This window comes from Myxine glutinosa, chromosome 5 (assembly GCF_964187855.1).
Source record: "Myxine glutinosa chromosome 5, kmMyxGlut1.1, whole genome shotgun sequence".
Taxonomy (NCBI): Eukaryota; Metazoa; Chordata; class Myxini; order Myxiniformes; family Myxinidae; genus Myxine; species Myxine glutinosa.
Genome location: NC_136265.1, coordinates 84,304,681 through 84,448,859, shown reverse-complemented (window position 1 = coordinate 84,448,859; position 144,179 = coordinate 84,304,681). Strand labels below are relative to the sequence as shown.

At 46.3% G+C, this 144,179-nt stretch overlaps 3 protein-coding genes across 5 annotated transcripts in view; 2 read left to right on the top strand and 1 right to left on the bottom strand.

The window, feature by feature from the left end:
* Positions 1 to 12,561, top strand: part of AMMECR1 (AMMECR nuclear protein 1) — a 175,225-nt gene extending 162,664 nt beyond the window's left edge. For 2 of the 3 annotated variants that reach the window (XM_068116860.2, XM_068116861.2), the window contains exons 4-7: positions 2,802 to 2,916; positions 3,157 to 3,247; positions 9,028 to 9,124; positions 9,235 to 12,561. In XM_068116860.2, the coding sequence (XP_067972961.1) occupies positions 2,802 to 2,916; positions 3,157 to 3,247; positions 9,028 to 9,124; positions 9,235 to 9,346 (415 nt within the window). In that variant the 3' untranslated portion in view covers positions 9,347 to 12,561. Of the gene's footprint in view, positions 1 to 2,801; positions 2,917 to 3,156; positions 3,313 to 9,027; positions 9,125 to 9,234 lie in introns of all 3 variants that reach the window. The other variant, XR_010984488.2, reaches the window with a different exon arrangement.
* Positions 12,562 to 15,662: 3,101 nt separating this feature from the next.
* Positions 15,663 to 53,595, bottom strand: TMEM164 (transmembrane protein 164). Its single transcript, XM_068116866.2, has 8 exons — positions 53,455 to 53,595; positions 50,536 to 51,028; positions 46,260 to 46,309; positions 46,049 to 46,115; positions 33,216 to 33,294; positions 32,986 to 33,086; positions 22,735 to 22,954; positions 15,663 to 16,008 (listed from the first exon to the last, which is right to left on the bottom strand). The coding sequence occupies exons 2-7, from the start codon at positions 50,965 to 50,967 to the stop codon at positions 22,772 to 22,774; spliced, it is 912 nt and encodes a 303-aa protein (XP_067972967.1). The 5' UTR covers positions 50,968 to 51,028; positions 53,455 to 53,595; the 3' UTR covers positions 15,663 to 16,008; positions 22,735 to 22,771.
* A 15,229-nt stretch (positions 53,596 to 68,824) lies between these two features.
* Positions 68,825 to 143,027, top strand: RSF1 (remodeling and spacing factor 1). Its single transcript, XM_068116867.2, has 15 exons — positions 68,825 to 69,011; positions 77,153 to 77,244; positions 78,293 to 78,385; positions 84,551 to 84,756; positions 85,139 to 85,257; positions 88,324 to 88,904; positions 93,328 to 93,426; positions 94,809 to 94,913; positions 99,833 to 99,912; positions 125,006 to 125,060; positions 127,157 to 127,367; positions 129,227 to 129,551; positions 139,214 to 139,404; positions 140,424 to 140,633; positions 140,768 to 143,027. The coding sequence occupies exons 1-15, from the start codon at positions 68,882 to 68,884 to the stop codon at positions 141,430 to 141,432; spliced, it is 3,162 nt and encodes a 1,053-aa protein (XP_067972968.2). The 5' UTR covers positions 68,825 to 68,881; the 3' UTR covers positions 141,433 to 143,027.
* Positions 143,028 to 144,179: the final 1,152 nt, after the last annotated feature.

Genomic DNA, 144,179 nt, shown 5'->3' with positions numbered 1-144,179 from the left:
GGCGGTTCTTAGCTATTTAATTCTTAGCAAAAAAAAAAAATTGAATTGTTTTACTCCTAACATTTAATTTTTTTGGTATTGAGGTAAGACTTTTGCCTGTGAAATATTTTTTTAATACATCAAGTTTTAGGGGTTGCACAGTGACTCATGGTTGCCAGCCATTCAATGTTTGTGCCCGATAAGCGTTGATTTCCTGCAATCGGGAAACCTCTTGTGATGTGATGGTGTGTTGCTTTGTGTGATGGTGTGTTGGTGTGTGATTGTGTTAAGTTGGTGTGTGTGTGATGGTGTTGGTGTATTGGTGTGTTGCATGTATCTGTGATGGTGTGTGTAATGGTGTGTGTGATGGTGTGTTGGTGCATGTGTTGGTGCATGTGATGGTGTGTGTGATGGTGTTGGTGTATCGGTGTTGGTGTATTGGTGTGTTGGTGCATGTGATTGTGTGTGTGTTGGTGTGTGTGATGGTGTTGGTGTATTGGTGTGTTGGTGCATGTTATAATGGAAATGAAATCATCGCCGAGTAGTGCCTCGTTTCATTTGTGTGGGAGTGTATTGTATGAAAGAGTGTGATACAGAAAGCACTTTTTGTGTACTGTTGTATTGTACATCATGTTCATGTCTCTCAGGTTGGCCCTGTTTGAAATCTGGGTGATAATTATTTTCGTTATTGTTGAACACTACGGTCAGTTCTTTCAATTCAGTTAGAGTTCAATCTATTTCTGTTTCATAGTTTTTTTTGGAGAGACCGCAAAACTTCATTACCCATGTAACACAATGGACAGATCATAGTGCCGAGATTCCCATGGAACTAGCGATTGTTTTGTGATGCTGGTAGTGGGTAAGCGAGGTCTGCTAAGAAACCATGTTTCAATGGATTGTGCAGCGGTGCTCACCATGCTTACCGATTTGGGAATGACATATTACCCACGTAACAATTTGACGGACAACACACTTACGAATTAGTAACATTTTATTCATTAGTATTTACAAAGTAGGCCTTATTTGACATTTGTGAACGGAAGGTATAAGCACCCCTGCATATTTTGTTGCAAGCATAAAATGTGTACATCTTCCGACTATTTTACAACTCTGCTGTCTTACGCAATATTTTGACGGACATGCGTTACGTGGGTAATGAAGTTTTGCGGTCTCTCCAAAAAAAACTATGAAACAGAAATAGATTGAACTCTAACTGAATTGAAAGAACTGACCGTAGTGTTCAACAATAACGAAAATAATTATCACCCAGATTTCAAACAGGGCCAACCTGAGAGACATGAACATGATGTACAATACAACAGTACACAAAAAGTGCTTTCTGTATCACACTCTTTCATGCAATACACTCCCACACAAATGAAACGAGGCACTACTCGGCGATGATTTTATTTCCATTATAACTTTATTACATGTGCTCTCAAACAGAATTTAGCTCACATTATTTGACCAACATATCCAGTCAAGAATACACTTCAAAGTAGGGTCCGTCAAAATGACCATTTATTGTGGAAATAGCCATATGTATACCTATTAAATATGTATGTATATAACATGTATGTAAATATGTATGCCTATGTAAGTATATGTATACATATGTAAATATGTATGTATGTATATAATATGTATATGTGTAATATGTTGTAATATAAAACCACCGTTTAGAGGCCATTTTCCCCCGCAAAGCGGGGGTTGGCCTTTTCGGGGACCGTGGTTGTTGTTGTCTTTCGGTCCCCTTTTTGAAGCAATGTTTTATGGCCGGATGCCCTTCCTGCCGCCAACCCTGTTTGTCGCCTTTTTACGATAAACAGGGAATTACCAGTGAACTGGTACTCAATTAGCCGACCTCGGAAGGATGACAGGCTGAGTCAACCCCCCTGGCGTTAATTCAGCGATCGACCAGGATTCGAACCCAGGATCCTAGGATCCTAAGCTGGCACCCTGACCGCTAGCCCAACACCAGGGCTAATATGTTGTAATTCCAGGGCTAATATGTAATACCAACACCAGGGCTAATATGTTGTAATATGTTATGTATAAATATGTAAAATATGTTATAATATGTTATGTATATTGTATACATATTAAATATGTATGTATATAACATGTATGTAAATATGTATGCATATGTAAGTATATGTATACATATGTAAATATGTATGTATGTATGCATGAAAATATGTATGTATGTATATAATATGTATATGTGTAATATGTTGTAATATGTTATGTATAAATATGTAAAATATGTTATGAAATATAACATGTTATATGTGAAATATGTAACATATACATGTCATATGTGAATATACACATATGTCATGAAGACATATAGACATACATGAAGAGATATACACATGATCCATGTCTGTTCATATATACATGAAAAACACTGTCCATGGAGACCTCCGTGAAGCCGTGTGACGACATGTCTATTAATTACATACTGTTATCCTGACAACACATACGTCTATTAATTACATACTGTTATCCTGACAACACATACGTCTATTAATTACATACTGTTATCCTGACAACACATACGTCTATTAATTACATACTGTTATCCTGACAACACATACGTCTATTAATTACGCACTATTGGAATGTACCTTTCAACCCTTTAGACTGCTGAGACCCCTTAGACCTTTGAAGACCCTTTACCACCCTCAAGACCCTTAAGTCCCTTAAATACCCTGAAGACCCAGAGGACCCAAAAGGCTCCGAAGACACCTAAACACTCAAAATACCCCTTTACACCTGCCTCTTGCTATATTTATTTTCTAACCATTTTCTTCTTTCAGTGCCCTTAAGGACAGCCGGTTCCCTGCGATGACCAGGGACGAGCTACCCAGATTGTCCTGCTCCGTCTCGCTCCTCACCAACTTTGAAGATGCGGGAGATTTCCTTGACTGGGAGGTAAGGTGTTCCGCTCACTCGTGGTCGACCTCGACAGCTCCATGTGACGGTCCGTCTTTTGGTTTTGCTGCCAAGATTTATCTTCCCATTTTGTTTGAAAATAGGGTTCTTGCTTGCAGAGGAAGCTTGTTAAGGGTCCGAGTTTTGTAAAAGTCATGATCCCAGATCTCTGAGATTCTACAGGGAGAATGGAGACGTTTCTCCTGATTCTGAACGCCCGGACGCTGATCCTGTGTGCAGGTTGGCGTGCACGGGATCAGGATAGAGTTCATCAACGAAAAAGGCTCAAAGCGGACGGCCACCTACCTACCGGAGGTGGCCAAGGAGCAAGGTGTGTTCTGCCTGCACAGGCCGCTGTGCCTTGTGACATACACCCACGTGTGATGGAGATGGAGGGTAAGCAGCAAAGCTAACATGGCTCAGTACACAGGAGGAAATGGTGCTTGCAACAGTCGGCGAGTGGCAATCGGGGGGGAGGGGGGGGGGGGGAAATTCCCAGAATACCATTGCCCGATTGTAAAGTTTAAAAACACCATTTGCCATTCGGTGTCCTGATGTTAAATTTGAGTTCCCTTACACGGAACTTCGGAGCAGGAGGAGGCCATTAGGCCCATCGAGCCTGCGCTATGATTGCCGACACGGATGGTCATACGTCCATGCTCTCCCCTTTTCCAATGCGGAGCGTCAAGTAAGGAAGCGGCACGTAGCACTTGTGTAAAGTCTTTTGTACCACTCGGTTCGAACCTCCGACCTCCCAGACTCACGGCGGACACTTTAACACCACTGAATCTGGTACAAAGTTGATTTGTTTGCAACTTGCGATGCACTCGTTTATAAGATGCCAATTATCTCATTTACTCCTTTTTTCATTGAAATTTGAAGTGAGAATTATATAATGATCGGTCTGATTCGTTTTCAGTTTTGCCCTTAAGTTTATTTTTAAACTAAATGAAACTGTCTGAGCTCGTTTCAGAATGAACGGAATTTCATTTACCGAAGTGTTTATTTCCGTCTAAAGCGAATACAAAGCAAACTACCTGTGGGTGAGTTTGGGCTGTGCTCATCTCCAAATATGCTTCCCCCCTCCATTCCCCCACCGCACGGCCCTTCCTCAAAGGAGGACCTTCCTCAAAGGAGGGCCTTCCTTCCCTTTCTGGCTATTGTTTCTTCTATTTCAACAGGTCCCTCACCCCAACTCTGTGTGTGCATCCTGGTGGTGTTCTTGCTGTAAATGTCAATAACTCCGTTCATCACTGTCTTGTGTCCACACAGGGTCCTCCTAACCTACTGGAATACCTGTGGATGCATGCACTCTGCAAACCACATGATGTTTCCATGTGGTGTTTCATTCACCCAACGATGACTACTCCCGACACCTCTATTTCCATGAACGTGGGTTAACTCAAAAACATCCATAAGGTGTGACTTCAACAGCCAACATGCCGAGCTGGCTGGGCCTCAGCTATGCAACAATCAGCCAGGGCATTGCAGCGTAGACCTTCTGCGAATATGTGGGTCTGACACAATCGGTCAACTAGCCAACATGGATATCCTCCCCTCCTGGACTTTCCATACAACCTCTCCTGGTCCACCTGACTCCTCTGACCATTTACTTGTCAAAGCTCGAATCGCTCTCCGGCTATTGTTGGAGAGCAACCTTGACAATGCAGAATCTGGCTGGTTGTCCGAGCCAACTGGCAGGAAATGCAATCTGTGCCCTCAAAAGGATTGGACTGCCATCTCCCGAGCATCTGATATTGATTCCACCTGGGAATACTTCCACAAAAGCTCGTGCTCTCATGCACCGGTTTATCCCAACACATCTGTGGTTAATTCTATCTGTCTTTGTGACACGGGTGCGCACCGACTCCAGTGGCTAGGCGGTTCTATTCAAGTGGCTCGTTTCCGCAACACGGCTTGAGCCACACACTCCATAAAGCTTAAAACAGGTGTGTCTTCTATCACAATAACCTTTATCATTGCACTTTGGCTGCCAGAAAACATCATGTTGGTAATTCCAAGGCTGAACTCTCCAACCATTGTCCTTCCTCAAAGTTATGGTGGCACCTTGTCCAGTCCAAGTACAGGCCTGGTGTGGTGTACGCTGTCCTTCCATTATCTCCCTTATCTTGTATGGCATCACCGCAAACTCCACTCAAGACGAGACAAAATGTTTCAATTCGGTGTTTGCCTTCAAATCTCGTGTACCCGAATCCCTCCTGCTCTGTGTCCACCTCAGCCTCTCGTATGCATCGTCCGAAGCCAACTGCAGACGGATCGTCCTCCGTTGTTCTAAGTCTTTCCTCGAAAAATCAGAACTAATCACGGCCTACACGGTATTTGTCCATTGATCGATGGAGTACTGCTTTCCCCTTTGGGCTGAATCCTCAGCATAACATCCATTCCTGCTGGAGTCTGTGGAATCTAAAGCTCTTGGCATCATTGGCATCTCCCACCATGAGGAGGAAGTCCAGGTTGTGCTGCTCTGACGTCACACACAGGTCAGTGTGCTCTGTTCTTCAACCACCTCTCCTCCGGTCCAGCTCCCTTTACCACCTCAGCCCTCCTGACCCTCCTCGATCCTCCAGGATGCATGCCTTCTCCGAGTGAACCCCTCCTGGTTAAAGTCCCCAAATCCAGGCTTACTTCACGGCTCCTTTATTTTGCGTCGCCTTTCTCTTATTTGTGGAACTATCTTCCGAAGACGGATCAATCGCACTCTTTCTTCCACGGCTTCAATCAGGTGGTTCTCCACTACGCAGGTCATCCGCGATCGCTAATCACGCTCTTTTCCGCGAGTACTTATATCGCCCGCGCAATTAGAAATCGGAGTGGGCACACGAACTACAAAGGCTGCCATGGATTGTTGAGGTGGCATAATGTGAACGACTTTCGTAAACGCTGTCGCTCGAAGCCAGACTTGAAATAACATTGTGGGGAAAATTGCAGCATGATAGCTGTGCGGTACCAAGTACCTGAAAGTTCCACCGAAAGTAATGGTGCCTGTTTGTACAACAGGGTAACTGTAACTACCGGCTTGTGCCCATTGTGCCAATATCTTGCCGACTGCCGCCCTTTTCTTTGCCTCGAGTTTGTAGGGCGCCCAGTTGCAGTCGTCTGCTCAACCTTGGTCAACACGTCTGTGCGGTGAACTAGTACCACATGGAGATTCCTTTGCTAAGTGGAGCATGCTATCGGGCTGTGTGGGTGAAGCACGTTGACTGACGCTTCCTCTGTGACCCCTTTGGTTTCTGACGAGCACCTCGGCCTACCGTTGGCACTCGGACTCTCGTATGATAAAGCCCCTGATGCCGTCGAAGGAGATGCCCTCGAGCATTGAGACGCGAACCTTGAACTTTGATGACGTCATGGAGTAAGCATGAACAGTCGACTGTATTCGAAACGAATGTAGAAGTGAAGCTTGTGTTCCCACGATGGGGCCTGCAGCTTAGAAACCTTTCCGCCAAGAGCCATTCTTCCTGGGTCCAGTACACGACATTTCCTGGGTGTCGTTAACTGTTCATCGTACGACATACACTGGCCAGCTATTGCAGCAAGGCATTTGGCACCGCTTCCCACTCAGCTGCAGGCTCTTTTCCCATGGTATGTTTCTGAAATTGAGTGTTACTTGGCTGGTATCAGCAAATAAGAATAATTGGTGCTGACGGGGAATCTGGGACAAATGCCATCGTGATCATGTCATTGCCCAAGACTAAGGCATGTTGGTAGTCTCCAATTTGTATAAAAATATATATTACCTGTGGCGAAGTTGAGGAGGGGTGGGGAGAGTGGGAGGAAGAGGTAGAGGAGGAGGTATTTGTGATGGGGGGGAGGGGGAGGGAGAAGGGGGTGGAGTAGGCCTGGTGGACATTGGAGGACAGGGGGAATTTGAAGGATGGGTGGTTCTTAATTAACAAGCTTCTTCTTCTGCAAATAAGAAAGCTTCTTACCCCTTCCTCCCTCTCCCCTCTACCCTAAATACTATGAGCAGAAGCCAAAGTGCCTAGCTCGAGAGGTGTCCAGAGACGTGATCTCTCATTTGAGATTGTTTATCCACCCATTGTTTGAATTGAAGAAGCATCATGTCCTTGATTCGCCGATTGAATTCGTTACACGTCCGCTGGCGTTCGGCTCCGGCTAAATTCAGAGTCCTACGGCCTCGAACGGCCAGCTTGGACGGCATAAGAAAAGAAAAAATCTGTTTCCACAGGAAATCAAGTTGTGGTCGCTTGGATGTCGGGATCAGAAATTAGGGAACAACATATTTGTGCTGAGTGCGTTAGGGGATTTGTACGAGATATAATCAAGAAAATGACAGACATTTGTTGGAACAAATTTGGATGCTGCGATTGAAATCAAGAATATGAACCGCTTTTTAAGGCCATTTTTCCCCGCAGAGGTTGGCTTTTTTGGGCACCGTGGTCCCCTTTTTGAAGCAATGTTTTACGGCCGGATGCTCTTCCTGCCGCCAACCCTGTTAGTCGCCTCTTGCGACACACAGGGAATTACCAGTGAACTGGTGCTCAATTTGCCGACCTCGGAAGGATGACGGGCTGAGTCAACCCCCCTGGCGTTAATTCAGCGATCGACCGGGATTCGAACTCAGGATCCCAAGCCGGCACCCTAACCGCTAATCCAACACCAGGCTTAATGAAATCAAGAATATGAACGATCGAAAAGGTACATGACACCTGTGACAAAACATTAAGAATGAAAACCAGAATTTACAAACTGACATCATGAGTAGTTACACGTTTGCGGAGTATCGTAGATGGGATGCACTGCGTCACGTTATGATGCTATGGATGAATATTTAGCATCCGAGCGCTGACGATGGATGGCTAATAGGATGGTGGTCCGGAATCCCAGCGCTCGACATGAACTTCGTCGAAAACTCAACGTTTGAGTTTTTTTCATGACGACACGCATGGCCGCACTCTTATTACCGAGTTCGCCTCCAGATTTTGAGTCCTGTATTCTCCGCTTTCGATCGACTTGTTGCTTCCGCGCAAAGATGTGCAGCCTCGCGGTGCAGAACTTTTGGAGCAGTTTGTCCTTCATATCATGGCAAGACGGAATAGGAACGTCGCAAATCGCAAGCGAGGGCATCAGCTTGCTCAACGAGTTTCACAAATAAGTTATTCCCTTTCAGCTGCCCTTTGACCTCTCTCAAGTCACGCTCTCCAGTGATTTGGAGTTTCATTCCTATGTCCGAGCAATGGGTGAGACAGACTTCCTTATATTCCTTGAGCACAGTCAGAGCTGTTCAAATTGGGGGAGCGATCGGCCAATCACAGCGCTCCATGGAGAGAACAATAGATTTTCAGACTCTCTTCATATACGGTACTGTCGGTCGGTAAGTGAGAGCTGTGACTCCACACCATCTTTACAATTTTCAACAAACCCTCCTCTTTCTGCCCGTGCAAACCCTGTTTTACGGCTGCGGTGGTTTCTCTGGTCTTCATTGCGCATGTCAATCGGCTATTGTTGTCCTGATTTGCTCGTTTATCTTTTTATTGTTTTCTGGGCTTTCCTTCGTCGCTTCGCTGGCTGGTTTAATCAAAAGGGAGCGAGTTGCACTTCACAAACGTATTGCATGTCTATCTGAGAGGCTCAATGAGAATGTAAAATGAAGTGTAACGCGCAAACACATTATCTTTAATACGTTGTCATCGTCATGGCTGTTGTTGTTGTTGTTTGTGTGTTCCTTACATGTATTTATATATTTTTTCTATTGCTTCGAGAAGTATTACTACATTTTAATTTTTGTGCTCCTTCTGTGTCCGTCACACTTTATTTTTAAAGGGTTCCTGCTGTTGTACCATTTGGAACCGCTGCGTTAACCTCACATTCCAGCTTCTTCTTCTTCTTCCATTCTGGAAAGACGCGCTTTTAAAACGGGCATCTTTATGATTAAACGGACTGACAAATTTTTGTTCCAAGTAAATTGAATACTAGCTTTCCATTGGTACTATTTTTAGTTTTGTGCAACAGCGTGGACCCTTTGGCATAAAGCGTGACGGACGCTTCTCCGAGAGGATGTGAATTTAATATGAAAGCAAACCGTATTGCCTTGTAAAAACAGGAACACGTTTTGATATTTTTTTTCAGGCTGGGATCAAATCCAGACCATCGATTCGCTACTTAGGAAAGGAGGTTACAAAGCTCCCATCACCTGTGAATTCAGGAAATCTATAAAACTTACAAGGTGAGCAAGCAACGGATACCCGGGACAACTTCACTGCGTGCCCGTTTTGTGAGGCATTCGACCACTTCCCATTTATTGACACCTACTGTTTCCATCCGGTCATTTTCCAGGTATCGAAGCGAGAAGGTGACTGTGAGCTACTCGGAATACCTGGCCACTCGCCAGCATTGTTTGCACAACGGCATCGGCCTACCACCCCCGCCGTACAACCACTGCTCCTGACCCCGCGCCATCGCACGGGCTACTGTCACGCCGGGTCATCCTCATTCTCGTCCTCATCATTATCCTCCTCATCCTCCTCCCCTCATTCTCCTTCATCTGGATTGCCCTCCATCGCTCCTTTCATCCTCCACTGCTCCCTTGGCCTCACGGCCTACCTGCCTGTATCACACTAACTCCTCCTGGTCCTCATTCGGGCAGGCTGGGCTGGGGCCGTGGGCCCGGAATGGGGTGAGGAACGGGGGACACACGTGAACTCGGCACTCTTCTGTGGTTAGAGCTGTAACGATGTGGACATGACTTCCATGAGGGAAAATGCAGTTAACCCTTTGTAAGAAAATGCCAACACTGGTTTAGGAGGATAATTGTGATCCTTGGGATGGAGAAAAGGCCTGATGGGTGATGAAGTAGGAAGTGGGTTTTTGGGGGTGGAAGGCTGTGAAAGATGAACATGTTGAAAAGGGTTCGAGAGAGTTGTGGAGGAAAACAAAAATGGGAGTGATCATGCCCCCTAACAATCCCTCTCCCCCGCACCCTACACCCCACACCTGAGCTTTCAACTTAGGTGAGGGATGAGGGCTTGCTACATATTTCTCCCAACTTTTGTAGCCCGTATGTGTACATATATACATATGATATACGTATATATTATATAAGAATAACATGATAATATGCAAATGCCTGAATTCCCCAGGCACCGATTGAAACTTGGCGCTGCGCGTCACATCTCAGCAGCACCACAAAGCCATCAGCATTCCATCGAAACCGCAGCTTTTTCCATCTTTTGTCCGTCTCCCTCGATGTCTGTTTATTTCGCTCTTTGCATTTGCCTTCCCTCTTTGGATCGTCCAGCGCCGCATCCCCCAATCTTGCCTCCTTCCCTTTAGAAGCCTTCCTATTCCCCATTATTTAATTCAAGGGCTCGAGGAAATTGCACACGCTAACAAAATTCGTTTTGAACAGTTTTAGGACTTCCATTTAGCTCGTGTTGGTTTCATCTGGTCCCGTGCCTCTGCTAGGCCGTGAGGTGCGAGATTCCCCTACTTTTCATAAGAGGACGGGAGGAAGATGGTTTCGCCCCTTTCACATGCTCGTGAGTCCTCTTCGCGTCGACGGCACAAACTCCCAATCTCGGAGGCCAACATTTTGAATTCGGAGTTCCTCGTGCTTGCAGTGCTCGTTGTACGGTCTCGATTTGCGAGAAAACGGAATTGTAGGAAATTTGGACTAATCCAAATGAAAAGCCCAAATTCCCATAAACCTACCAGGACTTCTGTTGTAGTTTTTTTTTTTAATGTTCTTTTTTTATTATGAATCGAGGATTGCATTATGTTGCCTCGAAACGATGTAATGTCTAATTCAAGATCAGGAAATTTCTAAAAGATTGCGACCCGTTCAAAATTTCAGCCGTTTTGTCAATCTGGAGACAGAACTTTTGTGAGGCCATTTGCCCTTTGCCTTTCGCTCACAGCCCTCGCTTTCGTCCCATCATCCTCCCCTGCCTTCCGATTGCACTGCCCACGCTGCTCGATGTCCGACGACGTGAGATCAAAAAGCCTTTTAATTTTTCCCCGAGATCTTCAACCGACGAATCCCACAGCTAATTTTTTTTTTAAGCGGACTTTGTCACTAACATGATCTTGGCGTTTTTATTTATTTTATTATTAAAAATTTTTTGGACACCTCGGCTAATTCAATTTCCTGAAATTATTCCTTTCCTCCTTCAAACTTTTTTTTTTGCACTCGACGCTTATCCCGCGCACATCACATGGTCGCCGACAGCAGCTGTGACCCTCATGTTTATTTTATTCTCAACACTTCTCCCCGTCTTTTTTTCGCCTTTGTTCCCTTTCCCCATTGCCCGGCCCTTGCAAACTTGAACTATGGTGCTATCAGACCGAGTTGGTTAATCGGGCCAGTTCCGACGGCCCTTGACAGAGCGTAGAATGTTTTGCGTAATTATGCAGATGTACAATGTGCTAGGCCTGTAGCTGTCGGTGTTCACACTCATTTATTCCACTTCCAGTGGGGAATTTTTTTTTTTTTTTTTTTTTTTTAAGCAACAGGTGGTGGTGGTGGTGGTGGTGACTGTGGTGGTGTAACGATTATGTTGAAGCAGGCCCCATCAGCCCTTAAATCCTGGAATGACGCTACACCGTCTTTGTCCTTGTGTGCTTCCCATTTGTTGCCTGGCTGGGATTCGCTCGTCCTGGGTTTTTTTTTGCCGTCACGAGTCAGAAATGCGGAGTGTGGCCGAAACTTAAATTGGAGAAAAGAATTCGCTTTGCCGTTCTCTTCGCCACCATCTTTAAGTGACCGCTAAATCTCACGGGCCGAGGCTTGCGCTCATCTGACGAGAGAAGCCGGCGGCTTCACCAAGACCTCGACTCTTCCATTTCTCACGTCTGTTTTTGTTCATTCTTTTAAAAATTTTTTGCGGTTCAACTGTTTGGGATGTCGTGTGAGAGGCGTAGGATCCAGCCTTTCTTTTCCTTCTGGTCTCGAGAAGCACAACAAGGGCTGTACAAGGAGAACGACCACAAATTTCCCGCAAATCTTAACGGCCCGACGTCACCGCCCGCTCGGTAGCAGCGTGACCGAAAGGTGAATTTCTTCTTTTGGAGTGAAGGAGAGCCATTACGGTCATTGCTGAAAAGGAAACTTAATTGTGGCTTATCTCCACGAGACTTATGATACATAAGACTATTTTTTAGATTTTTTTTCTTTTTTCCTTGTCGAATAATTTGATCCAAAAGAGTGTGGACGGACGCAGGCGAGCGTGATATCCGTGGTCGCTGCCACATAGATATTTGTTTTATTTTCGTGATGACTTTTTACCATTATACTTAAAAAAAACATTTTTATATTGCAGGGAAGATGTACTTTGGCGGTTGTTCGAATCTACCTGCTGACTTAGCAATAGTTAAAAAAAAAAAACATGTCCGCAGCAAAAGCGGACATCATCCCTAGGTTCAGGAGTCCAATGTGTAATGTCCGTTTGTTGCATTAAGAAACACCTCGACATGGCCTTTGACTTGACACAGCAGACACTTTGATGACTGAATGCACCAAAGTTTGAGGAAATGCTGTTGAAGAGTAGAACGGGGGAGAGAGACAGAGGAGCGGAGGTGTAACTGTGGTGGCAGAAACATGTTTGTCCGATTTGTTATTTTGTTTATGGAGAATTTTTCCTCTCAATAAATGGTTGAGGTTTCTAATTGACGCCTACCTTGTATCTTCTCACTGACCCGCGTCGCTTGGGTTTGAATCCCGGCCTAGCTATGAACTACCGTCCTGGTAATTTGCACGCAGGGCTTGGCATCGGTGTGCCCCGTCCCTCGGACGGACGTTAAACGGGGCGTCCCGTCTGCCAGCATTAGTCGGTGGACGTTGAAGATCGCACGGTGTCCATCACCGAGTAGGCGAGCTATCGCCGGCACCCTGAACAAATTTACAAATTGCTGCTCCAACCGAAAGGGGGCACCGCATCAACAGTAGCAGCCGCGCTCCCAGCAATGATGCAAATCAGTCGTCACGTGTTGCATCGGAAAAAAGAAGAAGCATCGTCACCAAACTTCAATGATTTTGCTTGTCACTATTAAACAAAAAGCATTTGTACAATTTTGTAATTGGTTAAAACTGTAACAAATTCAATCTTTATTACTCTCACTTTGCAAGCTGCCTTGGTTCATGCGTGATGAATGCACAATATCATGCATTTTGCCATCATAAACGGAGACCTCAATTTCTTTAACACAAAAACATTTTCCTCCTCCATCCTTCACTCCTCCACACCCTCTCCCTCCTCCACGCCCCCTCCTCCACACTCCTCCCTCCTCCATACACCTCCCCCTCCACACCCTCTCCCTCCATTCCTCTATCCTCCACACCCTCTCCCTCCATTCCTCTCCTCCACACCATCTCCCTCCATTCCACTCCTCTACACCCTCTACCTGATCCTCTACTCTACACACTCTACACCCTCTATCCGCCCGCTCTCACCCGCCCACTCCCAACCTCGCTCTCACTCCCAACCTCGCCTCTCTCCTCCACACCCTCTCCCTCCATTCCTCTCTCCTTCACACCCTCTTCCTCCATTCCTCCCCACACTCACCTGCCTCCCCTCCTCCTCTCCACTCACTCCTCCTGTTTCACCCTCACTTTTCCCTTGCCATTCACAAACACTTCTTCACCATTTGAAACCGAGTAGTTGATCTCTGTAACATTCACCTCCTCCCTCTCTGCAAGCATTTTCAAACAAACCCACCCTTTTGTGATCACTTTATTTTTAAAGGTCCCTTGAACTCTTTCAGCCCTTCTGGCCAAAAAAAATCTCCACGTACAAAAAGAGCACCAACAGTAAAAAATATTGTGTGTGTGTCCGTCCGGCCGTCCACGTTCTCTCCCTCTCTCATTATGGACGTAAGGTTTGACGGAGGCCGTCCAGCTGATGATCAAGATTGCCATAAGCTCAAACCGGACACTCAATATGAATGAATTCCTCAGATCTCTTCAGAATAAGGCTTATTTTTGAACAGGCATCTCCTGTAATCTCTTATTTTTTACTGTTTTTAAAACACACATATGCTGAATTATCATACCGTGTGTATCGTATGAGTGTTATGCTTGCAGAGTTTGGTGATGTTACGCCAATAGTGAGGGAGAGGTGATAGGAGACAACTCTTGGTAGCCCCTTCTCAAATGCCACAAGTCTGACTCATCTGATGGGTTGAGGGCAGTGAAGATGGGATGTGAAAAATAACCAAACAAGGAACAGAATCGATTGCATTCTCACCCACTCACCCACCTTCGCTCACTCTCACCCACCCACCCACCCTCTCTCTCTCACTCACCCGCCCTCGCTCTCTCCCGCCCACTCCCAACCTCGCTCTCACCCTCCCGCTCCCAACCTCGCTCTCACCCACCTGCTCTCTCCCGCCCACTCCCAACCTCGCTCTCACCCTCCCGCTCACTCCCAACCTCGCTCTCACCCTCCCGCTCACTCCCAACCTCGCTCTCACCCGCCCACTCCCAACCTCGCTCACCCGCCCACTCCCAACCTCGCTCTCACCCGCCCACTCCCAACCTCGCTCTCACCCGCCCACTCCCAACCTCGCTCTCACCCGCCCACTCCCAACCTCGCTCACCCGCGCACTCCCAACCTCGCTCTCACCCGCGCACTCCCAACCTCGCTCTCACCCGCCCGCTCTCACCCGCCCACTCCCAACCTCGCTCTCACTCCCAACCTCGCTCTCACTCCCAACCTCGCTCTCACCTGCTCACTCCCAACCTCGCTCTCACCTGCCCACTCTCACCCGCCCACTCCCAACCTCGCTCTCACCCGCCCACTCCCAACCTCGCTCTCACCCGCCCACTCCTAACCTCGCTCTCACCCGCTCACTCCCAACCTCGCTCTCACCTGCCCGCTGTCTCCCAACCTCGCTCACCCGCTCACTCCCAACCTCGCTCTCACTCCCAACCTCGCTCTCTCCCAACCTCGCTCTCACCCACCCTCACTCTCACCCGCCCGCTGTGTCCCAACCTCGCTCACCCACCCGCTCTCCCGCCCACTCCCAACCTCGCTCTCACCCGCCCACTCCCAACCTCGCTCTCACCCGCCCACTCCCAACCTCGCTCTCACCCGCCCACTCCCAACCTCGCTCTCACCCGCCCACTCCCAACCTCGCTCTCTCCCGCCCACTCAGTCTCACCCGCCCCCGCTGCCACCCGCCCTGTACAAGTCACATGAGCAGTGATGTGATCTGGTATGAAAATTTCATTGGTGAAAACAAAAGGTGCTCCATGCTCGGCTTTCAGTGCAAGCATCGATATAAAGATGGCGGACAAACCGATACGATATACAGTGAACGAGTAGCTTCGTATTCCACCGCTGCACACTATTCCTGCGGATCGAGGGATCATGCTTCATTCCAATGGAGTGAAAAACTTTTGCTTTCCTCCCCAATCGTTCTTATAAACCGTCATCCTGGTGTTTCGCGGGCGGGTTCATCTCTGTGCCGTCCCTTGGATGGCCGTCATACTGGATGTTCCATCTGTTGGCACTGGTGGAGGTTGAGGGTCCATTGCGAAGAATTGGCAAATTATCTGCGATATTCCAAACGACTGAACCCTCAGTCGAGTTGTCGCCTATGGCGAGCATAGTCCATTAATGAAATTCCCATTAGGAAAACAAATAAATAAATAATCAAATCAACTCCTGCATTACCTGGATATCGATGGAAAACATTCATAGTGGAAGCACGCTGTAAGTGCGATGGGATTGAAAACATGACCAATTTAATCCAAGTTGGAACTTGGAAACCAGCTTGTTCGGGAATTTAATCCAAGCACGCTGCCTTCCAAGATGTGCTCCACCGGCGGAGGTTCGCCGAGGATTCTTTTTCCCATCAACACCAATGTTTAATTCCCGACCGACCAACGTTTCCTCGTGTCCCTCTCTCCCACGACCACCGCCGAAAGGCCATGATGCAAAGCTGCTCATTTGTCGATTCAAGATGATGGGGAAGTGCTACCAACAATAAAATGGTGATGCCGACTGGATGATGCCAACATTCCAAATGCATTTGGAATGGGACGCCATGAAGCAATTTGGAACATCGTCGACCCGGGTCCACCTGAGATTCCCCCTCGTGCACAAGCGATGACTTGGGAAACAGGTGGGGAAAATAATGCCATTGCAAAAATTGTGTGACGACAGCACGGCAATCCCGTTTAATTCCTACGGGGACGTGTCCGTTACGAGCACAGTCGGGACCGTGTAACAATGCAGGAAAAAAAACAAAAAGTGTCCAGTTCCAAACAAACTCTACCAAATACGTTTGCAAAGCATTAAAAAGATTCTGTCGAGTGCAAGAAACGTTTTCTTATGTTTAAAAATCAAAACGAAAAAAACGTTCTTATTTTTAAAAATCAAAACCAAAAAACGTTTTCTCATTTAAAAAAATCAAAACACGTTTTCTTTTTAAAAATCAAAACCAGAAAACGTTTTCTCATTTTTAAAAATCAAAACCAAAACACGTTTTCTTTTTAAAAATCAAAACAAAAAAACGTTTTCTTATTTAAAAAAATCAAAACCAAAAAACGTTTTCTTATTTAAAAAAATCAAAACCAAAAAACGTTTTCTTTTTAAAAATCAAAACCAAAAAGCATTTTCTTATTTAAAAAAATGAAAACAAAAAACGTTTTCTTTTTTAAAATCAAAACAAAAAACCTTTTCTTATTTTTAAAAATCAAAATCAAAAAACGTTTTCTTATTTTTAAAAATGAACCAAAAAACGTTTTCTCATTTTTAAAAATCAAAACCAAAAAAACGTTTTCTTATTTAAAAAAATCAAAACCATAAAACGTTTTCTTATTTTTTAAAATCAAAACCAAAAAATGTTTTCTTATTTTTAAAAATCAAAACCAGAAAACGTATACTCCAGGAGATTACACGGTCTGGGGCAATATTGAAAAGAAAAAAAAACAAGGATAACTAGAACGGCACCTCCGCCAGGCTGAAAAGGTTACGTTTTGTATCCTGCTGATCCCGATCTGGATCCGAACCTGAACCAAAATCGAATCGGCTTCTTCTTGTCGCCAACTGATCCACATAGTTTTGTTGTAACTTGTGCACAACGTTTTTGAAATATCCTGCTGTATATCGTTTTTGGCCCTATCGCTCAATGGTGAAGAATCAGTTAAAGAAAAATAAAAAAATATTGGATCTGGATTTGGATCTTCAACAAAATCAAAATCGAATCACAACCAAAGTCTCCAAAAAGTTTCAGCCAAATCCGACCACAACGTTTTTGAAATATCCTGCTGTATATCATTTTTTGCTCCATCTCTCAATGGTGAAGAATCACTTTAAAAAAAAAAAAAAAATCTCAGATCCGGATTTTCACCAAAATCGAATAAATTCGCTCTTGTCCAGGAAGTTTTGTCCACACAACCTGTCCAGGAAGTTTTGTCCAAATCCCTCCACAACTTTTTGAGATGTCACGCTATATGTTGGTTTTAGCCTTATTGCTCAATGGTGACGAATCGCTTAAAAATTCTCAGACCCAGATCTTCAGCAAAATCGAATCATTTGATCCATGTCACATACCCAAACTCCACGAAATTTCAGCTGAATCCGTCCAAAACTTTGAGATAGCCTGTTAACAGACAGATGAAAAAATCGGTCAGAGACCGAGGACTTGCCGGAATGTACTTTTTTATCGGCCATTCTGGACAAATATGGTGGCCGAACCACGTGACCGATGACGTCATCATTAACATATTTTCTTCCCCATGGAGAGTTCTTTACAATGAGCCATGTCTCAATTTTTTCTGTTCAGCACTTTCAGAGATATAGAGGTGCAAAGTTTTTCGGTTTTTCCAAGATGGCGGCCGAACCATGTGACTGATGACATCATCATTAACATATTTTATTCCCCATGGAGAGTTCTTTACAATGAGCCATGTCTCAATTTTTTCTGTTCAGCACTTTCAGAGATATAGAGGTGCAAAGTTTTTCCAAGATGACGGCCGAACCACGTGACCGGTGACGTCATCAATTGGGCACAGTCTATTCCCGGGCAAGACCAATATGTGTGCAAAGTTTGGCGATTCTACGTGCAACGGTGTAGACATAGTGCTGCAAACAGACAAACAGACAAACGAACAGATCAACATACTTGCCGGAATCTTTTCCGGCAAGTAACAAACAAATGAAAAATCGGTCAGAGACCGAGGACTTGCCGGAATGTACTTTTTATTGGCCATTTAGGACAAATAAGGCGGCCGAACCACGTGACCGATGACGTCATCATTAACATTTTTTATTCCCCATGGAGAGTTTTTACAATGAGCCGTGTCTCAATTTTTTCTATTCAGCACTTTTGGATATGGAGGTGCTAAGTTTTTCGGTTTTTCCAAGATGGCGGCCGAACGACGTGACTGATGACGTCATCATTAACGTATTTTATTCCCCATGGAGTTCTTTACAATGAGCCATGTCAATTTTTTCTGTTCAGCACTTTTGGATATGGAGGTGCTAAGTTTTTCGGTTTTTCCAAGATGGTGGCCGAACCACGTGACCGATGACGTCATCAATTGGGCACAGTCTATTCCTGGGCAAGACCAATATGTGTGCAAAGTTTGGCGATTCTACGTGCAACGGTGTAGACGTAGTGCTGCAGACAGACAGACAGACAAACAGATGAAAAATCGGTCAGAGACCGAGGACTTGCCGGAATGTACTTTTTTATCGGCCATTTAGAACAAATATGGCGGCCGAACTACGTGATACATGACGTCATCATTAACATATTTTATTCCCCATGGAGAGTTCTTTACAATGAGCCATCTCTCAATTTTTTCCATTCTGCACTTTTGGAGATATAGTGGTGCAAAGTTTTGCCGTTTTTCCAAGATGGCGGCCGACCACGTGACATATGACGTCATCATTAACATATTTTATTCCCCATGGAGCGTTCTTTACAATGAGCCATGTCTCAATTTTTTCTGTTCAGCACTTTTGGAGATATCGTGGTGCAAAGTTTTGCCGTTTTTCCAAGATGGCGGCCGACCACGTGACTGATGACGTCATCATTAACATATTTTATTCCCCATGGAGAGTTCTTTACAATGAGCCATGTCTCAATATTTTCTGTTCAGGACTTTTGGAGATATGGAGGTGCAATTTTTTTTGGTTTTTCCAAGATGGCGGCCGAACCACGTGACCGATGACGTCATCATTTGGGCACAGTATATTAGAGGGCAAGACAAATACGTGTGCAAAGTTTGGTGATTCTACGTGCAACGGTGTAGACGTAGTGCTGCAAACAGACAAACAGACAAACAGACAAATGAAAAATCGGTCAGAGACCGAGGACTTGCCGGAATGTACTTTTTTATCGGCCATTTTGGACAAATATGGCGGTCGAAACACGTGAACGATAACGTCATCAATAACATATTTTATTCCCCATGGAGAGTTCTTTACAATGACCCATGTCTCAATTTTTTCTATTCCGCACTTTTGGAGATATGGTGGTGCAACGTTTTGCCGTTTTTCCAAGATGGCGGCCGAAACACGTGAACGATGACGTCATCATTAACATATTTTATTCCCCATGGAGAGTTCTTTCCAATGAGCCATGTCTCAATTTTTTCTATTCAGCACTTTTGGAGATATGGTGGTGCAACGTTTTGCCGTTTTTCCAAAATGGCGGCCGAAGCACGTGACTGATGACGTCATCATTAACATATTTTATTCCCCATGGAGAGTTCTTTCCAATGTGCCATGTCTCAATTTTTTCTATTCAGCACTTCCGGAGATATGGAGGTGCAACGTTTTTCGGTTTTTCCAAGATGGCGGCCGAAACACGTGACCAATGACGTCATCATTAACTTATTTTATTCCCCATGGAGAGTTCTTTACAATGAGCCATGTCTCAATTTTTTCTATTCAGCACTTTTGGAGATGTGGAGGTGCAGAGGTTGTCGGTTTTTCCAAGATGGCGGCCGATCCACGTGACCAATGACATCATCATTAACATATTTTATTCCCCATGGAGAGTTCTTTACAATGAGCCATGTCTCAATTTTTTCTATTCAGCACTTTCGGAGATATGGAGGTGCTAAATTTTTCGGTTTTTCCAAGATGGCGGCCGACCACGTGACATATGACGTCATCATTAACATATTTTATTCCCCATGGAGAGTTCTTTACAATGAGCCATGTCTCAATTTTTTCTGTTCAGCACTTTTGGAGATATAGTGGCGCAACGTTTTGCCGTTTTTCCAAGATGGCGACCGAACCACGTGACTGATGACATCATCATTTACATATTTTATTCCCCATGGAGAGTTCTTTACAATGAGCCATGTCTCAATTTTTTCTGTTCAGTACTTTCGGAGATATAGAGGTGCAAAGTTTTTCGGTTTTTCCAAGATGGCGGCCGAACCACGTCACCGATGACGTCATCAATTGGGCACAGTCTATTCCAGGGCAAGACCCATATGTGTGCAAAGTTTGGCGATTCTACGTGCAACGGTGTAGACGCAGTGCTGCAAACAGACAAACAGACAAACAGACAGACAGACAGACAGACAGACAAACGAACAGATCAACATACTTGCCGGAAAAAATTTTCCGGCAAGTAACAAACGAACAGATCAACATACTTGCCGGAAAATTTTTCCGGCAAGTAACAAACAGACAGACAGACAGACAGACAGATGAAAAATCGGTCAGAGACCGAGGACTTGCCGGAATGTACTTTTTTATCGGCCATTTAGGACAAATATGGCGGCCGAACCATGTGACCGATGACGTCATCATTAACATATTTTATTCCCCATGGAGAGTTCTTTACAATGAGCCATACCTCAATTTTTTCTGTTCAGGACTTTTGGAGATGTGGAGGTGCAGAGTTTTTCGGTTTTTCCAAGATGGCGGCCGACCACGTGACTGATGACGTCATCATTAACATATTTTATTCCCCATGGAGAGTTCTTTACAATGAGCCATGTCTCAATTTTTTCTGTTCAGCACTTTTGGAGTTATAGTGGTGAAAATTTTTGCCGTTTTTCCAAGATGGTGGCCGACCACGTGACATATGACGTCATCATTAACATATTTTATTCCCCATGGAGAGTTCTTTACAATGAGCCAAGTCTCAATTTTTTCTGTTCAGCACTTTTGGAGATATAGTGGCGCAACATTTTTCGGTTTTTCCAAGATGGCGCCAGAACCACGTGACTGATGACGTCATCATTTACGTATTTTATTCCCCATGGAGAGTTCTTTACAACGAGCCATGTCTCAATTTTTTCTGTTCAGTACTTTCGGAGATATAGAGGTGCAAAGTTTTTCGGTTTTTCCAAGATGGCGGCCGAACACGTCACCGATGACGTCATCAATTGGGCACAGTCTATTCCAGGGCAAGACCAATATGTGTGCAAAGTTTGGCGATTCTACGTGCAACGGTGTAGACGCAGTGCTGCAAACAGACAGACAGACAGACAGACAAACAGATGAAAAATCGGTCAGAGACCGAGGACTTGCCGGAATGTACTTTTTTATCGGCCATTTAGGACAAATAGGGCGGCCGAACCACGTGACCGATGACGTCATAATTAACATATTTTATTCCCCATGGAGAGTTCTTTACAATGAGCCATACCTCAATTTTTTCTATTCAGGACTTTTGGAGATGTGGAGGTGCAGAGTTTTTCGGTTTTTCCAAGATGGCGGCCGAACCACGTGACCGATGACATCATCATTAACATATTTTGTTCCCCATGGAGAGTTCTTTACAATGAGCCATGTCTCAATTTTTTCTATTCAGCACTTTCGGAGATATGGAGGTGCTAAGTTTTTCGGTTTTTCCAAGATGGCGGCCGACCACGTGACTGATGACGTCATCATTAACATATTTTATTCCCCATGGAGAGTTCTTTACAATGAGCCATGTCTCAATTTTTTCTGTTCAGCACTTTTGGAGATATAGTGGTGCAAATTTTTGCCGTTTTTCCAAGATGGCGGCCGACCACGTGACATATGACGTCATCATTAACATATTTTATTCCCCATGGAGAGTTCTTTACAATGAGCCATGTCTCAATTTTTTCTGTTCAGTACTTTCGGAGATATAGAGGTGCAAATTTATTCGGTTTTTCCAAGATGGCGGCCGAACCACGTCACCGATGACGTCATCATTGAGGCACAGTATATTAGAGGGCAAGACCATTATGTGTGCAAAGTTTGGCGATTCTCCGTGCAACGGTGTAGACGCAGTGCTGCAAACAGACAAACAGACAGACAAACAGACAGACAAACAGACAGACAGACAAACAAACGAACAGATCAACATACTTGTCGGAAAATTTTTCCGGCAAGTAACAAACGAACAGATCAACATACTTGCCGGAATCTTTTCCGGCAAGTAACAAACAAACTAACAGATCAACATACTTGCCGGAATCTTTTCCGGCAAGTAACAAACGGGTGAAAACATAACCTCCATCCACCTTGGACGGAGGAGGTAATGAACGCGCGTGTTTACATTTTGGGTTTTTTTGAGATCTTGTGTGTCATTGGCCTCTCTTTAAGCAATTTCACACTTGCTACTTACCCTGTAAAAACATTCAATGGGTGGTTTCTGGTTTTAAAATATACTTGCCATGCCTCCTGGGCATCAGGTGTTAATGAAAACCCATGTGGTATGCTTGATGACGTCATATCTGACCAAAGGCATTTCCTGCCAAAACGTCTATCCCACGACTGAAGACGAATCCGGACGAATGAATACATTCGCCCAAAACTGTCCTTGGTAAATAACAACTGCTCGTGTTTACTCCGTCACCTGGACGAGTACTCGTCGATCCTATGCGGTCACCTGAAATGTTCAGTTCTGGGCCTAAAGGGAAGCCCAATCAGTTCAGCTTCGGTCGTAGAAGGTGCGAAGGTACACGCAGACGAGATACCAGGGTCAGAATCTTCCCGTGCAACATGACGAGCACCGTTTGGTGACCCGATGCCCACAGCCTGTACCACCGGCTATAAAACGGGTCCGAGATGGCAGGGCAGATCATGTTGTTCAGATTCACCTGCGTTAGCTGCGATCGGTGGAAGGATTTGGGATGAAGAAGAAAAAAAAAAGGTGAGGGGAGTGAGTGATCAACAGTGGGAGTCAAAGACAAAGCAGAATGCATGTGTATTGCGTCACCAGTACAATTCAAATCAGACTATTTTTGGGCCTTCTGTTTCTGATGTAAGAATTGTTTTAAAAAATCAGAATCTTAGGGTGGTTAGAGTTGGGAGTGGGAGTCATCATGTTGAGGCTCGGTGGTGTCTTTGCATAGAAGTTTGGGTTAGCCCCAGCTGAAGACCATTCTGTTATCAAAATGTCCCAACCACTTTTCCCATGTTCACGCTATGTGCTGCGGCCAAAAAAACACCAACGATATCCACCATTGCTGGACCAGGCCAATAGTCACATCACAACAGCAGACGGTGAGGAACACCGACTTTCAAATTCCCCCTGCGTAGGGACCTCGCTCCATTTTTAATTCTCCGAAGACTTTGGCATGGCTGGGATCTCGGAAATACAGTAATCCTGACCGCGTCCCAGAGGGTCAAACCGGAAGGTCAGTCGGCTTGGGATAAGGGGACGGTGGGTTTTCCTTTTGTTGTGCCGAGCCTTTGGCGAATTTGTTTTAACCAGTTGTTGAAACTGCCATGGGTTGTTCTGGAACCCAAAATGCAAGCAGGTTGTGGCCTGTTATAAACTTTCAAGTTTTTCCTTTATTTATCTTCATAATAGATGCCATGTTTCAATTTTATCCATGTACCGGTTTCGGCAGACATGGTTTAATGAGGAGAATAAAGGACAGGATTAGAAGGCTCCTGGATGTAGAGATAGGAAAGAGAAAGACAGGAGGAGGTGTGACAATCTAGGTAAAGGATTATTGTAATGTTGTAAGTAGAGTATGGTATCAAGGAGGGAATCCATGTAGAGGATTCTGTGCAGATGGAGATTATAAGGCTAACAAGATACTTACAGGATGCTTTTATAGATGTCAGGTGTGAGGGAAGAGCAGGAAATACGAGTTAATGAAGACTTCAGAAGGGTGCGTGGTAAAAAGAGTATTGACCAATGGGGGATTTTAACTCGCCAGCGATAGATGGGGCCCATGAACCGAGCGTTAAAGGTCGGGATAGTAGAGTGAGGCTATTGGATTTCTGGAAGGAAAGCTTCGAGCTGCTCGAGATGAGGACAAATTAGCGGTAGGAGCGATCGGCATCAGAGAAATGGGCAACCTTCGAGGAGCAAATTCTTAGTGTGCAGGGTTCGTATATTCCAGTGAGTTGTAAATCCAGAGGCATAAATAAACTGGATGGTATTCATAGAATACTTACCCTGCGCAGTCAACTCTGTTTTTGAAGGGTTTTTTGATCCAATATGGCTGCCAGACCACGTGAGCGATGGCATCAAAAGTTTTTTTTCTCTAATATAATTGTTGCGTAGATCACGCTCAATAAATTACAAACTCGTCAGACTAAGCGTTGTCCCTGTCGAATTATGACGTTGTGGCGGACACAAAAGCCCACTGGCGTGGTGACATCATTCCACGCACCAAGTGGGCGGTGGCCACGCCCGAGGGGTAGGCGTGGCCTCATGATATACACCGGGCGACCAGCCCGGAGGAGTTCAGTGTTACAGTGTAGTCTTACAATAAAGACGTTTATATGTTACCGCTTGTCCGCTTCCTCCTTGCTCACAAGCAGCGCGCGTAACGCCGCGCTTTACTGGTGACCCTCGACGTTGGATCTGCCGGAGCGATCCTTCCACACGCGACGCCATCGCCATGGCCGACTTCGTCAAACTTCCGGAATTTTGGGAGGCTCAGGCCGAAGTCTGGTTCGTCCAGGCCGAAGCCCAATTTCAGCTTCGGCACCTCACCGGCGATGACACGCGCTATTGCCACGTCGTCGCCTCCCTCGGGCCCGGCACGGCCGCTCGAGTTGTGTCCGTCCTTCGCCACCCACCGAAAGGCCACAAGTACGAGGCACTCAAGCGGCTACTCCTAGCCACGTTCAGCCTCACGGACGACGCACGGGCCGACCGCCTCCTGGATCTCCCCGAGCTCGGTGAGACGCGCCCGTCGGTCCGAATGGACCATATGCTGTCACTGTTGGGCGACGAAGCTCCCGGTTCGCTATTCCGGGCGCTTTTCCGTCGCCAACTTCCAGCGCAGGTTCGCCTCGCGTTGGCCGGGACCGGGCTAACGGAACCCCGAGCATTGGCGGCCGAGGCGGACAAGTACTTCGCCGCTTCGGACACGCGGGCGAGCGTCGGCGTGGCCGTCACGGCCTTCGACGCTGATGTTCAGCAGCATGTTCCACAGCATCATCTTCTACAGCACGCTGATGTTCAGCAGCACGCTGATGTTCAGCAGCATGCTGATACGCACCTCGTGAACGCCGCCACGCCCCGCCCACCGTCGCGGCGAAAACCGCCACCGCGGGGAAACCCGTCGACTCCACCGGCCTGGCGGAGCCAGCCAAGTTCGGCCACGCCAAGTTCGGCCACGAAGCTCGGCGGTGTCATCCGCCGTGCTCCTTCAACGGGTTGGGAAACGCCCGGGCCGGCGCTCAATAGTGGCGATGAGCGCCGGCCGTTCGAGCAGCCTGCTGTTCATAACGGACACCTTCTCTGGGCGCCGTTAGCTGTGCGACACGGGAGCGCAGGTGAGTGTCATTCCCGCCGGCACGTCAGACAAGCACGCCGCGGGTGGGGACCCCGCGCTGCTTGCCGCGAACGGGACGCCTATCCGTACGTACGGAAAACGCTGCCTCTCTCTGCGGTTTGGAGGGCAGGTTTTCCGATGGACGTTCGTCACCGCCGACGTGCCCATGGCACTGCTTGGCGCGGACTTCCTGTGCGCTAATGGGCTCCTGGTCGACGTCAAGCGCAGACGGCTTGTCCAGGCCGAGACGTTCAGCTCGCTCGCTTGTGCGTTGCCCAGCTCAACGAGCGGCTTGCCGAACGATTCGGTTCCGGCCACGTTGGTCTGTACGCTTCCGGCAGCGGACGCATTCACCCGCCTCCTCGCCGGCCCTCACGCGGCCCACCTTCTCGGCGGGGGCCGTCAAGCACGGGGTGGCCCATCACATCCCCACCGTCGGGCCACCGGTCTACGCCCGGGCACGCCGCCTCGAGCCGACGAAGCTGGCGGTGGCAAAAGCGGGGTTCGCTACCCTGGAGCGACTCGGCATCGTTCGGCGCTCAGAGAGCGCTTGGGCGTCGCCGCTGCACATCGTGCCGAAGCCCGGCGGGGGATGGCGACCGTGCGGGGACTATCACCTTCTCAATGACGCCACGACTCCCGACCGCTACCCCGTCCCCCACATTCAGGACTTTTCCGCCCGTTTGGCGGGCAGGTCCTTCTTCTCGAAGGTGGACCTCATACGCGGCTACCATCAGGTCCCCGTCAGGCCGGAGGACGTCCCGAAGACGGCGGTCATCACGCCATTCGGACTCTTCGAGTTCCTGCGCATGCCCTTCGGTCTGAAGAATGCGGCTCAGGCGTTCCAGCGACTGATGGACAGCGTCCTGCGCGACTTGGATTTTGTCTACGTCTACCTGGACGATATCCTCGTCGCCAGCGCGTCCCGCGAAGAGCACCTACGCCACCTCCGCACGCTCTTCGAACACCTGGGCCAGCATGGCCTGATTGTGAACCCCGCAAAGTGCCGGTTCGGCGCCGCCACAATCGATTTTCTGGGGCACCGTGTCACCAGGCACGGAGCCGTCCCCCTGCCGGCCAAGGTGGAGGCGGTGAAGGGGTTTCCGCGCCCCCGCACGATCAGAGGGCTGCAGGAGTTCCTGGGCATGGTGAACTTTTACCATCGGTTCCTGCCCCGTATCGCCCAGCTCCTGCGCCCCCTGCACGAAGCTCTCCGAGGTAAGCCGGGCAAAGGCGACGTTACCTGGACCGAGCAGATGGACACGGCGTTCACGGGCGCGAAGCTCGCCTTGGCTAACGCCACCATGCTCGCGCACCCGGCGCCCGATGCACCGATCGCCCTCACCACCGATGCCTCGGACTACGCGGTGGGTGCGGTGCATGAGCAATGGGTGCGTGGAGCTTGGCAACCGCTGGCGTTCTTTAGCCGGCAGCTTCGCCCGCCCGAACGCCGTTACAGTACCTTCGACCGCGAGTTGCTCGGACTTCACTTGGCGGTCAGGCACTTCCGCCATCTGCTCGAGGGCCGGGCGTTCACTGCCTTCGTCGACCACAAGCTGCTGATCTTCGCGATGGGCAAGGTCACCGAGCCGTGGTCGGCCCGGCAGCAGCGTCACCTCTCGGCCGTGTCCGAGTACACGACGGACATCCAGCACGTCGCGGGGAAGGACAACCCGGTGGCGGATTGCCTTTCCTGGGCCGTCGCCCACGCAGTCCACCTCGGCATCGACTATGCCCGGATGGCAGCGGACCAGGCCGCTGACCCCGACGTCCAGGCCTTGCGGACCGCCGTCACGGGCCTCCGCGTCACCGAGGTGCCGTTCGACGGCGCGGGCGCGGCCCTCTTGTGCGACGTCTCCCTCGGGCGTCCTCGCCCCATTGTGCCCGCGGGCTGGCAGCGCCAGGTGTTTGACGCCATCCACGGCCTGTCCCACCCGGGCGCGAGGGCCTCCCAAAGGTTGATCGCCGACAAGTTCGTCTGGCATGGCCTCCGGAAGGCCGTCCGCGGCTGGGCCAGGACGTGCCTCGCGTGCCAGCGCGCCAAGGTGCACCGGCACACCCAGGCCCCGTTGGCCCCGTTCACGGTGCCGGAACGCTGGTTTGACCACGTCCACGTGGACCTGGTGGGACCTCTGCCCCCCTCGCGGGGTTTCACCTACGTCCTCACCATGGTGGACCGCACCACCCGGTGGCCGGAGGCCGTGCCCTTGGCGTCGACAACGGCGGCCGATGTCGCGCAGGCTTTCATCGCCACCTGGCTCGCCCGGTTCGGCGCCCCCTCAGACATCTCATCCGACCGCGGCCCCCAGTTCACCTCGGAGCTCTGGGGGGCGGTTGCGCAGGGGCTCGGGGTCCGGCTGCACCGAACCACGGCCTACCACCCCCAGGCTAACGGCCTGTGTGAGCGATTTCACCGCTCATTGAAGGCCGCGCTCCGGGCCACCCTCCGCGACGGCGGCTGGGTCGACAGGCTCCCCTGGGTCCTGCTGGGCCTCCGGACGGCGCCCAAGGAGGACCTGCGCGCATCCGCGGCGGAGTTGGTCTTCGGGCAACCGCTGCGGGTGCCGGGCGAGTTCCTCCCCGACTCCACGGCACCATGGTCCGCGGCACAGCAGCGCTCCGCTCTGCAAGAGACCGCCCAGAGGTTCGCCCCGGTGCCAACGGCATGCCACGGGCACCCACCGACGCACGTCGCCCCGGAGCTTCGCACGGCGGAGTACGTCTTCGTCCGCCACGATGCCCATCGGACACCACTGCGGCCCCCGTACGACGGGCCTTTCCGCGTGCTGGAGACCGGGGCGAAGCACTTCACCCTGGACATCGGCGGTACTCCTGACCGCGTTTCGGTAGACCGCCTCAAGCCGGCCCACCTCGATGTGGACCATCCACCGCCAGTGGCCCGACCCCCACGTCGGGGCCGCCCTCCTGCGGGCGGACCCCCGGCACCGCCCAGCCCCGCCGCCACGCCGCCCCCCGGTCCTGCACCCATCCCAGGGGCAGCCAGGGGCATCCCACCTGGCATCCCTGCACCCCGGACGCCGCCGATCGCCAGGGGGCGCTTCGGCCGGGTCATTCGTCTGCCCCGCAAACTGGCCCTCCAGGTGCGCGGGAATTCTGGGGGGGCGCGTGTGGCGGACACAAAAGCCCACTGGCGTGGTGACATCATTCCACGCACCAAGTGGGCGGTGGCCATGCCCGAGGGGTAGGCGTGGCCTCATGATATACACCGGGCGACCAGCCCGGAGGAGTTCAGTGTTACAGTGTAGTCTTACAATAAAGACGTTTATATGTTACCGCTTGTCCGCTTCCTCCTTGCTCACAAGCAGCGCGCGTAACGCCGTGCTTTAACGTCATAATTAAGGCACCAATGGCATCATTGCTAACAACACTTATTCCCCATTCTTTACAATGAGCCATGTTTCAATTTTATCCATGTACCGGTTTCGGAGATATAGAGGTGCAACGTCGCCTTCTCCAAGATGGCGCCTGTACCACGTGACTTATGACATAATTATGAATAAAAACAAATTTATACAGGCGGAGGCACTCCTACGGTGAAAAATTCATGTCAATCGGACCAATTGCAGAGAAAAGAAAAAATTCATCCTGATCCGATCAAGTGTTATACTTGTCGAATGATGACGGCATAATTAAGGTACCAATGACATCATCATTAACATATCTTATTCCCCATTGGGAGTGCTTGACAACGCACTACGTTTGAATTTTTTCCATGGAGCAGTTTCGGAGATAGAGGTACAATGTTTTTCGATTTTTCCAAAATGGCGCCTGTACCACGTAACCTATGACATCATAATTATCATTAAAATACTCTAGAGGAGGGAAGCGCTCCTATGGTGCAAATTTCGTGTCCATCAGACCAACAGTTGCAGAGAAAAAAATATTCATACTGATTGGATGAAGCGTTATACTTGTCGAATTATGACGTCATAATGAAGGTGCCAATGACATCATTAACATATGTTATTCCCCATGAGGAGTACTTGACAATGATCCATGTTTCAATTGTTTCCATGCAGGGGTTTGAGAGATAAAGGTGTGAAGTTTTTCCAAGATGGTGCCCGCACCATGGGACTTATGACGTCATAATTATCACTAAAATACTACAGGTGGAGGCGCTCCGATGATGAAAATTTCGTGTCAATCGGACCAACGATTGCCGAGAAAATGAATTTTAAAATGCAGACACTTACGCATGCACGTCACACCTCGGAAGGATGACAGGCTGAGTCAACCCCCCTGGTGTTAATTCAGTGATCGACCGGGATTCGAACTCAGGATCCTCGGATCCCAAGCCGGCACCCTAACCGCTAAGCCAACACCAGGCTGAGTCAATCCCCCTGGCGTTAATTCAGCGATCGATTGGGATTCAAATGCAGGATCCTAGGATCCCAAGCCAGCACCCTAACCGTTAAGCCAACACCAGGCTGAGTCAACCCCCCTGGCGTTAATTCAGCGATCGATCGGGATTCAAACCCAGGATCCTAGGATCCCAAGCTGGCAACCTAACCGCTAAGCCAACGAACCCAGGATCCTAGGATCCCAAGCCTGCACCCTAACCGCTAAGCCACCACCAGGAGAGGGAACTATATACAAATTTATTGGTTCAACAGAGTAATGGCAGACAGAAAGATTACAAGGAGATTGAAAGGGAAGGTTCTGATGACGTGTGTAACGCCGGCCTACCTTGATGGTCTGGAGACGGTGGCACTGACAGGGAGACAACAACAGAGGCTGCAGGTTTGCGAGAACACCTGGGTGAGGATTGTGGGAGTGAAGATGGAGGAGATCGGTGTGCAGACGAGCTTGAAGGGGAGATTGGTGAAATTCCGGCTGAGATGGGCTAGACACGGTGCGGATGGAGGAAGAGAGAATGGCGAAGAGAGTGGATGGGTAACAGGAGCAAGGTGGGAGGAGAAGAGGTGGACCGTGGCTGATGGGAGGATTGTGTGAGGAGGGATATCAGTAAGGTGGGGGTAGTTGGAGGGTGAAGAGAGTTCGCCGAGGACAGCGGAGAGTGGAGGGGTATTGTGGTCAAGGCAGAAGCTCGGTGTCATCACACCTCACCCCTGAGAAAGGGAAGAAGAAGAATTGGAGTTCTGTAATGCAGTTTATCTGTAGGTTCAGAATGCATTTCATAAGGTTGCACAAAGAAAACTGTTGACTCAGGTGAGGGCTTGCACAATGGCTGGTAGAGTAGCCAACTACGTTGGCAATAAGCTTATTCTAGGAAGTAGAGTGGATGTGACAGATTATATCCGCCTGGGAGGTTGGAAGTCGTGGGGTGCCTCGGGGATCAGTTTTAGTAACGTTGTTAACACCTCGTCTGTATGATCTGGATGTAGGGATGGCCTGGATAATTACTAGCTCCAAACAAAAATCCGCAACAAAACCTCAACCAACAACTTCAGAAACGCTTTTATCCGATCAACCATGGCACGGCAACCTTTAATGGAGCATTCTGTTCTTTGGATCTGGGCAGCTGCTGGGATACGATGGGGGTAAACAACAGGGATGACAACAATTTTGACATACCACACACAGGAGAGCGAGCGTGTTGCTATCTATCGGATTTCTAGCCTGTACCAGACGGATGAATGTTATGAGCTGCTGTAGTGTGTTGACATCCGTTGCCCTCGCCCTCTGCATCGGGAAAATACACATTGGACCTATGTGATGGATACAAATGAAAGGAACTTCACAAAATTTGACAATTATGCAACTTGATTAATGAATTAATCGCTCGGAATGGCCGGGCATCCAATTATTGTGTTCAGGAACCCGAAAAAATTCCACTGCAGTGGTGCTTTGTTGGCGAAGACGCTGCTTTGACGTTCCCGAGGTCATTGACAGGAAGTTCTTCTGAATGACTATGGGCCTTACCCTTCAGTATTTGGCCACGTCTGCCACACTGATGACTGTCGGCAAGCCAGAAACGTGTCTGTGGATCGATTTCTTTTCGTTCGGTGTCTGTCTATTTCACAGTGGGCACTTGTCTTTCAAAGACTGCAGCTAAACCAGAAATGCACCTTAAAGTTGATGTCTTCTTTGCTGGCTGCAATTTAAACAGTGCTGACTGTACAGTGGATGCCTAGACCGAGTGGATGTTCCTCCTGTTGGTCAGGACCTGTGAGGCAACGGCCTGTGTGGTACAAGAGTTCTTGGCTCCATAACAGTTAAGAGGTGATATTGGGATTTCTGTGTATTATTTTGCGAATTGAATTTTTTTTTTTTACCATGCCGCATTTGTAAACATGTTTACACCATCGTGGTAAGAAAATGTAGCCAAAAATAAATTATCAAAATGTGCTACTTTTAGGGTCTTTTGGGTCCTGGTTTATTGGAACCAACTTTCATTGGTCTTCACCGCCTTGTAGCATACCTGCCTGCCGGACTCGGGGGTATTTTTGATCATCGGAGTCTTTTGGGTCTTTGGGCGGTCTTTTGGATCTTCGGGGACTTTTTTTTAAAATGAGATGTCGCCCGCAACCAAGCCTTTAAAGCCACTCTTAGGTGGGGGCGACAAAAAACGAATGCACCTCAAAAACGGAACCATCCCCTTACACTGAAACAAGTCAAATATAGAAAGTTTGTCTCTTCATATAACAAAAAGGGCTGGGAGGGGTAACGAGTCAAGACAACAAATAGTGCTTATACCCCCATTTTTGGTAAACTGTCGACCAATGCTGACGAGCTCAGCCCGGGTTTGAAATCAGAGTTGTCCCTCTCCAAGGCAGATTGCCGATCAAGGCTAATGAGCTCCACCCGCCCGCAGCACCCAGGTTTAAGGCGCCGGGGACTCGCCCGACACCCTCTGCCTGAAGTAAGAAACAGGGTCGGCACGATAAGCCAAGCAGTATGATTTGGTTAGGGGAGGCTCTGATGGTACCAATGCTATATTTGGGACATTTCAGAGGAGATGGAGATGCTCAATCAACCAACGCAATCTCAGCACATTCCCCAACCCATAAGGACCCAATACTTTTGAGTCTTTTTGGTCTTCGGGAACTTTTAGGTCTTTTGCATCCTCGGAGACTTTTGGATCATGTGGGTCTTTTGGATCATGTGGGTCTTTTGGATCATGTGGGTCTTTTGGGTCCTCAGCGACTTTTGGGTCCTCAGGGTCTTTAGGGATCTTAAAGGGTCTTCAAAGGTCAAAGGGGTCTCAGGAGTCTAAAGAGTTAAAAGGTACATTTCAATAGTGCGTAATTAATTAAGACTATGTAATTTTCACAAAAAGTATGCCTCACACGCACCTGCGTGCGCACACACATGCACACCTCATCAATTTAGGGTACATTCTAACACTTAAATGGTAAAATAAAATAAAAATACACTTGATTTGAAATTGAGCAGAAATATGTTCCAATCCTCACCAATCCCAAGCCCTGCAGTACAGTGAAATGGTACAAGAAGAGGAGGCCCGTGGCAAGAAGACCCCAACTCCAGTCACCCAGTGGCTCAGCCTGGTAAAAACCTGCACCACAAATCCGAGGGTGTAATAAGCAACAACAGCGCATCACGGCCAACTCGTCGTGAGATTGGTGATCGGCCTGGCGTGCGACGGAAAATGCAAATAGCAAACGCCTGCTCTCGTTTTCCTTACCTTCATTCCGAAGCAGGTACAGGGGCACCAAGTACAGCAATACATGCTGGATGTAGTAAACCTTCGTCTCGCACGGCAACTAGGGAAGAACATAGCACACAAAACGAAAATAAAAGTGCACGTTTCAATGCATCGCATCCCTATCAACATCATCAGAATCCCTCCTGTCATGAACTATCATGTTGTGTTTGCAGAATTGGAAAGGATTGTGGAAAAACAAGAAAAACTGGCTCCACTAGAACAAAACTCGGTAGAGAGCATACTCTGCCAGGCTGAACAGTATGTTTTGTATCCACTGAAAGGCCAGATCTGGATCCGGATCTCAACCAAAATCGAATCAGTTTGTTATTGTCGCCTCACCAACTCGTCCACGCAGTTTTGTTATAATCCGCAGTTTTGTTATAATATCATGCTACATGTTGTTTTTGGCCCAATCACTCAATGGTGAAAAATCATTTTGAATTGAAAAATTCTCATATCTGGATCCATGAACTTTTCTAGAGCATTACTTGGTTCCTCCTAAGAACACAAGGGTAGTATAGCATGCACACGAGATTTTTTGAATGTCCCTTCTTTTCTTTACTTTGCCACATGGCACATACGCTTATGTAAAGGGGCCTTTTCTCTGCCCCCGGCATTTTACCCAATAATTATGTTACTGGGCTAACTTGTTAACCAGTGGTGAGATTTTTAGCAAACTTGGTATAAGTATAGTAAGGGAAACATATGAAAATCTGTTAACTAAATTGTTACCAAAAAATTTCTTCACCAATATGTTTGTAAAGGTGTGTAATAACATGTGTTAAAATGTTGAAGGTCAACTCCCGTGGGAAACCCAGAAAAAAAGCTGTTGAATTCGGGTACCGAAAAATTATTTTCGAGAATTTTTATTTTTTTTAATCGGCCCTTAAGTAACTTATGAGAGGTCAAATAAGGGTTTTTCATGATTCTGAGTTGATTGTTAACATTTATATTTCACCACAGACACTCCTTTGTGGAAAAATAATTTCTAAATATATCTCATTTTCTACTTTGCAGGACATGGAGTCTAGCAATATGGATGAAGACGTTACTCCACCTGTGCTCAATTGCTTCATCTGTGCACGCTCGGATACACCAGCTGAAAGGCTCATACAGGCAACTCCAAAGGGATACTCAACTTTATTGAAACAAGCAGAAACTGTCGAAAATGTTACTGTTGTGGAACGTATGAAGGAGGCTCAAAAGGAAGGAAAACTGAGGTACCACCAGAAGTGTAAAAATGATCTGTACAACAACTTTGTTGCAACCACCAAGATGCTCAAGCATCAAAGGCAGAGAAAGAGTCATCAAAGTTGAAGAGAAGACGCACTACTTGTGAGTTCAGTTCATCAACTGGCTGCAGTTCTAGAAGATCACAGTCAGTTGACCTCCTGTATAAGGATGTATGCATTCTTTGCAACCAACCAGCCCAGCTCTACAAAAATAATCCAGCACAAGCTAGAAAGAAATACAGAGTGCCAGATAATTTGACTGCAGATACACTGAAGGCAAGCTTGCTGAAGACAGCACGGAGTCGCGGGGATGACTGGGGCACTGAAGTCACTGGACGCCTGGAAGGGATCAACGACTTGGTAGCAGAAGAAACACTGTACCATTTGCGATGCAAACTTATGTTTGCGAGAGGTGACAGTTTGTCCAAGACTGATGAGGAAGGAAAAAGGAAGAGAGGACAGAGGAGTATTGATGAGGAGCAAGAGGCAGTTTTTATTGAATTCTGCGAATGGTTAGACTCAGAATTAGAGCATGGGGTAATGAACATGGACCAAGTCCATGAAAAGCTGCAGGAGTTTGATCAGTCACCAGAGAAGAGCCTTTCTTATTCAAAGCATTGGCTAAAGATAAAACTTCTAGAGAAATACGAAGACACCTTGTATTTCACAACACAGGAAAGAAGGGCAGATGTACTCTGTCTCAAAGATGGCACCGACAATATTCTGCAAGAGCATCATGCTAATCTTGACCATGGAGATGAGAAGACTCAGATCATAAAGACGGCACTCAAGTTCATATCCAATGATATTGCCTTGATTGATTTAGGTCCAAAGTCATACCCCACCACACACAGTATAACTGACATCGATAGTCAGCTGACACTTGTTCCTGCAAGCCTTCAGATGTTCTTGAGACCGATCGTCAAGGCAGACAAAAGAGTTGCCGTTTGGGGGCAGAATTTTATTAAGGCCTGTCGACCTCGGTCTGGAGTATTGCCACACCAAATGGGGCTTGCCATACAACTTGATCATAGATTTGGGTCAAAATGGATGCTCAACAAGTTCCACCGGCTGGGATACACTGAGTCTTACACGGAGACAAAACTACAAATACTGCTTCCTTAATAGTAGGAGTGGAGATGATGTTCCAGATACTTCTGGCACTCTTGACACCATTTGGAGGAAACCAATGAACAGATCAATGATGAGGTTGCGGTTGATGCTGCGCTTGAGGATCAATCAGTGATGACAGACAAAGTGCCAGCCAGTGAAAGTGAATTGTCAAGTAATGATCAGGTGGTCTTTATGGAGGTTGGGGAAACAAACAATGCAGTCACTCAGTTTGTTGGAGACAATATAGATTTAAACATTGTCTCTATTCACGGAAACACTCCCTTTCACTCAATGGGTTGGATCGAAGTCACCTCTCCGGCACCACCTTTGCCAGATCCACAGACAACAGCAGCTTTCCCCCGGGTGAAGTTGAAGGCACTCGACAAAGCTAAGATCCTGAGAGGAACTGAAGTAAAGATTATTCCATTTACGAACAGGAAACAGATAGGAACGAACGCGATCATGTTTCTCCCCCTCGCTGAGCTTTCCTCCTCCCTGGCTCATGATCAGCCACTCCTCACTCCAGGTGACACACTCTGGGCAGCGGGGTGGGTGATCAAAGCCAACGATCCTGAGTTCCCACACTCCAACTGGAATGGCTGGATGAAGAGAATCCATGCTAATGATGCAAAGCAGAGCACACAGATCGAGTTCCTCCCAGTTATTGAAGGAGACCCTAATGACCTCTACAGAGCATGTCTCTGAACCCCAGTGACTATGGATGGACAATAGGTGTGCATGGGTATGAGCCAGTTCCAACACTGGACCCCACGGCTCCTGAGGAGCTATTGCAGTTCACGAGCTGTAATTGTCATGGAGATTGCAGCAACCGGCGATGCAGCTGCAAGAAGAATGGGGTCACGTGCATCTCGGCTTGTGGAGTCTGTAATGGCATTACATGCAGAAACTGCAGTCATGATGTTGTTGAGTCTGAAGAAGACATAGACAATGACTGTTGAAACTTCTGACATTGTGAATGAGAAATAACTCTTGAGTATTATATATGTATGTGAAATAAAAGCTACTTTGTGTGTAAATGTAAAAGTGAAAATATAAATGTTAACAATCAACTCAGAATCATGAAAAACCCTTATTTGACCCCTCATAAGTTACTTAAGGGCCGATTTAAAAAAAAAAAAATTCTCGAAAATAATTTTTCGGTACCCGAATTCAACAGCTTTTTTTCTGGGTTTCCCACGGGAGTTGACCTTCAACATTTTAACACATGTTATTACACACCTTTACAAACATATTGGTGAAGAAATTTTTTGGTAACAATTTAGTTAACAGATTTTTGAAATATCTCATAAAATGCCCTTACTAGTATATATGATGCAAAGATGAAGTGATTGGATTATGGAATCAAGAGGTCAAAGGTAGATAAAAAATTCTGTCACTGTGCTTACTAGAGAACCATTGATGGGATTTTGACTAAACTTGGTACACGTATATATTATGATGAAAAGATGAACTGATTTGATATCGGCATCAAAGGTCAGAGGTCATGTCAGGTAAAAATGTGCCTTAAATCAAACTTGGTACAAGTATGTATGATGATATAATTATGTGGGCAGAGGCATACGTTTCGCTATCGTGATGTCGAAGAGTGCCGTACTCGTTTTTCCTCCGCTTCCATCGTTTACCGTTTGGATATTTCAAAATAGCAGGTTCTACTGCTGAAGGTGAAGCGAAAAATTGTAAAACCCAAGTACCGGGCAAAGTCTGCCTGACACGTTTTCCATTAACTGCAGCCCTCAAACCGGGATCTCCAGTTTCCACAATTCCGTTGACCGTATCTTACGTTGCAATGTTTATCTTGCAAGTTGTAAACATCACAAATGTCTTTATTTGTTCAACCGTGTCACAACAACTTTGGAACACAGCATTCTGGTCTTTGGACCTGCCAGCTGCCAGAGTACCGCCAGTCCCTCTGCCAAACAAAACCTCTAGGGAGGCGTTTGTCTGTGCGTTTGTTAGTCAACGAATTGTGACGTGTTTGGAGCGACAGTGGCAAAGAATGTTTCAGGCAGAAGGTTTAAGGCAATGGCTCAAGTCCCATGTGTTTGGGATGTTTAAACCCACTTGGTGCCTGGGGTACTAATGGGATCTTGGCAATTTTGTTCTTAAAATGTCATCTGCATCTCATCATGGCGGAAAACCTGTTTGCTTTGAACCGCACGATCGTTCCAGTCTGACTGATTACCCATGGGCATGGAACCGTTGCTCGTTTCAACAAGGCTGGATAAGCGATCCCGAAAGAAATAGTCTTTGAATGATCCAGGTATAACCGCACACTATTGTTATTACTACTCTGCATTTATCATTGTGTGCTTCACGAGGACTTGAGGATTTGTTCATAAAATTAACTTCGAAATTGACGTTATGGCTTCTTGGAGAGATTAACGTTTAGTTGATGTTAATGTCTCAAGAATCAATAAGGTACCGCATCGAAGGCTGTTAGGTGACCACGAGAAGCTCCTGTCATCTTCAGGTGGAAAAAAAATCCATATTTTTGACTTGCATCGCCGTATGGGCTTTCCTTCGAGGTGGCCACGTCGTTGGGATGTGAATGTCCTCGTAGTGGTTTCTGATCACATGTTTCCACGAGTCGCACGTGGGATTGGAAGCACCCACAGAAGAACTACTTCCTTTTTGTCCGTTCCCAGGTGGTTGCTATTTTTTTTTTTTATACAAGATTGAGGCTCGTTGGGATGTGAATGTCCTCGTAGTGGTTTCTGATCACATGTCTCCACGAGTCGCACGTGGGCTCGGAAGCACCCACGGAAAAACTACTTCCCTTTTGTCCGTTCCCAGGTGGTTGCTATTTTTTTTTTTTTTTGCATACAACATCAAGGCTCGTGTAAGAGCTTACATTGATCACAAAAAGACAAACTGACACATAAAACATACAATAAAGGGAGCGGGAGACAAGATGGGGAGAGACGGGGAAGCACACAAGTACAACATTTGAGAGCATGGACATCGGGAGATCTGTGGGAGGGAGAGGGCTTTGGGGAGAGGAGGCACGGGAATGGGGGAGGGAGGGTGGGAGAGGTGAAAAACACATGGACTTCCAGGAAAGAAGTCGCAATTTCAAAAAAGTGGATCTGGAGTGAATTAGCGGGGGCAGAAAAGATCAAGGTTTGGGATGGGGGAAGATAAGAGATGGTGGTGAACAGCTGTTTTAAAGACCTGGAGGAAGGAGTGGGATTGAAGAGAGTGAGGGAGTTTGTTCCAGACAAGAGTTTATTTTTTTGACATTTTTGACATTAACTAGACATTGAATAGAGTTAATTTTTTTGACTTTTTTGACATTAACTAGACATTGAATAGTTTATTTTTTTTAGACAAGACTTTGAATTATTTATTTTTTTGACATTTTTGACATTAACGACATTGAATCGTTTATTTTTTTGACATTTTTGACATTAACTAGACATTGAATAATTTATTTTTTTTGACATTTTTGACTAACTAGACATTGAATAGAGTTTATTTTTTTGACATTAACTAGACACTGAATAGTTTATTTTTTTGACATTTTTGACATTAACTGGACATTGAATAGAGTTTATTTTTTTGACATTTTTGACATTAACTAGACATTGAATCGAGTTTATTTTTTTGACATTTTTGACATTAACTAGACATTGAATAGACTTTATTTTTTTGACATTTTTGACATTAACTGGACATTGAAGAGACTATTTTTTTGACATTTTTAGCATTAACTAGACATTGAATAGACTTTATTTTTTTGACATTTTTGACATTAACTAGACATTGAATAGTCTATTTTTTTGACATTAGCTAGACATTGAATAGAGTTTATTTTTTTGACTTTTTTGACATTAACTAGACATTGAATAGTTTATTTTTTTGACATTAACTAGACATTGAATAGAGTTTATTTTTTTGACATTTTTGACATTAACTAGACACTGAATAGTTTATTTTTTTGACATTTTTGACATTAACTGGACATTGAATAGAGTTTATTTTTTTGACATTTTTGACATTAACTAGACATTGAATCGAGTTTATTTTTTTGACATTTTTGACATTAACTAGACATTGAATAGACTTTATTTTTTTGACATTTTTGACATTAACTGGACATTGAAGAGACTATTTTTTTGACATTTTTAGCATTAACTAGACATTGAATAGACTTTATTTTTTTGACATTTTTGACATTAACTAGACATTGAATAGTCTATTTTTTTGACATTAGCTAGACATTGAATAGAGTTTATTTTTTTGACTTTTTTGACATTAACTAGACATTGAATAGTTTATTTTTTTGACATTAACTAGACATTGAATAGAGTTTATTTTTTTGACATTTTTGACATTAACTAGACATTGAATAGTTTATTTTTTTGACATTAACTAGACATTGAATAGACTTTATTTTTTTGACATTTTTGACATTAACTAGACACTGAATAGAGTTTATTTTTTTGACATTTTTGACATTAACTAGACATTAAATAGTTTATTTTTTTGACATTTTTGACATTAACTAGACATTGAATAGAGTTTATTTTTTTGACATTTTTGACATTAACTAGACACTGAATAGTTTATTTTTTTGACATTAACTAGACATTGAATAGAGTTTATTTTTTTGACATTTTTGACATTAACTAGACATTGAATGGGGTTTATTTTTTTGACATTTTTGACATTAACTAGACACTGAATAGTTTATTTTTTTGACATTTTTGACATTAACTAGACATTGAATAGAGCTTATTTTTTTGACTTTTTTGACATTAACTAGACATTGAATAGAGTTTTTTTTTTGACATTTTTGACATTAACTAGACTTTGAATCGTTTATTTTTTTTGACATTTTTGACATTAACTAGACATTGAATAGAGTTGTTTTTTTGACATTTTTGACATTAATTAGACACTGAATAGTTGTTTTTTTTTGACATTTTTGACATTAACTGGACATTGAATCGTTTATTTTTTTGACATTTTTGACATTAACTAGACATTGAATAGAGTTTATTTTTTTGACATTTTTGACATTAACTAGATATTGAATAGACTTTATTTTTTTGACTTTTTTGACATTAACTAGACATTGAATAGACTTTATTTTTTTGACTTTTTTGACATTAACTAGACATTAAATAAAGTTTTTTTTTTTGACATTTTTGACATTAACTAGACATTGAATAGAGTTTGTTTTTTTGACATTTTTGACATTAACTAGACATTGAATAGAGTTTATTTTTTTGACATTTTTGACATTAACTAGACATTGAATAGAGTTTATTTTTTTGACATTAACTAGACACTGAATAGAGTTTATTTTTTTGACATTAACTAGACATTGAATGGGGTTTATTTTTTTTGACATTTTTGACAGTAACTAGACACTGAATAGAGTTTTTTTTTTTTACATTTTTGACATTAACTAGACATTGAATAGAGCTTTTTTTTTTTACTTTTTTGACATTAACTAGACATTGAATAGAGTTTATTTTTTTGACATTTTTGACATTAACTAGACATTGAATAGTTTATTTTTTTGACATTAACTAGACATTGAATATAGTTTCTTTTTTTGACATTTTTGACATTAACTAGACATTGAATAGAGTTTATTTTTTTGACATTTTTGACATTAACTAGACATTGAATAGAGTTTATTTTTTTGACATTTTTGACATTAACTCGACATTAACTCGTCGACAGCGTCGACGAGTCTGGCATTTCACTCAGGCCAACTGGCACGGTCTTCAAGCAGCCATCAATCATCTGGACTGGTCTCCCATCTCTACCGCCTCCGACATCAACTCATCCTGGGAATTCTTCCAAAGTAAATTGCTCTCTCTCATGCACAGATTTATCCCATCTCGTCTTCAGTTGTCATACCCTTCCTCCCGTCCATGGTACACGGAATCTTGTGGTGAGGCTATTGCCCAGAAACAACTTGCTTTCGTCTCCTGGAAAGCAAATCCAACGGAAGGAAATCTCATTTCCTTTCACAAAGCCCGAAACAAGTGTGTGTCCACCCTCAGGAGAGCCAGGAAACAATATCTCTCCGTTCTCAGGACCGAACTCTCTTATCTGTCTCCCTCTTCCAAATTCTGGTGGCGTCTGGTCAAATCTGTTTCTGGTGTTTGTTCCCCCTCCATCCCCTCCCTCACCTCAAACGGCTACACAGCTGACTCCGCACGTGAAAAAGCTGAATGCCTCAATTCTGTGTTTGCCTCTAAATCTTGGGTCCCAAACCCATCCCTCTCTGTACCCACCGTACCCAGTCGTACCCAGCTGCTCCTGGACTCTGTATCCTTTCCTCCTGACAAGGTGGAAAAGTTTGTCAACCCTCGACTCGGATTCTGCAACTGGACCTGACGGCATCAGCCCACGGGTCCTAAAATCCTGTTCTTCCGCTCTTTCACTCCCTCTCTCTGTTCTCTTCACCCTCTCTTTTGCTCAAGGTCATTTTCCATCTGCTTGGAAATTTGCCAACATCACCGCTTTGCACAAAAAAGGTGCAAAAACAGATCCCAGCAACTACAGACCAATCAGCCTTCTCCCAATTATCAGCAAAGTCATGGAATCCATCATTGCTTCAGATATAAAATCTTTCCTCTTCTCCAATGGCTTGATCTCTGATCATCAATTTGGTTTCAGACCTGGACACTCTACTCTGGACATGCTGCTTCTGCTTTCTCAACAATGGATGGAGGTCCTCAATGCCAAACAGGAAATTAGAGCAGTCTCCCTTGACATATCACGTGCCTTCGATACGGTCTGGCACCCCGGTCTGCTCACCAAACTCTCCTCTTTTGGTATCCATGGAAATCTCCACGCATGGCTGGCGGACTTCCTCTCTAGTCGTAGTCAACGTGTGGCCCTGAATGGGTTTCTCTCATCTCCTCTTCCTGTTCAGGCTGGAGTTCCCCAAGGCAGTGTTCTGGGCCCTGTGCTTTTTCTGGTCTTCATCAATGATCTCTCTGACTCTCTTGAAAATCCTCTCTATCTCTTTGCTGATGACTCTACTCTCTATCGCTCCATTCTTCATCCCTCAGATCGGCAGTCTGCAGCCTCCTCACTCTCTGCAGACCTGGACAAAATCACAGACTGGGCAAACAAGTGGAACATGTCTTTCAATCCTGACAAATCTCACACTCTTACGATGTCTCTCCGAAAAGACCGACTGGACAACCCTCCCATCCACTTTCTGAATAATCCTCTCCAAGAAGTTCTGTCACTCAAGCTTTTGGGTCTCACTATCTGCCATGATCTTTCCGGGGAAAACCACATTTCAAATCTGGCCTCCAAAGCCAGTCGCCGACTGGGCATCCTCCGTCGTGCGAAGTCCTTCCTTGGCACACCTGAGCTTCTCACCATATACACGGCTTTCATCCGCAGCTCAATGGAATACTGCTCTCCCCTCTGGGCTAGTGCTCCTGCCTCACACCTAGCTCGTCTTCACGCTGTTGAAACCAAAGCATTCAGAATCATTGGAATCTCCCGCGATGAAGCTAACTCCAAGAGCCTCTCACTCACTCACCGCAGGCAGGTTGGTGGTCTTTCCGTCTTCTACCGACTCCTCTCTGGCGTTGCCCCCCCAGCTCTCTCTGGGCTCTGTCCCACAAATATTCCTACAGGTCGCACAAGATCTGCCTGCAACCCTCTTTTGGTTAAACTGCCAAAATCAAGACTCTCTGCTCACCTTCACTCCTTCATTCCTCTTTTCTCCCGCCTCTGGAACAAACTCCCTCACTCTCTTCAATCCCACTCCACCCTCCAGGTCTTTAAAACAGCTGTTCACCACCATCTCTTATCTTCCCCCATCCAAAACCTTGATCTTTTCTACCCCCACTAATTTCACCCCAATTCCACCTTTTTGAAATACCAACTTCTGTCCTGGAAGTCCTTGGTGTCCTTGTGTTTTATACTTCTCACCTCCCCCCCCCCCCCCTCCCTTCCCACGCCTCCTCCCCCCAAGCCCTCTCCCTTCCACACATCTCCCTGCTCTCAAATGTTGTGTTTGTGTGCTTCCCCTTCTCTCCCCATCTTGTCTTCCGCTCCCTCTTTTTATATATTTTGTTTGTCTGGTTGATTTGTTTGTGAAGTAAATGTTAGCTCTTCCACGAGCCTCGATTCAGTATCCAAAAAAAACAAACAAAAAACAAAATTGAATCGTTTATTTTTTTGACATTTTTGACATTATTCAATGTCTAGTTAGAGTTTATTTTTTTGACATTTTTGACATCAACTCGACATTGAATCGTTTATTTTTTTTGACTTTTTTGACATCAACTAGACATTGAATAGTTTATTTTTTTTGACATTTTTGACATTAACTAAACATTGAATGGGGTTTATTTTTTTGATATTTTTGACATTAGACATTGAATGGGGTTTATTTTTTTTGACTTTTTTGACATTAACTAGACATTGAATGGAGTTTTTTTATTTACATTTTTGACATTAACTAGACATTGAATAGAGTTTATTTTTTTGACATTTTTGACATTAACTAGACATTGAATGGAGTTTATTTTTTTGACATTTTTGACATTAACTAGACATTGAATAGAGTTTATTATTTTTGACATTAACTAGACATTGAATAGAGTTTATTTTTTTGACATTTTTGACATTAACTAGACATCGAATAGAGTTTATTTTTTTGACATTTTTGACATTAACTAGACTGAATAAAATTTATTTTTTTGACATTTTTGACATTAACTAGACATTGAATAGAGTTTATTTTTTTTGACATTTTTGACATTAACTAGACATTGAATAGAGTTTATGTTTTTGACATTTTTGACATTAACTAGACATTGAATAGAGTTTATTATTTTTGACATTAACTAGACATTGAATAGAGTTTATTTTTTTGACATTTTTGACATTAACTAGACATCGAATAGAGTTTATTTTTTTGACATTTTTGACATTAACTAGACTGAATAAAATTTATTTTTTTGACATTTTTGACATTAACTAGACATTGAATAGAGTTTATTTTTTTTGACATTTTTGACATTAACTAGACATTGAATAGAGTTTATTTTTTTGACATTTTTGACATTAACTAGACATTGAATAGAGTTTATTTTTTTGACATTTTTGACATTAACTAGACATTGAATAGAGTTTATTATTTTTGACATTAACTAGACATTGAATAGAGTTTATTTTTTTGACATTTTTGACATTAACTAGACATCGAATAGAGTTTATTTTTTTTACATTTTTGACATTAACTAGACTGAATAAAGTTTATTTTTTTGACATTTTTGACATTAACTAGACATTGAATAGAGTTTATTTTTTTGACATTTTTGACATTAACTAGACATTGAATAGAGTTTATTATTTTTGACATTAACTAGACATTGAATAGAGTTTATTTTTTTTGACATTTTTGACATTAACTCGACATTGAATAGAGTTTATTATTTTTTACATTAACTAGACATTGAATAGAGCTTATTTTTTTGACATTTTTGACATTAACTAGACATTGAATAGAGTTTATTTTTTTGACATTTTTGACATTAACTAGACATCGAATAGAGTTTATTTTTTTGACATTTTTGACATTAACTAGACATTGAATAGAGTTTATTATTTTTGACATTTACTGGACATTGAATAGAGTTTATTTTCCCGGACGTGCGATGGGTGGAATTGTATTCTTAACAGCTCGATATCATGGATGCCAGGTTGGGTGTCGCGGACATACCAGATCATTACCAAACCCTCGTGTTATGTGCGTGGTCAACCATCTCTTGTACATGAGCTAGGCCAAAGTGCTTCACTGCCTTCTCCCTAATGATGCATCAACTGGAAGAGAAACAGTGAAATCTGGAATAATCCATCAAATAAAACCTCCTTATCCGCTGGATCTTCGTCTTTCTGTGTTTCACGTAACCACCGGTAACAAAGGTCGTTGGGTGAACCGAGGAGATTCCGGGAGTAAATATTTTTCAGTCATTGCTTGGCTTGTGTTCATCTCAACGCTAGCGTTGGTGTGTAAATAGTAAATACACGTCAACAACAGGGCTGGATTGTTACGGACTTGTTGGGCGTCAGTTGTCTAATTAAAATCTATTTCCATGCACAGGGCTTACAGACAGGCCTTCCGCCCACCTTTGTGCAGCACTATCGTTTGTGAAAAAGGTCAAACTGGACGTGGACAGCGGAAGGTCATAATGGATCGCACTTTGTCCCTAATGTCTGCGTCCAATTGCACAACCCTATGCAAATAACACGCAAGCGATAAAATATTAGATGGCAAAAGCTGGGAAAGCATGTCCGCAGCATTTGTGTGTCACGTAGACGGAAGGTGGGATGGGGTCGGGAGGAGTGGACATAATCACAAGTTTCAAAATGATTAACTTCGTTACCTGGCCTCGTACATCAAAGAATTCAGATATTGCGCTGAGGAACAATAAATGTGGAGGAACAACCCACCAGCCTTGTGTTGAGTATGGGGAAGAGCAGGGCCAAAAGGGCACCATTCAACATGTGCAGCTGCAATCTGTGGGGTGCAAAACACAAGCAAGTAAGGTGCTGACACATGACGGAGCTCACAGCAGCATAGTATGTGAACGGGAGCTATGATTGGTTGGTGTCCATGCTCGAGGCAAGTCATGGAGTGGCACCCTGGGTTAGGGAGGCCTACCTGAAAAGGATGAGGGCAGCTCGGCATTGTGGTAAGACCAGTACCACTATCTTGAGAAGGTAGTTGGGGGTTTAACGGCAGGAAGAAAGAAAAACAACAAAAACTTAACAACAGGAGCAAGAAATCGTAATTTTAACATTATATAATACATAAACAAGCACACAGTGTCTCAGTTCCAAGCATTCAGCAAATGTCAGCCACGTACAGTTGGACAAACAAAAAAGGGCACAACTCCATGGAAAATTGGCGAAACGCCCCGAAACTCAAACTTGTTCTGCAACTTTTCATAATAAAGCCATGCACCAAGTTTCAGTTGAATATGTTAAAGGGAATGGGAAAGAAAGGGAATGTGGAAAAAAAGTCTGGAAAACCACAGGTTTGGTGGGATGGACAGACGGACGGACGGAGAGCAAACCTAGCGTCCCCTCCGGGGAAACCTACACCACATTCTCTTGAATTGACCACACCGAGACCATCAAATTGTTTTTATGAAAAACAAACAAACCTCAAGTTGGAAAAACGGAAAATGAGGCCTGGTATTTCTGCACGATGATGCATTTGAGTTGCGTTGGATCTCACTGAGATAAAGCACACCTGGCAACATTGCTTATCGCAACATGTGGCCAGATCATGCGAGAGTCAGGTGTGCAGGTATGAATTCGCACCTGAGATCTCACGAGCTCTCCAAGCAAAGTAAATTTTTATTAACGCAAACATTTTATTTCCTGATCATGACCAGGCAGATATCATGCCACCTCTCAGGAGCTCTCGGGGGTGCATTCAGGTACAACCTCACCTCGCCTTATCCCTTATTCCACGCCAACCCCATCATGATCTTCATAAATAAGCTACAGAATTCCCATGTGCTGGGAGAAAGAACAGGTTTGCCATTTTTGACAAAACAAGTTTGGGATTTTTCACCAAAAGTTTTGCAGAAGGTCGAGGAACGTCCAGGGTTAGTGACTGCCCCATAAACAACTTCACTTGAAGTATTGATACAAGCGTAAACATAGTGCAAAAGGTCAGGTTGGAGGAACTAGGCCTAAGTAGCGGGACCGGGCAAGATGTTTCATTACCTCCACCACCAAAAGTTGATGGAGGTTATTTTTACACCCCTGTTTGTCTGTGTGTCCCTGAGCAGGATATCTCAAAAGGTTGTGGATGGATTCGAACAAAACTCGGTGGAGAGGGCATGTGTGTACAACAACAACAACAACAACAACAGGCATTTTAAGGCCATTTTCCCTGCAAGAGCGGGGGTTAGTCTTGCGGGCCCCATGACAATCTTCTCCATTTTGCCCTATTTTCTGCATCTCCCCTTGTTAACCCCCTTGCCCGCATTTCTTCTTCCACCATCTTTAGCCAAGTCTTTCTCGGTCTTCCCCATCCTCAACTTACTTGCACATTCATTTCCATCGCTCTTCCCAACCAGTCACTTTCATCCTTCCTCAACACGTGACCAAACCATCTCAACCTGTTCCTCTTCACAGCATCCATCACAGGCTCTATTCCCATCATCTTTCGCAATTCATCATTTGTCTTCCTCTCTCTAAACGACACTCCACACATCCACCGAACCATTCGCATTTCCACCCTTTCCAGCCTTTGTTGCTGCTCTACGTTCATTACCCATGTCTCGCTCCCATAAATCATAACACTTCTCACACATGCAGCATACACCTTTCCCTTCAGCTTCAACGACACTCCCCTCCTCGTCAGCACGCCACTCAGTTCCCGAAACTTCTTCCATGCACATATCACTCTAGCAACGGTTGCCGAGTCTGATCCACCTTCTCCATTCAGCATGTCTCCTAGGTAACAAAATGTTTTCACACCTTCCAGCTTCACACATTCTCCAAGATCCAACTCAACATTTCCTCCATCTGCAGCTCCCTCTGTGCATACCTTACACTTGAATGTAGCTGCCACACTGGTTAATGACCCTTTCAGGCCACATTTTTGATGAACCCACTGAGCGTAAATTGCACATTGAATGGAGCTCACTACGTCACACATGTGTGTGACAAGGAAGAATTGGTTCAATTTTGATGAAGATTCAAATCCAGATCAGAGAATTTTTAAGTGATTCTTCACCATTGAGTGATAGGCCAAAAACTATATATAGCAGGATATTTCAAAAAGTTGTTGACAAATTATGATCAAACTAGGTGGGCGAGTTGGTTCCAGATCCGGCCTATCGGTGGGATACAAAATGTAAACTCTTCAGCCTGGTGGAGGTATGCGCTCTACCGAGTGCGGTTCTAGTTCTAAGTAGCGGGTCCGAGCAAATCTTCAATTCTAGTGATCTATTATATTAAAAAGCCGGTGAATTCAAAAAGCACTCTCCTGCGTATGCTACCCAACTACCAACTGTCTGCCAGGACAAGCTGGTATCTATCTATAATTCCAGTAATCTCTGTTTGTACGTTTGTTTGTCTGTGACCGCTGTTTCTCGACAACTACCGGTCCGATATACTTGAAACTTGCCAGGTATATTGCTAGGGACCCGAGGATGTGCCTTTTCAAGGTTTTAAATTAATCGGAGAAGTACTTACCGAGCTATGTCCAAAAAACGCTTCAACCAATCAGAGAGCAGCGAGCTATCACGTGTGCCGAACGTGGCGATCAGACTCTATTTCACGTTGGCAAACTATGTTGCCGCTATGTTGGCGTTAAACTATGTTTTAAAACTAATGAAAACCATTTCATGTAAATAGAGGGGGGGGGGGGGGGGGGGGGGGGGATTGTCACTGTACTCGCAAGCCGTTCGCCGTTCGCTTTGGCGTTGCGAATGGACCAAAACATTTCATGGACCAAACCATTTCATGTAAAGCGTTCGCCGTTCGCTTTGGCGTTGCGAATGGACCAAAACATTTCATGGACCAAACCATTTCATGTAAATAGAGGGGGGGGGATATAATTTTAGATATATATATAGTACGGGCATTGGCAAGGAACGGGCACCCACGTACGGGCAATGCCCTAGTCTATCTATAATTCCAGTAATCTCTGTTTGTACGTTTGTCTGTGACCGCTGTTTCTCGACAACCACGGGTCCGATATACTTTTAACTTGCCAGGTATATTGCTGGGGACCCGAGGATGTGCCTTTTCAAGGTTTCATATTAATCGGACAATTACTTACCGAGCTATGTCCAAAAAACGATTCAACCAATCAGAGAGCAGCGAGCTATCGCGTGTGCCGAACGTGGCGATCAGACTCTGCCTCGGACGGCACATTTGACAGCGTATTCATTTATTTCACGTTGGAAAACTATGTTGCCGTTAAACTATGTTTTAAAACGAATTCAAACTGCGATTAAATTAAAACGATTCATCGTAACTGCGATTTGCGAACTTCCGGACAGTGAAGACTGTCCGGCAGCACGCTTTCCGGCAGCCAATCACAGAACGCTTTGTTGCGTAGGCGTGGCCGATGTGAGAGCGAGCGGAGCTGAGCGCGTTACGAGCTGACCGCCATTACGGTTCGTAATTCGATTTCTTATGCGCATTATTTCTCCCAATTCAGTCAGAGCGAAGGGCGGAAGCGAAGAGCGTTGTTTTTTTTGTTTACGGGCGTACGGGCGGGGTAGAGCGTACGGGTAGCGTTTTTTTTTTTTTTTGGCAAGGAACGGGCACCCACGTACGGGCAATGCCCTAGTGCAGAATAACACCAGATTGCTTCTTCCTCTCCCAAGAGCCATCGATGCTCCTCCAGACTTCATCGCATCAATTCGATGAACCCGCAGTCCCCGATTTCCTTCCCATTAAGGACTTTTTATCCTTTTGGGAGACAGGCATGTCGTTGCCTCTGCCGAGGTGTTCGCCCCAAGCTCTAGAGCAGAATTCAACCTCGGTGTAAATGAGGGTCGACAAAGACCTGACCTACGAAGACCTGCCTTTCAACCCATAGTTTTCCGGAGCAGCAATTCGGGAAAAGCTCATAACATGGCACTTCTTCTCCCTCTCTTATTGCGTGGCCTGACGTAAGGAGCCCGAGCAAATGAGCCGTGTTTACCTCGCTAAATATAGTGCAACTCAAACCACCGAGATCCCAATCCATTGACATCGAGGCCACAATAAATTAATACAACGCAAAGTCTGGGTCGAACAGTGAGCCCCCCCACCGTCCTCCTCCTTCCCTCCCCAAACGCAGAGATAGTATTGATTTGGGGACAACTGGGGCTGCATTTTCTTTTCACAATCACCTGTAGCCGAAACCCTCAACATCACACATTTCCACCCACAACCGAGTTCAGCATCCACCCCCTTTTCACCTGCATGACGGTGACCACGTGACATGGGTTGAGCAGGTATATGAGAGTACGTGTGGAGAATTTGTATCCCATCTCCATGCCAAAGGTCAGTGACAAGAGACAGAGAAGCAGAGTGCGCACGACCTTCGGTTCACCTACGGGTGGTACCGAAGAAGTAGTCCGTGGGACCAGGTTCGCCAACTGGCCACGAAGACCCTTCCACGCGAACCACATCTCGATCAGCGAAACGCCCACCATCAGGACGCTTTCGGCGGCTCTTTGTCCCGGGCTTAGAAAGGCCACGCAGGGGGCTCCACCGTTCCCTGGCAACGTGTGGTCCACACCCCCGTAAGCCAGGTCCAGGAGATGTTCCATGCAAGATGCCGGAGCCGAAGCCACAGAACTGCGGACATTGGGGTCGGGAGAGCATCGAGTCCCACAGGATTCGTCCATCGTCCAGTGGATCTCCAGCGTTCCGTCCAATGCCCAAAGCAACCGGTGGCATCAGAATGTGCTGAGATGAGAGAGAGAGAAGAGGGGAAGGAGATCACACGGACAAAGATATTTTAACATGAAGAACAATGTTCGAGGATAGACAAAAATGGGGGGCAGGACGACAGGCCAGTGAGCATGTTCCAATCACAAATCTATATATCTCCTCTTTATATCTCTCCCTCCCTCCTTCCTCTCGACTTCACGCTTCCTCCCTTCCTCCTCAATTTATCTCCCCTCCTCTCGATTTCCTCCCCTCCCCGCTTCCTCCTCCCAATTCACCCCTCCTCCCTCCTCTCGATTCCCCCTCCCTCCTCCCCTCCTCCCAATTCACCCCTCCCTCCTCCCCTCCTCCCAATTCACCCCTCTCTCCTCCCCTCCTCCCAATTCACCCCTCTCTCCTCCCCTCCTCCCAATTCACCCCTTCCTTCCTCCTCTCGATTTCTCTCCCCTCCCTCAGTCCTCTGGATTTCCCCCTTTTTCCTCACTCTTTCCGATTCCTCACACATTCCTCCTCTTGACCCTCCCCTCCTCCTCCTCTCCCTTCCACTTCTCGATCCTCCCTCTTCTCGATCCTCCCTCCTTCCTCTGGACTTCCCCTCCCCTCCCTCCTCCCAATTCCTCACACCTCCCTTCCTCCTCTTGATCCCTCCTCCCTCTTCTCGATCCCCTCCCTTCCTCCTCTCGATCTCCCTTCCTCTTCTCGATCCCCCTCCCTCTTCTCGATCCTCCTCCCTCTTCTCGATCCTCCTCCCTCTTCTCGATCCCCCTCTCTCCCTCTTCTCGATCCCCCTCTCTCCCTCTTCTCGATCCCCCCTCCCTCCCTCCCTCCCTCTTCTCGATTCCCCCTCCCTCCCTCCCTCTTCTCGATTCCCCCTCCCTCCCTCTTCTCGATTCCCCCTCCCTCCCTCCCTCTTCTCGATTCCCCCTCCCTCCCTCCCTCTTCTCGATTCCCCCTCCCTCCCTCCCTCTTCTCGATTCCCCCTCCCTCCCTCCCTCTTCTCGATTCCCCCTCCCTCCCTCCCTCTTCTCGATTCCCCCTCCCTCCCTCCCTCTTCTCGATTCCCCCTCCCTCCCTCCCTCTTCTCGATTCCCCCTCCCTCCCTCCCTCTTCTCGATTCCCCCTCCCTCCCTCCCTCTTCTCGATCCCCCTCCCTCCCTCTTCTCGATTCCCCCTCCCTCCCTCCCTCTTCTCGATTCCCCCTCCCTCCCTCCCTCTTCTCGATTCCCCCTCCCTCCCTCCCTCTTCTCGATTCCCCCTCCCTCCCTCCCTCTTCTCGATCCCCCTCCCTCCCTCCCTCTTCTCGATTCCCCCTCCCTCCCTCCCTCTTCTCGATTCCCCCTCCCTCCCTCCCTCTTCTCGATTCCCCCTCCCTCCCTCCCTCCCTCCCTCTTCTCGATTCCCCCTCCCTCCCTCCCTCCCTCTTCTCGATTCCCCCTCCCTCCCTCCCTCTTCTCGATTCCCCCTCCCTCCCTCCCTCTTCTCGATTCCCCCTCCCTCCCTCCCTCTTCTCGATCCCCCTCCCTCCCTCTTCTCGATTCCCCCTCCCTCCCTCTTCTCGATTCCCCCTCCCTCCCTCCCTCTTCTCGATTCCCCCTCCCTCCCTCCCTCTTCTCGATTCCCCCTCCCTCCCTCCCTCTTCTCGATCCCCCTCCCTCCCTCTTCTCGATTCCCCCTCCCTCCCTCTTCTCGATTCCCCCTCCCTCCCTCCCTCTTCTCGATTCCCCCTCCCTCCCTCCCTCTTCTCGATTCCCCCTCCCTCCCTCCCTCCCTCTTCTCGATTCCCCCTCCCTCCCTCCCTCTTCTCGATTCCCCCTCCCTCCCTCCCTCTTCTCGATTCCCCCTCCCTCCCTCCCTCTTCTCGAATCCCCCTCCCTCCCTCCCTCTTCTCGATTCCCCCTCCCTCCCTCCCTCTTCTCGATTCCCCCTCCCTCCCTCTTCTCGATTCCCCCTCCCTCCCTCCCTCTTCTCGATTCCCCCTCCCTCCCTCTTCTTGATTCCCACCTCCCTCCCTCTTCTCGATTCCCACCTCCCTCCCTCTTCTCGATTCCTCCTCCCTCCCTCTTCTTGATTCCCACCTCCGTCCCTCTTCTCGATCCTCCTCCCTCTCTCTTCGCGATCCCCTACCTCCCTCCCTCCTCTGGATTTCCTCTTCCTCTCTCCCTCCCTCCTCGCGATTATCCTCCCTCCTCCCGATTTTCTTCCCCCCTCTTCTATCTCCTCTTCCCCTCCCTCCCTCCCTTCCTTTTGCTTCCTTCCCCCATCCCTCCTTACACTTTCTCTCCCCCTCTCTCCCACCTCATCTCTTCTTCTCCACACCACAGTCGGTCTCTGTCCCTCTCTCCTCACTTCTCCCTCTCGCTACTTGTTGCTTCGTTTATAATGACACTCAACCTCATTCCTCAGGTTTCCCTTTCACTCACTCGCTCAATCCCTCAGACACTCACTTCATCACGATCCCTGCTTTCCCAATCGCCTTCGGCGAACTCTCCGAGCCGCCTCTTCCCGAGACAAGTCGACGCCACGACGCGCGCCGACCCTCGAACAGCGAACGAGCGACACGGTGGCGCTTTCATAGTGAGGAGGAAGAAGAAGCTTGCAAGGGTCGGGGAGAGGGTGGGAGGAGAATGAACCGGTCGCCCGGACGACGGAGAAGGTGGAGAAAGAAATATGGCGGGTGTGGGATACGTGTTGAGAAAGGAAGGTGGGAATGAGGATCTGATGACGATGGATACAAGTAGCAAGACGGCGGAAGAGTAATGGATGTTACAGGTTGTTTTGATTATTTTAGTTCCTTATTGGTGAAGCCGTGGAGATCGTCCACAGATTGTTGTAAAAATAACACAAAAACTGCGTTCACGTGTTTAAATACCGACTGTGTACCTGGTTCTACCTTTGATTAGGATATTTTAATAATCATCGAGCTTCAGCTTCGCTCTTTCCAGCCAAACACCACAGATCTATCAGTCACGCTTCTTCTTCTGCTTCTTCTTCTTCTTCTTCATATGCAGCAGTGCGTTCTCTTTTTTTCTGCACACATGATAGGTCGAGGCTCGTGGAAGAGCTCGAGCAGAATGGAAGGGAACAAAATGGACAGGGGGACACACCAAAAGCAGAGGAGAAGCGAAAGTGAGATTCAGGGGAAAGGACAACAAATTGAATGAAACAGAATAGGGGTAATGTAGCTAATGCATTAAACAGAGTAGAGGAATGTGTGTACAGGTGTTTGGTCACCTGTACCTGCACCACGCCGAGCGGCCTAGATGGACAAGAACGCGACGCCAACCTTGCCAAAGAATGCCGTTTTATTCTGGAAGGAACAAAATCATAAACTAACTCGAACAATGCGACTGTGTCGCCAATATGCCTCCGCATAGTCCCACAACGGGTGGATGCCATCACTCTGCATATACAGTGGGGAGAACAAGTATTTGATACACTGCCGATTTTGCAGGTTTTCCCACTTACAAAGCACGTAAAGGTCTGTAATTTTTATCATAGGTACACTTCAACTGTGGAAGACGGAATCTAAAACAAAAATCCTGAAAATCACATTGTATGATTTTTAAGTAATTAATTTGCATTTTATTGCATGAAATAAGTATTTGATCACCTACCAACCAGTAAGAATTCCGGCTCTCACAGACCTGTTAGTTTTTTCTTTAAGAAGCCCTCCCATTCTCCACTCATTACCTGTATTAACTGCACCTGTTTGAACTCGTTATCTGCATAAAAGACGTCTCCAGACCGTCTCCGACCACAAAGACCGCAAAGACCGACCGCAAAGCCGTCTCCAGACCTGTCCACACTCAATCAATCAGACTCCAACCTCTCCACAATGGGCAAGACCAGAGAGCTGTCTAAGGACATCAGGGACAAATTTGTAGACTTGCACAAGGCTGGGATGGGCTACAGGACAATAGGCAAGCAGCTTGGTGAGAAGGCAACAACTGTTGGCGCAATTATTAGAAAATGGAAGAAGTTCAAGATGACAGTCAATCTCCCTCGGTCTGGGGCTCCATGCAAGATCTCACCTCGTGGAGCCTCAATGATCATGAGAAAGGTGAGGGATCAGCCCAGAACTACACGGCAGGACCTGGTCAATGACCTGAAGAGAGCTGGGACCACAGTATCAAAGAAAACCATAAGTAACACACTACGCCGTCATGGATTAAAATCCTGCAGCGCACGCAAGGTCCCTCTGCTCAAGCCAGCGCATGTCCAGGCCGGTCTGAAGTTTGCCAATGACCATCTGGATGATCCAGAGGAGGAATGGGAGAAGGTCATGTGGTCTGATGAGACCAAAATAGAGCTTTTTGGTTTAAACTCCACTCGCCGTGTTTGGAGGAAGAAGAAGGATGAGTACAACCCCAAGAACACCATCCCAACCGTGAAGCATGGAGGTGGAAACATCATTCTTTGGGGATGCTTTTCTGCAAAGGGGACAGGACGACTGCACCGTATTGAGGGGAGGATGGATGGGGCCATGTATCGCGAGATCTTGGCCAACAATCTCCTTCCCTCAATAAGAGCATTGAAGATGGGGCGTGGCTGGGTCTTCCAGCATGACAACGACCCGAAACACACAGCCAGGGCAACTAAGGAGTGGCTCCGTACGAAGCATCTCAAGGTCCTGGAGTGGCCTAGCCAGTCTCCAGACCTGAACCCAATAGAAAATCTTTGGAGGGAGCTGAAAGTCTGTGTTGCGCAGCGACAGCCCCGAAACCTGAAGGATCTGGTGAAGATCTGTATGGAGGAGTGGGCCAAAATCCCTGCTGCAGTGTGTGCAAACCTGGTTAAGAACTACAGGAAACGTCTGATCTCTGTAATTGCAAACAAAGGTTTCTGTACCAAATATTAAGTTCTGTTTTTCTGATGTATCAAATACTTATTTCATGCAATAAAATGCAAATTAATTACTTAAAAATCATACAATGTGATTTTCAGGATTTTTGTTTTAGATTCCGTCTTCCACAGTTGAAGTGTACCTATGATAAAAATTACAGACCTTGACGTGCTTTGTAAGTGGGAAAACCTGCAAAATCGGCAGTGTATCAAATACTTGTTCTCCCCACTGTATATGTATGGGAAGGGGATCACGTTTGTGAAGTCTCGTGTTAATCGGATAAGGTTCGTTTTTCTATCCAAGATGGTTGCCAAACCACGTGACCTGTGACATCATCATTTTAAAACGATATGCAACAGTGCTGTTAGAAGATATTTGTAAAATTTCACATCGATAGGGTGAGCGGTTTCAGACATATAATTATTTAATATTTTCCTTCAATCCAATTTGGCGGCCAAACCATATGACCTATGATGTCGTAAATGTACTGTTTCAATACAAATGTATCACAGATCATGTGCATGGAATTTCAGATTTTTAGTATAAGGAATTCGATTAAAACATTTTTGGCTAATACACCACTTCACCTGTGATGTCATCATTATCATGCTTTTGTTCTCCATTGGGAGTACTCGACAATGTGCTAAGTTTCAAATTTTTCCATTCAGTGGTTTCTGAGAAATATTTTTGAATTCTTTGCTTTTAATCCAAGATGGCTTCCATACCACGTGACCTATGACGTCACAATTATCATTAAAACATTCTGCATGGGTGTCACTCCTACCCTGAAAGTTTCGTCTCAATCGGACATATGGCTGCTGAGGAAAACGAGGTTTAGCCCGTACAGACGGACAGACGGACGGACAATCCGAATACATAATGCCTCCGGCGACTTTGTCGGCGGAGGCATAAAAAGTATCTGAGAATGCAAAGCCCGTCCGCATGACGAAGACAGCTAAAATAAATTTACGAATTTAGGCGACCTTGACCTCTTGACCTCAAAAGCAATATGCCTCAGTGACCCAATATGCAAACCCTGCTCAAATTTCAAGTCAATCGGATGAAAATTGATGATTTTATGCAACTTTTACCTTTTGGTATTTAAAAAAAACAATCGGCTTCTAGCTTTTCATTGGTGAACCAATTCAGTGAACCAATATGCAAATTCCTAACATTTCAGGTCAATGGAATGAAAATTGATGATTTTACGTGATGCTGACCTTTGACCTTTTGACCAAATTATTAATTTGACTTCTTATTCTCATAATAAAACTTTATTGAAAATTTGGTGACAAAGCTCAAAGAGTACATTGAAATTTCTGGTAAATTGGATGAAAATTGATGATTTTAGGTGATGCTGACCTTTGACCTTGTGACAAGGATTAATTTGTCTTCTCCATATCTTACTATAATTCACCAAATGTCCATCTGTCTGTCTGTCTGTCCATTCCCAGGTACCGCAAAAACGGCTGAACCGATCGCAACAAAATTTTGGGTGGGTAATCCTGGGACCCTGTGGAGTAAAATAGGCTATTTTGTTTTTCCAATTTTCCAATTTTTCCAATTTTTCCAATTTTACAATTTTCCAGTTTTTCCAAACACGATGGAATAATATTTACCGATATGAACAGTGATGTGGCTTTTATTGAAATTCTACAAATACTGTTTCGATTTTGATGATTTGCGTGTGATATGATTTAACGGATGTTTATATAAATCGTTTAAAATAAAAAAGCCTTCAATTTCTGATATTTTGCCTTTTCATTTGGGCCTCCAAATTGAAGCCCCGCCCATAAGGCGGGTACCGTTGCTAGTTCTCATAATAAAGCTTTGTTGAAAATTTGACGACAATAACGCAAATGGTAAAAAAAAAGTTACGGCCCGGACAGACACACTGAAAGAATTGCAAAATCAATCAGTATTCTGCATGGGTACTCCCGCTGCGCGGAGGACGAGCTAATGGGGGGTATTAGTTCATACAAGCAGTATGGAACTATCGAGCAAAAAACGCAAAGAAACAACCACGAAAAATGGCGTTAAAGAGACATTTTCATTGCAGGGAAATAACCTGCCAAGTGTTCACACCTGCAGAATGAGCAAATGCTCAAAGGAAAGCACAAACAAAGAAAAATGGAGGTTTGCAAGGTCTGAAGGGAAACGCTGCGCTACATCGCAGACAGAAAAAAGGAACTGCCACTGAAAAAAGGAACTTCCACCCAAGGCAGGAGTTGTTGGTGTTGAGCCTAAACATGGTTCCCCATTTGAACGAACCAGGGGGTCGTTAAACATCTCATAGAAAGTAAACAGACAGAGGCGTTCGTGACACACACGCACATTCATACACATTCATTTCAGTTGATAGTGTCGGTATGAGAGCCTTCTCTCCATCTTCTTAAGTTGTTCCTCCAGCAGATATAACTTGGCGATGGAACATATCAACACCGAGCTCTTGGTCTTGACCTCGGCTGTTCGTATACACCCGTCAGTGCCAGGGAGCACCCTTGTTACTTGGCCTAGATACCAGTGTCTGTGGAGTAGATTGTCATCGACAAGGAAAAGAGGACTAGATCGATGACTGCCAAGTTGCGTCTCTCTACGATCCATTTCGTTCTTTCCTCGTTATCGTTGAAGGTTCCATGCGGAATGGTGTTCTTGGCTCCCAGTCATTCGGAGTTCTTGGCTCCCAGTCATTCGGATCATCGCTGCTTGGACACGGGACGAGTATTTAATATCACTACTGCCTCAGCGTACACTGTGCGAAGAGTTTCCCGACTGACAAAGGCACAAGGGTAGCCCAGGATAGCCTTCATTGACCTGCTAACACTCCTGATGAGTCGCTCACATACTCCTGACATATAACTCGCCATGGGGGGTTTAAAAGGCCACTTCTTCAATAGCTGACAATGCCACTCGACTTCCTCCTTGTGCAGAGCTCGCCTAATGGCCATCTGGTCCCACTTTTGAAGGGATAGTCTTAATTCCTTCTCTCCCCCAGTGAAGTTCGTACCATTTTTGTTCCAGATCTCCTTGGCAGCGTCTCTAATGCTGATAAAGCGATACAGAGCTTGGATGAAGGTGTCTGATTCGAGGGAGCCAACATCTTCGATGTGAATGGCCCTTGTGGAGAGACAAATTAAGATACATCTGTAAACCCTTTCAGTGCTTCGTCCTCGCTTGATGTAGAAAGGTCCAAATAAATCTACACCAGTACAAGTGAATGGAGGTTCGTATGGAGTCAATTTCACTCTCGGGAGGTTCCCTATCATCTGCTTCATGGTGGCCTCATATCCCTTGCGGCAGTCAATACCACATCCTAGCACTTGCCCGGGTTTAGGCACGAGCATTAAGAATCCAGTAGCGCCAGCGAAGCGCTGCCACGACGTGTTCATGGCCAGCATGTCGAAGGGTTTGGTGATAGTGTCTGATAATTGGCTTGGCAATGGGATGTTCGTTGGGCACAACCATGGGATGGATAGCATCTGACAAGATTGGTGTACATCGTAATCGACACAAATTACACCATTGAGTAGGATTTGGGCAGACTGCTGTGAGCCTGCTGTTAGCCTTGACTTGTTCACTGGATGCCAAAGCCTTATACTCGTCTTGAAGGTACTGTCCTTGAACTATCTTGACAATAGGCCCAGAGGAAGTTTGCATCTCTTTGAGCTGGGTGAGAAGCAGGTTGTGGCTTGCCTTTAGACCACAAATACTGCATGAATCGTGAGAACCATGAGATGCAAACTTGTAGCTTGTACCATGACGAGAGTCTCCTCAGTAGCTCATCTAAATGTGAGCCGGTAACCTTGGTCATCACATATTCATCTTCTAGGGACTTTATGACTTCCACTTCATCTTCTGGTACATTGTTCACTTTCTGTCGAGGCCACAGGTCTTCTGACTGCCATAGGAACTTTGGTCTGGTCTACCAGGGACATTCAGGGTGGAAAGCTTGTATTGGCAGACCTCTTGATCCATCATCTGCAGGGTTCAGGAGGGGTCCTGGCACGTGATGACATTGTTCTGGCATGTTTTGCTCATGAATCTCCTCCATCTAGTTGCTACGAACCTATTAAATCGTCTTGTTTCATTCTTTATGTACTGGATGACAGTTATGGAGTCTGTCCAAAACATGAGGGACTCTATGGTCCAGTCTAGTTCGGCTTTCACCATGTTGGAGAGACGAATGGCCATGAGGCTGCCCATGAGTTCCAATGTTTTGTTGGCTTCTTGAGAAGTGCATTACAACACTTCCTTATGACGAAGTAGCACTGGATTGAACCATCTTTGTCAACCATTCTTAAGTAGGCCGAGGATGAGTATGCAATGTTGCTTACATCACCAAACATATTGTTACTTCTGTGGGGGTAGATGATGGAATCCCATAGTACAGAAAGGATTGTATAGTAATAGCATGGACCGTGCACGCATAGGAGACATCTCGATGTATTTAAGTAGGGAAACTGTAGTTTAAGATTTTTATGTGTCTTCACACAGTGGGGGATGGGGGGGGGGGGTGAAGCTGTGTTAACTAGATAGGGATTAAAGTTGGTTTTCCCCCAGTATGTGATTGCCACTGTGGTTTTTCCCCTACGTTTTTACATTTACAAGGCCAGCCGTGCAACCAACAATAACCGGCATAACTGCCGACAGAACCCAGAACATTCCCAATCGGGCTGAACCCTGCCTCCATGAGGAGATCGTAACCGGCAGGCCATGCCCCGAGCTTCATGATTGGTCATGGAGACACGGGAGGGGGGGGTTGGGTGGGGTGGTTCGGTGGAGCTTGGCGATTGGTCAATGTGACGTCAGAGCGAGAAGCTTCAAGCAGGAGGAAGAAGAGTCACTCTGTTGGTCGCTTTGGTCTCTTGGCTTGAACAAGAAGCTCGCCATTGTTGGTGCATTCGGTGTGCTCGTGATTTTGGTGCACTTTGGAAGGAGCGTGGAGCTTTTGCTGCACCGGCAGCATCTCAACAAAGCGGGCAACATCTGGTCTCACCAGGGAGTCGGGGTCCACATTGCGGTTGCTGGTGGAAGTGAGGAAGGGCCGTTTTGACTGCTTGCTCCACGACTGGGCATTTTTGACGCGTGGTGCTGGCATCATTTTGGGGTGCTCCAGCGCGGGAGGCATTGGACCGGACCATCGCCCGCCATCGCCTTTGAGGAGGACCTCGTTGGGACGAGCTAAGTGCACAAGAAGGCCATTTTTGTACACCGCACCTTTCCGATGCCATCTCCAGGCGCTGCATAACGTCATTGCCGGGCACCGAAGGGGGCTCAGCAGTGACGCACGCTGAAAGGGAGTACTCAGTTTTCACTCTGGTTGTTTTCTTGTTTTCTTTCTTGTTTGTCCGGGCGATATCTCACCCATCCTTTGAGCTAGGAAGCTGAAATTTCGGCACAATGGTGAGCAAGTGCTTTGTCAAAAACGGTATTTTTTTGTTTTTTGATTAATCAATTAATTGAGGAGTTATTTCATTATTAGCAATTAATTAAGTACTTATTTAATTAATTAAATTTCCTTTCTCTTCTGACCATTAACTCGGGCACCTTTTGAGTTAGGAAGCTGATATTTGGACATGCCAATGACCAGGTGATTTGGCTGCAAAGGCTATTTTTGATTTATTAATTAATCAATTAATCAATTAATTGATTAATTATTTAATTATTCGATTAATGACAATTTTTTTTTCTTAAGTTACAGATTCTGATGAAATGGTGGTGGTTTATGTGTTCTATGACCGAATTGATTAATAATTTAATTTTTTAATGATTAGTATTTATTTATTTTCATTATTAATCATTTATTTATTTTCTTTCTCATTTGGCCAATATCTCAGGCACCTTTTGAGCTCGGAAGCTAATATTTGGACATGACAGTGACCAAGCGATGTGGCTATCAAGGATATTTTTGATTTATTGATTAATCATTTCATCGATTAATTATTTATTGATTAATCAATTAATTATTTAATTTTTTATTAATGACTTATTTAATTAAATTTCTAAAAGATATACTGAACAAAATTATAAACGCAACATCCGACATTTTGAAAGAATTTATGAACGCTGTCTACCGTCGGCCCTGAAGAGTAGGAAACTGGTTTCGTCCGTGAAGAGGACTCTTCTCCAGCGTGCCAAGGGCCATCGAAAATGTGCTTTCACCCACTGTAGTCGGTTCCGACGGCGAACATCTGTCAGGTCAAGACCCTGGTGAGGACGACGGGCATGGAGATTGATTTCTCTGAGACGATTTCGTATGGTCTGTCCTGTGATTCGTCGGTTATTCAGACCAACCGTCTCTTGTGCTGTCTGTGTCACTGGTCGCAGACGATCACGCAGGTGGAGGAGCTGGATGTACCGATCCTGAGCTGGTGTGGTAACACGTGGTCTGCGGGCAAGTGGTTGATTGGCTGTCGCGCCAAACTGTCTGAAATGGCGCCGCAAGCAGTTGATGGTGGAGAAATGCACATTGCACTGTGCAGCAACAGCTCTGACGGACATCCCATCATTCAGCATGCCAATGGCGCGCTCCCTCATGAATTGTGGCATCTGTGGCATTGTGACGTCTGACAAATCATGTCATTTTTGGGTGGCCTTTTATTGTCCCCAGTACAAGGAGTGTCTGAGCAATGCTCACGCTCTTTGAAACGCGACAGTACATGCCACACCCGTCTGGTGGGAGCAATATCTCATAACGGGATTGCCACAACATTGAAAACGTTTAAACACCCTTATGCACTCAAATTCAAGACTCATAAACCTTTTGTACATACCGAAAAATATAGGTGATATTTTACTGTAACGTTCATAAATTATTTCAAAATGTCGGATGTTGCGTTTATAATTTTGTTCAGTGTACATCTTCGGATGAAGCACCAGTGGTTTAGTTATGCTATAAGCCAATTGATTAAGAAAATATTTTCTGATAATCTTTTCTTGATTTTAATTGTACAATTAATCAATCAATTATTGCGCACCTCTCCCACCAAATACAGTCTCTATGAGCTGCACGGCGGTATTGCCGGGTGCTAGAGGCGCCCCGGCAATGCCGCGCTGGAGGATATTTAATTATTTGGCATGGGGGCGGTGTACTTTGAATGTATCTGTACTTGTATTTCATTTAATTTGCCCGTGTCCGTTTCTGTGTCTAAGTGGAGGATCCTCAAAGTAGGAGTTTCAATTAGTTTTTCCCACAACTTTATTTCGTTTTTGAATTATTTTCATGAAATTCAGTATTGTTGCATTGTATTTGTCGTGTCGTGTCTGTTCATTGTGGGTTTCGGGTTAAACCAGTGTACTTTCGTTCAGGCAAGTACCTCGCTGCCTTCTGTCCTGCACGCACCATAAAAATAACCGCCAATAATTCAGGTGTTCGCCTCAGGAGTAAAACGATCGGTCTATCGTCACCCAGTGGTCTTAATCACTGGGTGACATGACAATATGCATCTGGATTATGCATTCATCCATGTTAGGATCTCTGTTTCCATCGTGGGATATGGATGCCTGTGAGATGTAGAAGTGACTGGATATACCTCTGTCAAACTGCGAGTTGATGATCTTGGATTTCATCGTCCCATCCTAGTTTCTTCTGCTAGAGGTCTTGGATTAACACCTTGATGGATAGTACAATGGGAGCTAGAAATCCAAAGGGTCAAACCTTTCCTCATGAAGAAGTAGCGATGGATTGAACCATCTTTGTCAACCATTTTAAGTAGTCCGAGGATGAGTATGCAATGTTGATTACATCACCAAACATATTGTTATGTTTGTAGGGGTGGATGATGGCATCCAATAGTACAGATAGGATTGTATAGTGGAAAGGTGAACTGATAGTGGAAAGGTGAACTGATAGTGGAAAGGTGAACTGATAGTGGTAAGAACTGATAGTGGAAAGGATTCCACGTTTGATCACAGGCCTATTTGGTCACACGTCGCTTTCGGCATCCCACTGCAGCCCCACGGCACGATCATTTGGAAGCCTGTCCAGGTCCAGGTCCAGCTCCAGGTCCAGGTCGCGTATGGCATTGCCACGCTCCATTGCAGGTATCGCTTGTAGAACCTTTCGTCGATTACTGAGAAACTTGGTCAGGTGGAAACTACCTTCTCCGAGTAAGTCGACTTTCGGATGAGCGTCCTATCTCTAATCTGATTGGCTGCCTGGCATAGAAACGGCTCCTTCGCATTTCCTTAACCTCAAAGAAATCCTTAGTGAATGGAAACCTGAAGGGAAATCTTTCCTGAAGCCATAAATCACGTCAGGCCACAATTCTGATCGATATGTGTATGCAAATGAGTTTAAACTGATGTCAACCCAAACAACGAATCATGACCTTTATTGTCCCCCGTCGCACCGCGGAGGGAAAGGGGGACTATGGTTTTCCCCTCCGTCCGTGTGTGCGTCCATCTATCCGTGCGTGTGTGCGTGCGTGCGTGCGTACGTGCATGCGTAAGCAAAGGACCGAATTCTAATTTGGTGTGTGGGTGCAACCCACGTCAAAATCCAAGATGCCCGCCGCCATGTATGTCTGAACCTTGTGAGCGGAATATCTTGAAAAATAAGTGAAGTACCAACTTCTAATCTGGTGTGTGGGTGTATCTAGGCATAAGGAAGAACGCTATTGAAAATTGGGTCGCCACGTCAAAATCCAAGATGGCCGCCATCATATATATGTATGAACCTTGTGAGCGAAATATCTTGAAAAATAAGCGAAGTACCAACTTCTAATCTGGTGTGTGGGTGTAGCAACGCATAAGGAAGAACGCTATTGAAAATTGGTTCGATACGTCAAAATCCAAGATGGCCGCCGCCATGTATGTCTGAACATTGTGAGCGGAATATCTTGAAAAATAAACGAACTACTAACTTCTAATCTGGTGTGTGGGTGTGTCTCCAACTCACTCGCAAATATTATCAACTCTTCCATGTTTTGTGCGTCTTCCACTTTGTCAACTCACATCACATCACCGACGGGGGACCTAGGCGTAACGCTTGTTACAATGTATAGTACACAGATAAATCCTCCATGAGGTTGGGTGATAAGCCTCCATGAGGTTGGATGGTATTTCTCCATGAGGCTAGGTGGTATCACTCTGTGAGGTTGAGTGGTATCCCTCCATGGAGTTGAGTGATATCCTTCTGTGGGGTTGAGTAGTATCCCTCCATAGGGCTGAGTGATATCCCTCCGTGGGGTTGAGAAGCGGTATCCCTCCATGGGGTTGAGTGCTTTGTTTCCATGAGGTTGAGTGCTAATCCTCCATGAGGTTGAGGGATGTCCCTCCATTAGGTTGAGTGCCATACCTCCATGAGGTTGAGTGCCATGTCTCCTTGAGGTTGAGTGCTATGTCTCCATGAGGTTGAGTGCTAATCCTCTATGAGGCTAAGTGCTATGTCTCCATGAAGTCGAGTGCTATTCCTCCACGAGGTTGAGTGCCGTGTCTCCATGAGATTGAGCGGTAATCCTCCATGAGGATGAGTGCTATGTCTCCATGAGGTTGAGTGCTAAAGTCTCCATGAGGTTGAGTGCTATGTCTCCATGAGGTTGAGTTTTGTGTCTCCATGAGGTTGAGTGCTGTTCCTCCATGAGGTTGAGTGCTATGTCTCCATGAGGTTGAGTGTTATGTCTCCATGAGGTTGAGTGTTGTGTCTCCATGAGGTTGAGTGCTGTGCCTCCATGAGGTTGAGTGATGTGACTCCATGAGGTTGAGTGCTATGTCTCCATGAGTAAGAGTGCTATTCTTTCACCCATTTCACCCAGTGCTATTCATCGTTGACCTCCACACCCCTTCTGACCTCACTGACTACTACAACCACACTCTCTCCTCCTGCCTTGACCAGCTTGCGCCTATAAAAACCAAAACAGTTTCTTTCACCCATTCTGCTCCCTGGTTTACCCCTGAACTCCGCCTGATGAAAACTCGTGCTCGCCAACTTGAAAGACTCTGCAATAAAACAGGTCTCACAATTCACTCCCAAGCCGACAAGGACCACCTACAACACTACAAAGATGCCCTCTCCCGCGCCCGCTCCGCCTACTACTCTCAAATTATTCACTCTGGCTCTGGAAACCCAAAAGCACTCTTCTCTACAATAAACAAACTCCTCAGCCCCCTGGACACCACCACCCAGTCATTCACAGTAGACAACTGCATCTCCTTCCTTTCATTCTTCCAATGCAAAATTGACAACATCTACAACAGCTTAACCACCACCGCACCCGCTCCCCCTCAAACCACCTGCCCCCCCTTATCCTGACAACCCCTGTCTCAATTCTCCCCAGTCTCCCCTACTGACCTCTCTGAACTCCTCATAGGAATGAAAACTGCCACCTGCACTCTTGACCCCATCCCCTCCAGCTTTGTCAAGGCCTCCCTTCCTGCTCTCTCTCCACTTATCACTGCAACAATAAACTCCTCCCTGTCTACAGGCATCGTCCCACCATCCCTCAAAATTGCTGCTGTTACCCCCATTCTGAACAAACCTGGACTCAACCCTGACACCCTAAATAACTTCAGACCCATCTCCAACCTACCCTTTCTGTCAAAAGTTTTGGAACGCGCTGTAGCCACTCAACTCAAACATCACCTCTCTGCCAATAACCTGTATGAAACATTCCAATCCGGATTCCACTCCAACCACAGTACTGAAACTGCTCTCCTCAAAATCACCAACGACCTTCTCCTCTCCTCTGACGCTGGCAACCTCAACATTCTCATCCTCCTCGACCTCAGCGCCGCCTTTGACACCATCAATCACACCATCCTCCTCACCCGACTTGAAACCACCTTTAACATTACCGGCACTGCCCTCTCTTGGATCAAATCATACCTCTCTGACAGACGCCAGTTCATCTCCATCAATAACTGCAAATCCCCCACTGCTCCCCTCCCCCAAGGTGTCCCCCAAGGTTCAGTTCTTGGCCCCCTCCTCTTCATCCTGCACCTGTCCCCCCTTGGTCACTTAATCCGCCGTCATGGTCTCCAATTCCACTGCTTCGCCGATGACATCCAGCTTTTCATCTCCACCAAGTCCATCTCCACCGCCACCCACTCTATCCTGACAAACTGCATCACTGAAATAAAATCCTGGCTTCAAATCAACTTCCTCAAACTTAACTATGATAAATCTGAAATAATCATCATTGGCCCAAAAACGCTCACCAAATCCACCCATAACTTTGCCCTCAACATCGACGCTTTCCCAGTATCCACCTCCCCTCACATCCGGAATCTTGGCATCATCTTTGACCAAACCCTCTGCTTCGACAAATACACTAAACAGATCACAAAGACAGCCTTCTTTCACCTGAAAAACATCGCCCGTCTCCGTCCATCCCTCTCCTCCACGGCTGCAGAAACCCTCATCCACGCCTTCATCACTTCCCGTCTGGACTACTGCAACAGCCTCCTCTATGGTTCACCCTCAATAATCACCAATAAACTCCAATACATTCAGAACTCCGCTGCCCGTCTACTCACCCATTCCCGGACCCGTGACCACATCACCCCCGTCCTTTACAAGCTTCACTGGCTCCCCATCCCCCAGAGAATCCAGTACAAAATCCTCCTCTTGACCTATAAAGCCCTCCATAACCTGGCCCTATCCTACCTGGCTGACCTCCTCTCCAGACACACTCCCACCCGCAACCTCCGCTCTGCTGGTACCAACCTCCTGACCCCCCCCCCCATCCGGACCAAATTCAGATCCTGGGGGGACAGGGCCTTCTCCATCGCTGCTCCCACCCTCTGGAACTCACTACCTCACACCATCAGAGACTCCTCCTCACTCACCACATTCAAAACATCACTCAAGACCCACCTGTTCAACACTGCATTCAACATTTAACCCACAGCATTTAACCCCTGACTATCTCTTCTCCTTCTCCTTCCTTTTGCTTTGATGATTTACCTATTGATTTTTGTCTTTTTGCACTTGTTTTTTGTACTCTGTCAAAGCGTCTTTGGGCTTCTTGAAAAGCGCTATATAAAATAAATGTATTATTATTATTATTATTATTCTTCCATGAGGTTGAGTGCTGTGTCTCCACGAGGTGGAGTGATTATCCTCCATGAGGTTGAGTGATGTCACTCCATGAGGTTGAGTGCTATGTCTCCATGACGTTGAGTTTTGTGTCTCCATGAGGTTGAGTGCTTTGTCTCCATGAGGTTGAGTGCTATGTTTCCATGAGTTTGAGTGCTAAAGCCTCCATGAAGTTGAGTGTTATGTCTCCATGAGGTTGAGTGCTGTTTCTCCATGAGCTTGAGTGCTGTTCCTCCATGAGGTTGAGTGGTCACTCCATGAGGTTGAGTGCTATGTCTCCATGAGTAAGAGTGCTATTCTTCCATGAGGTTGAGTGCTGTGTCTCCATGAGGTAGAGCGATTCACCTCCATGAGTTTGAGTGATGTCACTGCATGAGATTGAGTGCTGTGTCTCCATGAGGTTGAGTGCTGTGTCTCCATGAGGTTGAGTGCTGTGTCTCCATGAGGTTGAGTGCCATGCCTCCATGAGGTTGGGTGATGTTCTCCACCTCCCTCGGCGAGCCATCCAGGATCTGCAAATGTCTTCAATGACCGACCAGTCACGTGGTTTACAAGACGACAAAACACTTTGAATAAACGTCGCGCACGAGGTTTATTTAAACCAAATCAGTTTAACTATCGCTACTTCGTATTGTCGTCAAACGGTAATCCATTTCAATTGATATCTTATCATTTATGAAAATAGATTTTGTACTTTGCACCAAGAAACTTCCAATAATATTGTATAATAAAGTTTTCATAAAGACAATTCCACGATGATTCTTTATGGATTTTCAAAACAACATAAAAATTCTCACTTGTCCTGATGTCGTTTGTTTTTATAGCTTTTAACGGGGGGAAAGAAATCCTGACGACAGGAATAACATAAAGTACAAATACCTCACGGGCGTCACAAACGTATATGAGCAGATCGTGGGTAAACAAAAAGCGCCCTGGAGGCGCTTTTGAAAATCTCAGAGAATCCCGGGGCAGCCGTTTGTCCCGCGCTGCAATGGCGGCCGTGGAACGAAGCCCGCTTTTCGCGGTCGTTTGTTCCTTCTTGGAGCGATATGGCGAAACGCTACGCGTCGCGACCTTCTCCTTCGCCGAGCTCGAAGCGGCATTGGGTGCTCGCGATAGCGGTGAGGCGGGAGCAGGGTTTCGGGTCGTCGGGATCCGGGGTCCTTGCAGCCATTGACGCTTTCGGGGTCATGGCGCCAGCGCAGGCCTCGCCTCCCGTGCATGTGGCGACCGCCGGAGCTTTTGGTCTCGCAGCGAGTCCGTTAGAAGCGTCCATTGCTTCAGCGCTTTATTCTCGCGGATGAAAGCAACGTCATGTTTTCGTTTAATGCGTTAACCTTTAGTTTTGCATCATCATGTCTTTCAGCCCGGGAGACCATGTGTGTGCGTTTCCCCTGCTGGAGTGTTGGTCTGTGGAATTAACCTATCCCCTCACCTCCATCCCCTCGCCTCCATCCCCTCGCCTCCATCCCCTCGCCTCCATCTCCTCGCCGCCATCCCCTCGCCTCCATCCCCTCGCCTCCATCCCCTCGCCTCCATCCCCTCGCCTCCATCCCCTCGCCTCCATCCCCTCGCCTCCATCCCCTCTCCTCCATCCCCTCTCCTACATCCCCTCGCCTCCATCCCCTCTCCTCCATCCCCTCTCCTCCATCCCCTCGCCTCCATCCCCTCGCCTCCATCCCCTCTCCTCCATCCCCTCGCCTCCATCCCCTCGCCTCCATCCCCTCGCCTCCATCCCCTCGCCTCCATCCCCTCGCCTCCATCCCCTCGCCTCCATCCCCTCGCCTCCATCCCCTCGCCTCCATCCCCTCGCCTCCATCCCCCTCGCCTCCATCCCCATCGCCTCCATCCCCTCGCCTCCATCCCCTCGCCTCCATCCCCTCGCCTCCATCCCCTCGCCTCCATCCCCTCGCCTCCACCCCCTCGCCTCCACCCCCTCGCCTCCACCCCCTCGCCTCCACCCCCTCGCCTCCACCCCTCGCCGCCACCTCCTCGCCTCCACCCCTCGCCTCCACCCCCTCGCCTCCATCCCCTCACCTCCATCCCCTCACCTCCATCCCCTCACCTCCATCCCCTCACCTCCATCCCCTCACCTCCATCCCCTCACATCCATCCCCTCACATCCATCCCCTCACATCCATCCCCTCACATCCATCCCCTCACATCCATCCCCTCACATCCATCCCCTCACATCCATCCCCTCACATCCATCCCCTATCCCCTCACATCCATCCCCTCACCTCCATCTCCTCACCTGCACCCCTCACCTGCACCTCCTCACCTCCATCCTATCACTTCCATCCATCCATCACTTCCATCCATCCCATCACTTCCATCCATCCTTCTTCACTTCCATCCATCCTTCGCTTCCACCCATTCTTTGCTTTCACCCATCCTTCTTCGCTTTCACCCATCCTTCTTCGCTTTCACCCATCCTTCTTCGCTTTCATCCATCCTTCACTTTCATCCATCCTTCACTTTCATCCATCCTTCACTTTCATCCATCCTTCACTTTCATCCATCCTTCACTTTCATCCATCCTTCACTTCCATCGATCCTCCTTCACATCCATCCTCCATCTCCCCATCCATCCTCCTTCACTTTCATCTTCACTTCACTCCCCCATCCTCATCTCCCCATCCTCATCTCCCCATCCTCATGCTCACATCTCCCCATCCCCTCGCTCACATCTCCCCATCCCCTCGCTCACATCTCCCCACCCCCTCGCTCACATCTCCCCATCCCCTCGCTCATCTCCCCATCCCCTCGCTCACATCTCCCCATCCCCTCGCTCCCATCTCCCCACATCTCGCTCACATCTCCCCACGTCTCGCTCCCGTCTCCCCACGTCTCGCTCCCGTCTCCCCACGTCTCGCTCCCGTCTCCCCACGTCTCGCTCCCGTCTCCCCACGTCTCGCTCCCGTCTCCCCACGTCTCGCTCCCGTCTCCCCACGTCTCGCTCCCTTCTCCCCACGTCTCGCTCCCGTCTCCCCACGTCTCGCTCCCTTCTCCCCACGTCTCGCTCCCTTCTCCCCACGTCTCGCTCCCATCTCCCCACGTCTCGCACCCATCTCCCCATCTCCTCGCACCCATCTCCCCATCTCCTCGCACCCATCTCCCCATCTCCTCGCACCCATCTCCCCATCTCCTAGCTCCCATCTCCCCATCTCCTAGCTCCCATCTCCCCATCTCCTCGCTCCCATCTCCCCATCTCCTCGCTCCCATCTCCCCATCTCCTCGCTCCCATCTCCCCATCTCCTCGCTCCCATCTCCCCATCTCCTCCCTCCCATCTCCCTATCTCCCCATCTCGCTCCCATCTCCCCATCTCCTCGCTCCCATCTCCCCATCTCCTCGCTCCCATCTCCCCATCTCCTCGCTCCCATCTCCCCATCTCCTCGCTCCCATCTCCCCATCTCCTCGCTCCCATCTCCCCATCTCCTCGCTCCCATCTCCCCATCTCCTCGCTCCCATCTCCCCATCTCCTCGCTCCCATCTCCCCATCTCCTCGCTCCCATCTCCCCATCTCCTCGCTCCCATCTCCCCATCTCCTCGCTCCCATCTCCCCATCTCCTCGCTCCCATCTCCCCATCTCCTCGCTCCCATCTCCCCATCTCCTCGCTCCCATCTCCCCATCTCCTCGCTCCCATCTCCCCATCTCCTCGCTCCCATCTCCCCATCTCCTCGCTCCCATCTCCCCATCTCCTCGCTCCCATCTCCCCATCTCCTCGCTCCCATCTCCCCATCTCGTTGCTCCCATCTCCTCGCTCCCATCTCCCCATCTCCTCGCTCCCATCTCCCCATCTCCTCGCTCCCATCTCCCCATCTCCTCGCTCCCATCTCCCCATCTCGCTCCCATCTCCTCGCTCCCATCTCCCCATCTCCTCGCTCCCATCTCCCCATCTCCTCGCTCCCATCTCCCCATCTCCTCACCCTCATCCCTTCACCCCTATCTCCCCACCTACTCATCTTCATCCCCATCCCCTCACCTCCATCCTCCCTCTTCTCCACCCTCCCTCTCCTCCATCCTCCCTCACCTCCACCTCCCTCTCCTCCATCCTCCCTCACTTCCATCCTCCTCCTCAATCGCGCCCCTCAATCTCACCTTCTCAATCTGTCTCACCACCTCGGTCTCACCACCTCGGTCTCACCACCTCGGTCTCACCACCTCGGTCTCACCTCCTCGGTCTTACCTCCTCGGTCTCGCCCGCCTCGGTCTCGCCCTCCTCGGTCTCGCCCTCCTCGGTCTCGCCCTCCTCGGTCTCGCCCACTCAATCTCACCTCCTCAATCTCGCCTCCCCAATCTCGCCTCCCCAATCTCGCCTCCCCAATCTCGCCTCCTCAATCTCACCCCATTCTCCCTCACCTTTACTTGCTCACTTGTTCTCACTTGTTGTTACCTCCACCACCGAAGGTGGATGGAGGTTATGTTTTCACCCCCATCTGTCTTTCTGTCTGTTTGTTTGTCTGTTGACAAGACATCTCAAAAAGTTGTGGACGGATTCGGACGAAATTTTTTGTTGAGGTTGGGTATGTGACAATGCCGAAATTATTAGATTTTGGTGAAGATCCGGATCTGGATCTGGATTTGAGAATTTTTAAAGTGATTCTTCACCATTGGGAGATGCATAGCACCATTGAGCTTCACCATTGGGAGATGCATAGCACCATTGACCTTCACGATTGGGAGATACATAGCACCATTGACCTTCACCATTGGGAGATACATAGCACCATTGAGCTTCACCATCGGGAGATGCATAGCACCATTGAGCTTCACCATTGGGAGATACATAGCACCATTGAGCTTCACCATTGAGCTTCACCATTGGGAGATACATAGCACCATTGAGCTTCACCATTGAGCTTCACCATTGGGAGATACATAGCACCATTGAGCTTCACCATTGGGAGATGCATAGCACCATTGAGCTTCACCATTGAGCTTCACCATTGGGAGATACATAGCACCATTGAGCTTCACCATTGAGCTTCACCATTGGGAGATGCATAGCACCATTGAGCTTCACCATTGAGCTTCACCATTGGGAGATACATAGCACCATTGAGCTTCACCATTGAGCTTCACCATTGGGAGATACATAGCACCATTGAGCTTCACCATTGAGCTTCACCATTGAGCTTCACCATTGAGCTTCACCATTGACCTTCACCATTGGGAGATACATAGCACCATTGAGCTTCACCATTGAGCTTCACCATTGGGAGATACATAGCACCATTGAGCTTCACCATTGAGCTTCACCATTGACCTTCACCATTGGGAGATACGTAGCACCATTGACCTTCACCATTGGGAGATACGTAGCACCATTAACCTTCACCATTGGGAGATACATAGCACCATTGAGCTTCACTATCGGGAGATGCATAGCACCATTGAGCTTCACCATTGGGAGATACATAGCACCATTGAGCTTCACCATTGACCTTCACCATTGGGAGATACATAGCACCATTGACCTTCACCATTGGGAGATACATAGCACCATTGACCTTCACCATTGGGAGATACATAGCACCATTGAGCTTCACCATTGGGAGATACATAGCACCATTGAGCTTCACCATTGGGAGATACATAGCACCATTGAGGTTCACCATTGGGAGATGCATTGTACCATTGAGCTTCACCATCGGGAGATGCATTGCACCATTGAGCTTCACCATTGGGAGATACATAGCACCGTTGAGCTTCACCATTGGGAGATACATAGCACCATTGAGCTTCACCATTGAGCTTCACCATTGGGAGATACATAGCACCATTGAGCTTCACCATTGGGAGATACATAGCACCATTGAGCTTCACCATTGAGCTTCACCATTGGGAGATACATAGCACCATTGAGCTTCACCATTGGGAGATACATAGCACCATTGAGCTTCACCATTGGGAGATACATAGCACCTTTGAGCTTCACCATTGAGCTTCACCATTGAGCTTCACCATCGGGAGATACATAGCACCATTGAGCTTCACCATTGAGCTTCACCATTGGGAGATACATAGCACCATTGAGCTTCACCATTGGGAGATACATAGCACCATTGAGCTTCACCATTGAGCTTCACCATTGGGAGATACATAGCACCATTGAGCTTCACCATTGGGAGATACATAGCACCATTGAGCTTCACCATTGAGCTTCATCATTGACCATCATTGACCTTCACGGTTGAGCCAAAAAAGATACACAGCAAGATATCTCAAAAGGTTGTGGATGGATTCAGATGAAACATGGTGGACAGGTAGGGAGTGTCACAAGGACAAATCCAACCGGTTTTCGTGAAGATTCAAATCTGGCTCTGGATCAGAGAATTTTGTAATCTCCAGGCGCTGCATCACGTCATTGTCAGGTACCGAAGGGGCCCCGACGATGACGTGTGCTGAAAGGGAGTACTCAGTTTTTGTCCCCCGTCGCACTGCGGAGCGAAAGGGGGACTATAGTTTTACCCTCCGTCCGTGTGTGTGTCCGTGCGTGCGTGCGTGCATACGTGCACTGCAATATCTTTATAAAAGTAAGCGAAGGACCGAATTCTAATTTGGTGTGTGTGTGCAACTTGGCACATGGAATAACCCTATTGAAAATTGGGTCACCATGTCAAAATCCAAGATGGCCGCCGCCATGTATGTCTGAACCTTGTGAGCGGAATATCTTGAAAAATAAGTGAAGTACCAACTTCTAATCTGGTGTGTGGGTGTATCGAGACATAAGGAAGAACGCTATTGAAAATTGGGTCGCCACGTCAAAATCCAAGATGGCCGCCACCATATATATGTCTGAACCTTGTGAGTGAAATATCTTGAAAAATAAACGAACTACTAACTTCTAATCTGGTTTGTGGGTGTATCTATGCATAAGGGAGAACGCTATTGAAAATTGGGTTGCCACGTCAAAAATCCAAGATTGCCGCCTTGCGTCTTCCACTTTGTCAACTCACATCACTTCAACGACGGGGGACCTAGGCGTAACGCTTGTTGACACCAAGTGAACAAAACAGTAAAACCCACGAGAGTATTTTCCCGTGTCTGGCCGTGCAGAAATTCCTCGAGAGGCTCCGCCCCTCCCCTCTGTCCCCATCCTATTGGTTAGAGGGAAGCCACAACAGTTATTTTGGGCTTCTCTAAGTGCAGGTCATGGTGTGGCCTGAGGCTGGATGAAGACATTACTCTTTGAGAAACGAGCAATAAGACAGAGCTGCAAGATACAGTCAGGGTTACGTAAGACAATATAGGAACATGTGCAGTGTTTGACTTTGCTGATTAAGATTTATTGGCACTTTTGCTCCAAGATTGGGTATCCTCTGAGTACCATATACCATTGTGTTATTCCTCATTGTAAAAAATTATGTATTCTGTATTCCCTATTCCGTATTCCTGGAATACGAATGTCTCCATGAGGTGCAACACTTAATGGGAAAGGTGGACTTGGATGACGAGGAGTTCATATCCTGGGCAGCTTTTCATGCCTCAACTATCACCACAGTTACGCCCAGTGTCCATTGTCTGTTTGACGCCACTTTTCAATGAAAATGCCCACTCGGTCGCAATGCTTTTACATGGCATGCACGTGCTAAGAAGTGCAACTGAGTACCTCAACCCCAGTCACACTCCATTCATAACAGGAGACTAACCACTTTATGCCATCATGAAGAGGTGGCAGTGGCACAATGATGTTGGAGAAGCCCAGTATATGGTGTTACTTGGGGGCTTACACTTCAAGATGTCAGTTATGAAGATGTTGGGTCAATGGGTGGACAGCTTTCTGTTCCAATCTGGAGTAACAACTCTAGAAGAGCTGACAATGCTGTGAAAGGTGATAATGTCACTGGGGTAGGGTTACGCAACAAGTTACAGCAGCATCACTCTATTTTACAGCATTGAGAGATTTGTGATTGTAATCTATCAAAATAATTGAGGGTACAGCTCTTGTGATGATTAATGGCATGATTTGTTCACAAGGGCTCGAAGTATGAGCACCATGCCACCAACTAGTGATACTCTACTTCAGCATGTCAAGCTTGCGGTCCTTCAAGCAGGCCACATCTTGTCGCAATCACTCTGGCCCGTCCCAACGTTCCTAGTCCAGCTGATTGGGGTTATGGGCCCATGATCCGGTTAGGAGACCACTGTAGATGACTCGTCCGGAGGCAGCAAAAGGTTGTGGAGACTCGATTCGTTGTCACTGCAAGGTGTGCTGTTCGGGGAATTGCAAGCGCTTCTCAGAAAAGATTTGTGCTCCTGCAAAGATGGCTGTACCAACAATGGAGACGATTGAAAATGAAATTGTCAAGAATGCTCAGTTAGATTATTGGTGATATGACACAAATGTAACTTCATATGTAAATTTTGACAGTTTTGTGTTTTATTTAGTGTTTAAAACAAGCAATTATCCATTATTCTCACCAATTTATAGCTTAGATTCCTTAGCGTCTATAAACTAAATAAAGAATGCAATGGAAGGATTCTGCCCATAAATGATTTAATTTGTGGGCTCAAACATTTACTCCTTATGTAATAAAATGAGATTTTCGTTAATGATTGTTTTCTTTTTCTTTTTCTGTCAACAGAAAAAATGGTTGCCATGGTTACTGATCAATTTAACATGCTTGCATGGGCTAGACCTAGATCTTGTATGAAGGAGCAAAGTTCAAAATATTTGTGTGCCAAAGGGCATATTTGTACTCAAAAGTGCACATTTCTTCCCCAAAATGGCAAATACGACCTCGACGATAGCGTCTAACTGTAGAGGCAAGGAAGTCATCAGTTGCCGAGGAGGACCGTAATGTCGCCCGTGTGCTTCGTGAAACGCTCGTGCTTCATCGTTTGAATAAACGCTAATTTTCGACGAACACCCGCCTGCCAGTCGGACTTCGATCGAAGAAAAGGACCTTCGGTTTTGTGGCATGAGGGCAGGTTGGAAAGCCGTTGCAAAGTTGCATTTGGTTCGGCCTTGATTACCTTGCTCCCTCCACCAACCTTGCCTTTTGAACTTGAGTTTGGTCCTGATTTTGACACACCTTGGTCTATTTTAATGGTCTAGGATGCAGGATGCATTAAGGTAGCAATTACAGTACACATGAAGGTGTTTTAAAGTGGTCATAGTAAAGGGGTTCCGGGTCTATACCTTCAGTGGAGTAAACATCTTTCAACCATGTATAACGTACTATCTGTCGTAGGTATACTGCTCTTTCTTTGATAAATAGTTTTGCTCTACCTGATGTTGTTCCTTCTGATAGTTCCTCAAGAGCTGGTCACGCTACATCTTCGCTTGTTGAAAACTATGGGCCAAAGTATCGGTGTAGATCGCTGGGAGAAACACCTGGCTAAGGTGAGCTTTCCTGGAGGGAAGGGAAAGGTGGTGAGGTTCTTTGAAACAGTTTGCCAAAATGTATTATAGTTATGATTGTGTAATCCCAACTATGCTAATCCCAGTGCAGGTCTACTTCCAGTGTTTCTGTCTTCTCCCGACTCCTCTCTGGCCTTGCCCCCCCCCCCCCCCAGCTCTCTCTGGGCTCTGTCCCCCAAATATTCCTACAGGTCGCACAACATCTGCCTGCAACCCTCTTATGGTTAAACTGCCAAAATCAAGACTCTCTGCTCACCTTCACTCCTTCATTCCTCTTTTCTCCCGCCTCCTGAACAAAGTCCCTCGCTCTCTTCAATCCCACTCCTCCCTCCAGGTCTTTAAAACAGCTGTTCACCACCATCTCTTATCTTCCCCTGTCCAAAACCTTGATATTTTCTACCCCTGTTAATTTCACCCCAGATCCACTTTTTTTGAAATACCGACTTCTTTCCTTGAAGTCGTAGCAGTGTCCATGTGTTCTATACCTCTCCCACCCCCTCCTTCCCATGCCTCCTCCCCCCAAGCCCTCTCTCTCTCTCCCACAGATCTCCCGATGTCCCTGTTCTCTACTGTTGTGTTTGTGTGCTTCCCTCTCTCTCCCCATCTTGTCTCCCGCTCCCTTTATTATTTGTTTTTTATATACCTGTTTGTTTTTTTGTGATTAATGTTAGTTCTTGCACGAGCCTCGATCTCGTATACAAAACAAAAAAAAAAAGTCTGGTATCTCGCAACCGGTCTGTACCTGGTGTATCCCGGTGTGTACCCCGGTTTAGAATAGGTACACCGTATCCCTGCGCATCGTAAGAGGCGACCAAGGGTTGGCGTCAGGAAGTGCATCCGGCCATAAAAACATTGCCTCAAACAGGGAACCATGATTGTCATGGGGCCCGCAAGGCTAACCCCCGCTCGAGCGGGGAAAATGGCCTTAAAACGATCATTCATTCATTTCATTTTTCATCTCGCAACGACTTTGCCGTGATCAGTTGGGAATAGAATGTGGAACTGAAGCTCTTGTCTAATGCGATTTCAGATATGCGAGGATTTTGATGGAACGCTTGCCTGGGAACTCAAGACGATGGGTTACAACAAATTGAGCATTCGTAACAAGCTCCTCTTGCTCAAGGTATTGAGTCTCCTCGGGCGGTTGCCGCTCTGTGCAACAGCATTCGGCTGGTGTGGATGTCTGCTGTGCTATGCTAAGTTTTGCGGGGATGGAGGAGGAACAGTGATGTTGAGAACCCCATTCGAGTAGTGGTTCCTTCTTTTTATCCATGTTTATTTTGCCCCTCTTTGTGCAGTAAGAATGGGTTACGTTTTTGTAAACTGCTCGATCTCACTTTTGTGTAATCGCATTTCGATACGAATATGAGATAACCCAGTATTATGCGGAATGCAAATTTACACCCCAAAACAGACATAAAAATAGAACTGCACACGGTAGAGAGCATAAATCCACCAGGCTAAACAGTTTTTACGTTTTGTATCCCTCTGATAGGTCGGATCTGGATTCGGACCTGAACCAAAAGCTAATCGGCTTGTTTATGTCACTTAACCACCTCATCCACCAAGTTTTGTCATGAGTCATCCACAACCTTTTGAAAAACAATTCTACAGTGCATTCAGAAAGTATTCAGACCCCTTCACTTTTTTCACATTTTGTTATGTTGCAGCCTTATGCTGAAATCGTTTAATTTCATTTTTTCCCTCATCAATCTGCACTCAATACCCCATAAGGACGAAGAGAAAACAGGATTTTAGAAAGTTTCGCAAATTTATTAAAAAGAAAAAACTGAAATATCACATTGACATAAGTATTCAGACCCTTTGCTATGACACTTGAAATTTAGCTCAGGTGCCTCTCATTTCTCTTGAACATCTTTGAGATGTTTCTACACCTTGATTGGAGTCCACCTGTGGTAAATTAAATTGATTGGACATGATTTGGAAAGGTACACACCTGTCTATATAAGGTCTCACTGCTGACAATGCATATCAGAGCAAAAACCAAGCCATGAGGTCGAAGGAACTGCCTGCAGAGCTCAGAGACAGGATTGTGTCGAGGCACAGATCTGGGGAAGCCCACAAGAAATCTCTGCTGCATTGAAGGTTCCCAAGAGCACAGTGGCCTCCATAATTCTTGAATGGAAGAAGTTTGGAACAACCAGGACTCTTCCTAGAGCTGGCCGCCCGGCCAAACTGAGCAATCGGGGGAGAAGAAGCCCGCTTGGAGTTTGCAAAAAAGCACCGAAAGGACTCTCAGACTGTGAGAAACAAGATTCTGTGGGGTTTCATGTGTCTTTCACTGAGGAGAGGCTTCCGTCTGGGCACTCTACCCAGCCCAGATCGGTGGAGTGTTGCAGTGATGGTTGTCCTTCTGGAAGTTTCTCCCATGTCCACACAGGATCTCTGAAGCTCAGCCAGAGTGACCATCGGGTTCTTGGTCACCTCTATTACCAAGGCCCTTCTCCCCCGAAAATGAATTTAAACGATTTCAGCAAAAGGCTGCAACATAACAAAATGTGAAAAAAGTGAAGGGGTCTGAATACTTTCTGAATGCACTGTATGTATCATTTTTGGCCCCATCACTCAATGGTGAAGAATAGCTTCAGATTTTAAGAAATTCCTATCTTCGTATCTTCACCCAAATCGAATCGATTCATCCTTGTCACACACCAACCTGTCCACCAAGTTTCATCCTAATCCGTTCACAACTTTGAGATATCGGGTCATATATAGGTGTTCACATTATCATTTAATGGTGAAAAATTGGTTAATTTTTTAATCTGATCCGGATTCAAATCTTCACCAAAATTTAATCAATTCTTCCTTGTCCTACACTGAACCTGTCCACCAAGTTTTGTCCGAATCTATTCTCAACTTTTTGAGATATCCTGTTCACAAACAGCCAAACAAACAAGAAAGACGTCGTGCAGAGCATGATACTTGCAAAATCCACCCCCCTCCTCCCTCCCTCCCACCCCTCTCCCCCCATAAAAAGTGGAGCTATGCATACATCAAATTGTCTGAGAAGTTAAGATTTAAATTGATTATCTTTATCAAAGCTCAGTTCAATCGGATGAAAATTGATGATTTTCGAAGTTTGAACTTGAGTTGACCTTCGACCCTTTGACCCCAAAATAGTTGGTTTTCCAATTCAGTGATGTACTTTGCAATTGCTTTTTAATGTCCAGTTAAATATGGCGAAAATGGACAATTTTTCAGACGGAAATTGACGATTTCAGAAGTTTGACCTTGAGTTCACCTTTTGACCCCAAAATAGTTGGTTTTCCAATACCGCAATGTACTTTGCACTTGCTCTTTAATTCTCAGGTTAATAGAATGAAAAGTGACGATTTTTCAGATGAAAATTGACGATTTTAGAAGTTTGACCTTGAGTTGATCTTTTGACCTCAATTATAGTTGTTTTCCCAATTTAGTGACTCAATATGCAAATGCTGTTCATCTTTCAAGTCGATTGGATGAAAAATGACAATTTTAGAAATTTGACCTAAAGATGACCTTTGACCTCAAAATCAATATGCTTCCTTATGACTAACTCCATCATTTTGTGAAGTTTCGTGAAGATCGGTTTAAAATTGTGATCTGTACGTGATTGACATAGACAAATGGACAGACAGACAGTCAGACACGCAGATGGAATAACGCACAAGATCAACCAATATATTTGAAAAGTCTTCGATTTTGCAAGTAACAAATGGGGGTGAAACACATAACTCTATCCACCTTCGGTGGTGGAGGCCATGAAAGATGATGATAATATCAAGATGGAAATACGACAGAGTCCACACACATGCACACAATTTAGCGCTTTGCTCGGTGAAGGTGGGTAAGATGGTGCCTTGCAGTCATGTGATCACGTAACCTCCAATCACAATCGTTTTTGCTCAAACCGACTTCGCCGAACTCCAGTATTGTACGGCTCTGGGTGCGGCTGCACCACTGTGCTATTGGATACCAGAAAGCAAGTGCCACACCAGCTGTTGCTGCATGCATCCTGACCAACAGGAAATGCCAGCCACACATTAACCTGTCAGTGGTACGCAAAACAGTTCTAGGAGTATCCAGGAACAACTAAGTTATAAAAGTCTCTTCTGGCTAATCAGTTGCATAATGCACATGAGCTTAGCGGAACTGCAGCCCCGACTTATATGGAGGATTGTACTGCAGCCAATCCTGGGAAGATAATTTAATCTCTCAATTTTACAGACCAATCCACCCCGGAGAGGAAACATTCACTGACGCGTGTTTCTGGCTTGTTGTCCCTCGTCGGAGTGATCAGATGCAAATATGACATAATACTATTTTGGGGCAAAGGTAGAATGTCATGTGACGTTTAGTTGAAAGGAGCAAATTTTTGTTACCGCAATAACCTGTGAACAATTTAAGAGATTTCAACCAGACCTGACACTTTATGGACTGTAATACAAAGATGAACAGATTCCATCGTAGATTGAACAGGTCAAAGTTCATGTTTGAAAAACCTTTGAAAATCATTTTGTACGCTGTAACTTGGGTTAGAAGCATCTGATGTTGTCTCTTTTCTACTTATTTGTCTCTCTACCTCTCTTCCTCTCTTCCTCTCTCTCTCTCTCTCTCTCTCTCTCTCTCTTCCTCTCTCTCTTCCCGTCTGTCACTCACTCTCTCTCTCTCCCCCCGTCACTCACTCTCTCTCCCCCCGTCACTCACTCTCTCTCTCCCCCCCGTCACTCACTCTCTCTCTCCCCCCGTCACTCACTCTCTCTCTCCCCCCGTCACTCACTCTCTCTCTCCCCCCGTCACTCACTCTCTCTCTCCCCCCGTCACTCACTCTCTCTCTCCCCCCGTCACTCACTCTCTCTCTCCCCCCGTCACTCACTCTCTCTCTCCCCCCGTCACTCACTCTCTCTCTCCCCCCGTCACTCACTCTCTCTCTCCCCCCGTCACTCACTCTCTCTCTCCCCCCGTCACTCACTCTCTCTCTCCCCCCGTCACTCACTCTCTCTCTCCCCCCCGTCACTCACTCTCTCTCTCCCCCCGTCACTCACTCTCTCTCTCCCCCCGTCACTCACTCTCTCTCTCCCCCCGTCACTCACTCTCTCTCTCCCCCCGTCACTCACTCTCTCTCTCCCCCCGTCACTCACTCTCTCTCTCCCCCCGTCACTCACTCTCTCTCTCCCCCCGTCACTCACTCTCTCTCTCCCCCCGTCACTCACTCTCTCTCTCCCCCCGTCACTCACTCTCTCTCTCCCCCCGTCACTCACTCTCTCTCTCCCCCCGTCACTCACTCTCTCTCTCCCCCCGTCACTCACTCTCTCTCTCCCCCCGTCACTCACTCTCTCTCTCCCCCCGTCACTCACTCTCTCTCTCCCCCCGTCACTCACTCTCTCTCTCCCCCCGTCACTCACTCTCTCTCTCCCCCCGTCACTCACTCTCTCTCTCCCCCCGTCACTCACTCTCTCTCTCCCCCCCGTCACTCACTCTCTCTCTCTCCCCCCGTCACTCACTCTCTCTCTCCCCCCGTCACTCACTCTCTCTCTCCCCCCGTCACTCACTCTCTCTCTCCCCCCGTCACTCACTCTCTCTCTCCCCCCGTCACTCACTCTCTCTCTCCCCCCGTCACTCACTCTCTCTCTCCCCCCGTCACTCACTCTCTCTCTCCCCCCGTCACTCACTCTCTCTCTCCCCCCGTCACTCACTCTCTCTCTCCCCCCGTCACTCACTCTCTCTCTCCCCCCGTCACTCACTCTCTCTCTCCCCCCGTCACTCACTCTCTCTCTCCCCCCGTCACTCACTCTCTCTCTCCCCCCGTCACTCACTCTCTCTCTCCCCCCGTCACTCACTCTCTCTCTCCCCCCGTCACTCACTCTCTCTCTCCCCCCGTCACTCACTCTCTCTCTCCCCCCGTCACTCACTCTCTCTCTCCCCCCGTCACTCACTCTCTCTCTCCCCCCGTCACTCTCTCTCTCCCCCCGTCACTCACTCTCTCTCTCCCCCCGTCACTCACTCTCTCTCTCCCCCCGTCACTCACTCTCTCTCTCCCCCCGTCACTCACTCTCTCTCTCCCCCCGTCACTCACTCTCTCTCTCCCCCCGTCACTCACTCTCTCTCTCCCCCCGTCACTCACTCTCTCTCTCCCCCCGTCACTCACTCTCTCTCTCCCCCCGTCACTCACTCTCTCTCTCCCCCCGTCACTCACTCTCTCTCTCCCCCCGTCACTCACTCTCTCTCTCCCCCCGTCACTCACTCTCTCTCTCCCCCCGTCACTCACTCTCTCTCTCCCCCCGTCACTCACTCTCTCTCTCCCCCCGTCACTCACTCTCTCTCTCCCCCCGTCACTCACTCTCTCTCTCCCCCCGTCACTCACTCTCTCTCTCCCCCCGTCACTCACTCTCTCTCTCCCCCCGTCACTCACTCTCTCTCTCCCCCCGTCACTCACTCTCTCTCTCCCCCCCGTCACTCACTCTCTCTCTCCCCCCCCGTCACTCACTCTCTCTCTCCCCCCGTCACTCACTCTCTCTCTCCCCCCGTCACTCACTCTCTCTCTCCCCCCGTCACTCACTCTCTCTCTCCCCCCGTCACTCACTCTCTCTCTCCCCCCGTCACTCACTCTCTCTCTCCCCCCCGTCACTCTTTCTCTCTCTCCCCCCCGTCACTCTTTCTCTCTCGCTCCCCGTCACTCTTTCTCTCGCCCCCCGTCACTCTTTCTCTCGCTCCCCGTCACTCTTTCTCTCTCGCCCCCCGTCACTCTTTCTCTCTCGCCCCGTCACTCTTTCTCTCTCGCCCCGTCACTCTTTCTCTCTCGCCCCGTCACTCTTTCTCTCTCGCCCCGTCACTCTCTCTCTCTCTCCCACTCTCTCCCACTCTCTCCCACTCTCTCCCACTCTCTCCCACTCTCTCCCACTCTCTCCCACTCTCTCCCACTCTCTCCCACTCTCTCCCACTCTCTCCCACTCTCTCCCACTCTCTCCCACTCTCTCCCACTCTCTCCCACTCTCTCCCACTCTCTCCCACTCTCCTCCACTCTCTCCCACTGTCTTTCACTCTCCCACTCTTTTCCACTCTTTTCCACTCTCAATCTCATCATGCTGAATTGTAAACAAAACATTCCGTATATACGTTAACTATTGTATATCATATGAAGTTCGTAACTTTGGGCTTTTTCTGCTAATTATTCCTGAAACCACTTCTGCCTGTTGCATTTACTCAGCCCTGTTTCTTGCCATCCACCCACCCCTCCTCCTCTACCCACCACTTTTCTTTCCCTTCACCTCCCCTATGGAATCTCAAGTTCCTTTGCGAGAGCCAGTTTGATGAGAATGTTCGGTTCAAGAACACTGTCAATGAGGAGGAGGCTAGCACCATGCGATTACAGCCTGTTGGGAGGGACCGTGCCGGCCTCCTTTACTGGCTGCAGCTCGATTGCGATCTTAATCTGCGTCTCTACACTGAAGAACCCGACGATGATGGAGAGTCGACATGGAAACTGCTATCCAGGTGACTCTACCTCCCATCACCCTCTCCACCCTCCACTCCCATGCTATTCATATCATCACCTTGTGATTTCACTTCGTTGGACCAAACTAAGAACCATCTTGGTGGCGTTAAGATGAATAATGAAGCTATCAAAGCACTTGTCCTTGAAATGACTGTGTACCCATCCCAAATATTATGCACTGATGGCATCAAGGTGATACCGCGTCCGTATGTCTGTACGTGTAGCAGGATAATGATCTGAAAATAGCGTGAGTTTCATAAAACACCCTTTGCTTTGTGATTTTTCTCAAATTTAAAAGTCCATTTCAACCTTTGAAACATTCCAAAACAAAAAAGTCAAAATTTGGTCAACAACTGTTTTTTATTGTCATTGATGTGCAAGGTCTCAAGAGGAGGTGGAAAAGGTGATTGAAAAGCTGAAGTTGCAGGAAAAGAACGCTAATGATGCAGCGGGGAGCCCATCTGACTCTGGGTCTGACGCAGAGCCTGAAGATGAGGCTGGTGAGGTGGCCATTGTTGTGTTGTGTGTGCCTTACGTGACCCCTGGAGCTATGGGAATGGTGGGATGGTGTTGTCGAGTTTGCCCGTTGTGCACATCTGCTTAAAGGGGAACCCAAACACAATTCATTTTTGGCTGAAAACCATTGAAAACCATTAATCACGGTCTAATCTGATGGCAATTATTTTTTGGAATTTTTTTTCCAATAACAAAGTTTTAATTCTTGATTTTTGCCAGTGACATCACACTCTGAAAGCCCACCTTGATCCAAATGGCGGTTTACATCGAGAAACTGTATTTGGAGCTCGGATTCCGATACCGATTCCACCGTCATTAGCAACTCTGAAGGTGAAACTGATCAGTGGAATTTTGAAGAAACTATTGGAGACAAAATTAGTGATGGAAAGGCTTTTGAGGGAATTATGGGGCCGTATCGTTTTGAGCCGTATGCGAGCGATTCATACGAAGACAATGGTGACAATGGAGTCTACGGATTGGTCGTTTTTGTTTTTCGTACAATTGATGGTTTAACAAGGGATTTTGTATTAATTGATAAATGAGTTTTATTACTCCAGAAGAAATATGACACGGCACGGACATCGCCGACAAAATGTGTGACAAATGCTTTGTCCCACAATCACAGGCTGATCCGGTGTCCTGTATGTTACAGGATCGTCCCGTTTCATACTTTCCCGGCACGCCATTTGTGCCTGAGGTTGCGCGGTGTCATGTCTCACCATGGTGTCCATGTCGTACCGTGTCCCGCCCCAGTGAGGGGGGGAGCGGAAGTGTTGTGGCGAGGTGAGATCGGTCAATGGCAGGCCAACACAGGTGTTCGATTCACCATTCAAATCGCCGGTGTACATAGGTTGGTGGCTGGGTTGAGATGGTCTTACAGTTTTGAGCGACGGCTGTTTCTTCCGCCTAATCATGGGGATGGCATCCTCTCTCAATCGTGGTGGAAAACCACAATATCTAGCCATCTCTGTTGTTTCATAACGGTGCTCTGTAAAATATTCCGAGCACAAAAGAGAACATTTGTAGGCCCGATTCACATTCAGGTATTTCGGACAAACCTCGTACAATTTCTGGCAAACATAGGGTCTTTCGGCCATTGGCGTAGCATGAAACCATCTCGGTTTGAAATTACAACCACCAAGGACGCATCAACCCGGCATATTTGTGGAAAATCGAAACTTGTTCGCCGTTCGATTTAAATCTTACCGCGATGTCACCCATCGACAGTACGGAAATGGCATTCGACTTCTGAGTGTGATGTCACGGCTATACGTGAAGAAGAAGATGAAGAAGGTTTGGGTGTTTAGTTGCAAAATTATCAACTTTATAAATTGGACAAAGACGCGTAATATCTATTTTGTAGGGTAACTAGGGATAGATTAGCGTTGAGGTGGTCTGAGCGCTTGGGTTCCCCTTTAAATGACAGTGATTTCTTCGTTATGAAAAGGGTGCAAGACAGTTGCTCGTTTTGAAATGGCAGTACATGCACCAGCTTAAAAATATTTAGATGAAAAGAGATTCATTTTAACTTTTTGCTATGCCTCTGTCGAAGTCGGCGAAGTTGTCCGTCCGGCTGTCTGTGTGTCCATCCCTCCATCCGTGATAAATTTTTGTCACTGGGATAACTTGAGAACAGCTGAAGGGATCTAAGTCAAGCTTGGTGCAGGTATGTACAATAAGGTAAAAATGAACTGATTACATTTTGGGGGTCACAAGGTCAAAGGTCAGAGGTCATATTAGGTAAAAATTCTGTTACCACAAAAACTTGTGAAGCAGTAATGGGATTTTCACCAAACTTGGTATAATTATATATTATGAGGCAAAGATTAACTGATTAGGTTTTGGGTGTCAAGAGGTCAAAGGTCATGCTAAGTTACAATTATTTTGCTACCGCGATAACTTAACGGCTGAATGGATCTAAGGCAAGCTTGGTACAAGTGTGTGCATAATGATGTAATAATGTGTATGGAGGCATATTGGTCGACATTGCGACGATGGAGAGTGCTATTGTAGTTTTTTTCCTCAACATCATGGATCAAAACCCAATCTGCTGGGGTTAATTGATTTATCATGTGGCGATCAAAACTCAGGCTCTCATCACAGGCTGTGATAAGGAGAGCAAATAAATAAATAAAGTTGTCATTTTTTGGCATCAACTCACTCAAATCTGGAAATTACACCAATGATCAATGAGTGCAGAAGAGTGACCAATGCTCAAGCTTGAGTATGAACACACCTTTGGTCATCTCCGGATCCCTTGGGTGTTTCTGGGCTGTTCCCAGCTGTCCCTTCCCCCTAAAGAAATGGTAAATATGCTTTCAATTAAATACCGTATATACGTGAAAGTGCAGCAAGTCCGTCACTCACTATGTACGTATAATTCCAAATTAATTATCTGACGTATAAGGAACTGATACTCCAAAGCTGAAACTTGCAAGAAATGTGGAGCAGATATATATATTTTTTCTCAGGCTTGAAACGAACCGTGTCGAGCTTAGTCATACGGGGCTTGACACACACATTGCGCTGCAAGGACACCGGGCATGGTCATACATTTTGCTGGTTAAACGGTCTTGTTCATTTGCTCGAGATGGCTGCTTTATCAGAGGTTGCTCAGAGGTGGTGAGCCACCTGGGTGCCGTTCTTGCCCAACTCCAAGTTCTTCTGGATTGTTACATCATAGTGACGTCATCATTTAATTGGTATTTTATAACGTTTGGTAGAAAATTGGTGTTTTAAATACTTGTAGTTTAGCAATGCAGTTTGCGATACTCATATCACAGTTCCACCTGTGTCATAGCAATCGTATTCTTGTAGCAAGTTGCATCATTCTGTTGTGCAACTCCTTATTGGAAAAATGATATAATGATTTCCCTCATGCCCTTAATGCCCCGTTTTGTAATATTCCACTTTTTGAGGTGTGAACGTAATCAAACGAAATCGAGCTATTAATCAACAATGTGAATCCTGGTTTCTTATTTGAAGTGACTTTACGAAGAAACAATGATCAATTCAAAAATTAACCAAGCATGCCTCCTTTCTTAAAACAGATCCCAGTGCTGAGGGCAAGGTGGTGGTTGGAGGTGATCAGCAAGAGGGCATCTCTGAGAATGAGCAAAAGAAGAAGAAGAAGAAAACGTCGAAAAATGAGGAAGAGGTTGTTGCAGAGAGCGGGGAAGGAAATAAAGCGGAAGCTAGTGAAAAGGTCGAGGGTGACGAAGATAGAGATGAGGATATGGAGGATGAGGATGAGGATGATACTTCAGTGGTTCGTGAAGCTGTGGTCAAGCTGGAGCGGCTTGGTAATGAGGCGTTGGACAAACTTTCGCGCAACCGTAATGGCGGCAAAGACGATAAGCAAGCAAAACTGCCAATGAAGAAGCGAGAGATTCGCATGGCGAAGGAGGATGACAAGGTAGTTGGTGGTGCGGTCAGGAAGGGGACCAAGTCAGGTGATGTCGATGCCGACGAAGCGGAAGTTCGGGCTGATAGTCAGAGCAGCAGGCAGAGTGATCTTCACAATGGCGGCAGCAGAAGCAAGGGTGGGGAAGAGCCGGCTCATCGAAACAAAAGGCAGCGATCACCACGTTCCAAGAAAGAGGTGGCGGATGATGAGGAGGATGAAACCAAGGTATGGCGTCGTTTTATGTGCTTCCCTTTCAAGTTATTTACTGTCATTGATCTTAGTTGGGGAATTACCATGGACAACTACTGAAAAGAACCAGCGTGCGGTGGTAACGCAGATTTGCAAAGGTTAATGTCACACACCACACTTCCTGTTATTTGTCACACCACACTTCCTGTTATTTGTCACACACCACACTTCCTGTTTTTTGTCACACACTACACTTCCTGTTATTTGTCACACACCACACTTCCTGTTATTTGTCACACACCACACTTCCTGTTATTTGTCACACCACACTTCCTGTTATTTGTCACACACCACACTGCCTGTGAAGTTGCGTCGACTCATGACCGAGTGTTTTCCCCGAGGACTCAAAGGCTTGTATTCACTGTGATTTGTTATTTATTTATTAGATTTGCTTATTTATTTGTGTTTTGCTCCGTTTTTTGGTTTGTTTATTTATTCACTAATTAAATTATCCATTAACATAACTATTCATTTGTATTATTCATTCAGCTATTTTCATTCATTTACTCATTGATTGTTTTTTTTGTTTTAATCTTTATTTATTTTCTTTATTTATTTACTTTTTTTCTTTAATACTTTATGTAGTTATTTATCTTATTTATTTAATCTATTTATTAATCTGTCCATTTCCCAAACATAATGTTTAGTGTCTGCTCTGAGTTTGTGAGGTCGGTGGTTCAAACCCTGGCCGTGTCATACCAAAGACTTAAAATTAGTATGTGCTGCTTCCTTGCTTGACACTCTGCATTTACAAAGATAGCGCACGGACAGCAATGCTGGCAAGGCAATGGCAAACCATCTAGTATTATCCATGCCAATAACCTACTTCGACAGTACCAACGCTCTGCAGAGTATGTTACATCAAATAAAATCTATTTATTGTTAAAAGGAAGGACATTTTCACGCTGGAAGGACATTTTCACGCTAAATCAATTTTTGCACATTTTCCGTTACAGCAGAGAAGTGCGAATTGAACCGATTTGTGCCTGAAGCGTTTTGAATTGGAAATATTTTGGTTAAACTCTATTTTTAGGATCAATTAGACACTGATAGAACAAAAAAAAAATCATATTTATTTTGGAAATTATGCAAAACAACTAAAATAAATGGTCTGACATATGGACACCAGACGTTACCCATCCAAAAATGAACAAATTTTTTTTTTGGACTCATTTTTGGCATTTTGACTTGCGTTGTGGCGTTCACATCATCTTGTGGTTTTTTGATGGCAGTGTGCACATCGGGATTGCTTTTCTTGGGTTACTACCCAGCTAATGCACAGTCTTTTAGTACTGTGTGGGAGTTGCACACAACCTCTCACAGGTAGCGTGCAGATGACACCGTCAAATCAAACGTGGGCATCTCCTGCGATCAGGCACAATCGGCATCTGTTTTCTGTAATTGATTTGAAAAGAATCCGTTTTCCGCATCTGTTTTCTGTCATGAAAATTACCAACAAACCATTTTCTTCCGGTGTACTATATGTCGGACACGGGTCCAAAAGGGTTAACGACGCGCGAATATATTTGCCTTTTTTTGGAGATATTACAGTACCACGGGGTACAAAGAATGCTCTTCCACGAGCCTCGACTTTGAAGAGAGAGAGAAAAATAAAAAATAGTGATGCACGACTGACCAACATTCCTAAAGAAGTGGAAGGCTTTCGACGAAATTAAGGTATTATTGAAACGTAGCGTGGAAGATGTAACATACCGATATCCGAGGAATTATGAAGTTACTGGTGAAAGGTTGGGCCAGATACATGTCAACACTATGATGCAGATTTCACAGGAACCCTGAGTTTATGGTTCAGGAGAACAACAGAAACATCGTTGTCTCACAAAACCAGCATTGTTTTTTGCACTGTCTATGATGGGGAATCTGTGAAGAGAAAATGGTTCCTATTCTTCAGATCAAAAGCCAAAATCTACGACTTCACACGTGCACTCATCTCTGGTGTAAGTTCACCGTTTTTGTATGTGGGTTCAACGATTGGGCGCATATAATTGGAGCCGTCGAGAAGTACAAAAATATAGATGAACACAAAGAGCCAATGTGCAACGATCAAGCATCGAAAGTTGTATCGACGTTAAACTCCAGCGCCAAATTGGAAATGAAAGAAAATATTGGCATCCACTTTCGCCAAGTCTAGTCGAGGTGATAGATTTTTTTTTTTAAAGTGTGTGTGGCTTTGCTCTCCGAGGAACTTATGGAATCATTGGATTGCCGCATAATGGGAATTATCTAGGGCCTCAACGTTCTTGAATGAACAGCAAAGGTTGATGCTTTTTCACGCTGATGATATTTCATGATATGGAAACGAGGGTCCAGGAAATCCAAGTCACTTGACTTCATCTATTTGTGATGAACTAATTATGTTGATGGCTAAAAAAAAGTTGTTTATGCTTCATCAGTTGCTAAACCAGTGGATCGCTTCTTGCTTTTTCTCCCCATCAGTCGCACAGGCGAAAATACCGTATTTTTCGGTGTACAAATCAAATTGGTAATTTTACCATTTTTATTTCCTTCATTCATAGACGAGTCGATTTGGAGTGCAAGATGAAGTCAGGTCAACGACAGTAGTTAGCAAAACTTGCATTCAGAACAAGAAGAAGAAGACCACCCCTCCTTTTGCATCTGCAGATGCATGGGGCTGCCGAAGCAGTTTCCTAGGCTGTTGGGCACAATCTTGGATGGGTCGCCACCCGATGCAAGATACTCGAATGGCTCATTATTCCCAGTAAGTAAGTTGGTACTCATTTTGCCGACCTTGGAACGATGGCTGGCTGAGTCAACCCTCATGGTGTTAATTCAACGGCACGACAGGGGCTCAAACTCAAGACTGAGATCTTAAGTCAGCCACCTTATCCGTTAAGCCACACCAGGCTTCAGTCAGAACAATGGAGGTGTTGATACCTCCCTGACGTTCACAACATATTGCTTGCTACGGTACTTCTAGGGTCATGCATATTGAGCTGAGGTTTAGGATATTATTTGAATTACTTTGTGGGGCGACCTTTCGGATAAATTATGAATTGTATATAGTTTTTATACCTCCGCCAACGAAGTCGCCGAGGCATTAAGTTTTCAGGTTGTCTGTCCGTCCGCGATGGGTTTTCGTTTCCGTGATAACTTAAGAATGGCTGACGAGATCTAAGCCAAACTTGGTACAACTATGTATAATTATGCAAAGATTAACTCCGAGGAACTGATTAGATTATGGGGTCGAGAGGTCAAAGGTCAGAGATGCCTTTCGGTAAGAATTCCTTTACTGAGTTAACTTGTGAACCAGTGATGGGATTTTGCCCAAACCTGGTATAAGTGCATGGTATGATGCAAAAATGAACTGATTGGATTTTGGCATCAAGAGGTCAAAGGTCAGATGTCCTGTCAGGTAAAAATGTGATACTTCAAAACAGCGGAAGGAATTTAAATCACAAACTTGGTGCGATCATGTATAATGATGTAATAATCGGTCGACGTCGTTCTTGTTTTTTTTTTGTTTTTTTTGTGTGACATCAGGAGCTGACTAATCTATTATTTATTGCTTCTAACGTCAGGTCGTTGATGTCCTGGCAATTTTAATCATTTTGCAATTAAACAATCAACATTCACTCTTCTTCAGAGGCGTTTTTGTCTGATCAGGGGACGAAAGCTCAACGTCGGGTGCACCTTGCTTCATATTACAAAAACATGACTTGGCAGAAATTGCGCATGAATAAAACAAGCACACAAATAAATAAATAAATCAATGCAGAAATGGTTCTGCAAGATGACAACAGACTGCTTGTGCTACCATGGCAAATAGGGAGCAAAAAGTGAATAACCAGGAAGAATAAAGAAATACAGTTGTGAAGGAAATCCCACAAGACTGATCCAGGGATCTCATTGTGGGTCTCATTGCTTCGCACAGCTGAGGAGACCTTTGCCTCACAGCCTAAATTTGGTTGCATATTGTTGACCGCTGTAGATTTTTCTGCAATGTCCGTGTAAGAACGTCGATGCTCCTGCCTTGCTGACTGATGCTTATTCTTCGTAGTAGATCGAAATTTCGAGCCTTTCGAGCGGACGAACGAGCATCTACCTTCTTAAAAAGAACTGTGATTTCGTGATATAACGACTTGTTTGATACGGAATGCTGGCCTCATCACTATGCTGTTTAAAGTTGTATTTAAAAATTACTTTTTTCTTGGTTGCAGTGAACTGCACCTGCCTCATTCCGAGCCGTCTTCACATTCCGTGCGAAGATTTTTTTTCTTCTTTCCTTTGCTTTCCTAATGGGAGACGTTTGGGTTTTAAAAAGTTTGCAAATCCTGACAGCGCCCATTTCATACGGCTGTTTCCCATATGTTTTTGTTGATAATATGTGGGTTTATTATCGGTGCATTGTGGTGAACAGGAAAAAGAAGGCACCAGAGGGTCGGACAGCGAGCACAGCTCCGAACATTCCCATGATGACTCCTGCAAACGCTGTGGCCTCTCCAGCCAGCCTGAACTGGTGAGGAGCTATCTGCTTTCACCTACAGTTTCAAACATTTACACTCGAATGTGCAGGTCTTTATTTTTATGGTAAAATTTTGGGATTATTAAAACGAAAGAAATGTTGAGTGGTAAGCAGCACCAAAATGTAAGAAGCACCCCTTTCCGCATCTTCAGATACACAGGTTTTCCCCCTGGATTTGGGGACACAACCCTGGACGGGTTGCCACTCCATTGCAGGGCACTCGAATGGCTCATTTTTCCCACTAAGGTGGTATGCGTTTTGCCAACCTCAGAACTATGACAGGCTGAGTCAGTGCACCTGGTGTTGGTTTAACAGCACGGCAGGAATCCAACCCGAAAATCCTAATATCTTAAGCCGGCCACCATAACCGATAAGCTAGCACCAGTCTCCAAAATATAAGGCAAGGCAATCATTTCGAACCCATGGACAGATTCCCGAACACAATATGTGGTCTGCAGTGCACACAAAAGTGGTTGAAAAGTGCTACCCCTATCCTCGTCATGAAGTGAGAAGTCTCATCCACTTCAGCGTTTTATAATGCTAATTGCTTTACAGCACTATGGCCGCTTAGGTGCCAAAACATGATTGTTGTGCCACCCCTGTGGCAATGGGGCATCGTGATGACGTTGTCCACCATTAGCTGCTTCAGCTGCTCCATGGCTGTCGATCGCAATCTCGAATCCAAACGGCCATGTCTGATATCCGGTCGCCAAACGCGTTGGGTAAACGCCAGGAAGAGGTGGCCATAACTTTGCGTTTCGCTTTCTTCTTCTTCTTCAATCTTCACCTCGTGCTTGAGAGGCACAGTGTCTGATTGGCTCACCGGTCTTGCGCTGCAAGCTAACTATGTAGATAACAGCATGAATTTGCAGGGGATGAAGAAAAGGTGACAAGTTTAAGATTGAAACGTGGCGCCTTCTTTTTTTCTGTACAAGGTCTAGGCTCGTGGAAGAGAACAGACACAGAACAGATCAGGAAACAACATAACAAAGGGAACAGCAGGAGAAAGGGGAAACACCAACTGCAGGACATAGGGAGAAAGTCGCTGAGACGGACAAACAAGGGATGCAGGTAATGATGAGTGGTCAGGGTGCGTTCTTTCTCCTTTGTGTGCGTTCGGCACAGAAGCCACACCCAGGCCCATCTCTCTTCTCACGGAATTTGGTCCTCATGACTAAAAACATTTTTACACTTTTAAACTGCAGTGGAGCGGTCTTCACCGGTCTTCTACACAATAGTTTGTTATTTTAACACTGGTTTGGACCCATCTATTATGCCTGCAAATGAAGCAATACGTTGCCTTTAAAAAAAAAAAAAAAAAAAAAAAAAAAATTTTTTTTTATGTAAACCACGATTCCTCTTCGCAATCCCTGCAGATCCTGCTCTGCGACGATTGTGATTCTGGTTATCACACGGCCTGCCTGCGACCTCCACTGATGATTGTTCCCGAGGGCGAGTGGTACTGTCCTCCTTGCCAGCATGTATGTATGTTGCCAATCTCCCACTCACCAGCCTGTTTGATTTTTGCATCATGTGACCAGCTGCCATTGCTTTGCATTTGTAGCATGTCTCATTTTAAGGTCGCATGACGTATTTTATTCGTATCCCCAAAAAAATTCTCACTTTTCTAGTGCAGATGGATTGGTTTCGCTTTTTGCATTTTCTCATTGTGCCCTCGATGTGTCAGGAAAGGTTGAATGTTTGTTAGATTGCAACATTGTTGTCGTCGTCGTCGTTTGCCACTTTTGTGCTGTACGTCTTCCGTGTTTAATTCACTTTGTCATCTAAAATCGATATCGTCGACCTTTGTCAATCGAGCCTCTCAAATTGTTGCCGAAGGGATGAGAGAGGGTATTGCAATCGGCGTGTGGTCAGCCAGCGATTCCACACACAGACCAACTTCAACGTAGCGCCCTCTGGTGGCCTGATTTAATATTGCTGCCCCAAGTTGCCTTCAGCTCAGTCAAACAACGTTGCTGATGTAACCAAAACGTTTTTACATCTAATTTTAACCACAAGTCGATTTTGTATCTTGAATGCGCATCAAGTCCGAGTTAAGAGATTATTCGTGTTTCATCATTGGTGGTCTCCACCTGTGTCAGTCTGTTTGCGTACAGTTGTCAAAGGCTGTACATAGCATGTCTCTCCTTTTTATAGCTGGAGGAATTTGTCTGTGTCTGTGTGATGGGTATCGTGTAAAATTCACATATAAATCGATTAATTGATGTGATTAGACAGGATAACTTTTACGAACCATTACCATCATATTGTACATATGTATAGACGCAGCAATTTATTGGACGATTCCTTAGCTTCACACAGTCCCGCAAAAACACAAAAAGCTATTGTAAGGGTGCTGGGTGTCAGTCAATGAGTCTGCAATTCTTTCAGATCTACTGGGATCTATATATACCCTGGTGAGGTTCTGAATTGTTAAAAAAGCAATATTGTTCTTTTTTTAAAATCCTTTGGTGTGGGTGTTTCTTTTATTTTAAAATATATTTTCTTTTCTTATTGTTCCAATAAACGTCTTTTCAAATAACTCCGCCCGGTAACTACTTATGAAGTTCAGCCACTGAAAACCAAATATACTGTACATTGTACGGTATACCAAATGATATTAGCTCAAAAATTTGAAAAAGAGAAGGAAAAGAAAAAGTTTTTCAGGATTGCTTTTGAAATAGTCGAACAGCAGCGTTTGTATTTCCTTCCTTCGCCTTCATCTTCTGGCCATGTGTCGCAACAAAGGAGTTTTTTAATTCCCCTATAAAATCGAATCTTTTTACAGGTTTTTTTCTTTTCTTCATTCTTGTTTCTCTTCTAGTCCTTTTGTTCCCGGGGAAGGGTTAAAAGCGCGACATTCCCTTAATTTTCCGAATGTAATACGCATTTGTTTCACGAAAAGAATTTTTTAACTTCGGGTGTGTATTATATACAGTGACAAATCAAATTGATAATTTGAAAAATGGCAGCGGGTCCAGAACATAACTTTCGGCACGCGTTGTGAGCTATAATACAACTGTACTTATCAGGAAGACACAGTTAAGAGGATTTCTGTCACGAGTTTTTTGTCCCCCGTCGCACCGCGGAGCGAAAGGGGGACAATGGTTTTCCCGTCCGTCCATGCATACGTGCGTGCGTGCGTAAGCGAAGGACCGCATTCGAATTTGGTGTGTGGGTGCAACCCACGTCAAAATCCAAGATGGCCGCCGCCATGTATGTCTGACGCCATGTATGTCAACCTTGTGAGCGGAATATCTTGAAAAATAAGCGAAGTACCAAGTTCTAATCTGGTGTGTGGGTGTATCTTGGCATAAGGAAGAACCCTATTGAAAATTGGGTCGCGACGTCAAAATCCAAGATGGCCGCCGCCATGTATGTCTGAACCTTGTGAGCGGAATATCTTGAAGAATAAGCGAAGCACCAACTTCTAATCTGGTGTGTGGGTGTATCTAGGCATAAGGAAGAACGCTATAGAAAATTGGGTCGCCATGTCAAAATCCAAGATGGCGGCCGCCATGTATGTCTGAACCTTGTGAGCGAAATATCTTGAAAAATAAGCGAAGTACCAACTTCTAATATGGTGTGTGGGTGTATTTGGGCAAAAGGAAGAACCCCATTGAAAATTGGGTTCCACGTCAAAATCCAGGATGGCCGCCTTGTGTCTTCCACTTTGTCAACTCACATCACTTCACCGACGGGGGACCTAGGCGTAACGCTTGTTCAGTTTATTTTTAAATCGATCTTACGAAATCAGAACAGGGCCCTCAACCCTCTGCGCCGAACCACCGTGAACACCCAACTTGGCTTTATTGTTATAATAGGCCTTGATTTCATGGTGTATTTTTTAATGGATTGTAAAAAATCAAAGCCACCGTCTTTACGTAAACGCAGCGAGGAAAATGTTATGATGGGTTTTTGACAATATTTATTCGTCAGCTGCAATTTCAAAGAAAGCAAGCACTAAGGCAAACACACAATTAGCAATTTAATGGACTCTGTAACATTCTGGTCATCAAAGGGTTCCTTTTTTTTGTATACCAAGTTAAGGCTCGTGTAAGAGTTAACACATGGAACATATAATAAAGGGAGCAGGAGACAAGAGGGGCAGAGAGAGGGGGAAAAACACAAGCACAACAACAGTAGAGAACAGCAACATTGGTAGATCTGTGGAAGGGAGAGGGCTGGTGGGTGGGGTGGGGGGTACACTGTATAAAACAAATGAACACTACTGGGAAAGAAGTCGGAGATTGAAAGAGGTGGATTTGGGGTGAATTAATGGGGGTAGAAAAGATCAAGGTTTTGGATGGGGGAAGAGATAAGAGATGGTGGTGAACAGCTGTTTTGAAGACCTGGAGGGAGGAGTGGGATTGAAGAATACTTTGAATACTTTGATAATGGGAATACTTTGACCAAAGTATTGCAAAAGTTGAGGAGCATTTTATGCACAGTAAACAAAACAAATTCCATATATTCCATTTGGTGTTTGTGTTTTATATTCGGAAAGTTACGACAATCAGAAAACGATATTGATTATCCACAAATGGAATCAACAGAACGTTGATCGAGGTATGCTAACTCGCTTGGGAGCAAGGAAAAGCGAACATTTTGCGCGTTAACCCTTCGTCGGACCCCTCACGACAGCATGGCTCACATTAACAAAGCCCGTCTAACTGATGTCGCTACTTTAATCACTGGGACGGATAAACGAGGCACATGTGACTTTTGATTCAGAAATAATGTGATCACATTTCATCGAAGCACCGACAGTCACATACATGAGACTACAGGCGGTGCAGTTTATTTTATCGACTTCATTTTCCTCATTTATTCAGCCTCCTTGATCTTTGACCACGTTTACTAGTTCACTAGTAATAAATTAATATCGTGCAAATGCTTTTTGGAGTTTGCTATTCTTGTTCAGTTCTGTTGTTTTTAGATTCTCAAATGTTCAAACAAACAAGTCGGGCTTCTACGACCCGGTTCATCTAGTTTTGGTCATTCAACAATATTATACACAGCCCATGCTGCTCATAGGCTGTCTCCCCTACGCTCCACACCTCCTTCCTCACAACGAGAGCACAGCCATCGGAATGAGCAAGACTTCATAATGAGGGAATGGTGAATCTGCGGAAACTCTCCTCACTCCGAAAGAAGGCCTTCATGGCAAATCAATACATTCATCTTGTTTCCGGAAGCTCTTGTTAAATTGCTGAATTTTTCACAATACTCCGACCATCATGCTGTGTGGATAAATGAATAAAAAATAAGGATGGATGTTCCACGATAAAACGTATTTTGGTCTACCTGGTCAGAACAATGGAGAGTTTGAGATGACGATGACTGTAAACTCAGGAATCTTCCAATCACATCAGGATATATGGCACCCGTTATCATTGCACCATGAAAACCTTTGACAACCACATTATGGTTTTGCCAAGAACGTGGAAATTGACAGAATTCACCACCACCATCAACAACAACAACAACAACAACAACAACATCATTCGTGAGCTGAGGGAAGTGAGGCAGCCAACTCGCACATATATTTCTGTAATTTTTCTTCACAACCATCTTTGCAGATTACCTGCCTTGTCTGCGATCACCGAAAACGGTAAAATGGCACCGTCGATATCTCTCTCCTTTGAAACAAGTCTTTAACATCTGCTCTATTGGAATTTACGAAACGCACCTGGATTTTTTTTGGACCCAAAATGTAACTGCATTTGTACTCACGGATTTCCTTCCACTGAAACCCGGATCATGAGGTGAAAGAGAAGCCACCGGGGGGGATGTGAGGGAAAGCGCTGGGGCTCGTGATCTCGCAAGTCAAACGGGGATGGGCTAAAATGTTTTGGGGCCGATCCTCGGTAAGGCTTGCTGTTTGATTTGAAGGTCTGCACACGCTGCTGCTGTTCAAACTGTTAATAGAATGAGATGAGGTTAACCTACCGGAAAACGGATAATTTTTTCAGTTACATGCATGACCTAATAGAAATGGCAGGGGGAAAGGCAGGGGGGGGGGGGGCTGGCGTTTGAGGAGCATCGCATTTGGTAATTCGTTTTTTTTTTTGCAGTTAGAATGTAAAAATTTCATTTTTTAAAAAGTGTCCTGAGAGATTATGAAAACTGTTCAAATAAACGAAGTATACCCAACCCTGAAATACATCCCGGGTATGAACTGAGATCGCGTTTCCGGTTATCAAAAGCAGCCATGTTGATATCCATTTTGTTGGGGAAAAGTTGTTTTTTGGAGGAAAAGTTCTTCTTTACAAACTACCCAGCTCCCCTCCCTTAACTCCTTTTCCCCACTAGGTTTATTGATTTGCTTTTGTGTTGTGGCTAAAATTAGGGTTGATGTACCTTCTCCATTCTCCCTCTGCTCTATATTTTACTCTAGCGCCGCCTGTGGCAACAGCTTGAACAAGAGATGCAGAATCTGGCTGTATTGGTGCGTCGCAGGGACAGGGACCTGCGCAGGTGCCCACTGCACTACCTGTCTCTTGCAATTTCTGTCCTTCAACCTCACTTCCTGATAACTGTGCCTTCTCTGTCCGATCCTCTGCCCATATCAGCGGGCATGCACGCACTGTTTGACTTTGGACAAATTAGCAGGGATTTTTTATACTTTAAATATATATTATATATATGTATGTATGTATGTATGTATATACACGGCTGTGCAAAGTCTCAGACACATACAGGAGTAACAATATATAGATGCTAGGAGCATCAACAATGTCAAAGCCTTCAAGCTAGTGTTTTCTAGGGTTATAACCAGGCAATAATAAAACCTGTGTTAAAAAAGGGGAACTGTGTGCAACCCCCCTTTATAACTTCTCGAATTCCTTCATTTGTTGCTTTGCCCCTTCCCCCACCTATGGGCAGGGCCGCTTTACTGGCACGATCTGCTTCGGGAGGCTCTCATGAAACATGCCCAACAGCTCTCCTCAGGGCACTCGTGAGGAGAATCTGTTCTGAATATGGGATTATGGCGCGATCTTTTCTCAGCTCTGTGTGTGTGTGTGTGTGTGTGTGTGTGTGTGTGTGTGTGTGTGTGTGTGTGTGTGTGTGTGTGTGTGTGTGTGTGTGTGTGTGTGTGTGTGTGTGTGTGTGTGTGTGTGTGTGTGTGTATTATATATATATATACACATACATACATATATATATATATATATATATATATATATATATATATATATATATATATATATATATATATATATATGCATGTATGCAGTCACATAAAAAGTAAGTACACACCATGTAAAGTTTTCACTTTTTCAACATATTTCAACATACAGCTATTTGATCTTCACTTCAACAATATTGATAGATAAAGGTGATATAATATAACAAATATCATGAAACATTTACATTTTGTAGTCCATTGTATAATTTAAATAAACATAAATGCAAATTTCGCATGTGGAAAAAGTAAGTACACCCTTGGCTCTAAGTTAGAGTCTAATAGGTGGTATTGCCCCCTTTGGCAGAAACAACCTCAAGTAGGCGTTTCTTATAACTGTCTACGAGTCTCTGACATCGACTGGGAGAAATTTTTTCCCACTCCTCCATGCAGAATTATTTCAGCTGTGCGATGTTTGAGGGGTTTCTTGCCTGCACAGCTCGTTTCAAATCCCCCCACAACAACTCGATGTGATTTAGATCCGGGCTTTTACTTGGCCATTCTAGAACCCTCCATTTCTTTCTTTTCAGCCATTCCTTGGTGGATTTACTGGTATGTTTAGGGTCATTGTCATGTTCCAAGGTCCACCTTCAGTTGAGCTTCAACTTTCTGACAGGTGGCCTCACATTATCCTCAAGCACCCTCTGGTACAATGAAGAATTCATCGTGGATTATATGATGGTGAGCTGCCCAGGCCCTAATGCAGCAAAGCTGCCCAAAACCATAATATTTCCACCACCATGCTTTACAGTTGGTATCAGGTACTTGTGGTCAAATGCTGTCTTTGGTTTTCGCCAAACATGTCTTCTGGTACTGTGGCCAAATAGCTCTACCTTTGACTCATCTGTCCAGAGCACATTGTTCCGGAAGTGCTGGTCTTTGCCTTGGTGTTCATTGGCAAACTTTAGTCTTGCCCTGATGTTCTTTCTGGACAGCAAAGGTTTCCTCCTGGCGCACCTCCCATGTAGATCAAATTTGTGCAGCCTCTTTCTAATGGTAGACTCGTGCACTTTGACATCAACAGTGGCAAGAGCTACCTGTAGGTCCCGTGATGACATTCTGGGGTTCTTCGAGACTTCTTTCAGCATCTTGCGGTCTGCTCTCGGGCTGAACTTGCTGGGGCGGCCTGGCCTGAACAAGTTGGCAGTTCTTTGGAATCTTCTCCACTTGTCGATGATCTTCCGGACAGTTGAATGATTGATTTCAAATTGTTTGGAGATCTTTCTAAATCCCTTCCCAGACTCATATGCATCTCTAACCATCTTTCTGAAGGCCTCAGAGAGCTCTTTTGATCTAGGCATGGTGACGCCACACACTTCAACAATAAAGAGCAAACCAAACGAAATGTCTGAGGTTTAAATAAGACAGGTTCCTCCAAGATCCTCTCTAACGATGTTCTAATCATTTGCACCTGAGCTGGTGCACCTGATTCTAATTTTAGGTATTTGAAGTAGTGATAATATCGGGGTGTACTTACTTTTTCCACATGCGAAATTTGCATTTATGTTTATTTAAATTATACAATGGACTACAAAATGTAAATGTTTCATGATATTTGTTATATTATATCACCTTTATCTATCAATATTGTTGAAGTGAAGATCAAATAGCTGTATGTTGAAATATGTTGAAAAAGTCAAAACTTTACATGGGGTGTACTTACTTTTTCACGTGACTGTATATAAATTCCACAGGTTGATGGACATGGCTTTGAAAATTAAAATGTGAAATTTCATAGCGATCGCTGTGGCGATCTCAGGCATTTTCAGTTCTCCACACTTGTTGCTGTGCACTCTTCATTCTCAGCTCTACACACTCGGCTGTTCTCCTCAAAGCTCTTTCTCCTGCTGTTATCCTCAAATATCTCTCCTCTGGATCTCCTCGAAGTTCTCAGTAGTTGTGTCTCTCTCTCTGTCTTTGTCTTTGTCTCTGTCTTTGTCGCTGTCTCTCTGTGAGCTGTTGTTAACTGTCAATCATGCGAGATAAGCTGATAAATAATTAATAAGCCTCCCATTGTGAAGTGAATTGCCGACTTTCACAATGCAGATTTTCCACACATTCTTCCCCTGCGTTGAGCTGCAAGGCTCATATGTGCGTGTTTCAAAAGGAAATTTCACAGAGAAAAATAACATAAAAACACAGCGAGAGGTTAGATGTGGGGGATATAATAATATAATTTATAATTGGCGTCAGGAAGGGCATCCAGCCATAAAAACATTGCCTCAAAAAGGGAACCATGAGGTCATGGGGCCCGCAAGGCTAACCCCCGCTCTGGTGGGGAAAAATGGCCTTAAAACGATCATTGATTCATTCATATATATATATATATATATAACAATTGGGGCATGGAAACCAATTGTCTCTCTGCATGTTATAGCGATGCATATTTAACCTCACAATTACGTTTTGCTCATTCTAAATATATTTTATGGGGATAACTGAACTATACTAAGGTTTATTAACCCCCGAAGGATCTTTCCCACAATATATACATTGCCCTTGTCGTGAAAATCAAACTCAGACACGACTTAACCTCTGGGTAGGTTTAATATCATTTAGATCTGTAGTACATCCTGTAAGAATACATGCATGCAACAGGCATTAAAATCAGAGTATTTCATGAGCAGCAATGGTTGATTCAATATAACAATGGTCCTACAGAGAGGACAGTCAGCGCAGCATTTAGGGGCGTACATACCATTCAAACTACAGGACTATGTCACAGTGAGTTCCGCTGGAGTGTCCGCGCGCCCCGGTTGTCCCGGGTCTTATAGACACCCCTTCCGTGGCGAGCACACCCTGGGTTCACCTTGGTATAATTTCACTACATTCTCCCCGCCGTTAGAACTATACTGCCGCTCGGCAGGTTGCAAGCAAGCATCAGCAATAAACGAATGGGTCACGTCAATCCACGTCAGTCGGTCCACCCGTAGCGGTCGGGGCGGCGAACTTCCCTGCCAGTTCGTGTTCGGAATCTACCGGGCACGGCGTCCCCAAGCCCGGAGTCCCCCGCGTCGGAATAGCCGCCGGAGGTGGGAGTCGGAGGGGGCGCCCCTGCGCCTTCGGGCACGGGAGTGGGGGACGACGGGAGTAACAGTGGTAGTTCCATAGGGGAAGCTTCGATAGAGTCCATAGACTCGTAGACGGGTTCGTCGATATCCCTGTCGTCGTCCCCACATGGGGCGAGATGGCGTACGGAGACAGTAGACTCGCGGCCATCCGCCGTTAACATGCGAGCATGCTCGGGATTAGCCTGGAGGACCTGCACCTTGTCAACAAGGGGGTCGTACTTGCTAGCGCGAACCGCTCGTTTGAGATAGGCGGGCCCCGGTTCAGCGAGCCAGCTGGGTAAAGATTGGATACTGCCGGAGCTTCTAGGGTGGTGGAACAGTCGTTCGTGAGGAGTCTGGTTGGTGGCAGTACATAGGAGAGCCCGGATCGAGTTTAGAGCGGCAGGTAGTGACCACGCCCATTTATCGAGGCCTCGGGCGAGGGTCCGAAGGCTTAGCATGATGGCCCGCCATATAATCCCATTAAAGCGTTCGATCTGTCCATTCGCTTGGGGCCGGTACGGGGTGGTGTAGCTCGAGGCGACATTATGCTGGAGCAAGTAGCCCCTCACCTCCTGGGACAGGAACACCGCACCCCGATCGGTATGCACGTAGGCCGGATACCCGAACATAGAAAACAAATTCTGCAGGCACCGAATAACCGTGGCAGCCGACATATCCCCGCACGTGTAAGCAAAGGGGAATCGGGAATACTCATCGACGATAGTGAGCAGATAGCGAGAGTTGCTCGACATTGGCAGCGGCCCTTTGAAGTCCATCGCCAAGCGCTCCCACGGTCTAGTAGCCCTAACGAGTGTCCCCATAGGGGGGTTATAAAAACGCGATTTGAGTTCCGCACAGATCGCGCAATCACGGCAGATGCGGCGGATGTCCTCAATCGAGTACGGCAGATTGCCCTCGCGCACAAAATGCGCGAAGCGCGTTACCCCGGGATGACACATAGTGCCGTGCAAAGTGCGCAGCCCCTCCAAAGTTACAACCCCCGCGCAAGTGGCCGGCCTCGATAAGGCGTCAGCGACCAGGTTATCCTTCCCCGGGCGGTATTTGATGGTGTAGCAGAAGTCGGCGAGTTCGATACGCCAACGGGTGATTTTCTCATTCTTAATGCGCTGAGCATGTAAGGTGTCGTACATAAACGCAACACTCTGTTGGTCCGTGACGATTTGGAAACTCCGCCCAAGCAGATACGGCCGCCATCGCCGAATTGATTCGACGATCGCGTACGCTTCCTTTTCGACAGACGAATGCCTCCGCTCGGCGGAGGTGAGAGTCCGCGAGAAGAAAGCCACAGGGCGGCCTCCTTGGGAGAGAGTCGCCGCTATCGCATGATCCGAGGCATCACTCTCCAAAACGAAAGAGGCACTCTCGTCAATCGTCGCGACAGCGGCGCCAGCGATGTCAACTTTAAGGCCCTCGAAGGCCGCCAGGGCGGCCGGGCCCATGGGGAAAGTGTCGCAGGCCACGAGGGGGCGGAGCTTCGCGGAGAAATTTTGCACCCACTTTGAGTAGTGGGCGAACAGCCCTAGAGCGCGTTTCAGCGAAGCCCGATCGCTAGGCGGAGCCATATCGAGCAAAGGGCGCAGACGCTCCTTATCCGGAGAGACGGAGCCATGGGTCACGGTGTACCCCAAAAAGGTCTACCGTGCGTAGAGAGTATCGACACTTAGCCGCATTCATGGTTAGGCGATATTTCCGCGCGACCTCGAGGAAGCGTTTCAGATTAGCGTCGTGATGCTCCTGGTCATACCCACAAACCGTAAGATTGTCCAGATAGACAAAGACATCGGTCAAATTCTCCTTCGCAACGAGGTCATCCATAGCCCTCTGAAAACAAGCGACGCCGTTCGTTACCCCAAAGGGAAGTCTCGTGAACTGGTACAACCGCTGACCCGATTCAAAGGCTGTAAAGACGCGATCAGCCCTAGAGATGGGGACTTGATGATACGCACTACGCAGATCGAGAGTGCTATAAACGGAATACAGGGCCACCTGGCGTACCAGGGCGTCCATCCCCGGTAAGGGGTAGGCATCCAGCTGTGTAAAACGATTAATCGTCTGCGAATAGTCGATTACCATACGCCGGCGGTGGGCCTCACTCCGCACCACTAAGACTTGGGCCCGCCACGGTGACCTACTGTGTTCTATGATACCGTCCTTTAAGAGCAGGGCCGTTTCTTCCGCAATGAATTGCGCGTCCGCGCGAGAGTAGCGCCGCGATTTGACGGCTACAGGGGTACAATCAGTGGTCAGGTTGGGGAACAGTGAGAGTGGCTCCATGTCCATTTGAGCGAGGGCGCACACAGCGAGCGTGTCCGGCCCTCCGAAGTCTATTTCCAAACATCCATGCCGCTTAAGGAAATCAAGTCCTAACAGAACGTCAGCGCATAAAGCCGGTAATACCATGAGATACACGTCCGGGAACGTGCGTCCCTTTATCACAAGTTTCAATCGACACGCCCATTTTGTGCTCAACCGAAGTCCCTGAGAGGCCATGAAGATCCGGCGGGTTGTCCCGAGAACCGGCCACCCATGTTGATGCACGAGTCGCTGATCGATAAAACTATCCGTGGACCCCGTGTCAATCAAAGCTTGCGCAAAAACGCCCGCAACCGTGAGCGGAATGATGGCCTGCGCAAGGCCGGCAGACCCGGCAGGTATAGTACCGACCGGGCGAGAAGATCGCGCCTCGCGGTTGGATCCCACGCCGGCTGCAATCCTTCGGGCAGCGTCGGCAGGTTGGGCCTCAGCAGGAGCATTGAAGTCAGTTGGCTCATCAGCAGTTTCATTTGCCAGAGTGGGTGTGTGTTGGTCGTAAGAGCAGCCGCCAGATGGCGTTCGAGCCACTTGAGAAAGATCTCTGCCGTCTGCAGATTCATATGCCAAAGTGGGTGCATGTAATTCGTAAGAGCCGCCGCCAGATGGCGCTCACGTCACGTGAGAAAGATCTCTGCCGTCTGCAGAGCCATATGCCAAAGTGGGTGCATGTAATTCGTAAAAGCCGCCGTCAGATGGGGCTCGAGTCACGAGCTGCGTTTGCCGCACTTCGAGAGGAGTTTCCAAAGCAGGAGCATGTCGCTTGTTTGAAGTAGGCGTTCGAACGCCAGTCAAGGTCGGTCGCGCTGTGGCCGGTCGCGTTTGCGCCATTTGTTTCGGCGGCCCGGTGTATCTCACCAAGGTCGGGCGTGTAGCCAGAGGCCCGCGAGAAGGAGGGCGGCTCTTCAAAGCCGAGTGAGGCGCCCCGTCCGGCGCTCGATCCGTTGGCTCCGCGATGAGCCCATTCAAGGTCGCGTGGGGACGCGTGCCCCGAGCGGCCTTCCTGCAGACCTTTGCAAAATGGCCCTTGGTGGAGCACAGGTGGCATGTCGCCTCCCGGGCCGGGCATTCAGAGCGAGGGTGCTGCCGATTCCCACAAAAATAACATTTTGCATACCGGTCAGGCCGTGGCCGGGCAGCGGCGGCAGCAGTGAGGCCGGAAGCGGAGTCCGCTTCAGGAGCTCCCAGAGACTCGGCCGTAGTGGTCGGGTCCCCCTCCGTATCCTCGGCGGTAGCCCTCTCCGGTCGCGCGAGTTGCGAGGTCCCCGCCACGACTCGTGGGTGATCATATGTGGTCGATTGTTCTCGGGCATCCGTGTATACGCGTGCCAGCCGTAGTGCTTCTGTAAATGTCAGATCCGCGACCTCCAAGAGTCGGAGCCGCAAGACTCCAGAATTAATTCCGGAGATGAATGAATCTCGGAGCAAGTCGTCCTGCACTTGCTCGTGGGTCCGGACGTCCTGCACGCAGTCTACCAACAGGTAGCGCAACTCCTGCGCGAAGCGATCGATCGATTCAGATGGTTGCTGTCGCCGCTGAGAGAGTTGATGCCGGCCGTGCCCAGCGCTCCGTGTCTTTACGTAGAGGCGCTTCAGCTCGGCTAGAGCCGTAGCGTACGTCCCAAATCGGGAAATGTTCCGGAAAACGGTGTGATAGACCTTCGACTGTAACACGGACAGCTTTATCGCAGTGGTGGGCTCTGTTTCGTGAGCAGCAAAGTAATTCTCCAGCGTGTTGAGCCAGTGAGCGAACTCCGATGCTGATCCCTCAGCTTGAGGGTCGGCTCCGAGAATCGGTACCACGATCATCTTGTGGTCAGCCATTCCGGCGATCTAAATGATATTAAATGTCGTGAAAATCAAACTCAGACACGACTTGACCTCTGGGTAGGTTTAATATCATTTAGATCTGTAGTACATCCTGTAAGAATACATGCATGCAACAGGCATTAAAATCAGAGTATTTCATGAGCAGCAATGGTTGATTCAATATAACAATGGTCCTACAAAGAGGACAGTCAGCGCAGCATTTAGGGGCGTACATACCATTCAAACTACAGGACTATGTCACAGTGAGTTCCGCTGGAGTGTCCGCGCGCCCCGGTTGTCCCGGGTCTTATAGACGCCCCTTCCGTGGCGAGCACACCCTGGGTTCACCTTGGTATAATTTCACTACAGCCCTTCTTAAGTATTGGAACAGTGAAGTCAAATTTGTTATTCTTGCTATGTACTGAATAAATTTGCTTTTGAGATCAAAAGATGAATATGAGGCAAGAGTACAGAAGGTCAGCATTTACAGCCATGGCCAAAAATATTGGCACCCTTGCACTTTTTTCAAATAATGCACCATTTCTTCCAAAAAATTGCTGAAAGAAAAAATATTTTGGTATCCACACATGTATTTCTTTGGTTTGCAGTGGAACAAACAAAAAAAGCTGAGAAAATTACTAAGTCTTAGCTTATTCCACCCAGAAATCCTAAAATGGCCCGGACAATATTATTGGCACCTTTTAAAAGTTGTTTGAAATAATTCGATTTCAAGCAGGTGATTCTCCTTTACTTTGGAATTGAACTCACCTGTGGTGAGTCGCCGGTGCCTGCAATATAAAAATCACTCACTCAACTAGTTTTAATGGATAAAAGGAGTCATTGTGCTGTTTTGTGTCACTGTGTGTACCGCAATGAGCATGGAGAAAAGAAAGAAAACCAGAGAATTGTCTGAGGAGGTCAGACACAAGATTGTAGCCAAGCAAGGACAATTTCAAGGTTACAAGTCTATTTCCAGAGACCTTGATGTTCCTGTGTCCACCGTACACAATGTTATCAGGAAGTTTAAGGCCCATGGCACTGCAGCCAACCTCCCTGGATGTGGCCGCCAGAGAAAACTTGCAGCAAAGGATTGTTCGAATGGTGGAGAAAGCACCTCGATCAACTAACTGCCAAACAGATTCAAGCTGACCTTCAAACACAAGGTACGACAGTTTCAACTTGCACCATCCGTCACCAACTCAATGAAAGGGGGTTCTGTGGTAGGAGACCCCGGAGGACCCCACTGCTGAGAGAGAGAGAGAGAGAGAGAGAGAGAGAGAGAGAGAGAGAGAGAGAGAGAGAGAGAGAGAGAGAGAGAGAGAGAGAGAGAGAGAGAGAGAGAGAGAGAGAGAGAGAGAGAGAGAGAGAGAGAGAGAGAGAGAGAGAGAGAGAGAGAGAGAGAGAGAGAGAGACAGAGACAGAGACAGAGACAGAGACAGAGACAGAGACAGAGACAGAGACAGAGACAGAGACAGAGACAGAGACAGAGACAGAGACAGAGACAGAGACAGAGACAGAGACAGAGACAGAGACAGAGACAGACAGACAGACAGACAGACAGACAGACAGACAGACATACAGACATACAGACATACAGACATACAGACATACAGACATACAGACATACAGACATACAGACATACAGACATACAGACATACAGACATACAGACATACAGACATACAGACATACAGACATACAGACATACAGACATACAGACATACAGACATACAGACATACAGACATACAGACATACAGACATACAGACATACAGACATACAGACATACAGACATACAGACATACAGACATACAGACATACAGACATACAGACATACAGACATACAGACATACAGACATACAGACATACAGACATACAGACATACAGACATACAGACATACAGACATACAGACATACAGACATACAGACATACAGACATACAGACATACAGACATACAGACATACAGACATACAGACATACAGACATACAGACATACAGACATACAGACATACAGACATACAGACATACAGACATACAGACATACAGACATACAGACATACAGACATACAGACATACAGACATACAGACATACAGACATACAGACATACAGACATACAGACATACAGACATACAGACATACAGACATACAGACATACAGACATACAGACATACAGACATACAGACATACAGACATACAGACATACAGACATACAGACATACAGACATACAGACATACAGACATACAGACATACAGACATACAGACATACAGACATACAGACATACAGACATACAGACATACAGACATACAGACATACAGACATACAGACATACAGACATACAGACATACAGACATACAGACATACAGACATACAGACATACAGACATACAGACATACAGACATACAGACATACAGACATACAGACATACAGACATACAGACATACAGACATACAGACATACAGACATACAGACATACAGACATACAGACATACAGACATACAGACATACAGACATACAGACATACAGACATACAGACATACAGACATACAGACATACAGACATACAGACATACAGACATACAGACATACAGACATACAGACATACAGACATACAGACATACAGACATACAGACATACAGACATACAGACATACAGACATACAGACATACAGACATACAGACATACAGACATACAGACATACAGACATACAGACATACAGACATACAGACATACAGACATACAGACATACAGACATACAGACATACAGACATACAGACATACAGACATACAGACATACAGACATACAGACATACAGACATACAGACATACAGACATACAGACATACAGACATACAGACATACAGACATACAGACATACAGACATACAGACATACAGACATACAGACATACAGACATACAGACATACAGACATACAGACATACAGACATACAGACATACAGACATACAGACATACAGACATACAGACATACAGACATACAGACATACAGACATACAGACATACAGACATACAGACATACAGACATACAGACATACAGACATACAGACATACAGACATACAGACATACAGACATACAGACATACAGACATACAGACATACAGACATACAGACATACAGACATACAGACATACAGACATACAGACATACAGACATACAGACATACAGACATACAGACATACAGACATACAGACATACAGACATACAGACATACAGACATACAGACATACAGACATACAGACATACAGACATACAGACATACAGACATACAGACATACAGACATACAGACATACAGACATACAGACATACAGACATACAGACATACAGACATACAGACATACAGACATACAGACATACAGACATACAGACATACAGACATACAGACATACAGACATACAGACATACAGACATACAGACATACAGACATACAGACATACAGACATACAGACATACAGACATACAGACATACAGACATACAGACATACAGACATACAGACATACAGACATACAGACATACAGACATACAGACATACAGACATACAGACATACAGACATACAGACATACAGACATACAGACATACAGACATACAGACATACAGACATACAGACATACAGACATACAGACATACAGACATACAGACATACAGACATACAGACATACAGACATACAGACATACAGACATACATACAGACATAAGAAAGGCCGACTGGAGTTTGCCAAAACACACCTGAACAAGCCAAAATCCTACTGGGAGAATGAATGTCCTGTGGACAGATGAGACCCAATTAGCGTTTTTTGATATAGCTGTCATCTCCATGTTTGCAGAAAACAAAATGAAGCCATCAAAGAAAAGAACACCTTCCTGACAGTCATACCAGGGAGGACGTTCAGTGATGTTTTGGGGTTGCTGTGCTGCCTCTGGCACTGGGTACCTTGAATGTGTGCATGGCATCATGAAATCAGGAGATTACCAAGGCATTTTGGAGTGCAATGTTCAACCCAGTGTAAGGAAGCTGGGTCTCCGTCAAAGGTCATGGGTCTTGCAGCAGGACAATGACCCCAAACACACTTCAAAAAGCACCCAGGAATGGTTTTAGTCAAAATGCTGGACTGTTCTGAAGTGCCCAGCAATGGGTCCAGATCTAAATCCCATTGAACACATGTGGGCAGATCTTAAAGCAGCAGTTGGGAGAAGGCACCCTTCAAATCTGGGAGAACTGGAGCAGTTTGCACAAGAAGAGTGGGCCAAACTGCCAGTACAGAGGTGTTGGAAGCTCATTCATGGCTACAGGAAGCGCTTTGCTGCAGTTATTTTGTCCAAAGGCCGTGCTACTAAATATTAAATCTGGGGTGTCAATTATTTTGTCAATGCCATTTCTCTGGTGTTCTGTAATATTAACGGTGAAATAAAGAATTGTGGAGACCAAATACTTTTGTCAATTTCAACTTATTTTTCGAGAAAATTGTGAGTTTTTTTTTTTTAAAGTGCAAGGGTGCCAATATTTTTGGCCATGACTATTTCTTTGTATTTCTATGTGTATGTTTTACCATTGTAGAACAATAGCACTTTTTATGTTCAGTCTCCCTCCTATTTTAGTTGAGCATCAGTATTGGAACAAATGACTGCCAGGTGTTTCTTGTCGCTTGGGTGTTTCTTCTTGCATTGATCGGTCACACATCGAGCTGTGAATGCCTAGTATTGGTTTTAGCCTTTGCTTTTGCATTGGGGGTCAGTTGGCATAAACCAACATGAAGGCCAGATAACTGCCAAGGAAAGAAAAGCAAGGAATTTGGAAGCTGAAACAACAGAATTATTTGATTAGAACCACAGCACAAAAATTGGGCATGGCAAATATAACAGTTTAGAATATCTTGAAAAAGAAATTAACCACTCATGTACTTAGCAATAGACAACGGCCAGGTCGGCCAAGGAAAACAGCTGCAGTTGATGACAGAAAAATCAGAGCTGTGAATAAAAACCCTGAAACAACTGTCAGTGACATCACCAACAACCTCCAGAGTACAGGGGTGTGAAAGTATCACAATCTACCTTTCACAGAAGACTTCAACAGCAGAATTGCAAAGGCTAAACCGCAAGATGCAAACCTCTCATCAGCACCAAAAATAGAAAGGCCAGATTAGAGTTTGCCAAGAAGTAGAGGTGAGCCAGTGAGTTCTGGAACAAAGTTTTATGGACAGATGAGACCAAGATAAACCTTAACAAGGTAATGGAGAGGTGAAAGTGTGGAGAAAGGGAGGAACTGCATTTGATCCAAAGCATATTACCTCATCTCTGAAGCATGGTGGAGGCTTGGGCTTGCATGGCTACCTCGAGAACTGGCTCACTTGTTAGGGCTAGGAGTTGGGGATCTTTGTTCCTTTCACATTTCTTTCTATTTTTTCATATTTCTTTTTATTCATTCTCATTCTTGCTTCTTCTTTATTTCTCTCTTTCTTTATATATCTGTTTTCAGAGAAGTAAATTCTTGCAGAATTTTTTTTTCTGGAAGGCTCACTTGGCTGCGCTGGATGGGATTGAGGGTAGAGAAGTCATGGCTGAAACCCAAATCCTATCCAGGTTCCTCCTGATGACTCCATCTTTGCTCTTTACTTTTTTTTTGGTTCCTTCTGATGCCTCCAATGCAGTATTTGGTTTTCTGTTTCATCGGCTTTATTTATGATGTAACTAATGATGGCAGCAGCAGAATGAATATGGAAGTGTACAGAAACATTTTGTCTGCCTATTTACAAGAAAATGCCTCCAAACGACCTCATTGGGCAGACCTTCACCTTGCAGCAAGACAATGACCCAAAACACACTGCCAACGTAAACAATGAGTTAATGGGGGGTGGGGCGAAGTGGAAGGTTTTAGACTGGCCAAGTCACACTCCAGATTTAAATCCAATGGAGCAGCATTTCACTTGCTGAAGAGGAGATGAAAGTCAGAAACCCCCCAAAACAAACAACAACTGAAAATGGCTGCAGTAAAGCCAAGGCTGCAGTAAAGCCTTGGCAAAGCATCTCAAAGGAAGATACCAAGAGTTTGGTGATGTCCATGGGTCACAGGCTCTATGCAGTTATTGCTTCCAAGGGATATGCAAACAAATACTGACTTATACTACTTTTATTCACTTTAAGGTGATCTGTTCCAAAACTTATGCTTAACTAAAATGGGGGGACTGGACATAAAAAGTTATATTGTTCTCCAATGGTGAAATGTATATACATATAAATACCAAGAAATCACGTTTCACGTTCGGTCTGTCTGTTTTCATCTCAACTCAAAAAATATATATATATATATATTCCCTTCTCTGTTCTTATCCGTTGTTCGTTTTTATTTGTTCGTTCGTTCTTCGACCACGTTCGTGATCACGTGTTCACGTCGTTAAAAAATGTTTCAACTGTCCCCTGAAGAACTGTATTCTGTCATATACTATAACACCTTTTTCTTCTTCTTCTATAAAAGGATGCTTTCGACTTGCTCACCAAATCTATTCATTCCAAAAAAAAATTCCATCTCTTACAGTTACAGTGCCTCTTTCATACATTCCCTAAACTCTCCAGAACTCCACCCATCCTTCAGCGTCCTCAAACGTATTTTTGACTCGAAAGTCTCAAGAAACTCATTTTGCAATAAATGTTCGTTTCCCATTAATCGTACATTTTTCAAAATCCAATCTCACCCCTCCCCTCCAAATCTTCACCATTACCCCTTCCCTCCAAAACTTCCCCATCACCCCTTCCCTCAAAAACTTCCCCATCGCCCCTCCCCTTCAAAACTTGCCCATCACCCCTCCCCTCCAAATCCACCCCCTTGCCCCTCCCCTCCAAATCTCCCCATCACCCATCTCTTTCAAATATTCCCCCTTGCCCCTCCCCTCCAAATCTTCCCCAACACCCCTTCCCTCCAAAACTTCCCCATCACCCCTCCCCTCCAAAAATTCCCCATCACCCCTCCCCTCTAAATCTACCCCCTTGCACCTCCCCTCCAAATCATCCCCATCACCCATCTCTTTCAAATCTTCCCCCTTGCCCCTCCCCTCCAAATCTTCCCCATCTCCCATCCCTTTCAGATCTCCCCCCTTGCCCCTTCCCACCTAAACTCCCCCCACACCCCTCCCCTCCGAGACTCTCCCTCACTCCTCCCCTCCTAGACTCCCCTCTCACCCCTCCTCCTCAAAGCGTCCTCCCCGCTTCTTCCCCCTTCCAACTTTCACCTTCATCTCCCTCACTCTTCACCCTCCTCAAATAACACCTCACTGTGCCTCACCCAATCACCATCAAACCTTTTGTCCGCCCCACCTTTTGTCCGCCCCATTCTTCCCTTTCTCCAAGCTATTCTGAAATCTCTGACACACCTTCAACAGCTCTCCCTACCTCTTCCTCCTCTTCCACATCTTACCCTACCGCCCACCCCCCCCCCCTGTTCTGTATCCGATGCTCCCCCTTCCTCTTCTTTAACAGTATGGACCTCAAACATCCGGGGCCTTCGCTCAAACGTGACTGATCTCTCCATACAGGTTGCTTCTGACAAACCAGACGTGATCTGCTTAACAGAAACTTTCCTCCTTCATGATGTCTCTGATTCCTTGGTATCTCTCCCAGGTTACTCCCTCCTCCGGTATGATAGACCTGAGCCTCGTCCTGGAGGGGGGGTATATAAAGCCTATCTTTATAAAAAAACTCTCTTCCTCACTCGCCCTGCACTGCCCTCTCTCCACCTCACCCCCAGGAATACCTTTGGCTACGGCTTCCCCTTCGCTCCCACCTTTTGTTCATATGTGTGTTGTACCGTCCACCAAACAGTGATGACTCCATCTACATCTCGCTGTCTGATAATATGGACCAACTTCTATCTACCCATCCCAACTCTCTCTTCCTAATATGTGGTGATTTCAATTGTCACCATGCCAGTTGGCTGGGTGTGGGTACTCCTCTCACCAGCCATGGCTCTTCAGCAAAGGACTTCTGTGACTCACTGGGACTGACACAATCTGTCAATTTCCCGACCCGGATCTCAGTCAACGGAGCATCTTCTCTTCTGGACTTGGTTATGACTAACTTCCCTGAAAATGTCTGCTGCTCTTCCTCTGCTCCAATCGGCTCATCTGATCATGTGCTTGTTAAAGTGGACATCTCTCTGACCATTCTCAGAGAGCCTCCTCAGCGTCGACGAGTCTGGCATTTCACTCAGGCCAACTGGCACGGTCTTCAAGCAGCCATCAATCATCTGGACTGGTCTCCCATCTCTACCGCCTCTGACATCAACTCATCCTGGGAATTCTTCCAAAGTAAATTGCTCTCTCTCATGCACAGATTTATCCCATCTCGTCTTCAGTTGTCATACCCTTCCTCCCGTCCATGGTACACGGAATCTTGTGGTGAGGCTATTGCCCAGAAACAACTTGTTTTCGTCTCCTGGAAAGCAAATCCAACGGAAGGAAATCTCATTTCCTTTCACAAAGCCCGAAACAAGTGTGTGTCCACCCTCAGGAGAGCCAGGAAACAATATCTCTCCGTTCTCAGGACAGAACTCTCTTATCTGTCTCCCTCTTCCAAATCCTGGTGGCGTCTGGTCAAATCTGTTTCTGGTGTTTGTTCCCCCTCCATCCCCTCCCTCACCTCAAACGGCCACACGGCTGACTCCGCACGTGAAAAAGCTGAATGCCTCAACCCTTGTGTTTGCCTCTAAATCTTGTGTCCCAAACCCATCCCTCTCTGTACCCACCGTACCCAGTCGTACCCAGCTGCTCCTGGACTCTGTGTCCTTTCCTCCTGACAAGGTGGAAAAGTTTCTGTCAACCCTCGACTCTGATTCTGCAACTGGACCTGACGGCATCAGCCCACGGGTCCTAAAATCCTGTTCTTCCCCTCTTTCACTCCCTCTCTCTGTTCTCTTCACCCTCTGTTTTGCTCAAGGTCATCTGCCATCTGCTTGGAAATCTGCCAACATCACCGCTTTGCACAAAAAAGGTGCAAAAACAGATCCCAGCAACTACAGACCAATCAGCCTTCTCCCAATTATCAGCAAAGTCATGGAATCCATCATTGCTTCAGATATGAAATCTTTCCTCTTCTCCAATGGCTTGATCTCTGATCATCAATTTGGTTTCAGACCTGGTCACTCTACTCTGGACATGCTGCTTCTGCTTTCTCAACAATGGATGGAGGTCCTCAATGCCAAACAGGAAATTAGAGCTGTCTCCCTTGACACATCACGTGCCTTCGATACGGTCTGGCACCCCGCTCTGCTCACCAAACTCTCCTCTTTTGGTATCCATGGAAATCTCCACGCATGGCTGGCGGACTTCCTCTCTAGTCGTAGTCAACGTGTGGCCCTGAATGGGTTTCTCTCATCTCCTCTTCCTGTTCAGGCTGGAGTTCCCCAAGGCAGTGTTCTGGGCCCTGTGCTTTTTCTGGTCTTCATCAATGATCTCTCTGACTCTCTTGAAAAGCCTCTCTATCGCTTTGCTGATGACTCTACTCTCTATCGCTCCATTCTTCATCCCTCAGATCGGCAGTCTGCCCCCTCCTCACTCTCTGCAGACCTGGACAAAATCACAGACTGGGCAAACAAGTGGAACATGTCTTTCAATCCTGACAAATCTCACACTCTTACGATGTCTCTCCGAAAAGACCGACTGGACAACCCTCCCATCCACTTTCTGAATAATCCTCTCCAAGAAGTTCTGTCACTCAAGCTTTTGGGTCTCACTATCTGCCATGATCTTTCCTGGGAAAACCACATTTCAAATCTGGCCTCCAAAGCCAGTCGCCGACTCGGCATCCTCCATCGTGCGAAGTCCTTCCTTGGCACATCTGAGCTCCTCACCACATACAAGGCTTTCATACGCAGCTCAATGGAATACTGCTCTCCCCTCTGGGCTGGTTCTCCTGCCTCACACCTAGCTCGTCTTCACGCTGTTGAAACCAAAGCATTCAGTATCATTGGAATCTCCCGCGATGAAGTTAACTTCAAGGGCCTCTCACTCACCGCAGGCAGGTTGGTGGTCTTTCCGTCTTCTACCGACTCCTCTCTGGCCTTGCCCCCCCCAGCTCTCTCTGGGCTCTGTCCCGCAAATATTCCTACAGGTCGCACAAGATCTGCCTGCAACCCTCTTATGGTTAAACTGCCAAAATCAAGACTCTCTGCTCACCTTCACTCCTTCATTCCTCTTTTCTCCCGCCTCTGGAGCAAACTCCCTCGCTCTCTTCAATCCCACTCCACCCTCCAGGTCTTTAAAACAGCTGTTCACCACCATCTCTTATCTTCCCCCATCCAAAACCTTGATCTTTTCTACCCCCGCTAATTTCACCCCAATTTCACCCCAATTCCACTTTTTTGAAATACCAACTTCTGTCCTGGAAGTCCTTGGTGTCCTTGTGTTTGATACTTCTCCCAAGCCCGCTCCCTCCCACACATCTCCCTGCTCTTAAATGTTGTGTGCTCTCAAGTGTTTGTGTGCTTCCCCTTCTCATGTCTTCCGCTCCCTCTTTTTATATATTTTGTTTGTCTGGTTGATTTGTTTGTGAAGTAAATGTCAGCTCTTTCACGAGCCTCGATTCAGTATACAAAAAAAAAGCAAAAAAAAAAGCTGGTCTTCTGCACCATTGCCACATATTCATCTTTTGATCTTGAATCCAAATTTCTTGAGTACAGAGCAATAATAACAAATTTGACTCATTCCAATACTCATGGAGCGTACTGCATATGGAGAACTAGAATGGCACTCAGTAGAGAGCATACCTCCGCCAGGTGAACAGTTTACGTTTTGTATCCCAGAGTAGACCAGAAAATCACAATCCAGAATCGCATTTAATCAAAATCATCCATCCACAACATGTTGAGATATCCTGCTGTATGTATCGTTTTTGTCCCTATCTCCCAATGGTGAAGAATCAATTAAAAAAATTATACTAGCCGGCTCTGGATCCGGATCTTCACCAAAATAGAATCGATTCTTCCTTGTCACACATACAACCTGTCCACCAAGATTCGTCCAAATCCGTCCATAACTTTTTGAGATATCCTGCTATATGTTGGTTTTAGCCCGATCACTCAATGGTGAAGAATCACTTCAAAGATTCGACTATGGATCCGGATCTTCACCAAAAGTGAATCGATTCTTCCTTGTCACACACACAACCTCTCCACCAAGTTTCGTCCAAATCCGTCCACAACTTTTTCAGATATCCTGCAATGTATCGTTTTTGGCCGTATCTCCCAATGGTGAAGAATCGCTTAAAAATTATATTAACCGGATCCGATTCTGTATCTTCACCAAAATCGAATCGTTTCGTCCTTGTCACATACACTACATCTCTGCCAAATTTCGTCCGAATCCGTCCACAACTTTTTGAGATGTCTTGTTCACAAACAAACGGACAAACAAACAGACAGGAGTGAAAACATAACCTCCATCCATCTTTGGTGGCGCAGCTAAATACATGCCAAGTAAAGTATCTATAGCATAGAACAAACAACAACAGGCATTTTAAGGCCATTTTCCCTGCTAGAGCGGGGGTAGCCTTGCGGTCCCCGTTACAATCTTCTCCATTTTGCCCTATTTTCTGCATCTCCCCTTGTTAACCCCCTTGCCCGCATTTCTTCTTCCACCACCTTCAGCTAAGTCTTTCTCGGTCTTCCCCAACCTCTACTTCCTTCTACATTCATTTCCATCACTCTTCTCAACCAGTCCCTTCCATCCTTCCTCAACACATGACCAAACCATCTCAACCTGTTCCTCTTCACAGCATCCATCACAGGCTCTATTCCCATCATCTTTCGCAATTCATCATTTGTCTTCCTCTCTCTCAACGATACTCCACACATCCACCGAACCATTCGCATTTCCACCATTTCCAGCCTCCGTTGCTGCTCTACGTTCATTACCCATGTCTCGCTCCCATAAATCATAACACTTCTCACACATGCAGCATACACCTTTCCCTTCAGTTTCAACAACACTCCCCTCCTCGTCAGCACGCCACTCAGTTCCCCAAACTTCTCCCATGCACATCTCACTCGAGCAACCGTTGCCGAGTCTGATCCACCTTCTCCATTCAGCATGTCTCCTATGTAGCAAAATGTTTACACACCTTCCAGCTTCACGGTCTCCAAGATCCAAGTAAACATTACCTCCATCTGCAGCTCCCTCTGTGCACACCTTACACTTGAATGTAGCTGCCACACTGGTTAATGACCCTCTCAGACCACTACATTTTCGATGAACCCACTCAGCGCACATTGTACATTGAATGGAGTTCACTCCGACACCCTTCCTGCACACAGCACACGGACACTTCCCAGTTCTTTCCACCTCACCACATGCTTTACCACTTGCAATCACCTTCGTCTTTCCGATATTCACCTTCAGACCTTTTGTCTCCATACATTCCTTCTGCTTGTTCATCTTCTCCTTCAGTCCATCCATACTTTCTGCAATCAACACCAGATCATCTGAATACAACAACTCCCACAGTAAACCCTCCTTTACGTTCCGAGCCAGCACTTCCATCACAGCTACAAATAGTAGTGGACTTAGTACCAACCCCTGATGCACTCCCACCTTCACCTCAAACTCACCACTGTTCCCGTCCTTTATCCTTACAGCTGTGCATACTCTTTCGTACATTGCCATCATCACTCTGATCAACCATTCCTCCACTCCTAACTTCCTCAATGCCCATGTCACTACTTCGCGTGGAACCCTATCGAATGCTTTCTCCAGATCAACAAACCCAAGAAACAACTTCTTACTCTTCTCCATGTACTTCTCCTGCAACTGCCTTGCAATAAAAAGCGCGTCTGTCGTTCCTCTTCCTGACATAAATCCAAACTGCATTTCGGTGATCTTCACTTTCTTCCTTATCCTCCTCTCCAACATCCTTTCCAATACCTTCATTCCATGCTCCAATAACTTTATCGCTCGATACGAGCCACAGTCCAGAGGGTCACCTTTCCCCTTGTGTCGAGGGACGAGGGTACTCAGTTCCCAAACCACTGGAAAGCGGCCTTCTTTCACCACCAGATTAAAGATCTCTGTCATTCTCTTCACACCCTAACTTCCTGCTGCCTTCAACATATCTCCCACAACTCCCGTCGGCCCTCCCGCTTTTCTACTCTTCATTGCTTTTATCGCTTCCTCAACTTCCTTCTCAGTTATCTTCTCTGCCGGTCCTAAAACTGGGTTACTCTCTATGTTGCCATCCCATTCATTCTCTGCATTCAACAGCATTTCGATATATCTCTTCCATCTTCCTTTATTCCATCTGGGTCCACAACGATGTGTCCCACTTCATCCTTCAAGCAACTCACCCCCATCACATCACACCTCTCTTTAGCTATCTGCTTTGCAATCCTGAATACCGCTCTCTGACCCTCTTCCGAATCCAAGCGTTCTCCGAACATTTTCCTGCATGCCTCCTGCGCCTTTGCTACCTCTTTCTTTGCAGCCTTCTTGGCTGCCTTATAACTTTCATGCTCTGCCTTTTCTGCCCCCGTACCCTTCGCCTTCTGCCACTCCTTGAACTTCTTCCTCTTCTCGTCAATCCTCTTTCCAACTTCATCATCCCACCACCATGTTTCCGAGTGCCTCGGTGGTCCTTTTGTCCCTCCACATACCTCACCACGGCTCCCAACAGACTATCTTTCATTGACATCCAACCACTTTCAAGCTCAACCACATCATCCTCTACCCTACTCAGCCAGTCTTTTAAATGCCTCCCTCACCGTCACCTCTTTAAACCTCCACACCTTCATTCTCGGTTGGTACTTCACCCGCCGAGCTCTTGTCGCACCTTTCACCATTATGTCGCAGACAACCAAGTGGTGCTGTGAAACAGCCTCCCCCCCCGGGATCACCTTTGTGTCCCGGAGGTGCCCCCTATCTCGCCTACGCACCATCAGGTAGTCAACGGTTGTCGTCGACCCACCTGACGTGTATGTGACAAGCTAATATCCTCTTTCTGGAACTGAGTATTACAAATCAGCTCCATCAGCAAACTCCAAAATCCTTTCACCTTCTCCATTCATCACACCATATCCGTAACCCCCATAAACTCCCTCAAAACCATCCATACTCCTTCCCACATGTCCATTTAGGTCTCCTACCACAACAACGTCCTCATCTTTCACATTTTCCATCAGCTTCTCTATCGCACACCAGAACTTGTCCTTCTCTTCATCGCTCCGACCAATCTGCTGAGCATATCCCGAAATGACGTTTACCAAGAGCTTTCCAATCATCATTTTCACCATCATCAACCTTTCACTCACTCTCGTCACACTCACCACGCTGTCTACAAACTCCTCAGAAAACAGGACACCAACACCATGCACGCCTTCCGGGCATCCTTGCCATACAAACTTGTATTTCTGTTCCTGCCTACCCTTCACCATTCTCACACCACTTCCCTTCCATGTCGTCTCCTGCACACAACATATGTCCACTCTTCTTCTAACCAATACTTCCACCACTTCTCCCGATCTCCCTGTCATTGTCCCTACATTCCATGTCCCAAACCTCAGAAACCAATCTCCACGTCAGGCATCAGACGTTTCGTCATAAATGGAATGATTTCCACTCTTGCTTCGATCGGATTCCCCACTTTCAGTTTTGACGAGAGGGAGTGAGGTCCCCACGGGGTGCTTCGGGCTGTACCCTGCCCATATGTAGTTGTAATGCAATGCAAAGTATCTATAGCATGATAATAATAAAATTCAAAAGCATGATTATGATCACGTCATCCATGAAGTGGTAGACTAAACAAAAATGTTTTCATCGAATGCCTTATCCTAAAGATGTGAAACTTCATACACCTAATCTACAACCCAACTATTTTAAAAACCTTACATTTATGATGTCATAGGTCACATGATTTGGCAACCATTATTTTTTAAAGAATAAACCCTTCTTATTTTTTTCTGCTCCTGCACCACTTTGGAGATCGAAGTGAAACTCCACTCCAATGACCAACTGGGAATGCAGAATAAAGCTTGATGACTATGACGTCATTGGTCACATGGTGTGGCAGCCATATTGGAAGAAAACGTCTCCCAAACCGCTGAACTGATAGACTCGAAACTTGTATTTTGTAAGAAAATCCGGGGACACAAGATGCACAAGAAAATGTACGAAAGTGCTCTGCGTGCATGGCACGACACAGGCTTGACTGGAGATGCCCAAAGTGGTGGCATGGGTCAATCCCTGTCTGACGCTGTCTTGACGACTTTCCCCGTCTGACGTCACCCTTGTGTCTCCAAGGCTTTCTGCAGCCGACTGTGTGGCTCTCTCTCTGGGGATCCCATGCTGTCTTTTGGGCTGTTCATGTGCTGCTGCCGAGAAAATTGGGTGTCCCAGGCTGATTCCTCTTGGATATTCAGGGCTCGCTGTGTGTGGCTGGCTCTTGGGTCCATGTCTGTGTGTGAGGTTTGCTGCTGACTATGTGTAGGTCTCACTGCCTCAGGGATCCTGGTCCGTGAGCCGACTATGCGCATGGCGATTGCGCTTCTCCCTCACCCCCCCCCCCCCGACCCCTCATCCACCTCAACCTCACCCCCTCCCCAGCCGTTTGGAATCTTCCTTGCACTCCTGCAGCAGCTTGGTAACGTGTATACGCCATGTTGTAAAACCCATGTGAGGGTCCCATAACGCATGTGGACCTCATGTTGAGGTGTGATGAGAGGACAACAGGATGATTTAAGAAGTACATGGATGGAAGATGGGGAGAAGAGACAGACACGAGACGAGAGTGGGAGTGACAGCGAGCTAACCCGGCATCCGATTCTGGTCGATGAGAATTGGGATTTACAAACACTTATGCTGATGCTCATTAAGAAATAACTGATGAATAATTAACCCCCCAAGTCATTTTTTGTAACTTTGTGTGGAGTGTTAGGCTATGAGCCAAGGGGGTTGGTCGGTACCATACAGATGGAGTAAGGCTCATTGTGATTTTTAGCAAGATATATGTCCCTAGATATGAAAAAAAAGTGATAGCAGTGTATAACTCTCGGCCATCTCTGTGTTATCACCCGAAATATTATTATACGCCCGCTTCGCTTCGCCAAAAAATGTGATATTTGCTAAAATTGGAATAAATATGTTTTTAAGGACCACAGAGTGCCAATAATTTGCATACTGGATGCCAACTAATATAGTAATAGAAATATAGAACATTTGTGGGGGTTATTTATCAAAATATTGATATAATGACAAAAAATATGTTAAATTTAGTGAAAAAGTGGTCGAAATCGCTTCGAGTTCAGAATTCACATTGTACATATTTGTCAATATTTCAAAAATGAAAACTCCCAGAGTAACATTTGACCCCTCAAAATCTTCGCAAAGAACCACTGCATTGGAATATATCATTACTTTGTAATATGGTGGTTGTTTGGTGCACATATTTTGGCAAAGTTCAAAATATGTTCAACCATACACCCTAATTTTGATATTTTGGAACGAAACATAGCTTTTGAACATTTTAGGTTTATTCGTCTACTACTTTTGGTATCTCAGTGTAATTTTTGGTATTAGCTAGTATCCTAAAGTAGGTTTGTAACATCAGCTACATTATATTTCACAATGCATGCAAACTTGCTCCACACTCTAGGTTTATCATGATCTCTCGAACAAATACGATCTCGATCTCGATCTCGGCACTCTGTGGTCCTTAAAAACATATTTATTCCAATTTTAGCAAATATCACATTTTTTGGCGAAGCGAAGCAGGCGTATAATAATATTTCGGGTGATAACACAGAGATGGCCGAGAGTTATACACTGCTATCACTTTTTTTTCATAGCTAGGGACATATATCTTGCTAAAAATCACAATGAGCCTTACTCCATCTGTATGGTACCGACCGGTCAATTTGGAGGGTCTGGCTCATAGCCTATGTGCTGTTTGGATGAAAATAAGTGATCTCTTATCATAATAAATATTCAAACTTTTCAGACTCTATCCCAGATTGTACATTTTATCGTTTAATCGAGTATAGGTCACAACTAAGGAAACATCGTTGATCGGCGGCCTCACCTACCCAGCCACACAATGCTTTGGAACACCAACATGAAATATTTCACCCTTGTTTTCACCACGTTGTTGTATTTTCCCTCATTTACCATTCTCCCATTGTCTTCTTCCCTTTTCCCTTTTGCTGGGTAGGAAGGAACGTCTCTCCTACGTTGGAATCAGCCGTGAAAACATTTTGCCTCTCAAGGTATGTTCATCCGGAGGCACGTTGAGGTTTGCATCCAAATTTTCTGGGACTGTATCTTATTTACTGTACACTCAAGTTCTCCATCTTGGCCTTGTACCCATTGTTCATGTGCATATCTTTGTGGTAAGTATGAACTCTTACATCAGTTCCAAAGAAGGTACATGTTGTGAACTCTTAGAATCGCTATCGGGACTTCCTCAATAATTTGGGCAATCCTTGTAGAGGTGTGTGAGATATGCGAGTTGGGATGCGGTGGAGGTGGTGAGGTTGGGGGAGGGGAGGGTGAGAGAAGTGTGGCTGTGGTGGTGGTTCAGTGGGTTTTGGGATCAGATCTCTGCTGTCTGGATTTTTTTTTTTTCGATGGTGACAATAACACCATCCAAACTAGAATGCCATTCGGTAGAGCGCATACCTCCACCAGGCTGAACAGTTTAAGTTTTGTATCCCACTGATACGCCGGATGTGGATTTTCACCAAAATCAAACACATTAGTCCTCGTCACGCCCCCATTTTGTTAACCAAGTTTCGTCCGAGTCCTTTTGAAATATCGTGCTCACAGATGGACACGCAGAGAAACAAACAGGGATGAAACACATAACATCCAGAGGTAAAAATATTTATTTGTCATACCAGGACTTGTAAACCTCCACCTGCTATCGGTAATGTGTATCCGGCACTACCAGTTCATGGCTGTGTCGTCCGCAACTGTACCCGCAACCCACCCGAGCCAGCATCCTCTGCCTCCTCTGAGATGAGGGTAGCTAGTCACCCAGTGGGATTAAAAACAAAGCCTACCACCTCAGGGAGACTCCTCGGATAAAGAACCGGCCATCTGTCAAACTCCCAACTTCGCAGTCTTTCGGTAATCGTCTAATCAGATCAGGTCAGATATGCCCTGCTGTCGTATGACAGTCGATGGTACAACTTGCAGCTGTCGACATCCAAGTTAGGTGGTGTATTAACGCAACAACCTTAAATGTGCTAACTGCTAGCAGAAGCAGCTGCTTCGGGTGGAGGGGTGCTTAAAGGGAGATGCCTGCTTAATCCCCGGAAGAGGAAATGCAACCAAAAGACATTAGGGCATGGCACGGCAAATTTGGCTCTTTGCCTTTCAGGTCTCCACTCCAAGATTAGTTGCCAGCCAAGGCTAGACAGATGAAAGATCTCTGCACTGGCGTCTCCAGTGAGTCTTTCCTTTGGATCAAACCAGAGTAACCAAGAGGGGGATTCTGACACCTGGGCAATGCATTGTCTCCTTATAAATTGAGGCCTGGGCAAAAGCAGCTGAAGCACATGGAGAAAACCTGCTGAGGACACAGAGAGGACGTGCAGAGGACACTCCATCTTTGCGGGGGAGACAAGGGCTCTCAACACGTGCACGACGCATTATCTTTCATGGGCATTACATCACACTTATTCTAACATGCACTATGAAATAACTATCCTAATCTATTCCCAATTTTATCCCCTATACCAGATCCGTAATACCATTTTGTGGCTTCTGCACTGCCTCAAATGTACCGTAAACCAGGATGGCACTGAAATAACTGTGATGGTTTCCTGTTTTACAAAACCAACAAACCTTTCTTCATCCTCCTCCCTTCCTTCACACCCATCTCCTCCCTTCATATCCATTTCCTCCCTTCCTTCATATCCATCTCCTCCCTCCCTTCATACCCATCTCCTCCCTCCCTTCATACCCATTTTCCACCTCCTTTCATAACCTCTTTCTCCCTCACCATCTTCATCCTGACCTACATTCTTCCATGTGTGCACGCACACGCGTCTGTGTGTGTGTTTGTGTGTGCAGACATTGGAACATTTTAACATGCATTCATTGCAAGGTGATGGAAAATGAACTCTGTATTTGAACCTAGCATCATGGGCTTACTGATCAGATGTGAACACACCAGAGCTGATCTTCACCACAACTTTACACAACTGTGGTTGATATCAGCTCAAGTTATGTAAACTTTGAGGAAGGGATTTGAGGAATAAAAAGGGTTCAGAGAGATTGTGGGATTTTAATTTTTGGTCACATGTTTGTAGTACATTTATTAATTTGTGCTGCTCTCTTCTGTACTGGTATTGTGCAGCATAGTTCCAAAGCGGGACGTAACGTTATCAAAACGGAAGATGGTGAGAGCCAAGGTGATGAGACGGGAGAAGAGGTGTGTCGAAAGAAAGGCAGGAGAAAACGAATGGAACGTCGGTCCAGCCGCGCACGCAAAAGCATCAGTTACCAATACAAGGAATTTGATGAGGCCATTAACGAAGCCATCGAGGATGACATGCGAGAGGCGCTGGGTAGGTAATGCTTGAGACATTCTTCTGAGACATCTCTGTAAGGAAATGGTTTTTGTCCTCACCCACCAGCATGTATTTATTGGCCACAAATAATTCTGCATTTTGTTAATTGTCAGAGACACACCTTGCTCAACCTGACGCCGTGGAGGAGACCAAGGTATTAAAAATCATTGCAATCTCCGGCGATGAAGACTAGTCTATGGGCCATCGCAGACAGGTCGGTGGTCTCTGTCTTCTCCCGCTTCCTTTCTGGTCTTGCCCACTCTGCTCTTTCCATGCTTTGCCCCCCCCCCCCCCTCCAGGTTTCTGCAGGGTGCACGCGGCCCACCACCAAACCCCTACTACCTAAATCCAGGATTGCTGCTCACCTCCACTAATTTGTTCCTCTTTCTCTCTCCCAGCCCCCCCGTCCCCGTCCCCTCTTCAATCTTATCCCTCTGTCAGATCATCCCCCATCCAAATCCATGATCTTTTCTGCACCCGTTAAACCACCCCTGCCCTCGTATTTTGATTCTGTATCCATCTTATCCATGCCCTGCATTCTTCCCCACCCCTCATCCTTACCCGCACATTCGCTGTTTGTCTGCTTATTTTGTCCCTCGGCCCCCGCTTTTGGCATTTCGCCCATTCTATTTCCACCGTTCTGATCTGATCTGTTCTGGTCAGGTCTGTGTTGTAGCTCTTGGCCACAAAGTCCCCATGCATAATAGTGTGTCCTCTGTTACTTATTTGGTTTATTTGTTTTCCAGGTACGGCTTCAGCATGACAGACACCAGTGAGTACACGATAGAAGAGAAACTGATTACTTGTGTTTTTGGGTTCACGACCCCGCACGAGAAGGAGCAAGTTCTGAAGACATAAGGACAATATTTTTGCAGAGGTTCGATAAGCCAGCTCCTACGTGCGACACGATGCGGGCATGGGAGAAGAAGGCTTTTTCAACAGGGAGTGTCCTTGATTCGACTTGATTTGGAGCAAGGCTCTTCTGCAGCGATTTCCCACCATTAAATCAAGTCGAAGCTTATTTTTTTCTGGATGAATGTGCTATTTACCTCAGCAATCGATCCACGAATGTTTCTTTTTGGTGCAAAGAAAATCCTCATTTTTATGCGGAAATTGAACAGCATTCTCCTCATGTCATGATGTGGGCAGAAATTTCACATCACTTGATAGGGCCATATTTTTTCGATACAAGTATCAATCACACTGCTTATCTGAAAATGCTTCAGATGTGGTTTGTTCCACAACTGCGTGAGAGGGTCGAGACTTCAGACGTGGTTTGTTCCACAACTGTGTGAGAGAGGTCTCAAGGCAACAGCTATCCTGCAACAAGAAGGTGCACCAGCACATTTTGCTCTCGCAGGTAGAGAATATCTCGATGACAAATTCAGTAGACGATGGATTGGACGTAGATCTGAGATAGTGTGGCCTCCTCGAAGTCTGGACTTAACAACATGTGACAACGGGCATTGTGAAAGAGGAAATTTGTCATCTTCACCTAACAACATTTGAAGACCTCAAAACAGCTGTCAGGAGCTGCTTTTATGACCCCCCAACCCTCAACATGGAAGAAGATGTCCAGAAGAACACGGAGAAAAATTCAAATTTGTGCGGAGAATGGACGGGAGCATACAGATAAATTCTAACTAAACTCTAACTGCGTGCATAGGGACTTTGTGACCTCTCTGTATAGATTCCAAACCTGGTTCTACCTCAGGCTCCAAATCCACCCCCCAAAAATTTTTTTTGTCTGTGGCATATAACTGACAAGCCTTAATCTACCTGGTCCCTGTTCCTGTGGAATAAATATTAAAAAAAAAAAAAATTAAAACCTTTCATCATTTGTCCTTTCCTTGTAGAAGTCTCTGCTGAAGAGTTTGAAGGGGAAGAAGGCGATGAGGAAGAAGAGCATGGCAATGGTCTCGCTGATGCACCTACTCATCGTGGAAAAGACATTTCCACTATCCTGCAAGCCAGCCAGAACGCTGCGAGTGAAACCAAAGACAAACAGAGTGCAGGTGATGAAGATATGCAGGTCGAGAAGGAGGTCATAAAGAGTGACAAAGAAGATGTGGAAGATGGAACGAAGAAGCGCCGCCGTGCACCCGCCCGCCATCGCCGACGCAGGCTGACCGCTCTGGACAGTTTCGATGAAGACAGTGGTGATGAAGAGTACAAAGAGAGGTACAAGATGCATTTGCTTACATTTAAAGGACCCCTCCAGCCCCCACACTCTTCCCCCAACAACCCCACCTAACCCCCCCCCCACCCCCCCCCGATCCCTTCTAAGGAAATTAGGGCTTTTATTGTTGAGATGAGGAATTTTTAGTTGGATTCTTGCATGTTTTGGTTAAAAAGTGCACATTTCTGTTTTTGTGATGTAACTTATTTATTGAGTGATACTGTTACTAAAAATCTTATGAGTTCATCCCCCACAGTGGGAAGAGTGTGTGTGTGTGTGGACGGGGTAAGTGTGTTTTTTCGCTTGTGTAGTTGGAGTAGTGCGTGTTTTACATGTGTGGGGTCTTGGGCATAACGTTTGTTTGTTTGTTTTTATATCCCTTTCCAGAGGAGAGGGTATTGCGTATTGCATTTGAGTCCGTTTGTCTGTCTGTTTGTTTGTCCGCACAGAATATGTATTCTGCTTTGTCTGCACAGAATAACAACGCTTTTCTCTGCAACCGTTGGTCCGATTGACACGAAATTTTCACCATAGGTGCACCTCCTCCTGTAGATTTTTTTTAATGAAGATGATTGTAGTGAAAATGTATATCAAAGTTGAACCCAGGAGTGATGCCCACTTAAACCGCAGAGGGGCGTCTATAAGACCTCGGACGTCCGCGACGCGGAGCCACTCCTGTGACATTTTACTATGACATGTAGTCCTGAACGGTACGTACTCGCACATGTATTCTAGGCTTGCTTGCATTGACTAATATAATCGATCCTCCCTATATGATGCCAAGATCCTGATATCTATTGCATGATTGTATTTTGCAGGATGATGCTAAAGATCTGATTGAGATTAAACCTACCTATGGGACAAAGTTGTGGACTTGGTTTATTTTCACAACATTTAATCTCAATCAAGATCTACGGAAATGGCGGGACACAGGATGATCCATGTACCGACCTTCAGCGCTGACCCACAAGCTGCAGATTCGGGCTCGGAGTTAACTCACTGGCTCAGGACACTGGAGAACCAGTTCAAAGCCCAGGAGACCGCTCCCACTGCTGAAACGAAACTGGACGTTCTGCAGACTAAAGTGGACCACCACGTCTACCGGAGCATTGGACGATGTATGACGTACGATGCCGCTGTGGCGGAGCGAAAGCGTATTTACATTAAGAAACGGAGCGTGGTATACTCCAGGTATCTGCTCTCAAAGCGGCGGCAACAGCCCACTGAGTCGATCGACCGCTTCGCCCAGGAGCTACGACAACTACTTGCGGACAGTACCCAAGAGGTCCGCACTCACGAGCAAGTCCAGGACGATCTTGTCCGAGACGCTTTCGTCTCTGTGATCGGCTCTCCTGCTCTCAGGCTCAGACTTTTGGAGAAAGCTGACCTGACGTTCGCGGAGGCTCTATGGGTGGCTCACGTCTACACTGAGGCCCGGGAACAATCTACCGCCTATGACCACACACGGGTCGTCGCGGGGACTTCTCAACTCGCGCGACCGGAGAGGGCTACCGCCGAGGGTACGGGAGCGGACCCGACCACGCTAGCGGAGCCCTTGGCCGCTCCCGAGGTGGACTCGGATTCCGGCTTGGCTGCGGCTACGGCGGCCAGGCCAAGGCCTGTACGAAATGCAACGTGTTACTTCTGTGGCAACCGACAGCATCCCAGGTCAGCGTGTCCGGCTCGGGAAGCAATATGCCATTTGTGTTCGACAAAAGGACATTTTGCAAAAGTCTGTCGGAAGACCGCGCGGGGCACACGAGCTCGCGCGACCTTGAATGGGCTTATCGCCGGGCCAACAGACCGAGCACAGAGCGGGGCGCCTCACCCGACTTTGATGAGCGGTCCTCCTCCTCGTGGGCCTCTGGCTGCACGCTCGACCTTGGTGAGATACATCGGGCCGCCAAAACAAATGGCGCGAACACGACCGACCGCGGAGCGACCGTCCTTGACTGGAATCCGAACGCCCTCCGAAGGCAACTCAAACAAACGACAAGCTCCCGTTTTGACGCAAACAATGCACGTGACACGAGAGCCCTCTGACGGCAGCTCGTACGAACGACATGCTCTTGCCTCAGCACGTGAAACTACAGATGGCTGCGATCCTTCTCGCGTGACACGAGCGCCCTCTGACGGCTGCTCGTACGGACTACAAGCTCCTGAAGCTCCAACTATGCCTTTGACACGAGGGCCCTCCGGAGGCCGCTCAAATGACCGGAAAACTGCAGCCGGCGTGGGCTCCACACGCGAGGCGCGATCTTTTCGCCCGGATGGCTCAATACCTGCTGGATATTCTGGCCTTGCTCAGGCCATTATTCCACTCATGGTCGAAGGCATTTTTGCGCGGGCTTCAGTCGACACGGGGTCTACGGATAGTTTTATCGATCAACGACTGGTGCGTAAACATGGGTGGCCGGTCCTCGGGACAACACGACAGATCTTCATGGCCTCCCAGGGGCTTCGGCTCAGCACAAAAGGGGAATGTCGATTGAAACTTGTGATAAAGGGACGCATGTTTCCAGATGTACATCTCATGGTCTTGCCTGCTTTATGTGCTGACATTCTGTTAGGACACGATTTTCTTAAGCGGCATGGACGTTTGGAAATGGAATTCGGTGGGACTGACACGCTTACTGTGTGTGCACCAGCGAAAATGGAAATTGAGCCTCTTTCGCTGTTCCCCAACCTGACCACTGACTGCACTCCTGTAGCGGTGAAATTACGGCGCTACTCACGAGCGGACGCACAATTCATTGCGGAAGAAACGGCCCAGCTCTTAAAGGAGGGTATCATAGAACCTAGCCGGTCGCCGTGGCGGGCCCAGGTCTTAGTGGTGCGAAGTGAAGCCCATCGCCGATGCATGGTAATCGACTATTCACAGACGGTTAATCGCTTTACACAGCTGGACGCCTACCCGCTACCGGGGATGGACGCGCTGGTACGACAGGTGGCCCAGTACTCAGTTTACAGCACTCTCGATCTGCGTAGTGCGTATCATCAGATCCCCATCTCTAGGGCTGATCGCATCTATACCGCCTTTGAATCGGGTCAAAGGTTATACCAGTTCACCTGACTACCTTTTGGGGTGACGAACGGGGTCGCCTGTTTTCAGAGGGCTATGGACGACCTCGTTACTAAGGAGAACTTGACAGATGTTTTTGTATATCTGGACAATCTTACGGTTTGTGGGTATGACCAGGGGCATCATGATGCTAATCTGAAGCGCTTCCTCGAGGTCGCGCAGAGGTATCGCCTCACCATGAATGAGGCTAAGTGTCGTTACTCTCTACGCACGATAGATCTTCTGGGGTACACCGTGACCCATGGCTCTGTGTCTCCAGATAAGGAGCGTCTGCGACCTTTGCTCGATATGGCTCCGCCTCGCGATCGAGCTTCGCTGAAGCGCGCTCTCAGGCTGTTCGCCCACTATTCGAAGTGGGTGCAAAATTTATCCGCGAAGCTCCGCCCCCTTGTGGCCTACGACACGTTGCCCATGGGCCCAGCCGCCTTGGCAGCCTTCGGGGGCCTTAAGGCCGACATCGCTGGCGCCACTGTGGCGTCGATTGACGAGAGCGAATCTTTCGTCTTAGAAAGTGATGCCTCGGATCATGCGATAGCGGCGACACTCTCCCAGGGGGGGCGCCCGGTGGCTTTCTTTTCGCCGACTCTCACCGCTGAGCGCATTCGTCTGTCGAAAAGGAAGCGTACGCCATCGTTGAGTCGATTCGGCGATGGCGACCGTACTTACTCGGGCGATGCTTCCAAATCATCACGGACCAACAAAGCGTAGCGTTCATGTACGACACCTTACATGCTCAACGCATTAAGAATGAGAAAATCACTCGCTGGCGTATCGAACTCGCCAACTTCTGCTCTGCTACACCATCAAATATCGCCCGGGGAAGGATAGCCTGGTCGCCGACGCCTTATCGAGGCCGGCTACGTGCGCGGGTATCGTAATTCTGGAGGGTCTGCGCGCTTTGCACGGCACTATGTGTCATCCTGGGGTGACGCGTTTCGCTCATTTTGTGCGTAGTGGTAATCTGCCGTACTCTATTGAGGACATCCGCTGGATCTGCCGCGACTGCGCTATATGTGCGGAACTCAAACCGCGTTTTTACAACCCTCCCATGGGGACGCTGGTTAGGGCTACTAGACCGTGGGAGAGATTGGCAATGGATTTCAAAGGGCCGCTGCCGGTGTCGAGTAACTCTCGTTATCTGCTCACTAATCGTTGATGAGTACTCGCGATTCCCTTTTGCTTACACGTGCGTGGATATGACGGCTGCCACGGTCATACGGTGCCTGCAGAATTTGTTGTGAAAATAAACCAGGTCCACAACTTTGTCCCATAGGTAGGTTTAATCCCAATCAGATCTTTAGCATCATCCTGCAAAATACAATCATGCAATAGATATCAGGATCTTGGCATCATATAGGGAGGATCGATTATATTAGTCAATGCAAGCAAGCCTAGAATACATGTGTGAGTACGTACCGTTCAGGACTACATGTCATCGTAAAATGTCACAGGAGTGGCTCCGCGTCACGGACGTCCGAGGTCTTATAGACGCCCCTCTGCGGTTTAAGTGGGCATCACTCCTGGGTGCAACTTTGATATACATTTTCACTACATTCTCCCCGCCGTTAGAACTACACTGCCGCTAGGCAGGAATCGAGCGTGCGTCAGCATTAATTGATTGGGGACGTCATTACGTGTCAGTCGGTCCATCCGTAGCGGTCAGGGTGGCGAATTACCCTGCCAGCACGGGTCCGGAAGCTACCGGGTATGGCCTCCCCAAGCCCAGAGTCCCCTGCATCGGAGTAGCCGCTGGAGGCAGGTGTCGGAGGGGGCACCTCAGGGCCTTCATGCAGGGGTGTATTTGACGAAGGAAGGGACGGCAGATGTTCCATAGAGGAAGCTTCGGGGGAGTCCATAGACTCGTAGATCGGTTCGTCGATATCCCCATAAGGGTCGATGACCCCACATGGGGCGAGATGGCGTACGGAGACAGTGGACTCGCGTCCATCTGCCGTCATCATGCGAGCATGCTCGGGATTAGCCTGGAGTACCTGCACCTTATCCACTAAGGGGTCGTACTTGCTTGTGCGAACCGCACGTTTGAGATAGGCCGGCCCCGGCTCAGCGAGCCAACTGGGTAAAGATCGGATACTACCCGAGCTTCTAGGGTGGTGGAACAGTCTCTCGTGAGGAGTCTGGTTGGTGGCCGTACATAGTAGAGCCCTGATCGAGTTCAGCGCCGCAGGTAGCAACCAAGCCCATTTATCGAGGCCACGGCCGAGGGTCCTGAGACTTAGCATGACGGCCCTCCATATAATCTCATTGAAGCGTTCGACCTGCCCATTCGCAAGGAGCCTGTCCGGTGTGGTGTAACTTGAAGCGACATTATTTTGGAGCAAGTAACCCCTCACGTCCTGGGACAGGAACACCGCACCCCGATCGGTATGCACGTAGGCCGGATACCCGAACATAGAAAACAAATTCTGCAGGCACCGTATGACCGTGGCAGCCGTCATATCCACGCACGTGTAAGCAAAAGGGAATCGTCATAGGTCACGTCATAGGTCACGTGGTGCGGGTGCCGTCTTGGAAAAACAGAAAGACTTCTTTGTTTGCATGCCGCTAGGATTGATTGACATTGACATTGATTGACATTGACATTGACATTGATTGACACACATCAGGATTGAAATATTTTGGCACGCTGCCAAAGAGGTGCAAAGGTGCCCTCAAAAGGTGATTGGGAAATCACACCTTCGGGTATGAACGTTCAACGGCTCCCAAACGGAGAACCACAAATTCCCAATCGAAATCCACGTTACACACGCAAACCAGGCTAACGGCTGGGTGCGGTGAAATGGCTGGAGCGCGGTGAAAAGACTGGAGTGATGCGAAATGGCATGAGCGAGGCAAAATGGCCGACGGGCCCGTACTGGAGGCGTACCTGCACTCCAACAACGATTCTCTTCGGAATCGACCGCAAAACCTGTCACGCAGGTTTATCTGTCACAGCGATAACCACTCTGTCACAGGAATCCCTTTTCCAGGAAACCTCAAGTTCGCTCGTGACCCCCGTGAAAGACAGAAAGACAGAAAAACAAAACACTTCTGTATCTCTGAAAACGCTGCATAGAAAAAAAGTGAGACATGGCTCATTGTAAAGAACTCTCCATGGGGAATGACATATGTTAATGATGATGTCATAGGTTCCTCCATTATGACATCATAATTCGATGAGTACAAAACTTAATCTGATGAAGATAAAATTTCTTGAGCGTCATCTCGGGATAAATTGGTGGAGAAAATAATGACGTCATCCGTCACGTGGTTCTACCGCCATATTTGTTAACATAAAAGCATTAAAAACCACGAAAACACATTCTGGTGAGGGTCTGCAATCTCTGATTTATCTTTCTTCTTGTTATTATGTTTTTGGGAAGTGGACAGATTACGGCCTTGCACGGGTTTGATTAATATCCCAATACAGCCGTCATTCAATCGTAATGTTTAATCGTTAACCGTTTTTTGTGTTAATCGTTTTGTTAAAGTATCAATTGATGATTGGAATTGAGTGAATACAAGTACGATTTTGAATTCATAATTGTATTCACCCAACCGTATGGAACTTCACATCAGGATTGAAATATTTTTTTAATGTCATGACTGTTGTTAAAAGTTTATTTTTTATGTTAATGTTATTTAATTTGTGATTGGAGTTATGCTGTTTTGAATGAAAAAAGAGGTATCGAGTTCAAGTGAATGACGAAATGTCGTGAGTGTTTCTACTTTCTAAACATGAAATTCACGGATCGCCTTATGCAGATTCGCCACGGACCCACGGATCGATGTTTCTATACGTGAACATACCCGTTTGTTTGCGAACGGGTACGTTTTTCATGGAAGTCCTTCACGAACTTGCTGTTGTTACGTGCTCCTCCCCAAACCCCGGTCATGGTGTACCTCCGAGCCCCGAAAGGAGTCACGGCAGAAAGATGTGTTACTCTGTGTGGCAATGACCAATGGTGAAACCACACCAATTGTTATCAAAAAACAAGTATTGTATTAAGGTCACACAAGAATAACAGCACAAGAACAATATTAATCAATTGTACAACAAATATTATATCATTCCTATGATGGTACCATCAGTTTCTTACAATATAACTCACTGTGCTCCAAGTGAGCGAAAAGAACATTCCCAAAGTCTCTGTCCCGGCATCAAGCCATAGTCGATCCACGCTCCGGTGATTGCAAGAGAAATGTCGTATCGAGACCAGAATCCAGTTCGGCTGACAGTCACGCTGCCAAAGAGGTGCAAAGGTGCCCTCAAAAGGTGATTGGGAAATCACACCTTCGGGTATGAACGTTCAACGGCTCCCAAACGGAGAACCACAAATTCCCAATCGAAATCCACGTTACACACGCAAACCAGGCTAACGGCTGGGTGCGGTGAAATGGCTGGAGCGCGGTGAAAAGACTGGAGCGATGCGAAATGGCGTGAGCGAGGCAAAATGGCCGACGGGCCCGTACTGGAGGCGTACCTGCACTCCAACAACGATTCTCTTCGGAATCGACCGCAAAACCTGTCACGCAGGTTTATCTGTCACAGCGATAACCACTCTGTCACAGGAATCCCTTTTCCAGGAAACCTCAAGTTCGCTCGTGACCCCCGTTCGCCAACGTCTCCTCGAGACCTCAAAGCAGCCCGGCTTTTCTTCCTGACCTCACTTGCCCCGCTTTTTCTTGCTCTTCTTCCTCTTCTTCCCTCCAGTTTTCTCTCGATCCGGTTTCCGGTTTCTTTTAAAACACTAATTTTTTACCTTTTGCAAACAGCTATCTCCATTTCACTTAAACGATAACAATAATAGTACATGGAACCAAAAATGCTTACAGTGGATGAAAACCACAACGACGGAAGTGACGAATCCGTAACACTGTCCATGTCTGACGTGTGACTGAAGGTGCTACACATCTACAGGAATGTGGAATTTATTGGTTTCATGCTTTAGCATTCGCCATTTCTGCATTGTCTGTTTGCTTCTGGCCTCCCACCCGTGCGTAGCATGGGTACCTCACTAGTATGATGAAAACATCAATATGAGAGAAAGCCCTTTTTCTTTATGGCCAAATACAATTTAAATGCAGTAGCACTATTTTGTTATTATTTTCCTCATAATTATTTATTTTCTTCATTCGTTCCTCATGTCCACTGTCTATCTTTCTCTATCTGTATTTCCGTCACTTTTGACTTTCATCTCTTCACCTTTTTATTTACATGTTCCATTTATCTGCCCATCTTCATTTCCTTTTTCTCCCCCCTGCCTCTAAATTAACTTTGTGGACATAGATTATGTTGCCTTAACAGAATAATGAACTAAAAAACGATCATTTAATTGTCATCTTTGATTCTGGGAAGGTTTCATAAAGTGCAAGAGCCACAGTGCTAGGCCAGGGTAGATTAGATAGACTGACTGTCATGCAGGTGCTTCACAGGCAAGGTGATTCATCAATGTGTGTGCTCCGTCCCGCAGATGGCCATTAAGCCGGGTGTCCCGTCTACTATCATTTGTTGGTCTATCACGGTGTCCTTTGCCAAGAGTAGGCGAGCTATCACCGGCATCCTGAGCAAATTACAAATTCCTGCCCTGCCTACCTGCTGGGAAGGCAATGGCAAACCACTCAGTATAACCCTTGTCAAGCAGCCAATGACTTGCCTTCAGGCAAAGCACAAATCCAACAATCTTCTCCAGCTCTCTTTGGTTCATTCACAATTGATATCGTCTCTTGAAGGTGTGCACATCTGCCGTGAAAGGTGTGCCTCCATCTGTGTTTCGCTTTCCTCCTTCCACTCCTGTCGAATTTCTCCATTCTGTCACTACCTGTGTGTGTTTCTTCGACTCACTCGCTCTGTACACCTCAAATTAGGCACTCGTCAGTGTAAACCTTTACCAGCGTATTACACTTCATTTTGTCGTGGTTTCTGCGATATGTTTCAAGGTTATAAATCGATCCTGTCTGATTGTATGTTTATTATGATGCGTTCGAAGAATGAAAAATAAGAATTACGTCATCGAGTCCCCCTTTTGGGTGCAGAGAGAGTTTGACTGGAAAACGGACACATTACGCTTCAAACACAATGGATGGAAATAGGTTCAGTATGCTGTGCTCGATGGAAACAAAATGGCTTCTAATTGCAAGTTGTCCCGTCTCTCTATATAGAGGGACTCCTCAGTGCAGTATCCCTGTGTCCCCATGTTTTCCTCCGCCACCGAAGGTGGATTGAGGTTATGCTTTCAACCCTGTCTGTTTGTTTGTGAGCAGGATATCTCAAAAAGTTCTGGACGGATTCGGGCGAAACTTGGTGAATTAGTTGTGGTCAGGCGACAAGAATGAGTAAAAGTGAATACAGACAGGCCCTGCATTTTGAGATGCTTTCTAGTTTTCTGATAGTTTTCCCATCTGATAGTCTGATAGTTTTCCAATTAAGAAACATGAGCTGACATAGAATGGTTGTTGCAAGCACGTCTGTTACTGTAAAGGTGTTTCCGTTTCAAGCCCCAAAATGATCATCTATTTTCAGAGATAACCGTCCCCCTCCCAACCACCCCCGCCCCTCCTCTCCTTGCTCCTCTGTCACAACAGCAACAGTGACCAGGATGGACAGGACCTTTCAGCAGATGAGGACAAGAGTGGTGTGGCGAGCTCGGATGACGAGGGCCGTTCTTTCCGCGGTCGGGCACATCGCAAGAAGCGCTCACGCGCTGTGCCAACGCGGCAGAGTCTGCGATTGCGCAAGCGACAAAGCGAAGCGCAGCACTCCTCCTCCTCTGAAGGTCAGCCTGTGAAGATGGAGATTTTCTTTTGACCGAGCCAATGTATGAAACTATAAAAACTAGAACAGCACCCAGTTGAGCGCATACCTCTGCCAGGCTGAACAGTTTACGTTTTGTATCCCACTGATAGGCCGTATCTGGATCTGGATCTGGATCTGGATCTGGATCCGGATCCGGACCAGAACCGGAATCGAATCGGCTTGTTCTCGTCACTGAACCAACTTATCCACCAAGTTACCCTGTGCTCGCGAAGTGAAAAGCGGGGTTATGTGATCGGTTGCGTATGTGCGTATGTTGTATGTCTGCATTTTAAAAAATCATTTTCTCGGCAACCGTTGGTCCGTTTGACACAAAATTTTCACCATCGTATGCGGTTCCTCGTGTACAGGTTTTAGTGGTAATTATGATATCAAAGGTCACATGGTATGGTCACCATTTTGGAAAAACCGAAAAATTTTGGGCCTATATCTCTCCGAAGCCGCTCCATGGAAAAAATTGAAATGTGGCTCATTGGAAAGAACTCCGCCTGGGGAATAAGTGTTGCTAATGATGACGTCATTGGTACCTTCATTATGACATCATAATTCGACAAGTACAACGCTTAGTCCGAACAGTTTGAAATTTCTTCAGCATGATTTACGCAACAAATAAATTGGAGAATTTAACTGATGTCACCGGTCACGTGGTCTGGCAGCCATATTGGGTAAAAAAAAAACCCTTAAAAAAACAGAAGAGTTGGCTCACACCAAGTCAACTGTGTGGGGTAAGTATCCCATGAATACAATCTAGTTTTTGATGAAATTCTGATGAAACTTGACCACAACGTTCCGTTAATCACCAATGATGTACCATCGGTAAAAGCAAGAGGAAAATACATGAGTATACATATGCAGATTTTTGTTTTGTCATCCGACCAAAGATGGCCGCCTGACAACCTTTAATTCCGTACAGCAAAATTATTAAAACCATGGCAGGTGCGATGACATTTTATGTCTTTTTCTTCTGATTGCAATGTGCAGACCCAGGTGATGTGAGCAGCAGCTGTAGCAGCAGTGATAATGGCAGCAAAGGAGCTCGCGGCACCAGAGGTCGTCACAGAAGAAGAGGCACAGGAACTCGAGTGGCTAAACGTCGGGAGCGAGAGAGCGCCAGCGAAGCGACTTCTGAAAGTGAAGAAAAAGCAACTCAGGAGTTACGTTCTGAGCGCAAACGCAAAGCTGCTGTCGGAGGTGCATTTTTGTTTTTTAGTCCTTCAACTTGTAATTCCCATGTTTATTGAAATTGCTGTTACCTTTAATTATGCAATTATTTCGTCATTTTAGTCCTCTGTGATGTAATGTGTAACTTTTGTCATTTTGTACAGCGTATCGGAAGGCCCGACAAGGACGCGATTTGAAGAGACAAAAGCGTTCAGATGACCAGAAGAAGGAGGAGGAGGAGGAAGAAGAAGAAGAAGAAGAGGGGGAGGAAGAGGAGGAGGAAGAAAAGAAGGAAGAGGAAGAAAAGCAAGAGGAAGAGGAAGAAAAACAAAAGGGAGAGGAAAAAAAGCTAGAGGAAGAGGAAGAAAAGGAAGAAAAGGAAGAGGAAGAGAAAGAAAAGGAGGAGGAAGAAAAGCAAGATGAAAAGGAAGAGGAAAAGGAAGAGGAAAAGGAAAAGCAAGAGGAAAATGATGATGAAGAAGATTGTGACAATGACGAATTAGACAAAGGCGTTGAAGAAAAAAAGAATGTTGTGGAGAGGGTTGGCAGAGGTCGACGGGCTCGAAATAAAGTGCGGCAAATGCCCAGAGAATCTCAACCAGCCGAGGCTGAAAATATGGGCCAAGAAGGCCAAGAGCGGGCGAGGCATGGCCTGGCCCGTCGGGGCCAACGGCGTGGTCAGCGGAAATCCAGAGGCAGGGGTACAGTGAGTACGTCAAATACCAGGTCTAGGGGTCGGGCAGCTGGTGGCTCTGGAGGAGATGATGATGAAGATCCAGACGATCTACTGGGAGTGGAAGATCTAGTGGACTATGTTACAGCCGAGTAAGGTTTGTGGGTGTTGACACCCCCAATGCCTTCCTTATTTCTCTTTGCATCCCCCTGCACTTTCACCTTCTCCCCCCTCCCCACTATCGCCCTTCAACCCCGAACCCCAACCAAAAGTCAGACATTACCTTCGTGCAGTCACTTGCTCAACTTGTTTCACAACAACAACAACAACAGGCATTTTAAGGCCTTTTTCCCTGCAAGAGCGGGGGTTAGCCCGCTCAGCAAGCTCAACTTGTTTGCAGTGTCTAATGACAACAGGCCAAGTGCCACACTCTCTCAACAGCTGGTAAGACAAGTGCTTGATTGTGTTCTTGTAACTTGTTGCTCACGCTCTGCAGCTGTTCACTACCCACTGCAATTAGTACAACTTTTTTCGTTTTACAACAGCTGATTTTGGCCTCATTTTTCTGTGCTGAACCTTTTCATCACCACCCACCCCCATCCTTCTCTTCCCCTTCCCCCTCCAATCCTGGCCATATTCTTCATCCCCTATGCTCCCCAGCCATTATTGCCACCCTTATTTGACCTCACCTGCTTTTGATGTTCATGTGACTCGTTGCTTTGGTCCTCGCCCTTCCATTCTTCTTGGTCCCTGACCCTCCATTTTTCCTGTTTTCTGACCTTCCATTTTTCCTCGACTTTGACCCTTCCATTTGTTTTCTCTTTAGCCCCTCCAAATTGGGGGTTCAGGAAGTTGTTGATGAGAAGGATTCATTGCAGAGAACGGAATGAATGAAAGACAGCAGATACCACAGGAAAGAGCACGGAATGTCCGGATCAAAAATTGGGGAAGGGAGGAAGATTGGGCAGTTGGTTGGAAAAACAATTGTGGCTGGGAAATGAAAGATTTGAGAGAACGAAGGTTAAAGTGTTCGCCCTTCCCATTCACCCTGTCCTTGCTCTTCTTATGAAATTATGCACCTTTCCTTGACCTTACTGAGTTACCTGGCCTGTGCTTTCATTGATCTCCATGCTTTTGTCACCCTTTTCCGACTTTTGTATCTCTGTTTATCCTGATATGACCATGACTTATTATTCAACTGCCTGACCCTCGCTCTCTGCCAGCCCGCCCAAAATTAGCTCTTTCCTCAAACTCCTGGATCTTGCTCTTTACTCAACCTCTCAAAAAACCTCGCTCTTTGCCAGACATCCAAACTTTCACACCTCTTCTGACTTACTTATCAGTGTTCGTTAGTTTTCAAGCCCTTCTGCCCTCTCGTCCTTCCGTTAATTTTTATTTTTTATTTTTTATTTTGCTCATTCTGCTTCATTGCAATCCCACTTGCTTTTAATTTTTTTTTATGACTCATTCTTCACAATATATCCTCACTGATCCCTTCCAGAATCCCAATATCAACATACATGTACAAGATAAAAACTGCATAGCCCCCCGCCCTACCCATACCCCTCCGTCCACTGTTAATCTGTTAAATAAAAACAAACCGATCACTGCGCTGTGCAGCCGTGTATGTAAAGATCTCATTTCCTTTGTGCTGTTTTTGCCCACTGTGTGGTTTGCTGTTTGCATTTGCTTTAATAACATTTCATTTAGGCAAAAAACAAACAAACAAACATTAAAACCAAGAAACATTTCCTATTTTGTCTTTGTCCTGGCTGTTTGTCCACTTCATACCCTCCCTCATTTTGACTCCCTTTATATCCCATTCATGTTGCTCATGACAAATCTTATCCGTGCTTGCTTAATTTTTGTTTGTTTGTGTTTTTAGATATTTTCTTATGACATTTGATGTAACTTTTAGCGACCTTGTGAGTATGTGAACAGTAGCTACACATGTAATTTAAAGGAAATGAACTGTGGATGGCAGCAGTTATATATATATATATATATATATATATATATATATATATATATATATATATATATATATATATATATATATATATATATATATATATATATAACAACCTGTCTTAACTGAAGCTTTTCCAGTATGTGAAAATTTTGAGCATACAGAACCCTTTAGTCTTTGCAAATAAAAGTTACACGATATCTGCCTGGTTAGCATGTCACTTTTATGCTTTCATAACATTTTATTTGTACACCTTTCTCTTTTGGAAATACAGTGGAAAGGGAAAACAGCAAAGGCAAGGTAGAGGGAACCAACAAAGAGACACTGAGGATAATGGAAGTAAGAGAAGGGGAGAAACGATGGACAAAGTAGGTGAAGAAGAACTGGGTTGCAAAATCAAACGCAGCAAGAAGGGGGTGGAAAAAAATACAAACAAAAAAAACATGAAGGGACTAGAACGGCACTCGGCGAGTGCATAGTCTCCCCTCGCGCACTCGTTGTGAATAAAAAATACCATCGTTAACTGAACACGCCACTAATATGGCCCACATACCCGTATCCTCCATGCGCCGGATTATGTCACTAACATTGCCATTATCCAGATATTTATTTATTAATTATGAGGATATTTAACGACCACTTTTCTGCATATTAAGGCTAACTTGCATCAATGACGACGGTGATTAAAAAAAACATTCCCCATAGATAGTTGATTTATACACTACTGGTCAAAAGTTTTAGAACACCTCAATTTTTCCAGTTTTTATTGAAATTTAAGTAATTCAAGTCCAGTGAATAACCTGAAGTGGTACAAAACAACAACAACAACAACAACAACATGCATTTTAAGGCCATTTTCCCTGCAAGAGCAGGGGTTAGCCTTGCAGTCCCCATGACAATCTTATCCATTTTGCCCTATTGCCCATTTGCCCGA

Excerpts from the sequence above, each read along its gene's own strand:
- TMEM164 (XM_068116866.2), bottom strand. The coding sequence starts at position 50,967 with ATGGACGAATCCTGTGGGACTCGATGCTCTCCCGACCCCAATGTCCGC. Across the intron at positions 46,310-50,535 it reads ACGTGGTCACCGTCATGCAG|ATAGTGGTACTGGTCTTACC; the intron begins GTGAAAAGGGGG and ends TACCTTCTCAAG. Across the intron at positions 33,295-46,048 it reads CCATACTCAACACAAGGCTG|TTGCCGTGCGAGACGAAGGT; the intron begins GTGGGTTGTTCC and ends GTTCTTCCCTAG.
- RSF1 (XM_068116867.2), top strand. The coding sequence starts at position 68,882 with ATGGCGGCCGTGGAACGAAGCCCGCTTTTCGCGGTCGTTTGTTCCTTC. Across the intron at positions 77,245-78,292 it reads GGGAGAAACACCTGGCTAAG|ATATGCGAGGATTTTGATGG; the intron begins GTGAGCTTTCCT and ends ATGCGATTTCAG. Across the intron at positions 99,913-125,005 it reads AGGGACAGGGACCTGCGCAG|GAAGGAACGTCTCTCCTACG; the intron begins GTGCCCACTGCA and ends TTTGCTGGGTAG.